The 144,179-nt window shown below is 40.4% G+C and overlaps 1 protein-coding gene across 2 annotated transcripts; it reads right to left on the reverse strand.

Moving 5' to 3' along the window:
• Window positions 1-17,658: 17,658 nt before the first annotated feature.
• Window positions 17,659-91,384, reverse strand: LOC110526275 (cadherin-8). Of its 2 annotated transcripts, none has more exons than XM_021607094.2 (12): window positions 90,730-91,384; window positions 87,806-88,263; window positions 60,677-60,971; window positions 45,927-46,046; window positions 40,591-40,758; window positions 40,225-40,412; window positions 36,735-36,982; window positions 25,358-25,494; window positions 23,315-23,436; window positions 22,578-22,695; window positions 19,833-20,084; window positions 17,659-19,705 (listed from the first exon to the last, which is right to left on the reverse strand). In XM_021607094.2, exons 2-12 carry the CDS (start codon window positions 88,058-88,060, stop codon window positions 19,224-19,226), a joined length of 2,385 nt encoding a protein of 794 aa, XP_021462769.1. In that variant the 5' UTR covers window positions 88,061-88,263; window positions 90,730-91,384; the 3' UTR covers window positions 17,659-19,223. The 2 variants fall into 2 exon arrangements, with proteins under 2 accessions (XP_021462769.1, XP_021462766.1); XM_021607091.2 differs by having other exon boundaries at window positions 17,659-19,711; window positions 90,730-91,383.
• Between the last annotated feature and the right edge of the window lie 52,795 nt (window positions 91,385-144,179).

Consider the following 144,179-nt stretch of genomic DNA (forward strand, 5'->3'; position numbering starts at 1 on the left):
CATTTCTCGTGTTTCTTGGCCCAAGGAAGTCACTTCTTCTTATTGGTGTCCTTTAGTAGTGGTTTCTTTACAGAAATTCTACCATGAAGGCCTGATTCATGCAGTCTACACTGAACAGTTGATGTTGAGATGTGTCTTACTTGAAATCTGTGAAGCATTTATTTGTGCAATTCCATGCGAGAAATTGCCAAGAAACTGAAGATCTCGTACAACGCTGTGTACTCCTCCCTTCACAGAACACACAGAAGAGTGCAAACTGGCTCTCACAACTGAGCAATAGGACAAGTACATTAGGGTCAAGTGTGGAAAGCTTAAATATCTTTATCATCACATTCATCTGTTTCTCAAACTAGACACTTTTATGTACTTGTCCTCTTGCTCAGTTGTGCACTGGGGCCTCCCATTTCTCAGAACAAGAATAGACTGACGAGTTTCAGAAGAAAGTTATTTCTTCTGGCCATTTTGAGCCTGTAATCGAACCAACAAATGCTGATGCTCCAGATACTCAACTTGTCAAAAGAAGGCCAGTTTTTTTGCTTCTTTCATCAGCACTACAGTTTCCAGCTGTGCTAACATAATTGCAAAAGGGTTTTCAAATGATCAATTAGCCTTTTAAAATTATAAACTTGGATTAGCTAACACAACGTGCCATTGGAACACAGGAGTGATGGTTGCTGATAATTGGCCTCTGCTCGCCGATGTAGATATTCCATTAAAAAATCTGCCATTTCCAGCTATAATAGTCATTTACAACATTAACAATGTCTACACTGTATTTCTGATAGATTTGATGTTATTTTAATGGAAAAAACAATGTGCTTTTCTTTCAAAAACAAGGACATTTCTAAGTGATCCCAAGCTTTTTAACGGTTGTATATATGCTTTTTAACGGTGGTCTAAATATATATATATATATATACACTGTATATACCACTGTTAAAAAGCTTGGGATCACTTAGAAATGTCCTTGTTTTTGAAAGAAGAGCACATCGTTTTTTCCATTGTTTTTTCCATTAAAATAACATCAAAAATATATATATGGATATTGGCTGTACCTTTTTACTGATGCAGTTGTGTGTGATAGAAAATAAAGGCAATAAACCCAATTTTGCCATTCCATCACCCCAAACTTCCTGACATGGAACAGCAAGTTTGTTGTTCTCTATAGCATTGGTACTGCTAGATACAAGGTCATGGATATTGCAAATGTCTACTGATACGGTTTCCTTATGTTGTGCTAATATAATTCAATTATGGACAACTATGATGATGTTCCAGTATTAAGTATTACACTGGTCAGCTTCCAAGGTTGTAAAGTTTCGATACGTATCCAATTTAGATTTTTTTTGTTGGTAATGCTGCCCAAGTCTTAGAATTTGATTGTCCAGGACATGTATTACAGAAATTAAATGTTTAAATATCTTCAAGTTCAGCAAACTTCTTTGTACTCAAGTGAAAAGTGAACATTGACGAAAGGGCACAAAGAACAAAGAGGTTTGAAGAAACTGTGATGCAAATGTACGTTTGTTAAATTTACAGGTATCTTTTCAATTTATCCAGAAAGTGTGTGCACCTCAGATCCCATCATTCTTTCGGTCACTGATACTGGCTCTCGCAGAGAAAAGCCACTGCAGCCAAAGTAGCCAGATAGTTTTCATGTGGCTCACTGTAGAAGTGACAGCAGTGCACAGTCCAAACTACAGGACATCCAGGTTCAGCCGTGCTATCCGCCAACAGAGGTGCTAATTAATGCTAATTACAAGAGTGGGTCAATTTCGCACTCCACAGTGCATGATCAGCCCCACTATGTTACGGCATTACCAATAACCACAACCCTGCTCTTAAAAATAGATTCAATCAAAACATTCACAATAAATAATAAATTAAATTTGACCGTGACGAAAGGTAAAATGCTCTTAATCATATAATGAATGCTACAATTATAATGTGTTCAATTTAAACTTAGTCTTGGCATTTGAAGACGTAGCAACCAACTACTGCAAACCCTATTTTTTGATATTGTGAGACGTCTATATATTGTAAACACTAATTAACTGCTTAACATGAAACCACATTACAGCACTGGCCTAGGTGTCTGCTGTGACTGCACTGACTATGAATGAGCCTTTTCATATTTAGTAATAACATCCATCCTGTGATTGGATCTGTGCCCACATCCGGTGAAATCCGGTCACAGTAGGCAGGATCTAGTAATATCACCTTCCCGAGTTGGGCTATGAGGCATTCTGGTCATTATAATGCCAAGTGTAAAGAAACCGGGGATAGACAGAATGGTAGTGATGGTAATGATAATATCAGTATAAATGTGGTTTATGGACAGTCAGACAGAAGAGTCATAACAAAGGTCATGAAGACAGATAATGCAAAACAAAATGCAAAAACAGACTATATAATTAAGCTGCAGACTAACATATTCTTACATTTGCATGTGTTGCAGGTTTTAATGATAGAAGGCAGCACTTTTGGCAACATAGTTACAGTTTCCCCACACCATCAGGAGCCACGAGACAGTATTTAAACTCAGTAGAGAACATGTGCAAGGTTGTCACCAGAGGGGCACTTCCATTACGTGACAAAAGTGGGAAGATAATTAGATTTCCTGTTTAGTTAGGCAGCCTCTGTCAGACCTGCAGAAAAAAAACATAACTGTGACTGGAGGAACTGTGACTTCATGAACCGTGACTGCAAATGAGCCGGTTGGTCTGCCGGGGTCACACATGTTGGATTCACTTTTCTTGCGGAGTATGTCAAAACTTTAAGAAATATGAATCAAGGAGGCAAACCTCCTTTCTAAATAAACTGAACAAAAATATAAACACAGAATGCAACAATTTCAAATATTTTACTGAGTTACAGTTCATACAAGGAAATCAGTCAATTGAAACAAATTCATTAGGCCCTGATCTATGGATTTCACATGACTGTGCAGGGGCAAAGCCATTGGTGGCCCTGGGAAGGCATTGGCTCACCCACTTGGGAGCCAGACCCACTCACTGGGGAGCCAGGACCTGCCAATCAAAATGTGTTTTTCCCAACAAAATGGCTTTTTTAGACAGAAATACTCCTCAGTTTCATCAGCCGGTCTCAGACGATCACGCAGGTGAAGAAGCCGGATGTGGAGGTTCTGGGCTGGCAAGGTTACTTGTGATCTGCGATTGTGAAACCGGTTGGACGTACTGCCAAATTCTCTAAAATTACGTTAGAAGAAGTTTATGGTAGAGAAATTAACATTCCATTTTCTGGCAATAGCTCTGGTGGACATTCCTGCAGTCAGTGTGCATAAAATTTGAGAGAAAAAAGCTTTTTGTGCATATGGAACATTTCTGTTATCTTTTATTTCAACTCATGAAACATGGGACCAACACTTTACATGTTGCGTTTATATTTTTGTTAAGTATAATTTCTAGTAAAGTATGCTAGTATTGCAGTATGCAGTTGGGAAAAACACATGTAAAAGAACACAATTTCATTGAGTGCACAATGTGTACCCCACTACACACGTACATTACATATGTGGTGTTCGGGTCCACTGGACCTGAGGGTAATAAAAGTGTGGAAAAGTGTGTGTGTAGGTGAATACAAGTAAAAGTGAAACAAAAAGGTTTGCTGCATGCCTTCACTCTGTCTTCCTCCTCCCTGGGCTTGCTGTTTCAACATAGCACCAATAACCTGTCTGTCTCTCTGCCTGCCTGCCTGTCTACAGCTTTTCTCGCAACTCTTTACCCTTTGTATTGTGTGAAACTACACAAGGTCTTGCGGATCCTGCACAATGTTATTACAATACATTACTTAGATACATTATTTCGATACATTGTAGAACAATTCAGTGTTTTCCCACACTCTACCCCAGTCACGTGCAAATTGAGGGAGGGACACAATAAATAAAAAGCTTTTGCATGTGTGGCTCCTTACCATAATCAATCAGTATGGCAAAAACAATCTTTGCTCAGAGGGCGTTAGAACTATTTTCTGCAGAGAGAGAAGCTAGTGTGTATAGAGCGTCTTCCACTTTGAATTTTCCGAGTATGAGGATCATGTCTCTATCAACTCGGAGTCTGACAGTGAGTTAGAAGAAGAAGATGAGATTGACCCTCAGCCAGCCCCAGGACCAGCCCGTCAACAACCAGCCCATCAGCAGCCTACAGGAGGAGCAATATGGATGTCAAAAAATTGTGAAATTGAATTGTCTTCTTCCCCAAGGAATGGCTGCCAATGTGATAAGGATGCAACCAGGGCCGACGCGGATGGTGGTTAGTCATGTTAAGAACATAAAGTCTTCTTTTGAACTGTTCATCCCAGTGACCATCCAGAAAATCATTCTGGACTGCACTAATTTGGTTGGAAGGTGTGTTTTTGGAGGGAGATGGAAGGCGATGGACCAAACTAATTTACATGCAAACATTGGGGTTCTTATCCTTGCTGGTGGTCTCAGATCCATTGGGGAATCCACAGAATCCCTGTGGGATGCAGAAACTGGCAGAGAACTTTTCCATGCAACAACGTCTCTGAAAAATGTCCACATTATTTCCAGGATTAACCGCTTCAATATCCGAGACCCCAGACCAGATTGGCGGCAGAGAGACAAGCTAGCTGCAATTGGGTCAGTGTTGTACAAGTGGGTGGACCGCTTTCCCCTGTTTTACAACCCTGAGCCCAGCGTTACTGTTGATGAGCAGTTTATGACATTTAGGGGCCACTGCCCCTTCAGGCTGTACATACGGTCTTAACCTCTTGAACCTCTGGGGGCAGTATTTCATTTTTGGATGAAAAACGTTCCCGTTTTAAACAAGATATTTTGTCACGAAAAGATTCTCGACTATGCATATAATTGACAGCATTGGAAAGAAAACACCCTGACGTTTCCAAAACTGCAAAGATATAGTCTGTGAGTGCCACAGAACTAATGCTACAGGCAAAACCAAGATGACATTTCATACAAGAAGTGAGCCAGATTTTGAATAGGCTGTGTTCCAATGTCTCCTTATATGGCTGTGAATGCGCAAGGAATGAGCCTACACTTTCTGTCGTTTCCCCAAGGTGTTTGCAGCATTGTGACGTATTTGTAGGCATATCATTGGAAAATTGACCATAAGAGACTACATTTACCAGGTGTCTGCTCGGTGTCCTCGCGTAATCTCCAGGTGCGTGCATTTTTCCATTTTGAACAGAGGAGAAACCAAACTGCTACAAGTGATTTATCATCGAATAGATATGTGAAAAACACCTTGAGGATTGATTCTAAACAACGTTTGCCATGTTTCTGTCGATATTATGGAGTTAATTTGGAAAAAAGTTTGCGTTGTAATGACTGAATTTTGGTTTTTTTTTCTTAGCCAAACGTGATGAACAAAACGGAGCGATTTCTCCTACACAAATAATATTTTTGGAAAAACTGAACATTTGCTATCTAACTGAGAATGTCCTCATTGAAAACATCCGAAGTTCTTCAAAGGTAAATGATTTTATTTGAATGCTTTTCTTGTTTTTGTGAAAATGTTGCCTGCTGAATGCTAGGCTTAATGCTATGCTAGCTATCAATACTCTTACACAAATGCTTGTGTAGCTATGGTTGAAAAGCATTTTTTTTTTAATCTGAGATGACAGTGTTGTTAACATAAGGCTAAGCTTGTGAGCAAATATATTTATTTAATTTCATTTGCGATTTTCATGAATAGTTAACGTTGCGTTATGGTAATGAGCTTGAGGCTATAATTACACTCCCGGATACGGGTTTTTTTCTTAGCCAAACGTGATGAACAAAACGGAGCAATTTCTCCTACACAAATAATATTTTTGGAAAAACTGAACATTTGCTATCTAACTGAGAGTCTCCTCATTGAAAACATCCGAAGTTCTTCAAAGGTAAATTATTTTATTTGAATGCTTTTCTTGTTTTTGTGAAAATGTTGCCTGCTGAATGCTAGGCTTAATGCTATGCTAGCTATCAATACTCTTACACAAATGATTGTGTAGCTATGGTTGAAAAGCATTTTTTGAAAATCTGAGATGACAGTGTTGTTAACAAAAGGCTAAGCTTGTGAGCCAATATATTTATTTCATTTCATTTGCGATTTTCATGAATAGTTAACGTTGCGTTATGGTAATTAGCTTGAGGCTATAATTACGCTCCCGGATACGGGATTGCTCGTCGCAACAGGTTAACAGGCTAAATATAGAATCAAGATTTGGGCTGCCTGTGATGCTGCTTCATCATATATGTGGAACTTGCAAGTGTATGCAGGGCAGCCAGATGGAGGATCCCCTGAGAAGAACCACGGGATGCGGGTTGTCCTGGACGTGACACAGGGACTCCGTGGCAACAACATCACATGCGATAACTTTTTTTCTTCGCACAAGCTGGGACAGGAGCTCCTCAAGAGGAAAATGACGATGGTAGGAACAGTACAAAAAAAGGTCAGAGTCCCACCTCAGCTGTTGAATACATGGAACAGGCCTATGCCTCTAAGTTTGTGTTCACGGTAGACACGTCCCTAGTGTCCTACGTGCCAAAGAAAAGCAAAAATGTGGTACTCATGAGTACTCTATATAGGGAGAATCTGTGACCAGGAACATCAAAAACCAGAAATCATAAATGGATTACAATGCCACAAAAGGAGGGGTGGACAATTTAGACAAGCTGGTGACTGGCTATAGCTGCAAAAGAAGAACCCTACGCTGGTCACTTGTGATATTCTTCAACATCTCGGACACAACACATTTGTCATCTGGATGGCATTGAACCCAGATTGGAACTGAGGGAAGCTACAGAGGAGAAGGCTCTTTCTCGAGACCCCAGCTTCCGCAGCCATCGTGAGAAGGATTCAGGAGGAGGATGCTGGTGCCCCATCCGCCCGACCCACAGAACCAACAACTCCAACACCCAAAGTACGTGTGAGTGATGTTGTTGCATGCGTGTGTGTTCTAGGGCATGTTCTACGGCTGTATGTAAAATTTGTCCTCCCAATTTGTTCAATTCAAAGCAATAAATGTCAGTTGTGATGAAAACCTTGTTTAATTTATATTTGTTCAAGATAAACATGATTTATTCCACCCATGAATTGATTATAATCAATTTTTGTTTTCTAAAATCACATTCTATCCAAAAATACTAATAGCGTTGTATTGATAAATGTGATCTAGCAGAGGAAAATGGCAAATGTTAACAATGTATGCTGCCTATATTGCTTGTAATTGATATAAGTCAACATCTAAGTAAATTGGTATGGCTGTATTGTTTTTAAAAACACAATAATGTTGTGGGTCCATCAGACCCGCGAACATTGGGTGAATAACAAAAACATGAACACCACACAAGTGTTAATGGTGAACTACAGTATATCCACATTTCTAACTGCCCATGCAGTATATAGGATTCAAATAAATAAAGACAGGAATAAATGATCCCCCCACTCTCTTTCTGTGTAACAATATAGAAATTAATTCAAGCACAGTCAGTAATCGACAAGATCAAGTTATTTTGTTATTCATGAAGAGTCGTTACAATATCAGATAAGATTGAACTCTAATCTTTCAGCAGGATTAACCACGAGAGAAGCTGATTCTCAAAATAAATCTATCTGTTTCAGAAGATGTGAGTGAAAAAGGGAAAATTGCAATGCCTCTAAGCCTTTCTTTTGTTTGTTAACACAATGAGGGACAGACTATTATTACTATATAACACACAGTTATACAATGGAATTCAATTTAATTAATATAATCAAGGCCTATTCATTCCATGAGAAACCTTTTTACATGAGTAGGTAACTTTCCGAGACGGAATGTGGTTGGGTTCACTTTCTTTGAAGAGAAATAAATGGTGAGAGGGTAAACATAAAGAACATCTGTTCAGTCTAATTGAAAAACATATTTGTTTAACAAAAGGCTAAACTGTGTTTTGCAATATTGCACTTTTGATTTCATGAATATGAATATTTTTTTGTAATATTATTTGACTGTTGCGCTATGCTATTCAGCGGTTGCTGATGAAAATGATCCCGCGACAGGGATGGGTAGCGTCAAGAAGTTTTAACAGACTTCACAATATTTATTTGCAGGTTGACGGGCTTCGGCAGATATCAAATTGAAGAATATGGTGTAACGGCTTTGCATGTTCACCAAATAGCTTTTTGAGACAGTGATTTTTATTTAAAATTTAAATGAATACATATTCAATTGACCCGAAACTAGACACATGAAGAGGGGCATTTACTGATAAAAGGAAATTAGTCCAGTGACCATGTGATCTCACAGAGCAGACCTAAACTTTTCCCACCCTCTGTCACTGATAGTAACAACCTTGCATACCTGCATGGTCCTCTACACATTGTAATGGGACATGATCCATTTATTTTATTGTAAATAGTTGTGAACACGTTGTACAGAAATCCATTAGTCACTTTTCTACATTATGCACTAGAATTAGAAATTGAATACAATATCTCAAGCCCTTGATCTTTATTATGGATAGTTTCATGTTGTACTGTTGTTCAGAGCTGAGCTACCCAGTCTGAGCATACAAAAGCTGTGAAGTTTACTTTTGCTTCTGCTGAACAGACAAGGTATAAGTCCCCCCATGTAAGTTTGTCACATTCAATAAACAAGCAATTTAGACAATGTATGTGATTTTTAAAGTTAAATCGACTTAACTCCATCATATTAAACGGATAAAGTATTTCTTTAAGACAGTATAGGTTGAGAACAATCCCAGAATCTTATGTGGATAAAGGCATGCCTTCATCAACACAGTACTTTTTAAAGAAAAGCTACTAGGAGCAACAAATGATAAGCAGTTGACATTTCCTGTTTTTTCTGAATGCCGTTTAACATTTATGTTCACAGTCAATAAGCTTGATTGTGAAATACTTTTTACTTTTCTGGCTCAAATGTCAATGTTTTTTTGCTTTCCATGTCAACAGCAAAGACAGAATTCTTGAGGAAATACAGTCAGGCCCAAAATTATTGGCACCATTAATAAGATAATGACTGTATAAAATAAATAATTCAAATACTGAGCTATATTGTATGCATTTTTTTTTGAGGGGGGGGGTTGAATATTATATCATTTTGTACTAGTACAATTGCTCAGAGAAAGAGATTCGGTATGCACAGCCAAAAAGCTACATTTTCATGTTATCCAACACATGTAAACGCCTGGACATTGCTAAATGGCATTGGCACTTGGATTGGGAATCTGTGCTATGGTTAGATGACATGAAAATAGATCTCCTTGGCCACGCACACCAGTGGTGGGTTTGGCATCGGAGGAAAGATCTATATGAAGAAAATAACCCCATGCCTACTGTATGGTGGTGGATCTTTGATGTTACAGGGCTATTTTGCATCCACTGCTCCTTGGGCCCTTGTTAAGGCCAACGGCATCATGAACTTTACACAGTACCCAGACATTTTAGCCAAAAACCTGGTTTCCTTACCAGGAGGTGGAAACTTGGCCGCAAATTAATCTTCCAGCAAGACAATAACACCAAGCACACATCAAAATCCACAAAGAAATGGCTAATTGACCACAAAATCAACATTTTGCAATGTTCATCTTAGTATCCGGACCCAATTAGAAACCTGTGGCTGTCCATTCCATAAGCATAGACAAAGGAAATCAAGGATCTGGGCACATCTCATTAAACATGAAAACGCCTCAGTGGTATTATCCAGGCAAGGTGATGTATTTAAAGGTAAAACTAAATCTCTTTCCCTGAGCAACCGTATAAAACATTTTGAGCGTACAATATAGCTCAGTACTTCTATTATTTATTTTAAACAATCTTTTTTGCTTATCTACGGAAGACCCAAAGCAAAATGTATATTTTTTTAATTACTTAGTCATTCAAACGAGATACCAGGTCATTCGAGATACTAAGTTCATCCTTCCGAGGGTCGCATGTTCAATCCCAGTGGAAGACACTTGTTTTATATGTTTTCATTTGAACCCTACCCCAAAATTAACTTTTACTTTAACAATTCAGAATGAATGCCTAAACTTAACAGTATAATTGTTTTTGTTTTAATCCTATCCAAAACTTTAAACCTTAACTTAAGCATTCAGAATTAATGAACAATGATGCTGAGCAGGAGGAGGAACCCAGGGTGTCAAAAACACTTAGAAATGTGATGTTTGGAGCAACTCAAAACGTTTGGAGAAATGTGGATAAATGTCTGAATCTGAAGTCAAATTGGTAAAAATGTGAGATCTTGTTTCCCCACTTACAAGCTCTGGCATTGAAAAGCAGCCCTATCAAACAACTGTCAATGAATAATCATATCAATGGATGGAATCAGTAAATGAATGGCTGCAACGAAGGTCTGACAAGCACAACTGGCACTGCAACAAACATGATCTGTTTCAGGAAACTAGGCGTGTGTCGCAAGTCACGACATCATAGGAGTTAGTTATAGCCTAATGTTAGCTGGCTAACTAGCTAACATTTAACCTATTTGGTTAACTTTAGCTAGCTATGACAATTGGTTTGTATTGTTAGTACACTATGGATTGGGATTATGGCTCATTGTTTAGCTAGCTAGCTAGCTAACTACATGTCTAAACAAAAGACCCCAAGTTAAAGCTCACTGTTAGTTAGCCAGCTGACGGCCCATCAAGTTAGCCAGGTGTGTCTGACGATGATTGTTGTACAATAATGCTAAAATAATTGTATCTGGAATTTGTCTTTCAGCATCAGCAAAACACGCCTGACTCTCCTCCACTAGTCATACAAGTGTGACGACCCTCCCACACTGTCTGCTGAATGCTTTCTCTTTGGTCTTGTTTTCCTTAATGAGATGTTGGTGGGTGGAGCCATGAGGGTCGTCTGCGAAATGGAACACACGTGCTCGGGTGTGTCCCAGGGATATTTTTTTACATTGGATAAAAGTAGAGAGAGCTACAAAATGGTATATAATACACTGCAAAGTTGATAAAATGGCATTTTAGTGTTTCGGTGAGAGAGCTCTTCTTTGTCTACACCCATTCAGCATCGTTCACACCCTCTTAAGCTTTAACCCCACCCATCTCCTTGCCTTCAGAGCGCACACTTGACGCTCTGACCGAGGATTTGTTTACCTCTGGATAACATGAAAACAGCCTAACCAGCCCTGCTGGCAACAATTTCATTGTGCTTTTTTGCCGACGTTTACTGACACTGGCCGTAGGTGCTTTGTTTGCATCTTTTGTTACAGCTTTTTGAGTTGTGCTGTTTCGTAGGCCCAGTGATGGTTGCCTTTGTATGCTTGTTTGGTAAATTTGCCACAGTGGTGGATAGTTGGTTGTGTGCTGCATTGGGGAGAGTAACACTGGTTAGTTTACAGGCCCCTGCCCAGCCTGGAGACTCTTGCGTTACTCACTGTTTGGACATTGGTCCGAGGAGGTGAGTACAATCTGCTGTGTACGTCAGTGGGAGATTTGGTTAGGGTAGTGCCATTTGCTACCCTGAGCTATAGACTTTCTTTCCCCTGTTAGGCTTAGCGACGTGTTCCACTTTGGAGTACTTTGGGCATGGTTAGTTAGTTAGGTAGTTATTTTTGTGTGGTGTGTGGACTGAGCAGTTGTCTCTGGGGCACATCCATGGCTTGCGGGGAATCCGCAAGCGTGCTGGTGGGTTTTTCATGCCAGCAGGCTACAGTGCGCATTTACCCACCGCGAATCTGCACGAAGAAGACTATGGTTGAGTTATTGTAGGATTTGGGAAACTCCTTATATACTTGTGACTATGGCGTCTAATGTTGATGAGTTCATTCGAGTTCCATCAGAGGAACTGTTAGAATTATGTACTGAAGAACAGCTGTTGAAGATCGCTGAACACTATCAGGTTGAAATTAGTGATAAACATCCCAAAAATTATCTTAGGTTGATATTGAAGGCCAATCTGATGAAGAGTGGTATATTTGAAGTTGCAACTGGGGCAGACTCCGCCGAGGACTCGCACCCCCCAGCGGTCTCCCTGGGTTCGCTACAATGGCTGCTCCGTCAGTTAGCCCTAGTAGTCTTCCTTTTTAACAGCAGAAATAACTACTTCTGTTACAACTAGAGCATGAGTGGGCATTGGAACAAGCTAAACTGGAGCATTATTGTGTTAAGTATGAAAAGGAATTGGAATTTAAACATGATTTGAAGCGTGATGATCGTGTTAAGCATGAAAAGGAATTGGAATTTAAACAAGATTTGAACCGTGCTAAAATCAAGCTGCAACAAGAGCGGTTAGAATTAGTTAGGGAAGGAAAGCTCTCAAGGAGAGTTTGATTTGGGCAGGTGACCCTGATTTACGTAGGGGTAGCTCCTCTCTCGGTCAGATTTGATATGGTTGGAAACTTACGGATGTTGCCAATTGTTTTTATGAGACGTTCTTTTTGAGTGTTACTGACGCTAGGAGATTCTTATCGCACTTTAATGTTGCAGTGTTGACTGGTAAAGTCCAATTGACCCAGATTGTTTACCTTTCATTATGGAGGGTTTTGTGTCTCTGTTAGGAAGTAAGGACCTAGTGCCAGTGAAGATCCTGAGGGACACAGGTGCCTCTGAGTCATTTGTGTTAGTCTGTCTTACCCTTCTCTGCTGAGATTGATTGAGGGAATAGTCTTTTAATTAGGGGAATCGGTTTGAACACTGTCGGTTCCATTGCATATACTGATGTTGGATTCTGAACTGGTGAAAGGCGAGGTAGTTGTAGGGGTGCGTCCTTCGTTGCCTATTGAGGGTATTGACGTGATCCTTGGTAATAACTTAGCTGGTGTGTATGGCCTTGTCGTGTCTCCATCTCTAGTGGTTTCCGCTAAGCCGTCATTTGTAGGGATGCCCGATGAGAGCGCGCAGTTTCCCAGAGGTGCTCTCTGCGTGCACGGTGACGTGTTCCATGAGGCTTGGCGACCTGGACACTGCCCCAGCTAACAATAATGTTACAAAGAAATTGGACATCTGGGGGTGAGGAAAACCTACAATCGCATACTGAGACATTTATTTTGGCCTAGGTTAAAGAGGGTTGTTTCTGCGTTCATCAAAGCCTGTCACACCTGTCAATTAACGGGTGGAACTAATCAAGCTATTAAGTCGGTATCGCTGTTTCCTATTCCCGTACTCAGCCAACCTTATGAGTATCTGATTATTGACTGTGTTGGTCCCTCTGCCTCGCTCTAAGAATGGTAGTATTTACTTGTTCACTGTGATGTGTCAGACCACTACTCTAGGTATCCTGCTGCCTATCCTCTCCGGTCTAACACCACTAAGTCTGTGCAAAAAGCTTTGACTCAGTTTTTCTCGCTGTTTGGAATTCATAAGGTTATTCAGAGTGACCAAGGTTCAGTACTAATCTGAGTGACCAATTCCAGTTCTAATCTGTTTGGTCAGGTTTTCCAACAGCTCCATATTAAACACAATTTGGCTTGCGCCTATCACTTGCAGAGTCAAGGAGCGCTGGGACGTTTCCATCAAACACTTAAGTCTTTGTTGAGAGCTTATTGTACGGAGATGGATAAGGATTGGGAGGAGGGGTTGCCTTGGTTACTGTTAGCCGCCAGGGACGTTTCAAAGGAGCACACAGGTTTCAGTCCAAATAACCTAGTGTTCTGACATAGTGTGCGTGGACTTCTAGCGGTGCTCCAGGATGACTGGAAGTCTCCTGAGCCACCTCGGTTCCTGTTATCTTATATGTGAGATTTCTGGCAACGCCTGTATGCCGCTGGTGAGATGACTAAAGAGAAGCTAATATCTTCACAGGGGAGGATGAAAGGAATATTTGATCGGCGAGCGGAGATTCATCACTTTAATCCAGATGACCAGGTTCTTGCTCTGCTGCCAATTGTTGGTTCTCCTTTTCAAGCCAAGTTTCAAAGTCCATATATGGTTGCACGCCAGTGGACTGAGCAAAACTATCTAGTTGCCAGTCCAGAACGGAGGAAAGTGCACCAACTGTATCATGTACATCTGCTAAAACCCTATTATGCCGGTTCCTCTGGGCCCGAAATGTGGGAGTCCGCAGATGTCAGTAAACCTGTCCTTTTGGCCAGTACTGTTACAACGCTGGGTACTTTTTTATCATACTCCGTGCATGGTGAGGAGGATGTCCCTGGTCCCAATGATTGCGTACTGCAGGGTAGATTGAACATTTCAGAGACACTGGATGTTTTGGATAGCATTCTCAGTCTACCTGCTAATAGGTGAGACGAGTTGGTTGGTCGGATTCGGAGTTTTCCCATTTTGTTTTCTGATACACCTACATATACATGCACACTTAATAGAACACATACTGACATTGGGGATGTTAACCCGAACCGTGAGAGGTTCTATAGAGTTTCTTCAGAGGAACGGCATTGTCTGGATGCTGAGATCAGGTATTTGCTGGAGAGTGATATTGCAGAGCCTTCTTTCTCCAGCTGAGCCTATCCCTGTACCTTGGTCAGAATATAAGATAATGTTGTTGCTGACACACTCTCTCATAAGCCCTGTTTCTGAACGCATCTGGTCCTATTGATCGGTGGACACACATTTTCTCATCCGAGATGTCCCCGAATGTATGCGTGTCGTCCATGTGACTTATTTGTATTTTGTGTTTTCCGGTTGCTCCTATCATCTGTTCCCTGCTGTCCCCATTTTCTTCTTTCTTCTTGAGGGTTGCTTCCTGTGTGCAGGGGTTGCTGAGGTCTGGGGAGGACAAAGTTGGTTTGGGCAGGGGGATAGTGTTAACCAGGGCAGTATTTTGTTTGTGTTTTTGTTTGGACAACCCTCCACTATGTCTGCCGAATGCTTTCTCTTTGCTCTTGTTTTCCTTAATAGGATGTCAGTGGGCGGAGCCGGGAAGGTCATCAGCGAAATGGGACACACCTGGGCTCAGGTGTGAGGGCGCGCTATTCAAATAAATAATCATAAATATTATGGAATTTAAACATTTATGTACATATATCTTATATCAGCTGAAAGCTTAAATTATTGTTAATCTAACTGCACTGTCCGATTTACAGTACTATTAAAGCGAAAACATGCCATGCGATTGTTTGAGGACGGCGGCCGACGTCAAAATATTTTTCCAACGGCAGAGGTTTCATATATTCACATATTATGATAAATATTCACTTACTTTTTGAAAATCTTCCTCTGATTTGTCATACAAAGGGTCCCAGCAATAACATGTAGTGTCGTTTTGTTAGATAAAATCCTTCTTTATATCGCAAAAAGTCAGTTTAGTTGGCGCCATTGATTTGAGTAAACTACTCGTTCAACTTGCAGAGAAAGGAATCTGAAAATCTACCCCTAAACTTTGTTTCAACAAGTCAAAATATGTTTCTATTAACTCATCAGATACCCTAAAATCTAATCAAACTATACTATTTCTATGGGAAAGAAGTATGTTCAATAGGAAACCGATTTTAGCAGGTGCGTAATGTCTTCATGGCGCGCGTAATGTCTTCATGGCGGGCGCAAACACGAATTTCCAAGACTGTGTCCTTCTGCTAAAACTGATATTTCTTATTCGTTTTTTGAAGTTAAAAGCCTGAAACCTTTAACATAGATTGCTGACACCCCGTGGGAAGCCATAGGAATGGCATCCAGAGAGCTAATTTTCAATATGACCTTACTCTTGCATTTCTAAGGAATGGAGGATGGCCTCTCCAAAAAAAAACAATTGGTTGGTTTTTCTTCAGATATTATCCTACCATATCATTTGTGTTATATTACATTATTATTATTACATCATTTTAACATTTCTTCAAAGTGTTTTCTTTCCAATGGTTCCAATTATATGCATATCCTGGCTTCAGGGCCTGAGCTACAAGCAGTTTACTTTGGGCACGTCATTCAGACAGGAAGTGGAGAAAAAAGGGGCCTAGCCCTAAGATGTTTTAATTGTATATAGTTTACTTTTTTAAATAAATATATTTGTGTTATTCCTTGATCTCCACGTTGTCTCCCTCTTTGTTACGGATTGCGAGCCAGTTCATGACACAAGGAGAATGGTCTAATGCATCCCATCAAAATGAGCTGGCCCAAGCAAGCACAGGTTACACCTGAAGCATGAGGACTTGCAGCAAGTGGTTAACTTCATCAACAACTATGCAGAGGATAATGAAATAGTGTTACCAGGACGACACCCAGTACACAAACACTTTGGTGGAAAGCTGCTGCCATCCCATGTGACAAAAGCAGCAGTGTGGTGCCTCTACAAGGAATCGATGACAACACTTGGTATGTAAAGCATAAACAACACATTTTGATTATTTAATTGACCTACATCATGATTGGCACTACTTTTATTGCTGTCACATTATTTCTGTATTTTCCAGAGGTATGTGTAGTCGTGCTGTCTTCCTTCAGGAATCTGTGGGGAAAATTGCTGCCCCACATCTCAAGCACTAAGCCCAGGACAGACCTGTGCTAGCAGTGCCAGAGGAACAACTATCAGGTCTTCAGATCTGCCATTCTGCCAGAAGCTGTTAAGTCAGCCAAGCTGAAGAAGCAAGAGCAGCATCTCCTGCTTGTTCAGAGTGAGCGGTCTGTCTACCGGAAGATGGTTGCTGACTGCAAGACCACCTGTGAAGACCGGCAGTTGTCTCTGGGGGCCACTACTGAACTAGCAAGCAAAGACATCAGGATGCATTATAGCTTTGATTTTGCTCAACAAGTGAGCAACATTTCCTCCTTTATACTGATTAAGGACATAGATATTTTCAGTGTATATCTATCACCGATATTGTTATTGTTCTTGTACATACTGTGTATTATTGTATTTATATTGACACTATCTATTTCTGATATAGCTATTATGCAAGTAACCATTTGGCTGTATCGTTTTCACCTTCTGCAGAGACCCATACACTTAGCAAGATGTGGTTGGGGGTTATAGCATTCCTTTCACATGACCCATCATTTTAGACAAGTGTGTCTGGGTAAGTGGCATCTAACATTTAAACAATATTTGTATCTGGACACTTTCTGTTTACCTCGATTTTGTCCTTATTGTAGGCTACTACTTTTACCACTTTTAGTCTTCATCTTTACTACACTACTCACTGTTTAGAACATGATCTTAGTGAGATGTGAATTCTTAAAGAGATGGATTGGGCTGACTTAAGAGGGTGTGAACAATGCTGAATAAGTGTAGACAAATGAGAGCTCTCCAGTAGATACAGTACCAAAACATTCAACGGCCATTTCCTGAAAAATGAGTTTACAAGTTTATCAACTTTTAAAGCAGAATTACTTGCCCATTGTTCCTCAAATACAGTGTATGATATACAATTTTGTTGCTCTGACTCTCTACCTTATCCAATGTATAAAACACCATTTCAAATTTTGCTACGTAAGACCGATTTGAGCCGGTCAGTCACAAATGGGGGCTAATTAGACAATAACAATTTAGTCATTCCAGTGAGATACTAACTTGCTTGAACAAGATACCTAGGGCTTCGGGGCTTCTGGACTCATCTTTATCAAGGGTTCCAATAATTTCCTTGACTGCAGGTTTCAAAACCATTCATTGCATCAACTACCAAATAAATAATTTCTAATTATAAGATATGTGACATGTTGATATAGGTACTTACTGATGCACAATGAGGAACATAGACAATTCAAGTAGGCACTATGCAAATCTCTCTTATTCCAAACATTTTAGCTGCTAAAGAAAGGCAAACTCATTCAGCAATATTTATAAAAATATATTTCACAAAGTAGGAAACAATACAGGGTATCTTAGATTACATTACAGGGAGTGAATAATTAAACATACACATTTATAAGCATTAAAGCACAGTAGAAAATATGATCTGCATGTAACACTATTTCATATATATTGTGAAGTCTACTGAGAACTGCCATATACTGTATCAGTACAAATTGAGTATGCACGCAGCTGTAGTGCCATTTTAGATTCTCATGTGCAAGAGCTAACGTGCATAGACAAAACCTACCACCTCAATGAAAGCTACGGATATTATCAGTAACTATGTACATGTATTTTTTGTCTAATAATATACAGTGTAGCACAATATGCAAGAGCCTGTATTTTATTTTTATGGGTTTTGTTACCAGTGGTTCCTAAATGAAATTGAAAATTGAGGGGTCGAATATTCACATCAATTAAATTATCCCAGCTATTGTGCTTAAATGGTCACTGGTAACTCTGTATACAGAATAATGATAAAATAATGATAAACAGTATATGTGTAAAAGTCCCCTTTCCATCCAATCTTCTACTTTTCAGTAATTCCTGTTCTCTGTATACTTTATTAACAGCAATATCTAAACAACAAGTTCAGCTGTGATGAAATAGCTTCAGCGGTGGAAAGAACAGTTGAGAAAAGGGATCATTCTAAACTCTCACTCACTTATAACCTGAAGCACAGAAACAAACGCAAATAAGAACAGATATATAAAAAACGAATCATACAACGATAATGAAGATTCAAGACGATCATTTTCGAAAAACATTTGAATACAATTGCATTTAATGCTTGCTTCTGTAAAAAGAAGGCCTCAAAGTTTCTACATTTCTCTTTTTTTGTCTTTCGCTTTAGTCTTTTATAGGCTAATAATATTTGCAAACCACACTTGGAGCGTGTAAATACAAATAGTTGTATAAAGCAAGCTGTCTGGCTCAGACAGTTTATAAATGTGGCCACCTGGTATCAAATGATATCTAAACAAATTCATTTTAAAGCCAATATTGTAGTGGTTCTCATTTTGCTTTTTCAAATCATACATACATTCAACATTGTATTGTAGACCAAATATTGCTTTTTCTTTTAGTTTCCTATTTTATCTCTGATTATCTGGGTGGTGGGTAGAGATATGAGATGAGGGCCACTCAGTAGTACAATTGTTCTGTGGTTGAATCTCCATGTTGTCCAAGAAGGCTGTAGAACGTCACACAATCCCTCTATTCTTTCATCAGGCAACTACCAAGAATCCAGGTCTTTATGCTTCTGGCAGTCACAGAGAATGACAAATACCCCAAATACTGCTAGACACTCCACAACGGAATCTAAATTACACTCCACAAGAATCCTAGACCTCCTAATATATCGACATTGTTAAGTTTGGCTCAACAATACAAAGCTCTTAACGTGATAGATGATGAACGCTATACTTCACTCTAAGAGTACAAAAGGTGGCCCCCTTTTTTAAACAGCTGTTTCTATAAGCCGGCAAACCCTAGCATAATACACAAGTATGTGGACAAAATCAAAGGGTATCTGCTGATCAAAGGTCAAGTCTCCTTATCACTTTCACCCACTGAGTAGAGCTCCCCAAGTCTTCTGAAACGCGGACCCCACTCTCTGAGGTAGTCATAGTTCTGGTCTGAGTCTGAGGACGCAGTCTCGAGGGAGCTCAGAGACCCAGCAATGGAGCCCCGGCCCTCATAGCCATAGATCTGAATTGAGTCGTAGGGAGGGGCTGTGGGGTCGTTGTCCGCCTCGTGGAGTCTGACATTGATGAACTCATCCACGTCCACACCGTTAGGGCCACCACTCTGCCTTGGCATGAACTGCAGGTCTGGCTTGATATCCTTGCGGGGCAGGTAACCATTGATTCCATCAGGGTTCTGCAGTGTGGCAATGTCGAAGGCCTCAGTGTCTTCTTCTCCACCCCCCTCATCGTCATACCGGATGATGTTCTCCCTCACATCTTCGTCATCTTTGATGATAAGTGGCTTGTTCTTGTGTCTTCTCAGCGTCACAAACAGCACCACTATAACTGCCGAAAAAGAGGACATGTCAAAGTCATGTGCTCTCACAAAGACAATGTTTGTAGATTTTTGTTACTTGTCTATTTTTCAGATGTAATCAAATTGCATTAAGTATCAGTATTATCTTACCTAAAAGTAGTATTATGCAGGCCAGAATGGCAATCAAAGCTCCCATGCTGAGGCCAATGGGTAGGACGTAGGCCTCCACGTTGCATGACTGGACTATTCCCTCCCTGCTGCATCCACACACCCGGATGGTCAACGTGTTAGTGCTGCTCATTGGAGGATTTCCATTGTCAGTCACAATTATGGGCAGGAAATACATCTCCTGTTTCTGGCGCCGGAAGGTGTCATGCTTGGCTAAAACACTGATGGAGTTGTCTGTGGGGAGAGAAAGTAGTTGTAAAAAAAGAAAAAACTAGCTTCTGCTGAGTAAGAGCATGTTTTTCGTAGAGTGACAAACCAAAATGTTTTGCAATCCAGTAAAAAAATGAAAAAATGAAATGAAGGTTGAGGTGATGACACTAGAAAAACAGCAGTTGCACTGGCTGCCAAGTGGTTTGTGGTCTCAGATTTGTATTCTGTTGATGGCTTTCAGTCACCTTCCTCCTCAACATATTCCAATAGCAGAACTCTGTAAGAGATTGAACCCTATTTTGTCATACCCTTACTAAGATGTGGAAATGAAGCGACGTGAGTGCGACACTGACTTAGAAGATGGTACAAGGCAACTCTGAGCGGTGCCAGGGGCTCTTTGATGACACTTCTGTGAGCTCTGTGTTCATTATCTAGCTAATCATATTCACTCACACGCATATTGTCAAACACTTTTATTCCTGTTAGAGTCTACTCAAGCCGATGTAGTAGAAAATATGTTTCTTGTCACATGTTATCACATTAACTTCACATGAGATCACGTGATCACATGACAACGTGTTTTTAGAACACTTCACATGGGAAATGAATAAGGTAAGTTCAATTGTCTACCCTCTGTCTGAGCATGCATGGCAGAGAAACGTGAAACATTAGCAATAAAGCCTAAAGGAAACATGTAGTCCATCACATTGTAGCATCTTCATACCAAAAGTGTGAAAAGTGTGCTGAACCCTATGTGGCTCTGGTCAACAGTAGTCCAGTATACAGTAAGTCAGTATACAGAGAGTGTAGAAAACATTAAGAACACCTTCCTAATATTGAGTTGCACACCCTTTGCCCTCAGAACATCCTCAATGTGTCGGGGTATGGACTACAAGATGTCAAAAGTAATCCACGGGGATGCTGGTCCATGTTGACTCCAATGCATCCCACAGTCGTGTCAAGTTGGCTGGATGTCCTTTGGGTGGTGGACCATTCTTGATACACACAGGAAACTATTGAGCATGAAAAAACCCAGCAGCGTGGCAGTTCTTTACACACTCAAACCGGTGCACCTGGTGTCTACTACCATACCCCATTCAAAGGCACTTCAATCTTTTGTCTTCCCTATTCACCTTCTGAATGGCACACACACACAGTCCACATCTCAATTGTCTCAAGGCTTAAAAATCCTTATTTATCCTCTCTCTTCCCCTTCATTGACACTGATTGGAGTGGATTTAACAGGTGACATCAATAAGGGATCATAGTTTTCACCTGGTCAATCTGTCTTGTTTTGTAGACTCAGCGTACGTCTGTTGGTAGAGCGTTTCACTTACAACGCCAGGGTTTTGGGTTCAATTCCCACAGGAGACCAGTACAAAAAATATAATTATGTTTGCACTCTTTGTAAGTCACTTTAGATAAGAGCATCTGGTAAAATGCTGGTTCCTATCGTGTCAATCTTTAGTGCAATCAATACAGCAGTATTACATTGATCACAATGTATACCTGAAAGTTTCTCAGAGGTATTTTAACTTAAGACTATGAGGTTAAAGCCTAAACAGCTTGTGTGCAGTAACATATCCTAGCTGGCTGACCCTGTTCCCTAGCCCTGGCTAACCCTATCCTCTCCACAGCACATTCACTGCAATTAGAGTCATCATCACAAACAAACCAGCACACAGGTTCAGAAGGTCTACTACTCTTCGCTGGAGTGGCTCTGCCTGCAGTATGCAGACGAAAATAGTCATACACGTGCTGTGCTTATATTTCTCATGTAGAATACTGACAGTTCACAACAGCTAGGTGTAGACTTTAACAAGAACAGTTTAATTCATATAATTCATATCTTAATGATATCTAGATGTGAAAATATTGCTTCGATGTTGCCTATGGTTTTTTCATTACAAATTCCTCTAGATTCAGGAACGTATCCTATTTGTCTCCTAATACACCTGTTTCCATGGTGGCAGGTTTCCATTTAGATAAAGAGGCTGGTGCATTTAATGTCCTGATTCTATATTTTCCTTTTACTAACAACTAGACACAGCAGTTCCTCTTGCCTGCAGCCTTCGCATCAAAACAGACGGACAGAACCAGAGGAAGATTCTTCGCCCCAAAGCTCTTTGAAAACATTACGCAACAACATCAGGATGAGCGTGGGCTCTTCCGTGAGAGTAATGGAAAAGAGCAGGGGAGGGGGAGAAAGTAGACCAGAAAGCCTGCTAAACCAATCACCGTATTTAGCAAACAAATGTAGTGCCATCTGCCATGCGGCAACAGCTCTCAGGAAGTCACCCTACATTGAGCTGCAAGACTTCCCGCAGACTATTTGGATTCAACTAATTGACTTCCTTTCAAAATCCACTGGGGAGTAAAAGTAGCTGATGACCAGGCTATTGCGCATCTGCTAACTACTGGGTACGGTAATCCAACCAGATTTAATCTTCGATTGGACTAATATGCCGCAGGATAGAAGACATTTCTTTGTCATTCTCTCTCACGTTCGGTCCTTACCTCCATTGTTTTTTATTGTGAAATTAGGATTGTTTAGCATCTCTGGGATGAGGCGGTATTCAAAGTAGTGTCCCTGTATTGGGTCATCCTTGTCGACAGCACTGACCGTCTGTATCACCTGTGGAAACAGACAGAAAGAGAGGAGCCCAATGCCATTAGAGAGAGAGGTCATCCATTACTTTATTTTTGCCATCACAAAAAGCCTGACCGTGACATTGGCTCAGAGAAAATGAAAAATATCCTCCATTCATTCCTGGAATTTGAAATTGTTATATGTGGTGCTGTCTCATCTGGCACACTTTTGGTTCCTGGGTTCATCTATTTATCTGCCATCATAGTTCTTATCAAGCTGTATGTCTGTGATTGATTAGAAACGAGAATTCAGCTATCTTGGTCATTGGTGTTTTTTATTTTATTGTAGTTGTCTGAATGAATAGGATTGATGTGAAGGAGAATGCAAAGCACTTGTGCAGAATTTTGGCAAGAGATCCATTGTGCCATCTGGAGGAGGACATGAAAGACAACTCTGAATTATGATTCACTCTGATCAATGCTGACTGCTCTCATTTTCCCTCAGTCTCTGTGTGTTGTGTCAGGGGAGGAGTCTCAGAGAAAGGCCACACTCCTGCCTCTGTACTTTCCCATTGAAATAAATAGGCTATAATTCACCATGGGTTATCATTACTGAGGAGATGCAGGGGGAGACAACAATGACAGCCTTGATGAATGCCCCGTACCTGGCCAGGTTTGCCATTTTCACAGAGGAAAGCCTCGTATTCCGTCGCAAACTCTGGGGCGTTGTCATTTATGTCCAGCACTCGGATGGCCACGATAGCCCGTGATATCTGGCTGTGGTTTCCTGATAAACAAAACCCAACATCAGACAATGAATACAATAACATTGGATACTGTACAGTGGGAAATTAAATCCCAGGTAAATTTGATGACCCAGATACATTTTTTTCTGTTATTTTATTTAATTCCCTAGGCTGATAAAGACAGATGAGAAGCCACATCAATCTGAGTTTTAGCTGATATCAAGAATGCAAAACAGGAGTGGTGAGAAGAAAAAAAATCACATTCAAAGTGCTTTTGAAATCCCCTGAACACGCTCATGTTTTATGCATGAGGGTTAAAAAATGCATATTAATGAATCAACGGCAGCAGAAGTCTAAAAAGATAATAAAGGGCCATTTAATTAGATTTGATTTTTATTGGGATTATTCATCGCCTGTAATTGACAGTCCCTTTTGAGATAAATTATTGTATTTAAGTGTTGCAACCACTAACTTGGAGCTATTAATTTGGTCCATAGAGCAATAGATGTCGCTCTGGCTGTTGACACCTTTCCTTTCTTTGTATGTTTGTGAGACCATACTGATAGCTAACATTCAAAACAATGATGTACATGGTGCATATTGTCACATAAAAAAAACAGAAAATGTTTTTGATATATGGTTGTGAGATACAAGGTTGTGATATAAGCACCCCTTAGCACACTCACATAATACTGCAGCAAGTGGAGGATTCTACACTTAATTTTAAGAATGCTTCAGGACAAAATGCCCAGAGGTGAGCATAAGAGAGGAGAAAAAGAGTGGGAAACAGAGAGAAACTAAAATAGACAGTTTGCTAGAAGGTGATAGATGGACAGAGTGGGGAAAAAAATAAGTGTCCACGTTTTCCTTGTGCTCTGTTAATGTGACTTTCATTCCACCACAGCAAGCATTGCCATCTGATTAGTCAGATGTCAACTGGTGCAAGCAGCAGAACGCCACACCGTTTGGGTGGCAAATGACAACGGAATTGGACTGGGAATGCAATTCTTCCTCTTCACGCCAGAGAGGATTCCTGCTTGCCTCCAATCCACAAAGAATAGTAAACAGACATATTTATTTTGGTAAATTTCTATTAAGTGTGTTCAGTGATGCTGCTGTCTTGAGTCACAGTCAGTTTAGCAAAAGTCATGAAAGGCACAGTGAGATGTATAAGACCAGGCTTGACAAAGCTAGCATGAATATCAACAGAGACACATTGCATTTACAATAACATGCCACGAATGTATGCTCTACAGCATTTTTTTAATGGTTGTGGCAATTAGTGTGTTTCACTTTGATTATGAAAGGTGAGGGAGAGCAAGTTACAAGTATTGTACATTTCTCATTCAATAGCTTCAAGGTGTACATGACATTTTATCGCAACATACAGTCCCCCTGAAACAATCTGTATGGTAATATAGTTTTTCACATGGTTTGAGTTGTTTGTAGTACTACCTCAAATATGTTGTATAGTCAGTCAGTTTCCTGGATCACAGATGTTGCTGTATCTGTAATGGAAGCTGGCATTGGTGCATTCAACGTCGGTATTTGTGTTTACAACTGTTTATTTGATACTTCTTAAAATGTACTCGCACTTCCACAAATTGACTACTGAGCTGTTTAATTCAATCAAAATTCTGCAGATTAACATATTTTCCACCCTTGTGAATTCAAACTCTAATTATTTGTACCACACTACGGCCATTAACATCAGATAGGTTACAAGTGCAAGACTATTTTATCGAGGATTATGAAAGCCAGTCAATCCTTTGTTGGAGGCAGCAATGAAGTTGTTCAAACTGTGTTAGTAAACAGATCTGAATGTTCACAAGCAGCTGTCTTCCCCCTGAGTTTACACTTGTCCTTCATCATTGCACTGATTTGAAAAGGAAATTGAATTTAGTTAATTATGTAGTAGACCACAAACAGCGTTTAGAAATATCTATTAGAAATGTTACTTACTGATTTCAGTGGCTGTTACTGTGATGTTGTGCCACATATCTGTCTCTCGGTCCAGCGGTTTGGCCAACGTTATTTTCCCATCATCTACGTTAATATTGAACTGCCTCTCCAGATCGGTGTGGCGATCAATAAAGTACCTACAAAAAAAGAGTAAATCATTAGAAGTTCTAAATGCAGCACACAACTAACCGTTCTCGATAATCCCTTGGGTGCACTGACTAATGGAGACGTATCCATCAAGAGGTTCCTGTGGATGAATGTATGGGGAAAACGATAGGAAGTCAATTATCAACGAAGGATTAATTACAGGCCTCAGATTAGCAAGAGAGGACATTAAAGCACAATACGGTTTAGGAGGCTCTTTAAAAACTAAAGTGGACGTGAGTCTGGTTTGGTCTCCAAACAGTGGCTCCTTAATGTTCCCCTCCCTACAAATAGGAAATTTACTGTTGTTTTATTTATTTACTTACCCACACACACACACACACATACTTTGTTTTCTCCGCACTATTGGTTAGAGCCTGTAGTAAGCATTTCACTGTAAGGTCTACACCTGTTGTATTCGGCGCACGTGACAAATAAACTTTTATTTTTATTTTTTTGATTAGTGAAGTCTGCAGGGCCCAGCAGGATCAGCACCATCATCCTTCTTTACATTCTCTCCTTTCCTTTTGACTTTACCTTGACCTTGTTTGAAAACTTCACAGGGTTCAATCTAAGGAGGGGTGGGAAAGTCACAAGGTAGAAGGGATACAATGTAAAGTTGCATTTAAATTCAAATCCAAATCGACCATCCTCGTTTACTCTGACGTCCCTGTACTATGGATTGAAGCAAGACGGAAGGAGCAGTTCAAGGGCAACAACCTTATATATAATTCAACAACCTCACCAATAGCAACAACATGATGAAACATTGACCATTAAAAAAGCCTCAAGTTAATGTTTATATGGATTTCTAAAATCATTGTAACTTTAGACCTGGATTTGTCACAATGCATTGTGTGGTGGCAATTCCTCAAACGCTTTCAGAAAGGACACACATGCACACTTGGCATGTGAAAAACATGTTATTGATGTGAAAAGTGTTGTTTTATATATGTTTATTTGAATGTGTACATTCAATTATTAAATGCACTCAATACCATACAACATGTTATCAACAAATATGAATTGCCCTAAATTAAGGCTGCCAGTCAGAAAAATCTAAGTCACCAAGAGCAACAAAGCCTTTAAAAGGTATTTTATATGTGATCCGATTCAGGAAACTGGGCATATGTCCCAAGTCACGACTTCACAGGAGAGCCCATTGAACATAAAATAAAAATGTTTTAATCAAAATGCGTGTTTTGGCAGAAATGCCTTCTCGAATATGTGAACTTTCATGTGCTTTAATAACGGACTTGTATGCCATCTGTAAATATAAATAACATTGTTAAATTACATGCCTTGTTGGTTAAGCCACAGAAAAAATCAGCAACCTTCCTGCTAGCCATGATTGGCTGAGATAATGAGTAGACAGGATATACCGAGACAGGATTTGAATTGGTCTGCCATATAGAAGGCTTCTGTCTATTTGAGCTGGTCAGTCTGTGTTGGTAATCCTGTCAAACGCAGCTTTTTTAAAAGTTTTGTGTAGTGGATCTGCATAGCTAAGTGTTGCTCTCCACTCTCTGGAGGATCAAGTTTTGAAATCAGTGGAATTAGACTATGATAGCTAAAGAGATGGAGAAAACACCTGTCTCCGGACTACATCTTCAAACTAAGGGCAACTGTGGCAGGGCATCCATGACAGGGAGACTATCATGCATGATAGACCATCATGCATGATGATGTGTTCAGGTAAGATATTGTAGCGTTAGCTAGCTACATTTTCAGATATTAAACGTTTCTAATTTTGACTGAAAGTGGTTTCATATCAAGCTAAAGTGCACTGTTAGCTAGCTAGCTAATGTTAGCTGGCTGGCTCCCTAGCTGACATTATTAATTGAATCCTACAGCTGTTTGCTTCGCTAGTTAGAGCCTAATGGTAGCTAGCTAACAGTGAACCTGGATGGTTAGCTCCCAGCATATTCATGAATGGTAGTAACGACATGATTTGGCACTATGTTCATTGTTGTTTAACTAGCTAATGTTAGCTGACTGGCTCGTTAGCTAACGCTACGTGACGTGTGTGATCTTACACGTTGTTTACCTAGCTAGCTACAGCTGAAGTCGGAAGTTTGACTCCAACATAGGTTGGAGTCATTTTCAACCACTCCACAAATTTCTTGCTAACAAACCACAGTTTTAGCAAGTCGGTTAGGACATCTACTTCGTGCATGACACAAGTAATTTTTCCAACAATTGTTTAAAGACAGATTATTTCACTTATAATTCACTGTATCACAACTCCAGTGGGTCAGAAGTGTATATACACTAAGTTGACTGTGCCTTTCAACAGCTTGGAAAATTCCAGAAAATGATGTCATGGCTTTAGAAGCTTCTGATAGGCTAATTGACATCATTTGAGTCAATTGGAGGTGTACCTGTGGATGTATTTCAAGGCCTAACTTCAAACTCAGTGCCTCTTTGCTTGACATCATGGGAAAATCAAATGATGTCATTTGGTAGCAATTTCCAAATGCCTGAAGGTACCACGTTCATCTGTACAAACAATTGTACGCAAGTATAAACAACATGAAGCACGCAGCCGTCATACCGCTCAGGAAGGAGATGCATCCTGTCTCCTAGAGATTAAAGTATGTTGGTGCGAAAAGTGCAATTCATTCCCAGAACAACAGCAAAGGACCTTGTAAATATGCTGGAGGAAATAGGTGCAAAAGTATCTATATCCACAGTAAAATGAGTCCTATATTGCCATAACCTGAAAGGCCGCTCAGCAAGGAAGAAGCCACTGCTCCAAAACCGCCATAAAAAAGCCAGACTACGGTTTGCAACTGCACATGGGGACAAAGATCTTACTTTTAGAGAAATGTCCTCTGGTCTGATGAAACAAAAATAGAACTGTTTGGCCATAATGAGGAGGAAAAGGGGGAGGCTTGCAAGCCAAAGAAAACCATCCCAACCGTGAAGCACGGGGGTGGCAGCATCATGTTGTGGGGGTGCTTTGCTGCAGGAGGGACTGGGGCTTTTCACAAAATAAATGGCATCATGAGCACTATGCCAAACTTCACCCAACTTATTGTGGCAAGCTTGTGGAGGGCTTCCCGAAACATTTGACGCAAGTTAAACAATTTAAAGGCAATGCTACAAAATACAAATTGAGTGTAATGTAAACTTCTGACCCACTGGGAATGTGATGAAAGAAATAAAAGCTGAAATAAATCATTCTCTCCACTATTATTCTGACATTTCACATTCTTAAAATAAAGTGGTGATCCTAACTGACCTAATACAGATCATTTCTACTAGTATTAAATGTCAGGAATTGTGAAAACCTGAGTTTGAATGTATTTGGCTAAGGTTAATATAAACTTCCAACTTCAACTGTATATGTCTTAAGCTAAAGTGTACATCACTCGTTGAATATGGCCGGTGTTGGTAAACTTCTGCAAAGAAGCGAAATGCAATTGTTGCCAGCATTGCTGGTTAGGCTGTTTTCATGTTATCCATAGGTAAACAAATCATCGGCCAGAGCTTCAAGTGTGTGCTCTGCACACTCTGAGGGAGAAAAAAGATGGGTGGGGCTCAAGCTTAAGAGGATGTGAACGATGCTGAATGGGTGTAGACAAATAGCTCTTCACCAGATACCAAAACATTAAAAGGCCATTTTCTGAAAAGTCAGTTAACAAGTTTATCAACTTTCAATGCAGAATTGCTGTCCCATTGTACCTCAAAAATGCAGTATGATATACCATTTTGTAGGTAGAGTCTCTACCTTTATCGAATGTCAAAATAAAATAAAAACACAATTTGAAATGTTGCTATATAAGACAGAATCCAGGTGGTGAGTCACATATGCATGTGAATGCATGCATTCATTATTTGAATGCACTCAATGACACACAGAACATACATGTATATTCCTTTAAACTAAATGCCCCTCCCTGTAAACATAGCCTCTCTCAAAGCAAGTCAAAAGTTTGGCCAATGCTTTGCTTTTTCAGTAATCTAATTCTCCAATGTGCTTTGCAAACCTCCTCCAACCACCTTCCCAACCCCATCTCCCTTTACACACAACCTTGGGTCTCATCCTACTTCACTGTGGAACTGCTCATCCCTATCAGCACAGACCTGTTGACAGACACATGTATTTTCTGCATGAGAAAAAGGGGAGACAAACAACAACAATGACCAAATAATAATAATAATGAAAACAACGAGCTAACACAAAATGAAATAAATAAGCCATTGCCCTAGATTCCAACTGTGGGAGACGTATTGAGCCATGACATTTCTTTTTTTTAATGAAATGGTGTAAATCCTCAGACGACAGGCGGGAGGTCCAGGAGGACTCCTCTACAGACGCAGAGCACTTTCAAGACAGGCAGACAGCCCAAACCACCTGGGAGAAGTCTCCAGGAGAAGGAGTGGATTCCAGGCAGGCTTTGACAGCTTCACGTGGAGGGAGACCGACCCTGAAATGTTCTGCCACGTGTCAATCAAACTGACAATGTGATGTGAAAAGAATTAAAGGAAATACAATTATCAGATGTTCCTTGCAAGAGATGGGTGCTGACTGTCAAAGGTGTGAGGATGTGTTTGGGAGCGGACCATTGGATGTAAATAATTCAATGCCGGGAAAGGACGATACAAATTAGCACCTGATACTTTTCACTCCTTCAATACCTGACTCAAATTACATTGGGCAGCCCTCCCCTAAACACATCTTTCTCATTCAATCATATGACATTTATAACTTTTACACACTGTCTTAATATTATTTTAGGTTTGAACACTTTGTAAGCTACATTTACTAAGCTGTTCTCCAAGGTCACAAACAGGAATGTTATAAGTGATCGTTAAAATGTGCTGGTTATAAGCCATAAAGCCAGTAATATGTGTGAGTGTGAGACAGAGAACAAATGTATGACATTTCTGTCTTATATAAGGTCAGTAATTCTATTGGGAGGATCACAGATGTAGAACTAATTTCGCTGGCCTCCGCATGCTAACCAGCTCTTTGTAAGGACACATGTATTCCTGTTTTCCCTGAACATGTCCTGAACTTGTTTCTCGACAAGAAAGTCTACTTGACATTAAATTTACATTCATTTTACATAATCTCTTTTACATGACTCCTTGTATTAACATTTGCAACATGTCAGCTGTCAAGGTAAGTAAATGATGTAGCGGGGCCTGAAGAAAGGCAGACAAGCTTACACAGTCACCTGACAGACCTGGCTCTCATTACCCATAAACTTTTGTAGTCCTATAATCCTCTTCTAAACCCTCAGTGCTGTGTGCATGTCCCACTCAACTCCACCAATGTACAAATGTTTCTCTACATGGTGTTTTGAGCAACTACCTAGGTTAGCCATAATGTATTATTAAGGCATCATCAATACCAGGTACTGTAATGAGAACCTTGGTTGGCTCTTACTTTAGCCTTCAAAGCAATAGTGTCCATGTAACGCCCAAGGTCTGGAGCATAATGATCATTCAAGAATAAAATCATATTCACAGAGTATGGGAAGACGCTGAAGGAATTGTGTTGCATTTTAAGTCCACCTGAAACCTTGGTTGAATGCATGAAGTATAGCTTGAGGGTTGAGGTCTAAGTGAGGACCCAGGCCTTGAGTCATCCTGGTCAGACTGAGAGACTCTGAGTCATTTCGGTGTGAGAGTGTTTTACTCACAACCTGGATTCAGGGGTAGACGTAACATAGTAAATGTAAATCTGTCTCACTCCATTCAGTATGATATGTTACATTTCATATGGTGTAAATTTGTGGATGTCCATCATCTATTTAGTGTGATAGAATCCAAATGACAATTTGTATGATATGTTACGAATCGCAATTCGTACAATGTTAATATTTTGCAAAACTTTATGATATGTTACCAATACTAATTTGTTGTGGCTAATGTTTGCTTGGTGGCTAGGTTGTTAATGCTAACGTTAGCTTGGAGGATAATGTTAGCTAGGCTAGGAGTTGGGGTTAAGATTAGGGTTTAGGTTAGGAATTAGGTTAAACGGTTAAGGTTATGATAATGGGAAGGGAAATGGTTAGCTAACATGCTAGTAGTTGCAAAGTAGCTAAAAAGTAGTAAGTAGTTGCAAAGTTGCTAATTAGCTAAAATGCTAAACTTGTCCGTGAAGAGATTCAAACATGCAACCTTCAGGTTGCTAGAAGTTCACATCTTCCTGGTTTCGTCTAGTCTATGAGATGAGGCTCAGGCTAAGGTTAGCTAAGGCTAACACTGTTCAGCCTATTACCTCTACGATGGTCACAACACTGCTTATTATCACTCCATAGAGAGGCACTCTATCCAAAAGCATTGTATGTCAAGGATAACGTTTGCCTGGGCATCCTCTGCCTGGTGGTACCTTGCAATGAGAATGTAACACTTTGTGGCAACATACAAAGACAATATGCTAATTACAACATGATAAAAACAGGATGAGACTTCCATTGGTTGTCTCTACATTGGGTCTCTGAGAGACAGTACTATGATGACACATTACCGCACATTCAAAATTACACATAAAATAATGTAAAATGATCACTTTAAATTGATAGAATCTCAAGGAGATAAAATAGAAGACTTTACAGAATAGAAGTGACATAAAAGCATAATAAAACTGAAATTGTGAAAATTATGATAATGCCCTTTTAGTGCTCTTGAACAACAACAAAAACCTGCCTACAATTGTATTTGCATATGTATCCTCGTACTTTGTATGTAGGGTAGGTTCTAGAGCAGGGATGGGCAATGTTGATGGGGGTTGGGGCACTAGTGTAAGAGCTGTTTGAAAAGACCACCTGAAATTTCAATCTATTTTGGTCGGATGAAGTTTTGGCCTGCCTGGTGACATCACCAGTTATGCCTGGTGACATAAATCAGTTAATAGACCAATAAAAAAAGAGAATTCCAAACCCCTCTGCCAATAAAATCTAGTTTTCAGTCCTCCCCCCTACTCAGACCACTCCCAGACAGTCCTTGCAAAATTATTTTTTGAGAAACTGCTATTTTTGACCAATTTAATTTAAAACAATCACAGTAAGGTGCTTAATTGTTACCAATAAATACTTTGATATTGAGATGAAAACTGCTGCATTGAACTTTAATAAGACCTTGACTGAATTCCTAAAAATGGAAGGCAAGTTCCCCATCCCTGCTCTAGAGTCTAGACTCTAGATCATGGGTCTCCAACAGGTTGATGATGAGCTACCAGTATCTCTCATCCCACCCATGAGTAGCTCGGAATTCATTGCTCAACTGAGGGACCTTACAGGTAATTGTATGTGTGGGGTACAGAGATGAGGTAGTCATTCAAAAATGAAATACAGAACTCATTCAAAAATGACTACTGCACATAGAGTGAGTCCATGCAACATATTATGTGACTTGTTATTAAGCCGATTTGTGACTCATTTCAGGAAACTAGGCGTATGTTGCACATCACTACTTCACAGGAGCGGCATTTGAATGTAAACATACATTTTTGATCAAAATGCATTTTTGGCAGAAATGTCTTCTGGAACATGTGAACTTTGATGTGCCTTAATAACTAACTTGGATTCCATCCATAAATAGGAATAAAATAGTTAAATTACGAGCCAAGTTGGTTAAGCCATGGAAAAAGTCGGGAACCTTCCGGCTAGCCATGATTGGCTGAGATAATGGATGGGCTGGACATGCCGAGAGATGAGTTTGGATATGTCTGCCATGTAGCATGCTTCTGTCTATAACGTGAGCTGTTCAGTATGTGTTGACAGTCCTTTCTACCACGCCGTTTTTGAAAGATAAAATGTTAGCCATCAAGAACTACAAAAATGTTGCTACTTTTCTCAACAACATTGACGCCCTGAATTTAGTAGGCGGCGATCGACAGATCAGTTGGAAAAAGTGATGGACAACTTTATGCACACGCCACAGTCAGTGTGACCTGGAGAGACTTGATACAACGCTGGCCAAACAAGATGTAGCTACAAACAAAACTGAGTTAAATGGTTCCAGTCTGCCGTGAAGCATTCATCCATGTATACGGGTAAGGGTCTAGCTACATTTTCAGATATAAGGTTCAGAAAGACGTTTTTATTGCAAGTTAAAGCGTACTGTTAGTTAGCTAGCAAACGTTAGCTTGCTGGCTTGCTAGCTGACGTTACGTGTATGATCTGTGTAGTAATATTATTTGAATCAGAAATCAATGTGCATTGCTAGTTATAGCCTAATGTTTGCTAGCTAATATTGAACCTAGTTTGTTAGCTTTAGCTACCTGCAGATTCATACTACAGCTATTACAATATTTGTATTGTATAAATTGGGATTATTGCGGTTCATTGTTTAGCTAGCTAGCTAGGTAGCTAGCTACATGTCTAAACGAAAGACCCCACTTCGGCCCGATTATTACATGACCCATCAAATTAGCCAGGTGTGTATGGGGGTGATTACAGCCATCTATTATATTTCATGTACATGTGTACATGTTTAGACAATAGTGACCCATCCACTTAGCTAGATGTGGCGTGGGGGTGTTTATAGCATTTCCTTCCCATGACCCATCAATTTAGACAATTGTGTCAGGAAAGTGTCATCTAACAATCCTAAAATATTTATAAAATGTTATTTTTTTCTGGACACATTCTGTTTTTGATATTGCTACTGTGCAAGTAACCACTTCACCATACCGTTTACACATTCTGTATCCTGTGCATGTGACAAATAAGCATAGATTTAATTTGAAATAGGGTGTGTTTACCACATGGCCTCACATGTGAATCCTTAAAAATATGGGTGGGGCTAATGCTTAAGAGGGTGTGAACGATGCTGAATGGGTGTCGACAAAGAGGTGCTCTTCAGTAGGTGAACCAAAATATTCAAAACACAATTTCAAATGTTGCTACATAAGACCAAATCGAGGCGGTCATTCACATTTTTACTCCAGAAACTCCTTATTTAGGCTTGCCATAACAAAGGGGTTAAATACTTATTCACTCAAGACATTTCAACTTTTCATTTCTAATTAATTTGTTAACATTTCAAAAAACATAATTCCACTTTGACATTATGTATTACAGTATGTATGTATTAAAAAGTGTGTGTAGGCCAGTGACACAAAATCTAAATGTAATTATTTTTACATTCGGGCTGTACCACAACAAAATGTGGAAAAAGTCAAGGGGTATGAATACTTTCTAAAGGCGCTGAAGCCACAATTGGCTTGAAAAGCCAAACGTAACACAATATCTGCTTATTTATATCCATTAATATTGCCCCTGTAAGTCTGTTAGCCATAATGATATCTGTCTTCTGGGTAGACAGAAAGAATTTCCCAAAAACCTTCTCAATAAAATGTTGACTACAAAGTAGGCTTACCTGGCAGAATTATATCATGATTATTTGTATCAATCTCATGTCATGACATAATGCAGCAGCAAAAACATCGCTTAGACCAGCACATTCCTCTTTCTAAAGGTGTATTACACTCAAAAAGTATATTCTGATTCTGATTCTGATTTAAGCATTGACATGGACTCCCAACATCCAATTTCATTGTTTCTCTATGAGTAATTCAAAAATGTTGAGAGAAAAACGTAAAAAAAATTCCAAACCAGCTATATTAAAAGTGAGAAAATGTATGATTAGCTCGCGACATGTTTCATAATTTAAAAGTAGCTCTCATGCTTGAAAAGGTCGGAGGCCCCTGGTCTAGGCGATCCTATCTGCCAATCAGGGCTGTGTATGTACATATATTAACATTTGTGTCAAGAAGACATGATCAGCTTGAGCATTTCAATGGCCGCTCAGGGAAAAAAAAAGATAAATATTTTGGAAATTATTTTCATGAAATAAACACACACAGTGATTTATTAGACATACAGTGATGAATAATAATTTTTAAAAGACTGCATGGGGCTTTAAAGGTACATTCCATCTTGCTGTGGAGCAAATGATCAGTATTGGGAAACAACACAAGATGGCAGGAACATCTCAAGCTGTGTAAGAGCCATTCCCTTCCTCTCCTTAACAGAATGGCTTTACTGTTGAATGCCTTCATTGACATTGGCAGACATGGGAAGCAATGTGACATTAACCACTTACGTACAGAAAATCACTACTTTCCTCTGGCTCCAAACTCTTACAGCCTCCAAGTAGGTTCCGTAAAGCGTCCTCTAACTCTGATTGCTTGAAAGCTTTCGGACAGCCTTACAAACACTGGCATAATATCCTACAGCCTCAATTCACTTATCGAAATGTGTAATCTTATCCACAAAATAGTAAATACATGAAGTGCTCTTTCATTCAAAACAGAAAACAAGGAATTAGAAATAAACATCAAAAAGTATATTTTCAATGAGAAAGTCCAGATTGAAAAAACAACCTAATACATCATTACACAGAAAAAAATGTGATTCCTAATTGCCAGTCTGAGGTGTCAATATAGTACAATATAGTACGTTTATGACAATCATTTCAATCACTTGGACAGACATGTTCACATACAAATGAAATAGGGCAGTGCTTATCACACATAGATCAGCAGAATAATATATACCACAGAAGTCTTCTTAGTGATGGACAAATGCAAAATATATAGTATTTGCACACTACACACATCAATAAATACGCACGCGCAGCACAGTGATAATGAAAAACTTTGTGAAAGTGCAACATAAAAGAACATTGGGGTCACAGAAGAAGAAAAAAAAAGAAGGAAAAGGAAAGAGACACCCAAACATGAGAACAGGTTACATTATATTGGTATGCCTATTTTATTTTAAATGATGAAGATGGAACCAGGTTGAATTCCCCTGCTTTGGCCATAGCCAATAAATGATTCCCAGCTCACACTCTGTTCACCATGAAATTACACAACCTGTTGAGTGTTGTCCGGGGAAAGCGGCAAGTCACTGGAGAATTAATGAAATGACGTAGTGGATGGAGAGAAATTGCCTGTATAACCTATACAAGGTGCCCTTGTGAAATGTCTAAGAATAAGTCACACAACTGAAACGCAGTAGACAAAGTCACCACTAAGAGAAGTCTACCTGTGCTGTTCTTTCAAGTTTACTACATTGTGGTCCTAAGGAAACAAGGGCAGCCATCGGCTCACATTTCACCTCCAAAGGAACATGCACAGTGGCAAGACTATATTTTAAAAATATATATGTGATTCCATGGCACACTGCACTCCTTATATGGGTGGGTAAACAATAAAGTAAACAAGTATTTGGTGAAATGAGGTTGTGAATATCATCTTGTTTCTTACCTGACTAGACTGCCAGTGACATCAGGATCGCGGGCTGTGACTGTTCCTATAACCGTGTTGATGGGGGCATTCTCATCCACCTGCAGGACAAATGTGGGCTTGGAGAAGACAGGGGGTTCATCTGAATCTTCCACTGCAATCTTCACCGTAGCTGTATCCTTGAAGGGGGCGCCACTGTTGGGATCAAATCGAATGTTGGCCGCCTCCACCTTCAGTGTATATGACTTTTTAGTCTCGAAGTTCAGGGGCTGTGGAAAATGACAGAAACAAATACCTTTCACTGATGCCCAAAGCAGCAAGAAAAAAATGCACCTGATGGAGAAGAACTTTCGGAGTTGAAATTTAATAGTGTGATCTCTGATCCTATCAAAAACATTTAAGGAAATAATCCAAGCACATTTGTAATTATTCGCAATAACCACAATCTCACCTCAAATAATCCATGTGTTACCACATCTGCTCTAGGATAGAATAAGGCTGTAAATAAGATGAATCTAATCTGGCATCACACCATACTGGTTCAAATGTGTTAGGAAATCATTAAAATAATGTTATTTGTAGGTTTGTGCTACCTGAAAATATAATTGTGTGGGTAGTGCACGATAACACTGTTACAAAATTATTTGAAGGATAGCAATTATTGAGGCATTATCATCACATGAATAGAAGTGGATGTGTATTCAGGAATTCTAACATAATAATGACATTTCCTAGGGGGAATTGCATACCTATGAGTACATCTGTGGCAAGAAACGTACCCCTGAAATTACAGATGGTCTCATTCCTATTTCACAAGGACATTGAGAACCAATGTCCACTACTTTTTTACACATCATTGAATATTTGCAACATGTAAAAACACCACAATTTAACTCTCTGGTGTCTTAGCAGCCATCCCAGACTCTCACAATTGTATTTTGAATCACCTCTGGCCGCTCTTATAATACTCAAATAATGGGATCAAGTCACTTCCACGCTCAAAAAACAGGATTTATAGGGAAATCAAAACTGGGCCTTGCCGCTTGAGGGGATCTGAGTTGGCTTTGGGAATGAGAGGGGTTAGCAGAGGGATCAAAAAATGTATTCCAGCTTTTCACAAAGAAATAAAAAGAATCCAATGGTCCCCTAGGCTGGGTCGGGCCAGCGCTGGGGCAGTGCCGGCAGCAGGCCCAGCTGTGAGAGAAAAGCAGCTGGGGACGGGGACTGACAGGGGGCTTTGAAGTCCACACGTCTGGCGTCAGGGCACCCGTATGGAGAGGGCCCTGCAGCCCAGTCTTCCGCTGTCTGAGAAGCTATTTGGAGCATTTTCATTATTAACCGCCCTTCCTCTCTCTTCTCTCCCCACCTTCTTCTCCTCCTCCTCTATGTTGAGAGGAGTGAACAGCTGGACCAAGAGCAAACATTGGTTTCAAAGGATTCCAGCTTAATACCAAGTATAAAGGAGCCCAGGGCTAAAAGTGTACAGGGGTCAATTGTCAGATTGATTACACCGCAGTTAAAGAAAGGAATACCACAATAGTTAAACTATTCAGCTCCATTTCCTGATCACCACTATTCTGTTTTTGTATTCGATTAATAACAACAATTTACAAGTCAGACTCCATACTGCATTGCTGTTATATTTGTACTTTTAAAATGTTATGCATAATTGACCATACCTTATAACAAAGCAGTATGTTCATTTGTTTTGTCTCAACACTGGTATGATCGTTTCAACAAGCGACTCTACCTTGACAGTTTTACCTCAGAATAGAACTTTGAAGATAGTATTCCTATTCGCATCCTCTCAAATGATCCTCAATGACATCTGACCTCTCCAGCCATATTTGAATTGGCCCTCTATGCCACTCTGCCATTACTCATTGTTTTGGGGGAGGTCAATTCATGCAGCACTTGACACTCTATAATCCGGAGAGCAGCACTTTGGTTTTCATATTGATGGAACATGGTAGTGGAAGTGTTAGACCGGCTTGTGTTGCTACAGTATGTGCAGATGAAGATGGGGCAGCTTTTTCACTCCATTTTCCCCATGCTTGCCCCTTGTTGATGTCCCCACCTCAGAGCACTCCTGTGCCATGCATCAAATTCCCATGAGCCTCAGGATAGGATCTGTATGTATACACACAGGCCATTTAGAGACATCAAAGTTCAGTGCTGGCTGGTGGAGGAAGCAGAACTTCCCACTAACATCCCCCGATAGGCCTGAGGGGTGGAAGATAAAAAGCTTAGACCCAAAACAACAAAGCCACTTCCTAGTTTGTGTTTCTGCAGTCATGTTTAGATCAATATTTTTTAACCTTGCCGCAAAGAATCTTTAATAATTTGCACTTGGTATTTGACAGCAGTTTATTGAGCTATTTTTGTTGCTGTGGGTGTGGTGGTGCTATTTGCTCCATTTCATCCTTTGTTCTTCCACATTGGCTAAGAAAAACTCTACAAGCTGGTGCAACAGGGCTCTGAAACCAAGAATATGTTGTTCAGGGTGCGGAACGGAAGCAGAGATACCAGTTCTGCTAAAGTAATCTGAACTTCACCATCTGGATATGTAGAGGTGAGAAGAGAGTAGGCAGTTGACTTCCTGTTTTTCACATGCAATCTCATCCATCATGCAATTAGCAATGCAGGCAACAGATTCCAGGCCAAGTATACGAGAATAAAGTGACGAGGCAGAGCCACAGCACTGCTGTCACTGTGAAATACTAGAGGGAAGTATCTCAAAGGTCTTATTGATCATGTCTAGTTTGTTCTCAAGCCGTCTGTTTTGTTTAGTAGAGTATAATCTATTCAAGGCAGATCATCAGAAGAAATATTATTTCATTTCATCCAATAGTTTGTTCATAGTTACAGGAAGACACCGTGGATGTCCTAATGTGATGTCATTTAGAATCCAAACGCAATGACATACTATCGCACTTGAATGATCTATAGCTCTAACTCTAGACATTAAACTAACCATGAGTCAAGACGTGAGCACACATCCATCACTCATTTATACACTTGAATACTTCAGGCCTGAAGTAGCTCCTTCTTCTATCATTGCAGTTCTACAGAAAATGTGTGATACTGTATATTGCTGTGTAACAGTAAACATTTAGATTGCTGGAGGCAAACATGACATATAATTTGTTTTCCCTTTCGTACATTTAATCATCTACCAAATCAACAGTGTACATTTGGTAGCTGTTGTTGATATAGTCTTATAGATCAATTCAATGGTGCATTAATGGGGGTCGCCATCTTTATGCATCTTCGCCATTGAAACTGCTTTGCATGATATATGTAGTACAATAGCATTTTTTCCTCATGGTCAATTTAAATGAAATCATTCTAGATATACAGCTCTGACCTGTAGCCTGTGTGAACAACCTTCCTCCTTTGATACCCCGTCTTGCAACCTAGTATTTGGGCCTTGTTTAAGTTGAAGCTGTTAAAGATATGAAGTGGTTGTTGGTGGAACCCTAGGGCAAAGCTGTTTGCATCAGGTCCTTACCTTCTTCAGACGAAGGATCCCCTCTTGAGTCTGGGCATCTGTAGTGATCTCGAAGACGTCCTTCTCATCACCGTCAATGATGTTGTACGTTGATTTGGCGTTCTCGCCAATGTCCCTATCATTTGCCTTTACCTTGCCACCAGGTTGACCAATGCCAAGCTCCTCTGGGATCACAAACTCGTACAGACCTGAAGAATAGGACACCATGATTATTTCACCCTAACAGTAGATGTTTCCTTATCTATGCATCGTTATAACTAGTACAATTCTGACACAACGCAGCAAAACAACAACAAATACATTCAGATTTGCCGATAATGGGTTCTAACTATAGTGTATGAAGAGAGAATTGGACATTTTGTTTACTTTTTGAGAACTTTGGCGGGTTATCGTTGACATCTGTTAGTGTGACAGTAACTGTTGTTGTCCCTGACAACCCTCCCATATGACCACCCATGTCTTTTGCTTGAATGACGACCAGGTACTCCTCTCGCATCTCTCGATCCATCCCATGTAAAGCAATTTTAATGATCGCTGAAAGCAAAAAAAATGAACATCAAATATATTGTAATTGCAAAAAATCAACATACACATGAATGAACAGAATGGGGTATACAAAGGCATTCATAACGCTTGACATGATCGCTTCACTGCACCTTTAAGAGTGTTGCAGTATCCTTCATAACAACCGTTAAGCATTTATTTTATTAAACAGAAGTGGAATTTCTGACAGAACACCTGGAGAGAAGCTCTGATCCTGTGGATAGCATTGCAAATCAATGTGTTTGATTGCTGAAGTGTTGTACTGCTATCTGCAAGTAATTTCTGTTCTGATTGAATGGAAATTACGCTGTCCAGGTGCGTATTGCACCCTGAAAATCTGAAGGGACACCAAGTACGTGAGGATGGCTGGGGGGTGGAGAATTTTGCATTTTTTTGAACAGCTGAAACAGTTTTTACCTGCAATCTAGAGTCATCATTTTTATACTTAATTGTATGTAAAAAAAAAAAAAGCTTTTTTCTGCACATCTAAGCATACATCTTGAGCTGTCTGTTTCCTCCTGACTGGTGGTTCAATTTAAAAAAATGAGCTAAATATGATTCTCTGCATCTCTGTAAAAGATTCAATGTCTTATTCAGTGCATTCAGTATTTTGCTTGCTTTTCTAAAGTCTACCAACCTTGCCAGCAGGCATGCCAGCTAAGATAGTTAGACAAGCTATCTGCTCTAACTTGATTGATAGCCTGAAATGTCTTCTTGGTAGCTAGTTATGGGAGATTGGGAACCTATCTGGCATGGCTAAAGCCAATCTTATAAAATCGCTAAGTGGCTATTTGTATTACAGAGAATAAAAAATATACAGTACCAGTCAAACGTTTGGACACACCTACTCATTCAAGGGTTTTCTTTAGTTTCACTATTTTCTACATTGTAGAATAATAGTGAAGACATCAAAACTATGAAATAACACACATGGAATCACCTAGTAACCAAAAAAGTGTTAAACAAATCTACATTTATTTTAGATTTTAGATTCTTCAAAGTAGCCACCCTTTGCCTTGATGACAGCTTTGCACACTCTTGGCATTCGCTCAACCATCTTCACCTGGAATGCTTTTCCAACAGTCTTGAAGTAGTTCCCACATGTAATGAGCAATTGTTGCTTTTCCTTCACTCTGCGGTCCAACTCATTCCAAACCATCTCAATTGGGTAGAGATCAGGTAATTGTGGAGGCCAGGTCATCAAATTCAGCACTCCATCACTCTCCTTCTTCGGTCAAAAAGCCCTTGGGATTGGGATGGCGTATTGCTGCAGAACGCTGTGGTAGCCATGCTGGTTAAATGTGCCTTGAATTCTAAATACAGTGCCTTGCGAAAGTATTCGGCCCCCTTGAACTTTGAGACCTTTTGCCACATTTCAGGCTTCAAACATAAAGATATAAAACTGTATTTTTTTGTGAAGAATCAACAACAAGTGGGACACAATCATGAAGTGGAACGACATTTATTTGATATTTCAAACTTTTTTAACAAATCAAAAACTGAAAAATTGGGCGTGCAAAATTATTCAGCCCCTTTACTTTCAGTGCAGCAAACTCTCTCCAGAAGTTCAGTGAGGATCTCTGAATGATCCAATGTTGACCTAAATGACTAATGATGATAAATACAATCCACCTGTGTGTAATCAAGTCTCCGTATAAATGCACCTGCACTGTGATAGTCTCAGAGGTCCGTTAAAAGCGCAGAGAGCATCATGAAGAACAAGGAACACACCAGGCAGGTCCGAGATACTGTTGTGAAGAAGTTTAAAGCCGGATTTGGATACAAAAAGATTTCCCAAGCTTTAAACATCCCAAGGAGCACTGTGCAAGTGATAATATTGAAATGGAAGGAGTATCAGACCACTGCAAATCTACCAAGACCTGGCCGTCCCTCTAAACTTTCAGCTCATACAAGGAGAAGACTGATCAGAGATGCAGCCAAGAGGCCCATGATCACTCTGGATGAACTGCAGAGATCTACAGCTGAGGTGGGAGACTCTGTTCATAGGTCAACAATCAGTCGTATATTGCACAAATCTGGCCTTTATGGAAGAGTGGCAAGAAGAAAGCCATTTCTTAAAGATATCCATAAAAAGTGTTGTCTAAAGTTTGCCACAAGCCACCTGGGAGACACACCAAACATGTGGAAGAAGGTGCTCTGGTCAGATGAAACCAAAATTGAACTTTTTGGCAACAATGCAAAACGTTATGTTTGGCGTAAAAGCAACACAGCTGAACACACCATCCCCACTGTCAAACATGGTGGTGGCAGCATCATGGTTTGGGCCTGCTTTTCTTCAGCAGGGACAGGGAAGATGGTTGATGGGAAGATGGATGGAGCCAAATACAGGACCATTCTGGAAGAAAACCTGATGGAGTCTGCAAAAGACCTGAGACTGGGACGGAGATTTGTCTTCCAACAAGACAATGATCCAAAACATAAAGCAAAATCTACAATGGAATGGTTCAAAAATAAACATATCCAGGTGTTAGAATGGCCAAGTCAAAGTCCAGACTTGAATCCAATCGAGAATCTGTGGAAAGAACTGAAAACTGCTGTTCACAAATGCTCTCCATCCAACCTCACTGAGCTTGAGCTGTTTCGCAAGGAGGAATGGGAAAAAATGTCAGTCTCTCGATGTGCAAAACTGATAGAGACATACCCCAAGCGACTTACAGCTGTAATCGCAGCAAAAGGTGGCGCTACAAAGTATTAACTTAAGGGGGCTGAATAATTTTGCACGCCCAATTTTTCAGTTTTTGATTTGTTAAATTTTTTTTAAATATCCAATAAATGTTGTTCCACTTCATGATTGTGTCCCACTTGTTGTTGATTCTTCACAAAAAAATACAGTTTTATATCTTTATGTTTGAAGCCTGAAATGTGGCAAAAGGTCGCAAAGTTCAAGGGGGCCGAATTCTTTCGCAAGGCACTGTAAATAATAGACAGTGTTACCAGCAAAGCACCCCCACACAATCATACCTCCTCCTCCGTGCTTCACGGTGGGAACCACACATGCGTAGATCATCCTTTCACCAACTCTGCGTCTCACAAAGACACGGCGGTTGGAACCAAAAACCTACATTTGGACTCAACAGAGCAAAGGACAGATTTCCACCAGTCTAATGTCCATTACTCATGTTTCTTGGCCCAAGTGGTTTCTTTGCAGCAATTTGACCATGTAGGCCTGATTCACGCAGTCTCCTCTGAACAGTTGATGTTGAGATGTGTCTGTTACTTGAACTCTGTGAACCATTTATTTTAGCTTTCAATCTGAGGTGCAGTTCATTCTAATGAACGTATCCTCTGCAGCAGAGGTAACTCTGGGTCTTCCTTTTCTGTGGCGGTCCTCATGACAGCCAGTTTCATCATAGCACTTGATGGTTTTAGAGACTGCACTTGAAAAAAAACGTTCAATGTTCTTGAAATGTTCCACATTGACTGACCTTCATGTCTTAAATTAACGATGGACTGTCACTTCTTTTTGCTTATTTGACTTGGACTTTTACCAAAAAGGGCTATATTTTATATACCACCGCTACCTTGTCACAACACAACTGATTCTTTGAAAAATCTTAAACATAAAATATATTTTGATTTGCTTAACACTTTTTTGGTTACTACATGTTTCTATATGGGTTATTTCATAGTGATGATGTTTTCACTATTATTCTACAATGTAGAAAAAAATAAGAAAAACCCTGGAAGGAGTAGGTTTGTCCAAACTTTTGACTGGTACAGTATATACAAAAACGATGTTTATGCAGAATGGACCTTATTGACTGCAGTGGCAAAGTGCAGAATATGAACAGCTCAGGGCAAGGATAATCCGCTCAGAAAACAGAGGCCGGTAGAATAATCAAATAAATAATCAACACTTAATAAAGGTCTGCTTTAGCCAGACACACTTGGCATATTATGCCAGATGGGGGTGGAGGGGAGGGGGGATTTAGACTCTATTATCAGAGAAATAACTTTTATGCTACACTGTCTTGAATAAACGTTTTTTACACTACGCAAATGACTTTGAAGCAGGTAAGAACAACTCTCCCTAAAAGAAGTGCTCACACACACACAAACTCACACGTATGCACTTCAGTTATCCTCTGTTACTCACTCTACTGTCATCTCTGTTGATCATCGTTAGCTATTCAAATTAATTCCTAATCACGGAAAAGGATGGGAAAGACAAACACTCATTTCCATAGATATTTTCTAGGATTTTTTTCTACCGTCCATTAACCAAGTGATGGATTGGGGCATGATGTTTATTTATTTATCAAATGCCTTTAATTTCCTTCATGGTGTTGGAAGTGTCAAATGGATTATAATGTTTGTTTTTCCCTTACCTTTTATTTGTCATTAACATTCATTAAAACATCTGGCTCACTTGAATGAGCCATCTGCATGTGCTCAGTAATCATGCAAAGCGTACACGCTGATCCTCAAATTGTCCTTTGATAGATAGATTCAATATACCTTCTCCATTTTATTGTGGTAGATGTGAGTGATTAAAATGCATAATATTGTTGAGGAGGAAACAGGGTTTCTACATGTAGAAATATGTCTTCATATGTATTATGTACATAGAGTTTTGACGTTCTTGGAGCTTGTTTATTGTATGTTGTTTTTCCAAATTGTGAGCAGCTGATTTCCATCTCATTGCTTATTAATGTAATTTCACCATTATTTAATCATGTTGCTTACAGACACACTGTTAACAAGTCGGCTGAAAATGCAATTAGGAAAACAACAAAGTCAAGGTTGAAGAATAAGCAGACGGCAGATGGAATTAAAAAAGATAGCTCTGTCATTTATATGTAACAGTCCTTGAATATCTTGTCGGGAGTTATATCCTCAAAATGCAAATATAATCTGTATGCTGAGTAATTGTCTATGTATGGATAATATGCATTCGATCTGTAAATGTAGCTGAAACACCACTTGTTTTGACTGCAATCGAATCATGAAAAAGGAGTGTATCTGTTCAGGGTCAACAACTTTACATGCCATGACCCTGAAAGTTAAATTTATTTTTAACTGTTGAGGAAAGAGCTGCAAGTAAGCATTTCACTCTACAGTTTGCACATGCTGGTTCCTGTACATGTGACGAATAAACTTTGATTTGATTTAGTATTTCACCATGGCAATCCACTCACCAGTGTTGGGGTCTATGGAGAAGTAGGGCTGTCCTTCCAGTATGCTGTACACAAGTTTAGCACTGTTTCCATAGACTGGGTCATCTGCGTCTGTTGCCGTCACCCTAGTGACTGAGGTACCTGTATGTGAGAAAGGGCACATTATTAAAAATAGAGTGGACTTCTGACACCCATAATCACTCCTTACAGCTAGCTTCTCCCCTTGTAATCTTCCTGGTTCCACTATAAAGCCAGAGGTACTTATTGGTAAGGTTAAAGACAAGCTTATTGCCAGACACATGAATGACACAGCATACTGTGCTACAACGTCCCAACAGAGAACACTATCATACAGTGAAGGCTTTGAAAAATGAACAATAAAGAGCAGGGCTGATGCTGATGCCCAACTCATCATTAGTCTGTGGCTCAGGTGGGAAGAGGATAAAAGGAGGAAAGCTGTTCGTAGGAAAGCAACTTGACAGTACAGATGGTATGGTAATTTTTTTTGTAAAATATGTTCTCAGGTGTTCTGACAACATCGGTAAATGTTCATGGTTACAGAAGGCATCAGGCCTAGCCACAGGTATCCAGGCCTGTTGTCTGCAGGAGACAGAATGGGTCATAGTGGGGGACAACACTAGTTAAGGCCACCTCTGTGCCTGTCATTAGGCTCATCTGGCACAAACAAAGTAATAACACCAGGCCAGTTTAACGTGGTGCTTCTCAGTTTTAATATAAGGATGCTGACTTTTTTTCTATTCTAGTTGATTTCTCTGCTGATTGTTGTTAGGACCATTGAAAGAAAAGTTGTGGAATACAGGTGGATACGTTTCCCTCATGCAGCTGCTGGCAAGCAACACACAGTCTGTTGGCCCAAACTCCTCTGTTGTACCTTGTATTACCTGGCTTTGGGGCTTGGCAAATGTTTTTGAGGCTGAGAGCATGAGTTGTGCCTTTGTAGATACAGACATTCTGCAGTTCAGAATATGTGGTGCTCATCATCTGTTTTACAGGTACACTGAATAATATTCTCATGAGCCTGTTCATATGACATGTTACAGAATAAAGACCCACTCCAGTAGAATTTCAAGACTGTTTCATGAGAGAGGGTCATTAAATATTGCACATGTGGGGAATGCATTTCCTGTTTATACAGCCCAAACATGTCAAGCAATGATTAATAGTAACCCTGTCCTCCCTTTTACAAAAGCAAAACAAAGCATATAGACCATCATTGCACTTTGACTCAAAAACCTGCTTTGCTATTGCTACCCAATTATTTCACATAGAGAGCCTCAAGTGGCCCTTTGAGACATGTGTTTGTTGGTAATGTATGTGCTGTGATGACCCTTACTGCTGCCAGGGCTTACCTTTACATTTCATACTGCTTATTATTTCTAAGGCTGTGTGTGTGTGTGTGTGTGTGTGTGTGTGTGTGTGTGTGTGTGTGTGTGTGTGTGTGTGTGTGTGTGTGTGTGTGTGTGTGTGTGTGTGTGTGTGTGTGTGTGTGTGTGTGTGTGTGTGTGTGTGTGTGTGCTGGAGATGGGCTACGTTGTATCAAGCCCTTTCATGACATTTTATGCAATATCATTCATATACACTGTTTTCCCTGTGGTCGAAAATCACAGAACAGCTTCAAATACTGTTACAATACCAGAACTGTAGTAAACCTAGATTAATTGAAAGTGTCACAAAGTCTTTGTTTAGGGAATGGGCAGGGAATGTATGGAACTAATACAAATGAATTACAAATTAAGTACTATTGATGTATTCAACAATACAAATTAATCTATTCCTGCAAAGCTGGTTGAGAATAATATATATGGTATATGCTATAGGTATTTGCCAATTGTCAAATGAAATTAAGACAGGACAGGAAATTGCTCCACTTTTCAGAGATAATAAGTCTTATCTGCCTAAAAGTTAAATTGCTAATACTACAATGACAGTGGGAAAATGGAGCCATATTTGCATTTAATTATGAAAGCACCTTCATACTTCTGATTGCTTGAAAGGTGTGTCTGCAGCAAATAGCAAATCCAAACTATGTGACAATACATAGGGATTGAAGTGTGGAACAAAACAGTGGAACTAGTGGGCCATGAAATAGCCCCCTCTACCTTTTTCCTTACAGAGGTGTACATTCTCCACTCCTCTGATAAAAAAAAAAAATATGAGGGATTAAAAAAGCTTCTGTTTGGCACGGTTTCAAATCAGTAAAGATTAGCTTGTCCTTCCTGGATATTGTACCGAGAATTCGGGGACACTCATGACTGCAGAGTTGGATGCACCTCTGGGCCCTTGGTCGAGGAAACTCAATTGTGGGAATATTGTCTCTGGTTTGATTTGATGCCTATAGCCCACCGGTGCAATTACAAAGATGTAATACCTATCAACTTTAGGAGATGAAAAATAACAATCGCTTATAAAAATGAAATTCCAAAGCTGATTTGGGTCTGTGACAAAACCTCTGCAGGTTAGAGGCCTAAATCGACTGATGTGTGCAGTCACACTACTGACGTTAATTCTCAAACAAATGTCACTTACAGTATGTGGTAGTATCTGAACTACCTTTGAGATGATTGAATGAATCCATGCTATTCCCCTGTCTAAAGACATGTGTCATGGACTTTGTTTTCTTCCAGTAGCCCACAAACACCCAGAGATGCTACAGGTTGTGTTCTTGTGGTAAACCTAATGTAATCTCATTAATATTAACTAGAGTACTGAGGACTTATTGCTACACAAATTATGAACAAATGTTATGCCCACAGGTTATGAAACTATTAAGCAATTAGGAGGTATGGTCATGGTCTTTATGATGTGAAAGCTAGCGTTTCAAGAGCAAGGGCGGGATAAAGATGTTGGGGTATATCCTTTTGTCTCATCAGATGAAAAACTAAGAGGGCACCTCCCATTTACTGTGTACACTGCTACAGTGATAGAAAATCAATAGGAATCTTCCTTGAAAACTGGAGAGGGGATAAATCCAGAGGCTTAGTGATGTCAGTTGTGGCACTGTGGCAGTGGGAGTGGGAGCTCTTGGTTAGTGCAATGGCTTTGTTTCCCAGTGTCATAATTGTTTCAGTCTTGCCAGGGACCCATGAGGCTAACAGGACGCCAGACAGGCTATCCTGGTTGGCTCGCCACTGACAGTGAGGGAGAATGGGGCTCTGTGGCCACATGTACATGTATGCAGTCACTGAGACATACGGAAAGTAGTATGCAACTCTAAAACCTTGGATACACCAGTGCTGTTATCTCACTGTGTCTGCACTGTGGGGTGCACATAGACTACGGTGTCTGTCTCCAAGAACACCATGCTCAGTGGTTAGAATGGCAGAATTATTCACGTCTTGCCTCATCGAAATGTACCACATTTTCTATCTGAGATTGCAAATAATATACAAATAAATATTATGAAAAGAATGTCCTTGAAATAATTACTCATTCACATCTTTACATATTTATACTCAAACGTGTTGAATAATACAGTATGTGAATTGGGTTTCAATGACTCATCAGGTTGATGAATGGATGTTCCCCAGGTCCATCATCTCCTCTGGTTTCTAGGTCAAATCAAATGAGTGCCAGTCCTCAACTGGCTGACCGGTAGTCAATGGTCTATGAATGCACTAGCCTTGTGACAAGAGAATGACCATGTATTGATTGCCATCAGATAGATATTGGCACTGTTATCTTTTGTGGCTATGCCGCGATAAAAAAATAGCTCATGGTCAGACTAAGAGACTCATGTGGATTGGCTAGCTTGCTGTGGTGAATGCTGCTGCTGTATGACCCAGTTGATTGAAATGCATAGACTGGGAAACACATTAAGCACTGTCGGGCCTGTTGTCAAATGAAAATAGCAGGCCAAAGCTCTTGAATATAGAAATAGGATAAACAAGGTTCAGTAGACAACCATCTACTGTAAGTGCAATGGCATACTTGGAAACCTACCAATGTATTATCAGAGTTGTCAACCAGGTTCTATATGGGTTACACATGAACTTTGAGGCAGATGGATCTGATGGAAATTCTGAAACAGATCAGTATGGAAATGACTTAAAAGTGTCAACTTTGTCATCTGCCATTCAACATGGAAGTCCAATTTCCCACCCAATGTTCAATCCAGTATGATTTACAACTAGCACTGTCATTGAAAATGGTGTCACAGCACATGCCATATTGCTCATGAGGAGAAATGAGCATGTGGTAAAAGTCTGACAAGAAATAATAATCAGTCAGTAAAACATTGTCTCCCTCAACAGACCCCTCATCATAACCCTGGTCATGCGTACTAATGCTTAACATTGTGTGCAAGTAGGGCTACTTTAATGGATATGAGGAAGAAATGAAAGACAGCACGGTCAGGGCAGTCTGAATCTATGAGGATCAATGCATGGATAAAAATCCATGTGTTTACATCAAAGAAGTGTTGAATATCAGAGAGATACTGTGTAGGCCCAGACAGGAAACTAGAGAATATCCCCCAAAAAATTGCTCCCCTGAGCTAGTGATGGATAGGGTATGTCATGCTTGTGAAGTGTAAGGGACTGTCACACATAACCACTTACATTGTCATTTTTGCAGTACAATTAATGGTATTTTTCTAAGACACAGAGGAAGCCTTCACTGAGAAACTAGAAGGGAATGTGTGTGTGTGTGTGTGTGTGTGTGTGTGTGTGTGTGTGTGTGTGTGTGTGTGTGTGTGTGTGTGTGTGTGTGTGTGTGTGCATGCGTGTGTGCATGCGTGTGTGTGTGTGTGTGTGTGTGTGTTTGTGTGTGTGCGTGTGTGTTCTAGGGGGGAGTGACAAGGAAACCTTACATAACAAGCAGGCTGTGGAGTGTGAGCCGTGACAAGCCGTTTACAGGAACCACAGGAACAAAACAATTAAGAGTGTCCTTTGTTCACCGCTGATGGCTGTGACATATGCCGCCATTTTAAAGTGTTGTGTCATTGATTCACTTTAATTAGTTCTTAGGAAATGTGTGCAACATGCAGATAGTTCAGGGAAGAAAGTTAGAGACAGAATGGGACACTTCACATATTTAATTGCTCCCAGGACAGATATAATGGCTGGGCAATAACAAATGAAAAGTCATGGTATATGTTCTAATGAATATATTCATCCTGAGTAAGTGACCATAATGGTGTTCTTTCCAATACTCTAACAGCAAGGGGTGTAAATATTTAGTACAAATTATGTTTTTGAAAAACAAGTTACAATATGCTGTAGGAACTGTTCTGGAAAGTGATAGTGTGGTTAAGGTTTATTCAATAGACTGAAACTGGCCATGGTCAACAGAGACTTGAAACCAAGAATGACAGTGTTACAATAATGTCCAATGCACTACACTGACACAGACAAATAGAGTGTAGCACACTGTTTTTACATACCTAGATTTGCATTGTAAATTGTCTTTGTCTTGTAAAATGTATCCAAATGACCCCTACGTCGCACTACAACGCTGTAGTCAAAGGTCCCATAACCTGGGGGGCAGCAGCTGAGGGTGAGCCTGGGACTTTTGAATGGCACATAGGACCAACTACCACAGGTATAACCTTTGACATGGGTCTGACACCTACTAGAGAACTGTATCAAAACATGCACCTTGTACTCAGAGGCAATGTGAGGGTAAGAGGGAACACCGGAGAACCTATCGTTGAGTCAAAAAGGTTAACATGCTTCCCGGAGGAATCTGAGAGGTAAGACCAAAAGCACTGTACGTGACTTGTGACTCAATGCATCAGTCAGGCATATGGAGTATTTCTACTGCCTCCTGACGAGCAATCCATCATTGGGAACACACAGAAGCTTGTGGGCACTTACACTACGTCCCTATAAACAGATGGATCTCACAAAGAAGAGAGCAAATACAATGGAAAGCGCCTCCAAACTCCAAGTCATCTCCTGCTTTGTTTACACTCCGTGAAGTGAGGTGAAATTTTAAAGGGCAGCCAATTACCCAGAAGCCCTTATGTGAGATAGTCATACCTGTTCACTGACTGGTGCTGGATTGACTACTGTGGACACCAGCCTATGACTGTGGAGAAACCACAGACTGGTTAAATCGATACTCCGGTGTAAGGAGCAATGCAACTGTCAATATTTTACTAACAGTGAAACTGGAATATGGCACTGTGCTGCAGAAAAAACAAGCCAAATACCAACAAGAGCAGGGAGGTGAAGAAGAAAAACACTCCTCAAATAATAATCATCATCTACACAACATATAACAGGCTGAGTGCTGTTTAAAGGTTTCCACACACAGGTTAGAGAAGTGGTGGAGAAAGCATGAGCAGAGGCAGTGTAACAGAACATTGGCTTTGTTAATGGGACAGGCATCTGTGAGGATCACAAAGGCTCCACATACAGGAGATTTACCACTTGATCTCACGTTCTTATGTTTATTTTTCAAATGACCTTGCTGCAAGGACTTTTAAGCCTTCCCTTTATTCTCTGCTGTGATTGGATGGGCATCTTTGCTCAAGTCTCTGCCACCTTGATGAATGTGTTTCCCTCCCATTTATGTGTCTGTGTGGAATCCCCGCCACCAGCCATGCCACATGAATCTTCTGCTGGGCCCGTTCAGGAAGTGTTAGCAGAGGAGTGACACTCTCAAACACACACAAAAAAAACTCATACATGTGTGTTTAATGAAGTGATACTCAGAAAGCTCTTTACTTTTGTGTGTGTTCTCCACTTGTGTTCTCCAAGAGGAGATGCATACTTAAGTTACTGTGGGTAGAATCATGGACCTTTTTCTTCTCTAGTAAGTGTTGACTTTGTGTACTGTCTTTAAGCCGTTTGAAATGACTATAAAGATAAAGTGTTTGTTTTTTTCTCCACAGGATGCAATCAGTGCTTTTTAATTTGGGAGAGCACGGTTGTGCGCCTGTGGGGACCAAACAACTAGGGTTTGTACCTATGACAATTAATAATGCAGACAGAGAAAGATGGGAGGGCATAGGCTCCTGCACTCACTGCCGAGTACTCTACAATCACCAGGAGCAAGAAGAGCATGAGCATAGACAACTGTTCCCCCAACGCATTCCTTCAAACACACACACACACACACACACACACACACACACACACACACACACACACACACACACGTAGGAAAGAGTTTGGGGGTGGAAAACAAGTGAAATATAGTGAGAGAGATACACAGAGATAGCGGGGAAAAGAGGCAGGGAGTAAAAAGAGGGAGGCTTGCAGAGCGAGAGGGAGAGCTGTAGAGAAAAAGCCTCAACGCAACATTACATATCTGCAGCTCTCCTCCTGCATAATTAATGGGTGGAGCAATATTTTGAACTGAAGAATGTCTGTGAGAAAGCAACCTGGCACCCCAGCAGATATGAATAAGCATTGCCAATGCTAGGGTGCGAATTAGAACACTTTCGCATTCAGCAATCACTCCCCGCCTCACTCCCACCCATCATGCAGCCTTTAGGTTTCCATGTTCACCTCCAGTCAATTCATAATAGGGTTGGGCGGTATCCAGATTTTCATACCGTTTCTGCACTATACTGGGGTATACGGTATTACCTAATGTGCACACAAGGGGCGCTATAAAAATAAAACACTAAACAATTTAGGCGACAGGGATCTTGATCCAGTAGGGGATTGCATATCTTTGCTGTAACCAAGAACTTTGATCTTGACATCTAGCCACTAGCTAGCAAGTTAGCAAACCAAATGCATAGCTGGAGCACTGAGCTGGATATCAATTATTTGACACATCTTAGATTTCTTATAGTTATACTTAACGTAAAGTTATATTCAGTGGCTTGCTCCCAAAACCGAAAAAATAAAAACATATATATACGGTTTACAATCATACCATCAATTTCACAATACCCCAGCCGGTAAACAGTACAAACAGCCTAATTCATAATATGCTCAATAAAGCTGCATTCTCACATTGTCATCTCTTCCATGCAAATATCAATAATGTAAATGAGCGTCTGCTTCCAACTCACACTCTCAAACACGTAGATCCCCTGAACGCAGCTCACTTTCCAGACCACTTTCCGGCTCACACTCTCAAACACATAGATCCCCTGAACGCAGCTCACTCTCCAGATCCCAATCCCCTGAATTCTGATCACCCGTTCACACACCTGTATGTCATTATCACACACTACTTAGTTCAGGTCTTTGCACCCCATCATTGTGAGGTATTGTTTGTTTAGTGACACACTTCTATGCAGAGCACTGTTTTTTCCCCGTAATTTAATCCTCCTGTGTATGATAGTTTTGTTACTAGCCTTTTCCCTGCCTGTACTGTTGCCTTTTTGGACCCCCTGTGTATGACCTTCTGCATGCCTCTGGACCCAGCTACCTGCCTCCTCCTGTGGTCCTTTACCAATAAACACCTGCTGCGCCCTGTACTTGAAACCAGCTCTCTGTCTCCCATTGTGTTCATTACAACATCAAAATATATTATTATGTTAGGAAGGTGACATGAGCACCTCACTGTGTTTTTGCATGTGGGAACTGGACTACGCTTGCCAGCTAAATTAAGTATGTAAAAAGCTAGGCAGCATAAATGTAATATCAATGTAAATCATATGACGGCAGCTACGGTATACACTGGGCCTTGATTAGGCCTGTAGTATCACATATAGCATGTTCCATTCTCAGCATGCTCTCCATTTCTCCCTTCTCCATCATGAGAGGGATAATGTCAGTGTCGAGCATCGTACTGATTACCTTGTCAAAGGGGATCAGTCGCATCACTCCAGCCGACACAATGCTGCCCAGACCCATTAGCACTGGCCTTGGGTGTTTATGTACCTTCCTCTCACCACAAGAGCTGCCCGGACAAAAACACACTTCAGCTCATTCATTTCCCTCTCTTTTATCACATGTTGTCTCTTATCTCTTCTTCGTTTTTTTGGGATTCATGGCCGGGTGACTTTTGAAAAGCGCCAGTCGGGGGTTTTGTCCTTCGTGTCATTGAGCTCTTTACCATTCATCCGCAGAGCCAATCGTATGCAGAACATATTGAAGGGCATCATTACCTGGGAGCCTGTAGTTTTTGCTCACTCACCAAGGAAGACCAAGCTGAGGTATTAGAGAGGGAGAGATCAGGCTCAGCCACACAGGGGAGCAGGACAAATGACACGCAAACAACAGCAAGTTTGGAACTGCAGGGCACAGTTGTATTAATGCAGTTGTTGGTATGTTAGGTGTGCCACAGAGTGCATGCTACATAGAAAGCCTACATACCGTATGCTACAAAGAACAAATGCCTTAGGAGGCTTTGAAAGACCAGAGACTCATCATATTACATGCATAATTCAGAGTTACGCTGGATAATAAATAACGTGATGAATAAGTCATGTGTGAGTCAGTGTGTGTGCGTGTGTGCGTGTGTGCGTGTGTGCGTGTGTGCGTGCGTGCGTGCGTGCGTGTGAGTGCGTGCGTGTGTGTGTGTGTGTGTGTTCTTTCATTATTTTGGTACAACCCGACAGATGCGGCAGCTAGGTGATTGATTCAATTGAATGATGGCAGAACCAGTCCAGACATGCCTGTTGTCTCTGAATATTCACACTGTTTGTCTGACAAAACAACAAATTCCCAAAACTTGAAATTGTTTTCCCTCATCCAACAAGCCATATCAAAAGGCTGTTTCAGAAGAGGAATATAGATTTGTATGTAAGCATAGGTAACCATATGGAGAGAGAGCGAGAGAGAGAGAGAGAGAGAGAGAGAGAGATAGAGAGAGAGAAAGAGAGACAGAGAGAGAGAGAGAAAGAGACAGACAGAGAGAGAGTGAGAGAGAGAGAGCGAGAGAGTGAGAGAGAGTGAAAATGTGCGAGAGAGAGAGAGAGAGAGAGAGAGAGAGAGAGAGAGAGAGAGAGAGAAAGGACACTACAAATGCAGAATGAGGTGAAATAGAAGGAGCAAGTTATTTACAGCTAGGCCCAGCTTGTCTGTGATGTCCCCTCTGCCTTGGACTCCTGTCCTATCCCTATTTAGCAGCACCGAATGGGCTGGCTGGGCTGAGAGAGTCACTCCAGGTTCACTGGCCTGACCCCTGCCTCAGCTGAGGCCATGGGCCTTCTACAGCACCGTGCCTGGCCTGCACGGCAGATGTGACTCTGTTATGGCCCAGCTGCACACAGTGTTAAAGGCCCACAACCTCCTGCCTCCATGCCCATCTGCCAGAACCTAGAGTCCTGAATCAGAAAGGCGAGTCACACCAGACAGAAGCCCTGTACCAATGTTCTCCACCAAGTTGTTACAGTTGATGACCATGGTCTAAAAATGTATGTTTTCAAAGATAAGACTATGACCCTCCAACTACTCCAAAGCCACGGTTTTGTTCAGAATTGACAGCAAGATCAACGTTATACGACAAAGATCTGATCATGTGTTTGATGTCATCAAGCAAGGAAAATGTATAACACATCTGGCCTAAATGGAGAGTGGAATGGTATCAAAATAGCCCTGCTGTCCTGATATGAATCTGACACCTGTAATGTGTTGAAATATTGTGTGTAAGAGCATCTCACAGTTGACTAATGTAACCCATACTGTATCTGGGTCTTCACCTATGTCCCTTCGCTTTTTTCACTTGTGATCGATATCTTTCCTCACATGCTTTGATATAAAAACGTGTTATGTTTCACTCTGTATATGTTTCATTTATGAAGTTGTGTTAATATTAAAATGAGGTGTCTAATGTACGTATACTGTATGATAATGTGCCCAATGGAAGTCTGCATGTAGCACTCATTTCCATACGTCTCTCCTTGATCAAGTCAAAATCAATGATGACAACTCTTTACTTATTTCCCAAGCTGCCATCATTGATCAATGCATAATCAGAAATATCATTAGAGCCACAGACCGTGCCTGTTAGTCCTGTTACCGATGTTCATAATAACTTTCAAAATGCAAATGAACTCCAGGTAATCTATTAATGTCACTTCAATTTCATGTCTTTGCTCCAATTTAGCAGATCCTGACACGTTTGCACGCCTGGTGCTTCTGTACACAGGCTCATTTTACAGGGGGTTGAGAGCGGCCGCGCTGCGAGGAGAGGAGGGCTGAGGAGCGACATGCCATCTGTCTCTCCACCAGTTTATTAATCGCCTTGATAATGAAGCAGGCACAGGCAAGGCTCCCGAGGCTTCACGTTGGAGTTTTAGGTGGCAAAACAACTTTCCAAGTTTATTTCTCTGTGTAGCAATTATTGTCATTCACACCCTTTCTTTGGTAGAGAGGAGGGTCGGACGACCTGATTCTAATTACCTGAATCGTCACTTCAAGCAGACTCTGTAATTTAAACTACATCACAAACCCTTGTTAGCTCCAGAAGGCAGGGAGCTCTATAATTCCAGCGTATGGTTGTAGGACCTAGTGGGGGAATTTGCTTGCTTGTCTTGGCCTTAAAGTCAAAGACCCCATCAACAAGAAAACAGATCCAATAATCCAATGAGATTTGTCCAATCCGTGCAAATGATGCACAATTCCCCTTGTGAGAAGACCTATACCAATAAGTAGCAAACTCATTTAGAATTTAAGACAAATTGAAATAAAGAAATATCATGAATATAGATACAGCATTTTCACACTTCCAGTATCATAAAATGAATGGATGAGTATAGTGTATTAAATATTAATAATATAAAACCTTTAACAGGATATTTGGTGCTTGTTCAAAAATGTATTTGCCCACACTCAAAGGCTGATAGGAAGATGTAATAAAAATGAATACGACAGACACCCCAATAACGTCCCGTTTGAGATAATGTTGAAGACATGCAGTCCGGTATGAAAAATACAGAATTCCCCCCAAAAAATGTTGTTCTCTAATGTCCTCTTAGAATGAGATCATTAAGTGTTACTATCAGGGAACCAGATCAGAGTAAGATAACAGGAGAATCTCCTATAGGTTGAATGCACACAAGTCAAATAAATGTCATGACGTGTACTCTGCACTCTTTTGTCTTTCAATGGAGAATGTTAGTACACCAATAACAAAACCAAAACTGTGAATGGTTTTATTTGATTGGTTACTCAATAAATGATGTAATATGAAGCGAACAAAGCTAGGATTCTTATCCAGCTCACCTTCAGAGAGAACAAGGCATTCTGCTGCATGTTCCATTAACCTTCGTGTTCGCCTGCACACAGGAAACATGAAGACCTTACCTGCACACGTCACCTATATTTTCTTCTCGTGGTAACTGCCTGCCAAGGTTGTGAAGACACTGGGGCATTGTATAGCCTATATTTGAATGTGTACTATGAGAGGCATGTCAGCCCAAACATTTTAAAAGCTAACCTTTATTTGATAAAGCTCCAAATAACAGCTTACTGTTTTGGAATTGACCTTTTTAATACTTTTGAGTTACATGTTTTTGTCAGAAATCCAACAGTCTCTACGTTAATAAGAGTTTATTTTCCTCTGTTTCCGCAATAGACTTTATTGGAATTTCAAAGCACAACATGAAAATAGAGAGTTCTATATAAAATCTCATTTTAGTGTGATAGAAATTAAACACAAAAGATTGATGAATATCAGACGGAAGATGAAAAAAAAACACTGAATGTTTGTTTCTGTCTTTATGTCCAGAGCTTTTGATTCCTTCCATAACACCACAACACATAAAAACTTAACAAGACAGAAACAAGTTGTTTCAAAAAGCTAACAAGAGAACATTGGTGAATGTTTAATTAATCAGCAGTGATCCCAAAAAAAAAGAAATAACAAAAGCCACCAACTTCCATTTTTATATTGTATTCCCATTGGCAAATTCCAGTCTCTGCAGTCAACTAGCACTTTGCTTTTCACCCCACTACTAGCAATTCCCCTCACTTCACTGTCAAAACACATGGATAAATACAATGAGCATTTCAATTGAGAACAGCACACTCCAGTTAATTCAGAAGCCATTCAGACCCCATGACTTTTTTTCATATTATGTTAAAATACAGCCTTATTCTAAAAATGATTTAAAAAATAATAATTCATCATCAATCTACACACAATACCCCATAATGACAAAGCGAAAACAGGCTTTTAGATTTTTTTTGCAAATATATTAAACATTTTATTTACATATATACATACATATATATGTTTTCAGACCCTTTGCTATGAAACTCGAAATTGAGGTCAGGTAAGTCCTGTTTCCATTGATCATCCTTGAGATTTTTCTAGAACTTGATTTGAGTCCACCTGTGGTGAATTCAATTGATTGGACATGATTTGGAAAGGCACACACCTGTGTGGAACCTATATAAGGTTCCACAGTTGACAGTGCATGTCAGAGCAAAAACCAAGCCATGAGATCGATGGAATTGTCCATAGAGCTCCCAGAGAGGATTGTGTCGAGGCACAGATCTAAGGAAGGGTATAAAAGAAATGACTGCAGCATTGAAGGTCCCCAAGAACACAGTTGCCTCCATCATTCTTCAATGGAATAAGTTTGGAACCACCAAGACTCTTCCTTGAGCTGGTCGCCTGGACAAATTGAGCAATCGGGGGAGAAGAGCCTTGGTTCGGAATGGTCACTCTGGCAGAGCTCCAGAGTTCCTCTATAGAGATGGGAGAACCTTCCAGAAGGACAACCATCTCTGCAGCACTCCACCAATCAGGCCTTTGTGGTAGAGTGGCCATACGGAAACCACTCCTCAGAAAAAGGCAAATGACAGCCCATTTGGAGTTTGCCAAAAGGCACCTAAAGGATTCTCAGACCATGAGAAACAAAATTCTCTGGTCGGATGAAACAAAGATTGAACTATTTGACCTGAATGTCAAGCGCCACGTCTGGAGGAAACCTGGCACCATACCTATGGAGACGCATGGTGGTGGAAGCATCATGCTGTGGGGATATTTTTCCGTGGCAGGGACTGGGAAACTAGTCAGAATTGAGGGAAATATTAACCAAGCAAAGTACAGAAAACCTGCTCCAGAGTGCTCAGGACCTCAGACTGGGTGAAGGTTCACCTTCCAACAAAACAATGCCCCTAAGCACACAGCCAGTTCAACGCAGGAGTGGCTTCGGAACAAGTCTCTGAACGTCCTTGAGTGGCCCAGCCAGAGCCCGGACTTGAACCCGATCTAACATCTCTGGAGAGACCTGAAAATAGCTGTGCAGCGACGCTCCCCATGTAACCTGACAGAGCTTGAGAGGATCTGCAGAGAAGAATGGGAGAAACTCCCAAAACACAGGTGTGCCAACCTTGTAGCATCACAGCCAAGAAGATTTGAGGCTGTAATTGCTGCCAAAGGAGTTTCCACAAAGTACAGAATAAAGGGTCTGAATACCTATATAAATGTGATATTTCTGGGGGGGGGGGGTTTATTTATACATTTGCTAAACTTTATAAAAAAGTGTTTTTGCTTTGTCATTATGGGTTATTGTGTTTAGATTGACGAGGGGAAAACATCTATTTAATCCAACTTTTGACTGGTACTGTATATGGTATCCCCTTGCAGGAATTGTTACTACTCAACGCCGAGGACCATATTTAATATGACAACATGGAATTCATCATAGTAACACGTAATTGAAAAGTCAGGCAAAAATCTGTCCTATGTTTGTATTATAATGACGTCCAATGTTGTCATCAGTATACACCCCCCCCCCCCCAAAAAAAAAAAAAATTGGGTTATTAAATATCACGATAGTTACCTAAATACCCTACAATTACACATAAATAAAGATTATATTCTCAAATGATGTAGAGATGAGTTTTTATGCCTGCAGAAATAGAAGTGAAGGCTTTCACTTGACTTACCCACTTGAGACATCTCTGGGACAGAGGCCCGGTAGGGGCCTTCAACGAACTGTGGCGGATTGTCGTTTATATCCTGCACCTTTATGATGAACTCCGAGGGCGGTTCCAGGGGTTGATCGGTGTCTCTGTTAGTGACTTGTGCTGTAAGAGTGTACTCTGCCTTCTCCTCTCTATCCAGTCTCTTCATGGCGTGAATATCTCCCGTAATCTCATTGATGGCAAAGATGGTACCCGCCCCTTCACCAGCCAGGACATACTTTATTGGTGTGCTGCCAACATCCAAATCTGTGTGTAGCTGAAAAAAAGGAATGAATTGGTAAGTTTCACAATGTATTCTATTATCATTGGCATCATCTTTAAGTTAACTGATAAGAGTTTTATGAATGTTGAAAACCAATGTTGGCGCAACTGGCGTGGTCATAAACATGTTTCTTTGTATATATTGATAACTAAGGCCCACTGAGAACAAAACGTGTGGTCAACTGATACACAACAGAAAGTGGGTCATGTCTGCTTTATTATCTTATCATGAAGCACACTATACAAATAACAATGCCAGCACACATTAGTGTGAAAAATATTCTATGGCCAGAGGTTTTTGTTCTAACCAACATCAAACACTTTCATTGCCTATATGTACAGTGGTGTAAAGTACTTAAGTAATGAAAAAAACTTTTGGGGGTATCTGTACTTTACCTTACTATTTATATTTTTGACAACTTTTAGTTTTACTCCACCATATTCCCAAATGAAATATGTACTTTGTACTCAATACATTTTATCTGACACCCAAAAGTATTTACATTTTGAATGCTTAGCAGGATAGGGAAATTGTCTAATTCACACACTTATCAAGAGAAAATCTCTGGCGATCCCTACTGCATCTGATCTGGCGGACTCACTAAACACAAATGCTTTGTTTATAAATGATGTCTGAGTGTTGGAGTGTGCCCCTGGCTATCCGGTACATTTAAAAAACAAGACAATTGTGCATTCTGGTTTGATGTATATTTTAGAAATAACATTTACTTTTGATACTTACGTTTATTTAAAACGTAAGACTTTTACTCAGTATTTTACTGGGTGACGTTCACTTTTACTCTAGTCATTTTCTATTAAAGTATCTTCACTTTTACTCAAGTACGAGATTTGGGTACTTTTCCCACCACTGCCTACATATAGAGTCACCTGTCAAGGTCTTTGACACTGCAGTCTGGCAAGCGAGCACACATTGTGTGAACAGTAGCGGATTCAAGTACAGACAACCCTTTTCATGTTTCAAACGACTAAAGAGATTCATAGGGAATAAGACGATAACAGAAATGGAGCTCCAAGGTAAGAGACAGTTTTTTTCTACAAATGAGGAGCGGATTTGGCTGGTTTTTATTCTATCCTTATATTAGGAACTTGATCCCAAAGGTAAGTGACTAAGGATTGAAGGGGGGAGGGGACCATAAAGTAGAACATTTGCAAATTGGACAATGTTCAGCATTGGTCTAAAACATGTCCAGAAGAGGTCCTCTTTCTAATTTGTATTTTTGTAAAGATCTTGCACCAGAACATCCTATTCAGCAACTTCCATTTCATTTTCTGCTCTGAAATTTGCCAGAGGTATTCCTTTGAGACTGTGTTTGGGGACAGAGTAACACGGTAAAATGTGTGTACAAAAATCCAGACCTCTATAAAGCCTCCATGATTGTTTTATAAACCCGTTTTATGCATATACTGTCTCAAAGGTGCTGTTCACAGACACTGACAAAGCACATTCACTTAAATTGTCACACCTTGCACTTTTGTTTTCCTAATTGTGCCATCGTTTCACATGAAAGATGTGGCTCATTAACACAACAGCTTCACATCATTCCACACACTACAAAACCCCTTAAATGAGCCCAAATGAATGTCTGTCAGTTTACTTGGAGGCTATCTATATATATGTGTGTGTGTGTGTGTGTGTGTGTGTGTGTGTGTGTGTGTGTGTGTGTGTGTGTGTGTGTGTGTGTGTGTGTGTGTGTGTGTGTGTGTGTGCGAGTGCGTGTGTGCGTGCGTGCGTGCAAGTGTGTGTGCTTATATGTCTTAAAATACAAAGCTGGCCAAGAAAAATCATACACGATATGAAGTCTTCCTTGCATAATTTAATCCATTATTCTAATCTTGGAACAAAAATAAATATCAGTCGCCCTCCCCGTCATATGAATAAATGTATGTATAGTAAGCAGTGAGAAACCTACTCTCACCAGAATGTTTCTAGATACAGTGCATACTGTCCAATGAAAATGGTTCCTCTTTCCCTCTCGTAAGATGATCTTTACACCACAATGCACAAGTGATCACCAGAGAGGAGAATTAAAGAAAAGGGGCTGACAAGGCTGTCTATCATTATCCAAGTTAGCAAGGCAACAAAACTGCACCGGCAAACAATGACATTCTGGGAACACTTAACCTTAACCGTTTTGTGTTCATTAAAACTGTTCTGTCCACGTTTGCAATTGCAACGATAACGTTGTATGGTACATACACTCAACCACTCAAACCCTCAAACTGCACTTAAGACCAGGTCTGCACTAAAGAAGCATAAGTAGATTAATGAGTGGGAAATAACCCAATAGCAATGTCACAACCGCAGCCTTGCATGATAATGAAAACTGCTCACATATCCGGACTTCCCATCACGCATCTATTTATCTATGTTTATTAGAAACCCCTCTGCATGTAAGAACTCAGACATCACGCTTATTGGCCTGCATTATAGTTCACTGCTTCATTATGAATCTCAATGCACAATGAGGGGAATCATACCCTCTTCCCACTCTACCCCCAATCAATGCCACATGGGGCTGCTTTTACTGTCAAGCTCAGGAGAAAATATGTCACTCCATACTCAAGATGAGCTTTTATAGCAATCGGAGGAACAATAGTGCATCCTAATGAGGAACATCTCATTCCCCTCGGCCTCAGGCTCCACACTTAAGTGTGGCGTTAAGCCCTACATGGCGAATTAATGATTTTGCTCCTTGTCAGGGCAAGTGGTGGAGAGGGCATGTGCTGCTCCTCTCTGCAGGGAGAGGGAGTATGAGGGAGAGGGCTCCCTGTCACCCTGTAAGACTGGGTGTCAGCTGGCGTCTAGCATGTCAGAGCAGTTCCCCATCTGAATCTCATCGCAAGGCTCAATTAGGCAGGGTTTCTTTGTGCTGTTCGCCCTGGAAGCTTAAATCCTTATATGCTGATTTGTGTGGTGAAATTCATCCAAAAATACTTGCTTTTCTAAAATTGAGGATGTGGGCAATCTGTGTGTGGGTAGCCAACTGATACAGTTCAAGGTGGAAGTTTACATACACTTATTATGGAGTCATTAAAAATTGTTTTTCAACTACTCCACAAATTTCTTGTGAACAAACTATAGTTTTTGGAAGTCGGTTAGGACATCTACTTTGTGCATGACACAAGTAATTTTTCCAACAATTGTTTACAGACAGATTACTTCATTTATAATTAACTGTATCACAGTTCCAGTGGGTCACAAATGTACATACACTAAGTTGACTGTGCCTTTAATTAAACAGCTTCGAAGATTCCAGAAAATGATGTCATGGCTTTAGAAGCTTCTGATAGGCTAATTTACATTATTTGAGTAAATTGAAGGTGTACCTGTGGATGTATTTCAAGGCCTACCTTCAAACTCAGTGCCTCTTTGTTTGACATCATGAAAAAGTCCAAATAAATCAGCCAAGACCTCAGAAAAAAAATTGTAGACCTCCACAAGTCTGGTTCATCCTTGGGAGCAATTTCCAAACGCATGAAGGTACCACGGTCATCTGTACAAACAATAGTATGCAAGTATAAACACCATGAGACCACGCAGCCGTCATACCACTCAGGAAGGAGACGGGTTCTGTCTCCTAGAGATTAATGTACTTTGGTGCAAAAAGTGCAAATCAATCCCAGAACAACAGCAAAGGACCTTGTGAAGATGCTGGAGAAAACAGGTACAAAAGTATTTATATCCACAGTAAAACGAGTCCTATATCGACATAAACTGAAAGGCCGCTCAGCAAGGAAGAAGCCCCTACTCCAAAACCACATTATAAAAAGACAGACTACGTTTTGCAACTGCACATGGGGACAAAGATCATACTTTTTGGAGAAATGTCCTCTGGTCTGCTGAAACAAAAATAGAACTGTTTGGCCATAATGACCATCGCTATGTTTGGAGGAAAAAGGGAGTGGCTTGCAAGCCGAAGAACACCATCCCAACCGTGAATCACAGGGGTGGCAGCATCATGTTGTGGGGGTGCTTTACTGCAGGAGGGACTGGTGTAATTCACAAAATAGATGGCATCATGAAATGACGTGGATATATTGAAGCAACATCTGTAGACATCAATCAGGAAGTTAAAGCTTGGTCGCAAATGGGTCTTCCAAATGGACAATGACCCCAAGCATGCTTCCAAAGTTGTGGCAAAATGGCTTAAGGACAACAAAGTCAAGGTATTGAAGTGGCCATCACAAAGCCCTGACCAAAATCCTACAGAACATTTGTGGGCAGAACTGAAAAAGTGTGTGCGAGCAAGGAGGCCTACAAACCTGACTCAGTTACACCTGCTCTGTCAAGAGGAATGGGCCAAAATTCACCCAACTTATTGTGGGAAGCTTGTGGAAGGCTACCCGAAATGTTTGAACAAAGTTAAACAATTTAAAGGAAATGCTACCAAATACTAATTGAGTGTATGTAAACGTCTGACCCACTGGGAATGTGATAAAATAAATCATTCTCTCTACTATTATTCTGACATTACACAGTCTTAAAATAAAGTGGTGATCCTAACTGACCTAAGACAGGGAATCTAGTTCTCATATGGTCGGATCACAATCAGATAAAGGGTCAGATACGATGTCCACATTGCTCACTGTAATAATTTCTCACTGTATGAGGTCACAGATACCATCATAGGGGCTGTAGTACTAAAAACATGGCATCATATGTATATAAAGTATATTCCACTTACCTTAAGACTACACTAAGGAATTACTTAATGTAGTTTCTTGATCCTGAGCAAAAAGTCTAGCAATTTATATAGACACTTTTTCATTAGAAAGATTTAATTAGTTAATTACACCTACATGAATAATCTGTAATTCTAAATATTGCAATAACATTTGGAATTTAAGGAACAGATGGCTCGATGCATGATATATGATACACTTAGCTATTCTTGGGGACAATTTTCCCTGCAGTCCATCCCATGAAAGTACCATTTTAATCAAATCTGACAAAAATGTCCTCAGTGAGAACCACACTACTCCACCAATGAGAGGTACAATAATTACAGTCAGATCCACTGTCTTGAATGGTGCAACCTCTCAATGCAGAACCCTATGGAGGAAGAGAAGAGGAAGAAATGGTGGCCATTGTGTTATTGTTGAGCCAGACTATTGCTTCACAAGATTAATTCAAAGGCAAAAAGATCACAGAGCAAATGACTCGGCTACCTTTAGTCTAAGAGGCCAATGCAATTAGATGTGCTCATCCATGAAAATATGTTGTTTGTGAGTGTGTTTGTGTGTGTGTGTGTGTGTGTGTGTGTGTGTGTGTGTGTGTGTGTGTGTGTGTGTGTGTGTATGTGTGTGTGCACATGGGTGCGGTTGTGGTGTGTGAGGAGGGTGTAATGTGTATGTGTTTGTGTGTGTGTGTGTGCGTCTGTGTGTGTGTGTGTGAGGAATTTGTAGTGTGTGTGTGCGTGTGTGTCCGTGCGTTCGTCCATATGTGTGTGTGTGTGTGAGGAGGGTGTACGTCAGGCTGCCCGCCTGCTGAGAGAAAATTATTCTGGAGTACACTTTAAAGTCTTACCTGCTATAGTGAGGGAATAACCTTTGTTATGTAAGAAACTATACCTATAGAGGCATTCCCACTGTTCATTTAATTTCTTACAATTTCCCACACTGAGCCAATCAATCTGCTACTGACGTCTTCACAAGTGTGCTATAAAAAATATTGAACTATAAAGTAAAGTCAAGGCACTTGACACAATAAGTATCTCTATCCATCGTATAGCCTATTCCATATGCATTCTCTGATAATCTGTGTAAACAGGTCTAAGCCCAAGCAGAAACCTCTGCATTATGTAGAGTGCAGAGACAAAGAAGCCGTAGCAGTAAAAAATCATTAGGAGATGGATGCCGTGCGGTGTTCTAAACGGGGGTAAGTTTTAGCTTTAACCTCCGCCATAGTATGATTAGCCTACCTATGAGCCTAAATATATACACCAGAAGCCAGAGGAGAAGCCAGAACAAAACAACAATAATCAAGGAGCAAATTGTTTTATTTTTTCACGCAGCTGACCTACTCAAATCAGAATGAGATTGATTTCGCAAGGTACAGATGGAACCTGTAGCAAGTCTAATTTGATGCATAATTTCGTTATGATAGATTAATATTGCTGTCCAGATGGCGCTGCTTGGGTTTGTAATTCACATTTCAACATTCTTTTGTTTTTTAATTATTGAACAGCTGAATGAATTAGCTAGAAGATAGAAGATAGGCATCTCACTCTCCAGTACAACATGCAATGTGATATTGTAAATGACACCACTACAAGCAACACATTGTTACATGGTAAGTGCTTATCAGAGTCCAAAAACATTTACGCATCCTTTAATACTTTTCAAATTCTTGGCACGTCTCAAGCCATTTCTCCAAACATCACCAGGTCGGTTAGGAATGTTGGGGAGGTGTGTGGTCGGGCTGTGCGGACGGTGGTTGCAAAAGTCAGATGGATATTTCACAATGGACCACAGAGCTATCCGCACCTTTGGACTCTGAATTGCGCCTTAGACATTTGAGCTGCTGTTCTTCATGTTGGACTGTTGAGATGGCCTACTCTAATTTACAGAGTATTATTACACTATCTATCTTCAGAGTTCGCACTGTTAGGTGACCTAAACTGGGACATGCTTAACACCCTGGCCATTCTACAATCTAAGCTAGATGCCTCAATCTCACACAAATGATCAAGGAACCTACCAGGTAAAACCCTAAATCTGTAACTATGGGTATCCTCTTAGATATTATTCTGACCAACTTCCCGTCTAAATACACCTCTGCTGTCTTCAACCAGGATCTCGGCGATCACTGCCTCATTGCCTGCATGCGTAATGGGTCCACGGTCAAACGACCCCCCCTCATCACTGTCAAACGCTCCCTAAAACACTTCAGCGAGCAGGCTTTTCTAATCGACCTGGTCTGGAATGATATTGACCTCATCCCGTCAGCAGAGGATGCTCGGTTGCTCTTCAAAAGTGCTTTCCTCACCATCTTAAATAAGCATGCCCCATTCAGAACTAAGTAGAACTAAGAACAGATATAGCCCATGGTTCACCCCAGACATGACTGCCCTTAACCAGCACAAAAACATCCTGTGGCGTTCTACATTAGCATCGAATAGCACCCGCGATATGCAAATTTTCAGGGAAGTCAGGAACCAATATACTCAGTCAGTTAGGAAAGTTAAGGCTAGCTTTTTCAAACAGATTTTTGTTTCCTGAAGCACTAATTCCGAATGTTTTGGGACACTGTAAAGTCCATGGAGAATAAGAGCACCTTCTCCGAGCTGCCCACTGCACTGAGGATAGGAAACACTGTCACCACTGATATATCTACGATAATAGGTAAATTCAATAAGCATTTTTCTACGGCTGGCCGTGCTTTCCACCTGGCTAACCCTAACCCTGCCAAATCCAAAGAAAGAACTACAAAATCTGGATGCCTACAAATAACCTGGGCTAGACAATCTGGACCCTCACTTTCTAAAATGATCTGCCGAAATTGTTGCAACCCCTATTACTAGCCTATTCAACCCTTCTTTTGTATCGTCTGAGATCCCCAAAGATTGGAAAGATGCCATGGTCATCCCCCTCTTCAAAGGGGGAGACACTCTAGACCCAAACTGTTATAGACCTATATCCATCCTGCCCTGCTTTTCTAAAATCTTCGAAAGCCAAGTTAACAAACAGATCACTGACCATTTCGAATCCCACTGTACCTTCTCCACTATGCAATCTGGTTTCCGAGCTGGTCATGGGTGCACCTCAGCCACGCTCAAGGTCCTAAACGATATCATAACCGCCATCGATAAAAGACAGTACTGTGCAGCCGTCTTCATCAACCTGGCCAAGGCTTTTGACTCTGTCAATCACTGCATTCTTATCGGCAGACTCAATAGCCTTGGCCTCTCAAATGACTGCCTCGTCTGGTTCACCAACTACTTCGCAGATAGAGTTCAGTGTGTCAAATCGGAGGGCATGTAGTCTGGACCTCTGGCAGTCTCTTTGGGGGTGCCACAGGGTTCAATTCTCAGGCCGACTCCTTTTTCTGTATATATCAAAGATGTCGCTCTTGCTGCTGGTGATTCTCTGATCAACCTCTACGCAGACGACACCCTTCTGTATACATCAGGCCCTTCTTTAGACACTGTGCTAACAAAGCTCCAAACGAGCTTCAATGCCATACAACACTCCTTCTTTGGCCTCCAACTGCTTTTAAATGCTAGTAAAACTAAGTGCATATTCTTCAACCGATAGCTGCCAGCACGCACCCGCCAGACTAGCATCCCTACTCTGGGCGGTTCAGACCTAGAATATGTGGACAACTACAAATACCTAGGTGTCTGGTTAGACTGTAAACTCTCCTTCCAGACTCACATTAAGCATCTCCAATCCAAAATTAGATCTAGAATCGGCTTCCTATTTCGCAACAAAGCCTCCTTCACTCATGCTACCAAATACACCCTCGTAAAACTGACTATCCTACTGATCCTTCACTTCGGCGATGTCATTTACAAAATAGCCCCCAACACTCTACTCCACAAACTGGATGTAGTGTATCACAGTGCCATCCATTTTGTCACCAAATCCCCATATACTACTCACTACCGCGACCTGTATGCTCTCACTCGCTACATATTCGTCACGCCAAACCCACTGTCTCCAGGTCATCTATAAGTCTTTGCAATGTAAAGCCCGCCTTATCTCAGCCCACTGGTCACCAGAGCAACACCCACCCGTAGCACGTGCTCCAGCAGGTATATTTCACTGATCATCCCGATAGCCAACGCTTCCTTTGGCTGCCTTTTCTTCCAGTTCTCTGCTGCCAATGACTGGAACGAATTGCAAAAATGACTGAAGCTGGAGTCTTATATCTCTCTCTCTAAATTTAAACATCAGCTGTCAGAGCAGCTTAGCGATCATTGTACCTGTACACAGCCAATCTGTAAATAGCACACCCAACTACCTCATCCCCATATTATTACTTACTCTCTTGCTATATTGCACCCCAGTATCTCTACTTCCACATCATCATCATCTGCACATCTATCACTCCAGTGTTAATGCTAAATTTGAGTTATTTCACCTCTATGGCCTATCTCCCTACTCTTCTACATTTGCACACATAGATTTTTCAAAAAATGTTATATTTTGTTATTGACTGTACGTTTGTTTATGTGTAACTCTGTGTTGTTGTTTCTGTCACACTGCTTTGCAGGTCACAGTTGTAAATGAGAACTTGTTCTCAACTGGCCTACCTGGTTAAATAAAGGTGAAATAAAAAATCAATTTAAAAATTTAAAAAATTGTAAATTTTTCACAGAACATGGTCAACAATAAAACACACTATTATTAAGTCGTATGTCTATTAAACACAAATACTATGTTTTAAATGCTCTGCCAAGATTTTCCAGCACACAGCTTTGACCTTCTACAGTAGCTACAGTATGTAACCAATGTGAAATGGCTAGCTAGTTAGTGGTGGTGCGCGCTAATAGCGTTTGAATCGGTGACGTCACTCGCTTTGAGACCTTGAAATAGTGGTTCCCCTTGCACGCAAGGGCCACGGCTTTTGTGGAGCGATGGGTAATGATGCTTCATGGGTGTCAGTTGTTGATTTGTGCAGAGGGTCCCTGGTTCGAGCCCAGGTTGGGGCGAGGAGAGGGACGGAAGCTGTACTGTTACAGCTACATATGTTGGTCTATTGTACTTCAAACAATGTGTAAGCAGGTTGCTTAGGATTCAAACCTTCTCGAACAGCCTATCAACCAATCACCATGCTAATAGGCTAATGACGCATAATAATTCCACTAAAATCATTGAATCTTATTCTACGATAAGTTTAACCAGTACACTTCTAGACGACTATACCCCCATGTTCTGTACAATGAGTCATGACATACATTACGAAGCACTAAGAGAGACATGCAATGCAACAACCTTTATTTACAGCTCCTTCCCACGGGGGAAAAAAAAAGTCAGACCATTGTGACTGCAGATGCCCACCTGTGCAACATCTCAATAACAAAAGAATAGACTTTGAGTGCTTGACCAAGCGTCATGGACAACTTCAGTTAGAGTTTTCTCTGTAAGTATGTTCTACTGAATAATATGTCACAAGTGCACTAATAACAAGAATCTGTACCCTGTGGCTAGCAGGAATATTAAACTAAGTAGAAAATCCAGCAATAAACACACAGCAACAGCTGTATTTTCTATAGAAACATGGCTTGCATATCTCCCCATTGGGATATTTCATGTATAGGTATCAGAGAGAAATGTATCTGTAGGCATGTAATAAATCTGCAAACATTGCTGTTATTTGTCCGATTTACATTTTTCCTCCCTTAAGAAGCTTGGCTTTTCGATTGTCATTAGATATGCAAATAACAGCTCCATTTTATGTTCCTAGGTGAACAAAAGAAAAGGATGCATTGCTGTAGCGGGAAAACAATTAAGCAGTGCTCTTCACAGCAGCAGCTGGCAGCTCCCTTCAGATAGCTAGGGGAGAGAAAAGGTCCCTCACTTAGGCAGCACCGTCAACGCAGATAGTCTAGTTGAATGTGGAATTACACAAAGCTGTGTTTGAAGATGTCACATCACCTCCGAGTGGACTGTCTGTGTGAGTCATGCTTGTGTGTATGTGCTTCACACTGCCGAGAAAAAGGAACCATTGACTAGGGAAAGAGACATCACCATACCCCCCCCCCCCCCCCCCCCCCCCCCCCCTACAGACAGCAGTGATGCTGTTTTTTCTTTCTTTAGAAACTCAGTCATCTAAGTGCATTATCATTGTAGCTCTGAGACACAGTTCACAATGCTCTGTCACTTGAGACAAAATACGCAGGATTACATAACTTTATCCCATGGCAAAACGGCTGACCTTTTACATCACACTGCACCACTCAAAAGAATGTAGCAAAATAACAGACAAGGTCCTGAACATTCACATAAAGTGCTCCCATTTTAGTCCAGCACTTCACTCTAGATAATTTCAACTAAATATTGTTATATGCTACAGAAAGATAGTCATTTATTTCTCCCTACGGTGCCAAAGAACATGGAAATCGCTTCATGTAAAACTCATCCTAGCAACCTCACTTCATTTGAAAGTTATCTATTTTTCTTTCCCCGTCAAATCTGGAAAATATCTTAGTCTATTTAAAGGTTACCCAAGAAAAAATAAGAAAACAGGTTAGGTCTTTGTGGTATTGTAAATGTAAAAACGAGCAGTTAAATTAGTTATTTTTATAACTAGTTACTGTCAGGGATGGTATCCTTAGTGCTGCAAATTCAGTTCCATAGCAGAGGAGACAGGAGTCAAAACTGACTTTTTGAATTGCTCATGTGTCTTTTTTTCTCTCTCGGTCTGGAATTGCCTATGGGTAATGTCAACAGAGATTTCACGGCACACTGCTGGTACCGTACATCAGCCAGGCTCAGATTCCCCTTACCTGTGATTTACATCAGAGCTGAGCCACAAAGGGATTTTCCATGCCACTGACAGGGCTACACTCCAGGGCTCCGGAGTTACGCACTCGAACAATGCTGCTCGGCCACACGGCATAGAGATGCTTTTATCTCCAAGAGAGAGACTCTGCATGACTGCATTTAGTCACTTTCCCTACTACAGTATTAAATAACTTAAATATGATATGCTGAAAATACCCTATGAAACAGAGCTTGTCTTGTAGTGTTATCTTGGGATAAAGCATAGTACATTTCAGAATATACATGCATTATCTTATAACATATTCATGCAAATATACTACATCACCAAAAGTGTGTGGACACCCCTTCAAATGAGTGCATTCGGCTATTTCAGACACACCCGTTGCTGACAGCTGTATAAAATGTAGCACACAGCCATAGACAAACATTGGCAGTAGAATGGCCCATGCTGAAGAGCTCAATGACTTTCAACGTGGCACCATCATAGGATGCCACCTTTCCGACAAGTCAGTTCGTAAAATGTCTGCCCTGCTAGAGTTGCCCCGGTCAACTTTTGTTATTGCTGTTATTGTGAAGTGGAAACATCTAGGAGCAACAACGTCTCAGCCTCAAAGTGGTAGTTCACACAAGCTCACAGAATGGGGCCGTCGAGTGCTGAAGCACGTAGCGCGTAAAAATGGTCTGTTCTCAGTTGCATCACTCACTACCAAGTTCCAAACTGCCTCTGGAAGCAATGTCAGCACAAGAACTGTTCGTCGGGAGCTTCATGAAATGAGTTTCCATGGCCGCGCAGCTGCACACAAGCCTGAGAACACCATGCACAATACCAAGCGTCGGCTGGAGTGGTGTAAAGCTCGCATCCATTGGACTCTGGAGCAGTGGAAACACGTTCTCTGGAGTGATGAATCACGCTTCATCATCTGGCAGTTCGACGGACGAATCTGGGTTTGGTGGATGCCAGGAGAACACTACCTGCCCCAATGCATAGTGCCAACTGTAATGTTTGGTGGAGAAGGAATAACGCTCTGGGGCTGTTTATCATGGTTCGGGCTTCGCCCCTTAGTTCCAGTGAAGGGGATTCTTTGTGGCAATAGTTTGAGGAAGGCCCTTTCCTGTTTCAGTATGACAACGCCCCCGTGCACAAAGCAAGATCCATACAGTGAAGCAAATAGTGTCCTTCCTGGAATGGTGGCTATAACAGGAAGGGGGAGGGGGTTGTCCCTGTATGAGTGCCCCTCCCTATTACCCCTGACTGGGAGATGGATTCTGGCTGTCACACCTGCCTGACTCTGTTCCTGCCAGATGCGGAAGGGTCACAGGGAAAGCACCCAAACACTCATCAATCTCACCATTATCCAATGCTCCTCTGGCTTCTATAACAGGTTCCAATATCCATTTAGTCGCTCCAGATGCTTACAAAAATGCTTACATACACAGAAATGGGGTGGTGAAATCTATTGACCTGAAATACCTGTGTGGGTAGATAAAAAAAAAAATATGGAGGGAGAGATAAGAAGAGTTAAATGCCATATTTTGTTACATTTAGAGCAAATGAATGGAGATATAGAGATACTTCTTCCAAGACATTTTAAAGCCAGAAACTATAAATTCCAAGTATTTTAGGTCAAAAACTAGCTCTTATTTGGGGTCTGTTGTGGTCATAATAGAGGAAGAACAGCGTTTCCTTGAGCGATGTATAATTTGTCTAACATTGTTCCTGCTGTAAAAAGGCACTGCAACAATAATGGTGTGAAAATATTGTATTTTTCCCTCTCCTCACCCTTTAGTTTCCTCTCTTCATTTTGAATTCTCTCAACTCCTTGCTCTCCAGGGGTTGAGAATAATGTACACAAGCACCACAGCAGAATTGAGAAGTGCTCGTGTTGTTTGTGCCTGGTGAAAGAAATCCTCACCGCATTTTCTTTCCCCAAACAGACTTAATTGCAGAGAATCAGAAAGTTGGAGAATTCCCCCAGTATGCAGATCCACTTTGATTCTGTCACTCATACTGTGGAGCTTTTGATTAGCCATTGTTCAACACAGCCTTTTCATGACCATGAACGGTTACCAGGCGCCCGCCATTAAACTAACTTACAGTAACTTCATGCCCTTCTCTAACTGGGGCACCAGCTAGACCTCAAACAGCTTGTTATTGGAGGGATCACAACATAATACAACTTCTATTCAAGGGAACAAGCTGGTAGAAAGAAAACTAGCAAAAAAAACAGGGATAATTCAGTGACAAATTGGAAACCAATAGGTTTCTGGTACCTACATGAGGCATAGCAATAATACATGACATACAATAGATACAGTCAATTTAGTTGAAGTCACAATGGGGCAAATCTCATCATATCCTAATCAGATGATCAGAAGTCAATATATAAATTCCCCTGACAACAAATCAACAAATCCACTCACAAAATCTGCCATGATTTGTTGAAAATGGATTGTTATTTTCTGAGCTTGGTGTATATGGCAGATGGTGCTAGACTAACCCCGTCTTCATAGCCACCAGTCTATGTACCTGTGTGTGTGTGTGTGTGTGTGTGTGTGTGCGGTGCGCGCGTGTGTGTGTGGGAGAAAGCGAGAGTGTGTTTGCGAGAAAAAGAGAGGAAAAGAGAGAGCCCATGAGACTTTCCCGCTAACACCTACTCCTCATGCTGTACAGAGGGAGTCCTTGCCTGAGGACAACTTTTACAGTGTCAGTGTCAGAGCAGACGGATGACTTGTTCTTCAGTGGCTTGCTAGTCCTCTCAGACAGTGAAGTCACACTGCCTGGCATTCCCAGAGCTGCTTGCCAGAGTGCCTGGCCTGACCTAGCTCCCTGATTTACACACATCAGAGGGCTAGGCCAGTTGGGATCGTCACTTTAACTGCCTGCAGAAGCCTTCTCCCAGGCTAAGTGACTAACTCCACAAGATTGGATTCATATGCTAAAGGTCAGGACAGTAGATCATAAGGCCTACATGGTCTGAGCCGGAAATGAATCCCAAGGCATCAGTAGTAGGGTAAATTAAGCTATCCCGAAATGTGTTTTCCTCAACACTATTGTTAATTACTACCACAAAACGACAAGTGAATCGAGAAGGAAATAAACAAAAACTATTGACTAATTAATGTGTTTGGGGGATGGAACTTGTTTTTGCTAATTGGCATTCATATTTTAAAGGGACACTTTCTGCTCATGGTGACGAATGGCTCATAACACAATGCTTCCTAAGAGGATACTTTTATTATTTGACAGGTTTTATCTTCTATATTCTACCCATACACAAATGCAGAGACATTTCCGCTCCAATAAATATGTAAAGAACTGTAACTGTGCAAAGACACTATAATTAACAATTTTGTAATTTCTTTGCAAAAATGCAATATTTGTTTTCAGATATACTTTTCTGGTCATTGAACATGAAGACAAAAACAATAATTTGTCCTGAGGCACTAATTGTATGCCTTCCATAACTTTCACCACTAGTCATTAATACAACAGTTGTAACCACAGCCAGACAATGACGATAAGCAGCTCACTAGTGTTTGTGCATCGTAAGGATTGGGGTATAAACAAGAAAACTAAATCAGACATAAAACAAATTCTGCCCCAAGACAGAATGCAACAAACAGAATATTTCGACAAAATGGATGGGGATAAACATATCTTGCCTGGAGAATTCCAGATTTGCCAATATACAAGCACTCTATAAATCAAAGTTTTCCTCCAATTTGCACTTGTTCAGATATCTGGAGGGACTGTGTTTGTTTATTTTCCCCTCAGAGTCTGGCAGTTAACCACTTTGAAATTAAGCCTGTGACAAAACATAGAGACGTATTGTATGGGAAAGCAGGCATGTCAGCTTTGGAGAACACGATTTATACTCATACATTATATTCTATTTACAAACCGCATTAACGCCCATGGCAAAATCCCCTCTCCCATAAATCTAGGGTATCCCTTCTTCTCCTAGTATCTGACTGGCCCGCAGTTTTCAATTTCTGGAGCAAGAAAAGGACAGAGGTATAAAGCTCTTTCGACTGTTACATCTGTTCTACTTTATTACCAGTCTTTTGGGAAAATAGGAGGACAAGCTTTGCAGCCAGCTATCTGTTTACATTTTCTCTACAACACTATATTGGAATTATAATTGTGTTCTATGGTGCCTTCTTTTGGTGCATAGGTCTGTTTAAAGGTCCTGTGGTGCCAGAGAAATGAAGAAAAATGAAACCATTTTTGAGGGATTCGATTACTTGGTAGAAAGCTCAGCTGCACAGATTTCTCCTCTCTTTTTTTTCTTCATGGTGCCACTCTCGCGGAAAGGATGATATTAAAGGGGGAATGGGGCTGATGCAAACACATTAAAAATATTTAGCAATTAAGGCTGATGCAGACAAAGGAAATATTATTATTGATGGAGGATTATGAATGGGATAATTACAACGGATCTAATGTTCACAGTCACAATTCTAAGTGCCTGGCCAAAGTGATATTAATTGCTTATTGACTCTCGTGACTCCCAATGTTCGAGGTCACATGGGGTCACCGTGTTCAAGGTTACATGGTGCATTTGGTTGTTTAGAGGTGCCTTGGAGTCCAGCCATCACCAGATTGGATATGTGAGCCTGGCAAACAGGCCTTGGTGAATAAAACATTGGTGAATAAAACAAACATTATTTTGTGAACATTTTCTTCTCCCACATTTGATTCTCAACTGTTCATTAAGATTGTATGCATGTTAGGAGGTTGAGTATCTTCAGGATAAAAATGTACATTACTTTAGTGAAACAGTGTTACCAACCAACTTTGGCCTGCAGTTGAAGGTGGACGGGAGGTTGATAATGATGATGAGTCTCAACACGAGGTGAATCTGAAGCAGCACAAAGTGAATTATTCAGTCTAGATTGGCAGTGCTCTCTCTCTCTCTCTCAACTCATGTCCACCTATTGATTAAGCAGAGGTTTTCAACTTGGCCCCGTTTCCACCTCATGTTATAATTTCCTCCAAAATATGAGTCTGTCAATAAGTAATTACTTGCTTGGCAATTTGCAAAATGCAAAATGTTCATCTGAGAGTGGAAGATCCATATCAATTGTTCATTTACATATGCAAATGAATCTAGCAGGAGGAAAACCGACATCAGTGCCATCAACATTTGAATGCGAGTGCTAAAAAGCCAAGGTGCTACAACAGAGAAAAACAAAGGTCTACAGAGTGAATTTGGAGAAATGTCAAAAGCCCAAAACGTATGTTAGTGTGTAATTTCAGTGGGGAACAAATGTGTCCAGATTTGATCACTCTTGTAAGCAGTTCCGTATGTGTGGCATACATTAGTGGGAGATGGACTCTTAGCTGCTCCATTAGTCTTCCCCAGATAATGCAACACATTTTAGCCCCCGTTTACTTAACATGCAGGATCCGGCCCCTCTATTTGCTCTAATCAACTGATAAGACGAAGGCCCTTTCTCCAACCCCTGGAGGGTGAAAACTGAACTCCTAATGGTCATTAGTAGTAATTATGTTCCGTAACTGGCACATCCAGCCCCTTTACTGTGTTGATCCCAGTCGGGCACAGGGGACCCAGATAGCTGATCCAAGGCACTTCTGGGCATGCCGTTATCTGCCAGGCAGACCGCAGCTCGTAAGATAAAAGTCAAGTTAACTTTCCGGTGTGATGAGACATGCTGTGTTGGTTGGGCCAACTTGATTTGAGCAACACTGTTTCTTTTGTTTGGAAAAGTGTGCTGAGGTGTGTGTGTGGGTGTATGTGGATAGAGCAAGAAGAAAGATTTAGCACTGTATCACCATTATATGAGCTAATTGTTGACAAAGGTATCCTGAGGACACAATAAGCTAGGCTAAGTCCAGGGCTGGGCATGTAACAATAGCCTCAATCAGCTGACACAGCCTTTTTCAAAATGGTTTCTGTGGAGTTGTGATTTTATGCAATCTGTTTTCCTCTCCTTTCTCAGATCAAACGCCTCTGCCCTAATCCCAAGAGCCGAACCTGTGGAGCGTGATCCTTATCGACAAGTGCAAAGCTAGTGCAGACAGAGTGGGATTCAATTACATATGCACAGACCTTTTCAGAATACAGCATCCTTGCTACTAGTGATGCAACAAAGGATGGAATCTCCTTACTCTTGCATTGTAAATGTTTGATAATCCAATCCAAAAGACTCATCCCGATTCTTCAAAGGTCCGACCTTTCAGATGTGATGAGATGAACCTGTTCAGTCAGTTGATGAGCAGGCTACCTTGAAATTAGTATCTCTCACTAAGTACATTGTTGAAAAGGTTATTGAATTCATATTTTAATGTCTGAACATCATTGCCATGATTAAATGAAAAGAACAGAAATGAACATGAATAATACAACAGCCATTGTCAGCTAGTCATAATCTCAGTGTTAATTGGCTTTGCTTTTTATCCTACTTGATATAAATCAGATGTAGTGATAGAGCTGTATTATTGCAACGCCCACATGTTCCATTTTGCCCTTATTAATGAAATACGACGAAGATATGTAACTCCACAGCCTTAAAGTGAACCTAAATCTAGGCCGAATATGTTCCACTGAAGATGCATCTTTAAGTGATAGCTTAATCAAAAGCAATAGAAACTGTGTGAAGAGAGGACGGCATACGGGGAATCATCTTTGTATATACAAGACAACAGGAGTGTGTTTCCTACCCGCCGGCTGTGACGAGGCAGGCCATTGTCAGAAAACTAATAAAGAGGCTCCATGTGTTGTAGTGCGGTAATTACACAGCCTGGGATATCGGTACGCTATTTAAGAAAACATTGTGCATCAACAAAAAGAAAAGGTCATCAACATGGAAACACCACTAGCATTAGCATTTTCACAACCCACACTGTGTACCTCTATAAATGGGAGATAAGAAAACATGACATTATTTTTTTTGCGTGCAAGAAAACATTGATAAACATGGCACATTTTAGCAGTGGGGATACAGGCTACTGTGATTGGAGCAAACATCACCAGGTAGGGGGATATACAAATAGTGAAAAATACGGTGCTGTGTGGCAGCATCAATCCAGAGGTCGCACTCGGTTTGCTAGGTCATCCCCTATGAGTGAGTGTGATACGTTTTAAGATCAATGAAGATATGAAGTGATGAAACTATCACAGCAACTGTAAATATAGGTACACTCCTTCCCCGGGTACCTGTTCCTCATAGGTCAATGATCAATCAACATCATACATCTACAATGTGAGTAGTTCCCAAAATATGTATCTGTGATTGACATTGGTTGTGCTATTTAAGTGATCATGCACATGAGGTAGTACCATTTCTCACTATGTGATGGAGCAGGTGAACTCTTTGATGTTTATTCACAGTTCCAGGGTAACCAGATGAGCTCGGGATATGGGGCTCAAGTTAAACGTCAGTCCACATGGGCAGTGATGTCAAAAGACTTTAAAAAAAATATGTACATTTGATCATTGGACCCTCTTCTATTGAACAAAACTAAAATATGCATATCGTAACTGTGCATTGTACGATAGAACGGTAGAGAGTGAGGAGGAAAAAAAATTCAGACTTACATGTATCTTGTGAATCTCTATGGACACTATCATACATGTCCTTCCCAGTTGCATAACCAAACTGATGATATACCATTATAGCTACGCCCCAAGAATAATGCATTTCACTGTACTGCAAGTCATAGCTTTTCACACAATTGTTGGCTTACTCGTATTCCTCCCATCCCTCTTGCTTGCTATCAGCCAAGGGCACATGTCTGAACAACACAATACAGCGAAGAGATGCTGTATAACGGCATGTGTGTGTCTAAAACAGAAGCCCATTACCAACACAATTGGCGGCTAACAAAGAAAGCCATCCCTCTTTGAGCACTGTTCTACAACCCTACATGTTCAGTCCTGATTTCCATTAAGGATTCATGACTGATCTGGATTTTATATTACAGCGTTCTGAATTTTTCATGCACACACCCACCCCCCACCCCGTCATCCAAAAGAAAAGCGAGAAAAAAACCGAAAAATCGGCAAATATTTTAAATCCATAGGTTTCACACATTTCACTGCATTGCCACTACTACCTGCCAGTAGGTCCTTTCTATATGATGGACGTTAAATCTTTATTTGTAAGACTTTGCTGTTAAATCATGGACACCATTGAGATGCAAATACAGCCAAACACATTAGCAGAGGATATGAGTTTGTATGTGCACTGGGTTGTTGAGAAAGTCTGCTAGGTTGCCCTTTTAAGGTGTTTTATTATTTCAGCAATTATTTCAGCTATTTCTTTCTTTTTGCAAAAAGGATCATTAAACAGAAATAATTCATTTGTGATAAAGGTCAGAGGCACAGTCTGTTGGCTGAGGCAGTGTCACTGAGAAACGCCTGGGCCATTGATTCTCCATGGATACTTTCTTTTACAATTTTTCCTGCTCAACTCACCATAATAGCTACAAAACAGTGACTAAGGTTAGCACCTTTTTTCCCTTTCACTCTGCTATGATTATCATCATCTTTGCAAGTGGAGATTGGTAAAGAAATGGGTCTTCAAGCAAATGTCAGCGCCATTGTTGATTTCAGCTTTGTTGTTATTTTGGTACAGGAGGGTGAGGTGCGAGGGGGAAGGGGGGCGGATTCTGTCATCTTAGAAAATTCCAGAAATAGGCTTTCCTCCCACCCCTTCCCATTGTCTTCTTCCGGCAGCCCACATGTGCTCCTAGCTAACCATGAAGCCAAATGCACAATAACAACATCCATTCTTAACAAGATTACTTTGTAGTCCCAGTTTTGCTCCTAGGCTGTGTATGGGAGTAGAGGCACAGGGATAAGCTGTGCTGCCTGCAGCTACTCATGCTGAGGATGCCATCCATAGGAGAGAGATGGAGAGCTGAGCCAAACATCTACTGGCTCAAAGGGTATCTTAGCTGCCCACGATCACTGAAAGAGGCCAATTAGTAGGTTTTAGATCATTATAAACGTAGATTTAAATAATCAGATTTGAATAATTTGTAACCTCAATTATGGCAAATTGATCCTGCCTGCCCAATGTTTAGTTCATGTCTTGAATGAATATAGGCCGACATTATATTCACCCATAGAGGGTGACATAAAGGTCACATCCCAACATGTCTCCATAATGAGCTCTCCATAGTGGTACACATACGGTGCATGTATAATATCCCCAGAATAATTGGGGTTAGTTAACTGGCATATCTAGAAGACAATGAAGGATGGAATGTCAATAAAAGACTGTGAGACTGAAAGCATTAAGCCTGTTAGGATTAAACAAATGGCTTTTTGGGTTGGGGAAAAGTGAGAAACCCAAAAAAGAGATGATTTAGCCAAAGCAATGCACAAGCAAAGCATTAGAGGTGAACTGCTTAATTCCAATTATTAGTTTGAGCAGAGTTCACGGCACTTTGCCAGCCGACTCCGTTCAGCCGCTCATTGCACCAATACCACATCTACAGATCGAGCCGGGGCCAGGATGCAGGAAGCAGAGCCGCCAGTTGCTAGAGGAGAGGTTAATACCACATATCAGCTCGCTAACACTGACATGGGAGCACTAATCACTGCAAGCCTTTCCAAGGTTATATCACAAAATACCCATTTATTATGAATCTGCACTAAATCCTGAAAATACCCATAAGTAGCTGTATGAATCTGGTCATACACTCACTAACCCAGCACATTGGTGTGAACAATGGCTACCTTGTCATATAGTCAGGGTTTCTGTGGCAACAGACTTGGACACTGTATGCATATACTGTAATATTTGATGCGTGTATAGGGAACAATTGTCTCACTCTATATAATATATGACCTTAAGAGTATACATCACTGCGTTTGAGGGATTGAGGCATCTCCTGCTTCCTACATCTTGCCTGACGATATATGCATGCTGTTCATTGTGCAATCTCACAGTCAGTCAAAAGGTAACAATGAGAGAGGAAATAGAGTATGTGTGTGTATGTGCACGTACTGTATGTGATTTACACAGGCACCATCTCAGTGTTATTGCCATAAGACAAGGTGTAGGTGTGCATGGTGGTGTATCTGAGAGAGAGCGACAGAAAGACAGAAAGAAAGAAAGAAAGAAAGAAAGAAAGAAAGAAAGAAAGAAAGAAAGAAAGAAAGAAAGACAGACAGAGAGGGAAAAAGAAAGACAGACAGAGAGGGAAAAAGAAAGACAGACAGAGAGGGAAAAAGAAAGACAGACAGAGAGGGAAAAAGAGAGAGACAGAAAGAAAGAAAGAAAGAAAGAAAGAAAGACAGAGAGGGAAAAAGAGAGAGATAGAGAGACAGACAGAAAGACAGACAGAGAGGAAAAAAGAGAGAGAGAGAGAGACAGACAGAAAGACAGACAGAGAGGGAAAAAGAAAGACAGACAGAGAGGGAAAAAGAAAGACAGACAGAGAGGGAAAAAGACAGACAGACAGACAGACAGACAGACAGACAGACAGACAGACAGACAGAATCAAAGAAAGAGAGAGAGAGCGAGCGAGGGACAGACAGAGGGAAAAAGAGAGAGAGAGAGACAGAGAGAGAGCGAGCGACAGACAGACAGACAGAGAGAGAGAGAGAGAGAGAGAGAGAGAAAAAAAAGAAAGAAAGAGAGAGAGAGCGAGCGAGAGACAGACAGAGGGAAAAAGAAAGAGAGAGAAAGTGAGACAGAGAGAGAGAGAGAGAGAGAGACAGACAGAGAGAGAGCGAGCGAGCGACAGACAGAGAGAGAGAGGGAGAGAGAGAGAGAGAGAGAGAGAGAGAGAGAGAGAGAGACCTAGAGAAGAGCATGAAAAGAAATAGAACGCCAGCATTTATTTAAGTCCTGCATTGTATGCATTTTTAATGATACAACACCTGGTCAAAAGCAATTGCAATGGGACTTTTACAATTGCACTCATATCATGACTGTGGTGTTTTAGATTATACTTCCTACTGATTTTTGGTTTTGTCCCTGTGCCCCTCCACACCACACACATACACCTTGTTAATGGGGAGCAAAACGACAACACAGAGCAATAGACAACCTGTCAACCTCTTCCAAGGAAGCAATAATGTGATCCCACAGCTCAATCAGACTCAATGCTGGGGCCTGGTGTTTTATTACAGTCACTGTAGAAATGGAATGGAGGACTGGGCTCATGTTCCAATGATATAAAGGCCTCCATGATATATCCTAGCAGTAACAGAGTAAGATAACCCACAGCAGAGAGACATACAAGGAGAAAATATTTGTTATAAATGTTATAGACTGATTCTGTAGTCAATACCTATCATTTTGGTCTCCACATTAGCGTTCATTAATGAGGAGTAATACGCGTGTTCACTCCTACTCCGAAGCCTTCAATCAAGGGCGAAGATCAATATCCACTCGACCCTGCACTGACTCCGTCCTAACCTAAGCAAATGCAGGGTAACGCGTGGGATCTTCTCAGATCACAGTTCACTTTGGCGGGGCAAAATTTGATCTACTGAAGAAAAAAAAGCTCAGAGGAGGACGTCGTCTGTAGCAGCACCAACACCCAGAGAGAGCTTGCCGGCACGCATTATTGAAGTCGAATACGACGAAACTTGAACACTGTCACCCCCCCACACACACACACACACACACACTCCATCGCCCCTGAGGACAAGCTTTCCAGGACTCAAGAGTCCCTCTCACTTTACAAAGCCTATCATACAGAAGGAGAGAGCGAACTGACAGGTGAATAGGAGTAAAACTTCAGTCAGCTCCTTGGTACTCTTATGGGATAAACAAACATCTGGGACTTGCCTGGATACCCGATGAGTGTCTCTTCACCTGTGAGGAGCAGTGCACTAAGAGTGGTTGTCACTTAGTGAAATATTCTATGACAATATTACAAAATTATAGTGATGGTGAGAAGCTGTTGATCAAACAATTAGTATCAATATATGGGTGATTTTAATCACATCAGTTGCTAACCAAAGAAAAGTTAGTAGGGATGTGAGATACGGGATCTATATCCAAGCCCACACTTTTGCAGGCCTTGCATGCTATCCATCTTATGGTTACAGATATCTTGTTTTGAACAGCAAAAGGAAACATCTTCTTCCAAAAAATATATATATAAAACGTTCATTTCTGCATTAATAATCAAGCCCAATCTCTTTATTACTGTCAGTCCTCACAATCTTGTAGCTCAGTATGAATTGTTGAATATTAATGGCTTATTATCAATTCTCTTTGTGCAAAACACATACAATTGAATCAGAGATAAAAGCATCGGACAATAAGAAACAGGATCATTTGGATACATCTGCACCACAATGGGAAGAATGGAGTCCATTCTTATCCATTCTTCAAAACATTAAAACACATGAGATCAAATGAAAAGGAAAATGAAAGTTGCATCAACGCTATGTGAGACACAGCACACTGTAACACAGACTATAATCAATTTGACGCTTTACAAACAGAGTCTAATTTTCTTTGGCTGGGAAAAAAATGTTGATTTGCTGAATATGTATCTCTCCTTTCAGTGTAATGTTTGGTTTTGTGGATTAAAATGACTGTGCACTTTGCAACATTAAATGATTAAACTCACAGAGAGTTCAACTCACAGAGAGTTCAACTCACAGAGAGTTCAACTCACAGAGTTAAATCCAAGGATGAAAAGTTAAAAAAAAGTCACCATGAAAACGTACTATCCTGGCTTAGACTAGGAGTTGTGAGAAGATTGGACAGTAGTCTGAGGAAGACTTAGTAAAATTAGAAAAGAAAACAAAAAAATTCAACGTCATGCCAGATTATACACTTTATGACGTTCTACAAATCAAATCTCCCACCTGCACTCACATTGCTCTTAATGAGTTGTTATTTTGGAGACATTGCTCAATCAGGGTTAATCTTAAAATCCCCCGCACACCACTTCTACATTGGAGCAACAAGCTTTTACAGCTGTCTCGTCAGCTTCAGTTTTACAGGCACTGCATTTCCTTCAAATGGGAGTGACACAGGGTAACGCAGATCCAGCTCAGTGAATCACAATGTCAGACTGGCGGTGCTGTAAAGAACAGCAAGGATGACGCTGTCTCGCATTGTGACCATCTCACACTCCCACACCGCTCACTTTTACATTTATGCTAATAGTCTCCTTCCAATGCCAGCAGGAACTCAAGGGGATCTTGGTCGCTGAAAAGACAGGAGATCTATGTATAATTAAACATCAGAGTGCCGCACAATAAAATGTAAAGGATGGAATGAGTCTAATCTCGGCCTGGGGTTCCTCAATAATCAACACACAACCACAGGCTGCACTGAAAAACTGAGATCTGAATCACACCTCCCACTTCCATTTGATTCATTTTTTAATTAAGCATGAGAAAGAGAGAGCCAGAGTGTGAGTGAGAGACAGAGAGAGAGAGAGAGACATCATACAGGTGTAGGATCTTAATTTGACCAGTTTCTCACAGCAGGAAAATAATCCTGCAGCAACAGGTTTTAATGTGTGAATTAAAATTAATGGACATTTTTGTTGAGGTTGGTACATTTTTCGTGAGGAAATCAAAAAAAATTATAAGCCTTTTTAAACCTTGAATACCCCACAAGTGAGCATTTCCTGCTACACAGGAGATTTCCTGCAACAACAGGGTGATCAAATGAAGATCCTACACCTGTATCTTACTGCAACATTGAACTTATCTTTGCTCTGCCAGCCATGCTCATGAGTACTTAACCTTGTGAATAATAATGCAACTCATCAACACTGTCTCTCAAATGCGAGACAAATCCATCCTCAACCAAACTAACTCCTACAATCCTTGCAATGTCCTTCAGCCTACACATGCTAATTATTTTGAGTGAGAACGGCTAAATATGCTTAAAACAATCCCCGACTAAGAACAGGGGCTTCATGCACACCTAAAACCAAACAGATTTGAATGCTATCCTTATTTGCCATGAACCCTCCTGGCAATTCTCTCCAGCAGTGTGACCAACTCTATATGCATGCCAAAAGCTGCATCAATCTAATTCAAAGATACACCTTGGAGATCATTACAGGGATACGAAGAGCCATTAGAGGATCCGACAGAGACTGTTTAACTGAAACTCGTGAAATATGAATGCTGCACTTATCTATATTTTGGTGTTTGTATGGTAGTTGGAAAACACATGTGTAAACACCGCATTTGAGCATGGGATTTAATGATATACCCATGTGACAATAATCCCCCCCCAAAAAAAATCAAGTTAGAGTGCTAAATTAGGTGACATCCTGCCAAACTTTAGGCTTTCAGACAGTACTGTAGGGCTTCATTTTCCACCTCATGAATATTTAGAGACTTCTACCAAACCATGAAGCCCTTGCTTTATAGTACCATTGTGCTATTAATTATGATCATCATGAATTCCTTCTTTATCGCTGTTATGTTTCGCAATGATTGAACATAAAACTATGTGTTTTTCATATTGCAATGGTGGGATAGGGATTGAGATATAGGTGCAGCAATCATTCAAACAATATAATAGCTGCCTTGTCATTTCAGCATGCCCCCAACTACTAGTAGTATATGTCATGACAGCATTAAGGTACAAAATATACAGCAAGAAATAACCTCATCAATAAACAGCTGCAGTACGGTATGTGTAAATCATGCTACTGTGGGGTCAAATATTATCCTTGATGGCATATTCTGTTGCATGTGCTAGAGTGGTTGGGTAATGGTCAGAGGTGGTAGCTGCCAGGTTGAGACTCCCCAGGTGCGTTCTTGCAATGAGCTGTGAACAAGCTGCTTCGGCCTGCCTCGTCAACAACCCTCACTGGGCCCTGGGCCCTGAGCCTTGGCCCGGCCACGTCTACACAGGCCAGGTACCAGGTGTCCCTCATCCTTTGGATTATAGGGCTCTTTCAAATGCTCAACAATGAAATGTTGCAAAAATTCCCCCTTTTTTATCCTTGTGTTCCTATGACAAATATTACTTCAAAGGAAAGCCACACCCAATACCCTGGCCAACAAAAGAACGAAAACGGAAAATGGAAAAGAAAAAGATAGAATAAAACAACGAGTAGATATTTCTACTGTACACATGGTTGTACTGTAGGTCATTCCACTGCAATGTAACGCATCATTAGTTATTCATTTTCACTCTGTTATTCCGTATTTCAGGGACACTACACAAAACGCCTCAGCGCAGAATTTGGTAGCTGTGGATTTATTTGTTCTCTCCAAAACCCTGCATGAGATCAGGCCAGTGTCTGTCTCTCTCTCCAGCACTAAAACTAGCCCACAAAAATGTAAAAAAAAAAAACAATTGTGGAGCATTTAAATGGTTGAATTAATGTTTCTACACGATAAGCAAGCTTAATATACAGCTGACAATTACAGTACTCACCCTGCCAACTAGAATTGGATCTGGTCCAGAGAACTCCTCCAACACAAACATTTGATTCCAAACCCATCCTCTCTTGGCTCGACTAAGTATTCTTTGTCCTTCGACGAGGCCACGTAGGAGCGCAGTGGAACCAGTTTGTAAACTTTTGGACTGGCTGATGATGGGGGTCATGGATGTATAAGGAACACACGTAATCCACACAAGCAACAACGAAGTCCACACGTCTGTCAGCATCTCCTCGGACCGTTTGGGCATTGTTATGACACTTATTTTCCCAAGATCAACAGCTCTCCCTTAGATGATAAACAAAGGTTACTTCTTCCTTCTTTGAGCGTCAGAGCTTGAATTCATTGTGCGATGAAGGTCACTCACATGGCTTCATTTGCCTCCATTGCAAATGGTGAGGGGATGTACTACTCAATACACCATCCATTTGGTGTTCCAGCAGTGTGAACGATCTAAAAGGGAGAAAACAGAGGTGATCTGTTTTAATCGTATAAATTACAAGGCAACTCCAGTATTCAAAGGAAGGAACCTGAGAGAGTGAATCAAGGTCCTCACTTTAGATCAGTGGTACCTGACTTTTAAAGCAATATTTAATATTTAACTCGTACAAACAATCACTAGAGTTAGTCAATGATAATCAATGGACGATAACAATGATATCAACCATTTATTATTTAAAATAAAATGACAGGAGCAGGAAGAGCTGAAGAGGCAGTCCTCTTCATTACAAATGGTATAAAGCAGCAGCAAGCATTACCCTGTGTGATCCTGTGCTCATATCAGACTGCTACAATGTAGGGTAAATGATTGTGTCTCTGGTCTTATACATCTGGTCTAGTCTGATACATGAGATTGCCTATCTTTAATCTGATGTTCTGGAGATTATCCTTGAAGGATTTTGAGCAATTACATGTTGGTTATGATAATTGTTTTCATATTACTTTGGATAAAATGCATTTACTAATATGCTTTTCATCAAATACCATAGCCATATGAATCAAATGTCCCACATATAACTGTAATTGAGGCTTGAAAAGATCAGAGCAGGTAATCTATTTCAGTAAGTACTTATATCCCTGATGAGATCATGCCTGAAGTAATATGATATAATCTTGCTTATCAACTCATCTACTACTTCTATACAAGTGATTGAATGAAAATCAACTATTATTTTGACTGTAAAGAGAGAAATCAGTGTTAACATTGTGGTACATAAACTGTTTTACAAATATACCATTCATGGTACTTAAATATAATATACAAGAAATATCTACAGAACTTGATGTTCATTTACTAGAAAAAGTAAAAGAGTGGCATGTTGCAATGTGCATACAGATGCCAATTTTAGTCCTGCAATCATAGAATTCATAGGATTTTAAATAGCCTATACAGACAAATGAGGGAATCTTCCACATTATGTCAATTGAGATTAAACAATATGAAATGGGAAACGACCAATCATTCTCCTCATTAATAAAATAATTTTAAAATCTCATGGGCAAATGCAAACACTCAAAAACGGTCTCTCCATTTATCAAAGTTGTTAAAGAAAAAAGACAGCAGTGACAGCATTGGAGTTCATAAGGATTTCTTGATAAAGGCCTGTGTACGACATAGCTATTAGAAATTACTCAAATAAACTGTGATAAACAAGTCAGGGATAAAAGCAAGGCTGAGGCAGATACCGACATTTCACAGACAGTAGACAGACATAATCCCTCTATGAACTGGATGGATTTCAAATACCTACTGTTAGTGCCAAGTAAAACATGACAACATTCTCTGTGCCAAATATTAATTGAATATAGTCAACGTGGTTATTACAGTTGAATGTATATATATATATATATATATATATATATATAGACATACATATACATACATATACACATATATATATACACACATATATATATACATATGTATATATATATATATATATATATATATATATATATATATAAATATATATATATATACACACACACACACATATATATATATATATATATATATATATATATATATATATATATATATATATATAGCCATAGCATGTTTCAATGTGGACGACATGGCAAGTTTACATTGAAACATGCTATGGCTATGTTAATTATACACCCCAGAAGCCTAACAATGCATCTGTATGTCTGCTGCCTAATCACGTTCACTTGCTGTTATTGGAAAAAAGGAATAAAGGAATAGAAACATCATAAACATCCAAACATTGAAATTATGCTTATTAATGATGACTGAAACCCTCATTGAATTACATGAAGACCGGTGCCGTATTAGCTCGTTGCCGGCTGGTTTCAGCACCACTCAGAGTGGATAGCGCCACATGAGGTAACGTTGGGCTTCAACTACCGTACTAGCCTACACCTAGCCTGCATCGTCGAGAAACAAAATAGACTACGACACGTAGGCAATAAGTAATTCAGAATAAATGTCCAGTGACAACATAACGCCTGGTCAACAATGTATGATTTTCTCATTAATTTGAAATGGTTGGTAACTACAAAAAAAACGAAGACAAGTTGCTAAGTTAAACTACTTACATACTATGGTTTCACTGTAAATGGACAGCACGTCGTCTCAACTGCACTGCCTGGAAGTTAAGCATTCAACACATGTAGTTTCCTTTTCTATCCATCGAAGAGAGATAAAAATACACGGAGCTGAAAATAGACTACGACATTGGAAAGCAGCACTTCCTAAATAGTTTTCACATAGATAGTTAGCCGGTCATTTGTCAACCTTTCTTTCGACTCATTGTGCTGTCCTCATCCACAAGCTAATCTCTGAGTTGTTTTGATATGCAGAACGATATGCAAACATGCAATAGAAGATCAAACAAAAGCCCCGTTCTCTCCCAAACATTTTCATGCACCTGTTAATATATTTTCCTTGTTACTTACTACAGTATCTCGCATCCTTGTGCTTGCACCATTTGACCCTTTCAAAAATGGATTAAAAGCATTGCAATTGCGTTTCTCTTTTCATTCAAGGAGAGACGTTTACAAATGAAAAAATATAACAAAAAGTGTGAAGACACGGTGGAAATCCTTACAGTTTTGTAACCCCGCAGTGGCACTACTTATTGTAGCTCCGACAGGCTTGCTTGCTGACTAGAAAAGTGAGGAGATGGAGGAGAAATGTTCGGTGTGAAGAGCCTCCCCTTTTGCCGCGCTCATTGGACTGATGAAGAGGCAGGTCAACAGCCTCGGAAATTTATGCACGCGCTCAGACACCACAGAACGTTTATGGTCGGGTCGGTGGTAGAGTATTGTTTCAAAGATACACTACATGACCAAAAGTACATGGACACCTGCTCATCGAAAATCTCATTCCAAAATCATAGACATTAATATGGAGTTGGACCCCCCTTTGCTGCTACAACAGCCTCCACTCTTCTGTGAAGGCTTTCCACAAGATGTTGAAACACTGCTTTCTGGGCTTGCTTCAAGAGCATTCGTGAGGTGGGGCACTGATGTTGGGCGATTAGGCCTGTTTGGAAGCACCGAATAATCTAGAATATCATTGTATGCTGTTGCGTTAAGATTTTCCTTCACTGGAATTAAGAGGCCTGGCTCGAACTACGAAAAACAGCCCCAGACCATTAGTCCTCCTCCACCAAACTTTACAGTTGACACTATGCATTGGGGCAGGTAGCGTTCTCCTTGCATCCGCCAAACCCAGATTCGTCTATCGGACTGCCAGATGGTAAAGCGCGATTCATCACTCCAGAGAACGCGTTTCCACTGCTCCAGAGTCCAATGAATGTCGGCGAGCTTTACACCACTCCAGCTGATGCTTGGCATTGTGCATGGTGATCTAAGGCTTGTGTGCGGCTGCTCGGCCATGGAAACCCATTTCACGAAGCTCCCTACAAAAAGTTATTGTGCTGACGTTGCTTCCTAAGGCAGTTTGGAACTTGGTAGTGAGTGTTGCAACCGAGGACAGACGATTTTTACGAGCTACGCACTTCAGCACTCGGCTTCCCGTACTGTGAGCTTGTGTGGCCTAGCACATTTCCACTTCACAATAACAGCACAGTTGCCCGGGGCAGCTCTAGCAGGGCAGAAATTTGACAAACTGACTTATTGGAATGGTGGAATCCTATGATGGTGCCAAGTTGAAAGTCACTGAGCACTTCAGTAAGGCCATTCTACTGCCAGTTTGTCTATGGAGATTGCACGGTTGTGTGCTCGTTTTTATACACCTGTCAGCAACGGGTATGGTGGAAATAGGAAAATCCACAAATTTGAAGGGGTGTCCACATACTTGTGTGTATATAGTGTATCTGTATCTTACACAGTTTTCAGTCGAACAAAGCAATAGAAACAAATGGACTTCAATTAGTTGCTTCAATCCAGTTATTTGAGCTCACAGAGCATTTGTTGTTGTGTTTTCCTCCCCCCATCCATTCCAATAGTGAAATTAAATATATCAATTAACCCGCTACTCATTTAGGCAGGCCTGCACGGTCACCTGATACACAAACAGGTAAGTCGCGAGAAGTTGTGAGAAATGTACTTTGTAAATTTGCAGCATGTATGGTGAAGATGCATTTAGCCAAATACTTATACTTTTTAATTTAATAGAAACCATGTCCAGGGACACGTTTGTATTTTTCAAAATGTGGGCTTACTGCCGTGTTTTACCTCAGTTATAGCTGATTATGTAGAAATGTGTTTATACAGACCATTTCCTTCAAATGCTTATTCATGTCTAAGCAACACTTTCCTTTGACTAAAAACACTGTTTGCTTCAGAAGGTTACTCACTCTCAATTATTTGCAGCCAGAGGTGCTTAAATGATGGAGAGAAAACAACATTTATTGAATTGTGTTGTTTGAAGTCCTTCATTAAAATAACATAAACAATTATTATCAAAAGAAAAATGGTCTTCTTTGAAAAACCTAGATGTAGGTAATATGAGCAGGCTATAACAAAAGGTGTATGCATAATTATATTGTCATAGAGTATGTTTTCACTGAAAGGGCACTCTATTTGCTTGACTAAGGATGAAATAGTCGCTGTACTCATACAATACAAAACACAAGGGATAGTATTGCATTCTTGCTTCATGCAAAGCTATTGTTGCATGGAAACAGTAGCTGAAGGGTAAAACAACAGATAAACTACTACCACTGCTAACTTAACCACAAATTCCATTGTTACTGGTAGTGGTCACGCTGTAGATTATGATATAGAGCACTCCATGTTTAATGTGAGATATAGGCCTGTGCACTAGCAGAATAGGTCTGCAGTGTAGTGTCTCAGTGAAACAGAGTAACAGTGAGAGCCCTCTAGTGTTCAGCAGCCTATTAAGCTGCAGCTTTGACAGAGAGAGACACCGACTGGTCAGTCCTTCAGGCCTTCAGGGAATGGGCTTTATTAGTCAGAGTGGATGGTCAGGTTCAGTAAACACTCAGGGACACGTCTGTGTTTTTCAATTGTGAGACCTCCTTATTAAACATCTGTGCTGCACATAATGCATTAATGCTTATAGGCCCTACTGTTCCTCTGATATTCGTGTCAGGACTGGGATTACATTGACACAATTTCCCAGTCTAATTCAATATCATTTATCAATATTATTGATTCATACTTAATAGTAATAGTAGTTGTAATAGTAGCAGTGGTAGAAGTCAATCTATCTTTTACCAGACATTAATTTCCGGGAAACTCAAAATGTTTTACACTACATGATTTCTCTTTATCCGCTAAAAATGTTTCCCCTGACTCACTACTTAGGGCCTTTGACCGAGATGCCATAGATCCCAATTAGCAAAGATATCAACTCTACTATTATTTTTTTATGAGCCATTTAATTTCCCGCCCACTCACACTTTGATGTTGCAGCATCTTTCAGATGGGAATTCAAAATTGATATTTTTAAGAGCCTCTGCTATGTAGGAATATTTTCCTTATTTTATGCTCAAGCCATTTGCATTTGCTTATGCTACAGTATGTCATTTAACATTGGAGCGTCTATTTAAAATTAAGAGTCACACATCTTTATGATTATGTTATGCTTTATGGAATCTCATCTGTATTATCTTACTTGACAGAACTTTAGACTGATGTAACTTGCTTGGGACCAGTGAGAGGTTGAAGTTTTCGTGTTTACACTCTGTCTTCTTAAATAATCTTGATAAGGATTTTTGTGCATATACCAGTGGTGGGAAAAGTACCCGATTGTCATACTTGAGTAAAAGTAAAGATACCTTAATAGAAAATTACTACAGTAAAATTCTACTTGAGTAAATGTGTAAAAGTATTTGGTTTTAAATATATTTACGTAAGTATCAAAAGTATAAATACTTTTAAAAAATCCTTATATTAAGCAAACCAGACGGCACATGAATTGGACCATTATCCTGTCCAGCGAAGCATTTAAAAAGTAAAAAATAATTTTGTGTGTTGGGATACATGTATGGAGTAAAAAGTACATTATTTTCTTTAGGAATGTAGTGAAGTAAAAGTAAAAGTAGTAAAAATATAAATAGTAAAGTAAAGTACAGATACTCCAAAAAACGACTTAAGTAGTATTTCAAAGTGTTTTACACCACTGGCATGTAACCAATATTTTTCTCCACACTGAGTGAAGGTAATGATGGTTTTAAATAAGATTAACATCCTACACTTTTTTCCGGATAAAATTAAATATAATGAAATAAGTGAACATCATCTTAGAAATCACTAAAACACTGTATACTATCTAAATGAGGACAGGCTATTGCTTAGATTTAAATATGTGATTAATTGTACTGACATGGCCCTAACTGGTGATCAAAATATCAGATGACTTTGAAAAAGGCAAAGTAAGTGAAGGGGAAATGGTCTTTAGGGCATCTTCAATCAATCATTAGTTACTGCTTTGTCAGAGGAATTAATCACAGAGCCATTGCTGTGTGTACAACTGGCATCCTAGGCGGGGACTTCAGCATGTCACCACTGCAGGCCTAAATTAGGGCGCTCCATTAGCACACAGGAAACAAACCATTCTTTGATAATCAAATCAAATCCACATGCTTTGTAAACAACAGGTGTAGACTAACAGTGAAATGCTTGCTTATGGGGCCCTTCCCAACAATGCAGAGAGAAAGAAATAGAGAAATAATAGAAAAGTAAAACACATAATAATAAAAGTAATAATAAATACACAATTAGTAATTATAACATGCCTATATACACGTGACACCAGTACCAAGTCGATGTGCAGGGGTACGAGGTAATTGATGTAGATATGTACAGTTGAAGTCGGAAATTTACATACACCCTTAGCCAAATACATTTAAACTCAGTTTTCCACAATTCCTGACATTAAATCCTAGTAAAAATGCCCTGTCTTAGGTCAGTTAGGATCACCACTTTATTTTAAGAATGTGAAATGTCAGAAAAATAGTAGAGAGAATAATTTATTTCAGATTTTATTTCTTTCATCACATTTCCAGTGGGTCAGAAGTTTACATACACCCAATTAGTATTTGGTAGGATTGCCTTTAAATTGTTTAACTTGGGTCAAACGTTTTGGGTAGCCTTCCACAAGCTTCCCACAATGAGTTGGGTGAATTTTGGCCCATTCCTCCTGACAGAGCTGGTGTAACTGAGTCAGGTTTGTAGGCCTCTTTGCTCGCACACGCTTTTCAGTTTCTGCTCACAAATTTTCCATAGGTTTGAGGTCATGGCTTTGTGATGGCCACTCCAATACCTTGACTTTGTTGTCCTTAAAACTTCTCAAGGGTAGGGGGCAGCATTCGGAATTTTGGATGAAAAGCGTGCCCAAATTAAACTGCCTGCTACTCAGGCCCAGAAGATAGGATCTGCATATAATTGGTAGATTTTGATAGAAAACACTCAAAAGTTTCCAAAACTGTTAAAATAGTGTCTTTGAGTATAACAGAACTGTTTGGCATGCGAAAACCTGAGAAAAATCCATTCCATGATTTTTTTCTTTGTTTGTTTTCTATTCAATGCCAATACAGTACCCATTGATTTAGGACTCAAGTTGCAGTTACCATGCCTTCCACTAGATGTCAACAGTCATTAGAAATAGTTTCAGGCTTGTATTCTGAAAAATTAGGGAGTAAGAGCAGTCTGAATGAGTGGACCTAGCTGTGTCACAGAGCTTTTTCATGCTCGTGACCGAGAGAGAGCCTTTCTTGTTTACCTTTTATATTGATGACGTTATTGTCCGGTTGAAATATTATTGATTATTTAGGCTAAAAACAATTGAATTTAAATATACCCAATTGTCATTGAATATAAACATCGTTTGACATGTTTCTATGAACTTTACGGATACAAATTGGATTTTTTTTGTCTGCCTGTTGTGACTGCGTTTGAGCCTGTGGATTACTGAAGAAAACGCGCAAACAAAATTGAGGTTTTTGGATATAAAGAGAGACTTTATCGAACTAAAGGAACATTTATTGAGTAAATGAATGTCTTCTGATTGCAACCATATGAAGATCATCAAAGATAAGTGATTAATTTTCTCTCTATTTCTGACTTGTGTAACTCTTCTACTTGGCTGGTTACTGTTTGTAACGATTTGTCTGCTGGGCGATGTTCTCAAATAATCACAAGGTATGCTTTCGTCGTAAAGCATTTTTTAAAACTGACACCGTGGTTGGATTCACAATAAGTTAATCTTTAAACCTATGTAAAATACTTGTATGTTTTCTGAATTTTTATAATGAGTATTTCTGTAATTGAATTTGGCGCTCTGCAATCTCACTGGATGTCGGCCTAGTGAGGTTTTAAGCCATTTTGCCACAACTTTGGAAGTATGCTTGGGGTCATTGTCCATTTGGAAGACACATTTGCGACCAAGCTTTAACTTCCTGACTGATGTCTTGAGATGTTGCTTCAATATTTCCACATAATTGTCCTGCCTCATGATGCCATCTATTTTGTGAATTGCACCAGTCGCTCCTGCAGAAAAGCACCCCCAAAACATGATTCTGCCACCCAGTGCTTCACGGTTGGGATGGTGTTCTTCGGCTTGCAAGCGTCGCCCTTCTTCCTCCAAACATTACGATGGTTATTATGGCCAAACAGTTCTATTTTTGTTTTATCAAACCAGAGGACATTTCTCAAAAAAGTATGATCTTTGTCCCCATGTGCAGTTGCAATCCGTAGTCTTGCTTTTTTAAGGCGGTTTTGGAGCAGTGGCTTCTTCCTTGCTGAATGGCCTTTCAGGTGTCGATATAGGACTCATTTTTACTGTGGATAAAGAAACCTTTGTACCTGTTTCCACCAGCATCTTCACAAGGTTCTTTGCTGTTGTTCTGGGATTGAATTGCACTTCTTGCGCCAAAGTACGTTCATCTCTAGGAGACAGAACGCATCTCATTCCTGAGCGGTATGACGGGTGTTTATACTTACGTACTATTGTTTGTACAGATGAACTAATATATGCCTATTGAAAAGAAAACACGCTGAAGTTTCTAAAACTGTTTGAATGATGTCTGTGAGTATAACAGAACTCATATTGCAGGCAAAAACCTGAGAAAAAATCCAAACAGGAAGTGGGAAATCTGAGGTTTGTAGTTTTTGAACTCACCCCCATCGAATACACTGTGGGATATGGGTTATTTTGCACTTCCTAAGGCTTCCACTAGATGTCAACCGTCTTTAGAACGTTGTTTCAGGCTGCTCATCTGAAGGGGGGGCCGGATGGGAGCTGTTTGACTAAGGGGTCTGCCTACAGCCTCGTTCTCAGTCACGGGCTTTAACTTGAGAGGTAGCTCTCGTTCCATTGCTTTTCTACAGACAATGGAATTCTCCGGTTGGAACATTATTGAACTTTTATGATAAAAAACATCCTAAAGATTAATTCTATACTTAGTTTGACAAGTTTCTTCGACCTGTAATATAACTTTTTGAAGGTTTCGTCCGAATGGACCAGATCACGCTTTTGGATTTGTTCACCAAACGCCCTAACAAAAGAAGCTATTGGACAAAAAAAGACATAAATGATGGACATTATTGAACAAAACAAGCATTTAATGTGGAACTGCGATTCCTGGGAGTGCATTCTGATGAAGATCATCAAAGGTAAGTGAATATTTATAATGCTATTTATGAATAATGTTGACTACCCTACATGGTGGATATTTCTCTGGCTGGTTTGGGCTCTGAGCACCGTTCTCAGATTATGCTTTTCCCGTAAAGTAAAAAAAAAAATCTGACACAGCGGTTGCATTAAGGAGAAGTGTGTCTAAAGTTCCATGTATAATAGTTGTATTTTCATCAACATTTATTATGAGTATTTCTGTGAGTTCATGTGGCTCTCTGCAATATCACTGCATGTTTTGGAACTACTGAACGTAACACAACAATATAAAATACGATTTTTGGATATAACTTTACCGAACAAAACATACATGTATTGTGTAACATGAAGTCCTATGAGTGTCATCTGATGAAGATCATCAAAGGTTAGTGATTCATTTGATCTCTATTTGTGCTATCTCTATTTGTGACTCCTCTCTTTGGCTTGAAAAATGGCTGGGTTTTTCTGTGAGTTGATGGTGACCTAACATAATTGTTTGTGGAGCTTTCACCGTAAAGCATTTTTTAAATCAGACACTGTGACTGAATTAACGAGAATTTTATCTTTAAAATGGTCTCTAATAATTGTATGTTTGAGAAATTAGATTTATGAGATTTATGTTGATTTGTATTTGGTGCCCTGCAATTTCATTGGCTGTTGGCGAGGGGTTCCGCTAGCGGAATGGGGTTCCCAGTCCTAGACAGGTTAGCCTTCCAGAAGCTTCTAAAGCCATGACATCATTTTCTGGAATTATCCAAGCTATTTAAAGGCACAGTCAACTTAGTGTATGTAAGCTTCTGACCCACTGGAATTGTGATACAGTGAATTCTAAGTGAAATTATCTGTCTGTAAACAATTGTTGGAAAAATTACTTGTGTCATGCATAAACTAGAAGTCCTAACCGACTTGCCAAAACTCTAGTTTGTTAATTAACAAGAAATTTGTGGAGTGGTTGAAAAACGAGTTTTAAGGTCTCCAACCTAAGTATATATAAACTTCTGACTTCAACTGTATATACAGTGTAACTAGGAATAGAGTGACTAGGCAACAGGTTAGATAATAAACAGAAACAGCAGCTCATGTGATGAGTCAAAAAAGTTAGTGCAAAAAGAGTCAATACAGATAGTCCAGGAAGCTATTTTGTTAACTACAGTATTTAACTAACTATTTAGCTATTTTATGGCTTGGAGTAGAAGCTGTTCAGGTTTCTGTTGGTTCCAGACTTGGTGCATTGGTACCGCTTGCCATGTGGTAGCAGAGAGAACTGTCTATGACTTGGGTGGCTGGAGTGTTTTAACAATTGTTAGGACTTTCCTCTGACCACCAGGTATAGATGTTATGGATGGCAGGGAGCTGGGCCCCAGAGATGAACTGGGCCATACGCACTACCCTCTATACCGTCTTGAGGTCATATGCCATGCAGTTGCCATACCAAGTGGTGACGCAGCCAGCCAAGATGCTCTCAATGATGCAACTGTAGAACTTTTGTAGGATCTGAGGGCCTATACTAAATCTTTTCAGCCCCCTGAGGGGGAAGAGGCCTTGTTGTGCCCTCTTCATGACTGTTTTGGTGGGAGGGGACCATGAGAGATCCTTAGTGATGTGGACACCGAGGAAGTTGAAGTTCTCGGCCTTCCATTTCATGTAGTCCACAATTAGATTTGTTGTCTTGCTGACATTGAGGGACTGGTTGTTGTCTTGGCACCACACTGCCAAGTATCTGATCTCCTCCCTATATGCTGTCTCATCATCGTTGGTGATCAGGCCTACCAGCATCGTGTCGTCAGCAAACTTAATGATGGTGTTGGAGTTGGAGTTCTAGGCGGCCACGCGGTCGTGAGTGAACAGGGAGTACAGGAGGGACTAAGCATTCACCCTGAAGTGGACCCCATGTTTAGGGTCAGCATGGCGGATGTGTTGTTGCCTACCCTCACTACCTGTGGGCAGCCCGTCAGGTCATCCAGGATCAAGTTGCAGAGGGAGGTGGATAGTCCCAGGGTTCTTAGCTTAGTGATGAGCTTGGAGGGCACTATGGTGTTGAACACTGAGCAGTATTCAATGAACAGCATTCTCATGTTCCTTTTGTCCAGATGGGAAAGGGCAGTGTGTAGCGCAATAGAGATCGCATCATCTGTGGATCTGTTGGGATGGTATGTGAATTGGAGTGGTTCCAAGGTGTCTGGGATGATGGTGTTTATGTGATCCATGACCAGCCTTTCAGAGCATTTCAAAAATTCAGATGTGTGCTATGGGGCGATAGTCACTTAGACAGGTTACCTTGAAGTTCTTGGGCACAGAGACTATAGTGGTCTGCTTGAAATACAGTATTACAAACTTGGTCAGGGAGAGGTTGAAAATGTCAGTGAAAACACTTGCCAGCTGGTCAGCGCATGCTCTGAGTCCGCGTCCTGGTTATCCGTATGGCCCTGCGGCCTTGTGAAAGTTAACCTGTTTAAAGGTCTTACTCACATCGGCTATGGAGAGTGCGATCACACAGTAATCTGGAACAGCTGGTGCTCTCATAAATGGTTCCGTGTTGCTTGCCTCCAAGCGAGCATAGAAGGTATTTATCTTCCTATGAGCGTCAGTGGGATTTGATCTTATTCCTGTTTTGATGCTTTGCCTGTTTGATGGCTCTAGGTGGCTCAAGGTTGTAGCGGGATTTCTTATGAACATCTGGATTAGTGTCCTGCTCAGTGCGAATGTTGACTCTAATCCATGGCTTCTGGTTGAGATATGTGCATACGGTCACTATAAGGAAGACATCATTAATACACTTACAGTATTAATGAAGCCAGTGACTGATGTGGTAAACTCCTCAATGCCATCGGATGAATCCCAGAACATATTCCCAGCTGTACTAGTGAAACAGCCCTGTAGCTTAGCATCTGCTTCATTGTACCACTTCCGTATTGAGTGTGTAAGCAGGAATCAGGAGGATAGAGTTCTGGAATGATTTGCCAAACGGAGGGCGAGTGAGAGCTTTGTATGTGTTTCTCTGTGTGGAGTAAAGGTGATCTAGAGTTTTGTCTCCTCTAGTTGCACACAGGTGACATGATGGTAGAAGTTGGGTAAGATGGATTCCAGCATTAAAATCATTGGCCACTAGGAGAAACGCCTCTGGATGAGCATTTTATTGTTTGCTTATGGCCTTATACAGCTCGTTGAGTGCAATCTTAGCGACATTATCTGTTTGTGGTGGTAAAAAAATATATAGATAAAAACTCTCTTAGCAAATATTATGATCTGCAGCTAATCATTAAGTATTGTAACTCAGACGAGCAGAACTTTTAGACTTCATTAATATTAGAGATAGTAGCTGTTGTTAATAAAGAGACACACACCTCCCACTTTGAGCTTACCTACTCGATACTGCCATTCAATCCTGCTGTATATTACTCATGTCCCTGTTCAGCCTCAACTCCGTCCAATTTGTTCTCCAGTGATTGTACATTCACCAATAGAACAGAGGGTAGAGGCAGATTATTTATTAGCCAACATAATTTTGTCAGGGTGCCCGCATGTCGGCCTTTCTTACTCCATCTTTTCATTTTCTGTGTCTCTGGGATTAGTGCCTGGTCTGGAGTGAGCATTATGTCCTGGGCCACTGACTCGTTTAACTAGAAAGTCACCCAGTAAAATACTACTTGTATAAAAGTATAAATGTAATTGCTCAAATACACTTAAAGGGTAAATCTCAACCCCAATTTCAGCCTTTGGCCAATTCCTTCAAATACATTTTTAAAAATGCATTAAGGTGAGAAGTCGTGGCTCTTGGAATTGCTCACCAATTTTCAAATTGTGGGTGGGTAAACCTAGTTGTACCTGATCCCATACATTCTCTCTAAAGCATACTTGCCAGAAGTACACTTGCATGCTCCTATAATAAAATGATGTTCACAGCAAGCAAGTACAGCTCTGGACAGTTAGCTCACAGTGGTAAGACACCAACTTCCTGAAATCTATTGCATCTTACGGTGTTCAAGTCCCCCATTGGTTACCCAAAAAATCTTTGAAATGTGGACTCATAGTTATTGAGGTATCGTGTTGGGAAGAAAAGTTAAATCATCACCTTGAAATGTAAGATTAGGGGCTCAATTCAATCCAACCTGCAATGCCAAATTTACACAGCATCTCTATTTCCAATCATCAAATTAACTCACAGATTGGACTTTGTCTATGAAAACCTACAACTACTACCAGGGTGACCCCTATCACAGGTACGCTTTCACATTTCAGAATTAGAAAAGTGTGGTTGAATATTGTAAATAAAGGATTTGAAGAAAAATAACACATCCGCCCCATGTGGGATTAGAATTCGCAAACATTGAACTTTGAGCCAACTGTATAAGTGGACAGCGTCAATAGTGTGCAACTTCAAATCAAATCATATTTTGTCTATCACATCCGCCGAATACAACATTCACAGAATTTCACCTTGCCGTGAAATGCTTACTTACAAGCCTTTAGCCAACAATGCAGTTTTAAGAAAAATAAGATTTAAGAAAATATTTCTTAAAATTAACTAAAGTTAAAAAATAAAGAAAAGAGTAACAATAAAATAAAAATGTATTTCACTTTTATTTAACCAGGTAGGCTAGTTGAGAACAAGTTCTCGTTTGCAACTGCGACCTGGCCAAGATAAAGCGTAGCAATTCGACACATACAACAACACAGAGTTACACATGGAATAAACAAAACATACAGTCAATAATACAGTAGAAAAAAAAGAAAACAAAAAGTCTATATACAGTGAGTGCAAATGAGGTAAGTTAAGGAAATAAATAGGCCTCGATGGCGAAGTAATTACAATATAGCAATTAAACACTGGAATGGTCGATTGGCAGAAGGTGAATGTGCATGTAGAGATACTGGGGTGCAAAGGAGCAAAATAAATAAATAAATAAATAAATACCAGTATGGGGATGAGGTAGGTAGAGTGTTGGAGGCTATTTTAAAGATGACATCACCGAAGTCGAGGATCGGTAGGATGGTCAGTTTTACGAGGGTATGTTTGGCAGAATGAGTGAAGGATGCTTTGTTGCGATATAGGAAGCCGATTCTAGATTTAATTTTGGATTGGAGATGCTTAATGTGAGTCTGGAAGGAGAGTTTAGAGTCTAACCAGACACCCAGGTATTTGTAGTTGTCCACGTATTCTAAGTCAGAGCCGTCCAGAGTAGTGATGCTGGACGGGCGAGCAGGTGCGGGCAGTGATCGATTGAATAGCATGCATTTAGTTTTACTTGCGTTTAAGAGCAGTTGGAGGTCACGGAAGGAGTGTTGTATGGCATTGAAGCTCATCTGGAGGTTAGTTAACACAGGGTCCAAGGAGGGGCCAGAAGTATACAGAATGGTGTCGTCTGCGTAGAGGTGGATCAGAGAATCACCAGCAGCAAGAGCAACATCATTGATGTATACAGAAAAGAGAGTCGTCTCGAGAATTGAACCCTGTGGCACACCAATAGAGACTGTCAGAGGTCCGGACAACAGGCCCTCCGATTTGACACACTGAACTCTATCAGAGAAGTAGTTGGTAAACCAGGCGAGGCAATCATTTGAGAAACCAAGGCTGTCGAGTCTGCCAATAAGAATGTTGTGATTGACAGAGTCGAAAGCCTTGGCCAGGTCGATGAATACGGCTGCACAGTAATGTCTCTTATCGATGGCGGTTATGATGTCGTTTAGAACCTTGAGCGTGGCTGAGGTGCACCCATGACAAGCCATGAAACCAGATTGCACAGCGGAGAAGGTATGGTGGGATTCAAAATGGTCAGTAATCTGTTTGTTAACTTGGCTTTCGAAGACCTTAGAAAGACAGGGTAGGATAGATATAGGTCTGTAGCAGTTTGGGTCTAGATTGTTACCCCCTTTGAAGAGGGGGATGACTGCGGCAGCTTTCCAATCTTTGGGAATGTCAGACGATACGAAAGAGAGGTTGGAGAGGCTAGTAATAGGGGTTGCAACAATTTCTGCAGATCATTTTACAAAGAGAGGGTCCAGATTGTCTAACCCGGCTGATTTGTAGGGTCAAGACTTTCAGAACATAAGCTATCTGGATTTGGGTAAAGGAGAAATGGTGGGGGCTTCTGGGGGTTGCTGTGGAGGGTGTCCCGGGCAGTTGACCGGGGTAGTGGTAGCCATGTGGAAAGCATGGCCAGCCGTAGAGAAATGCTTATTGAAATTCTCAATTATAGAGGATTTATCAGTGGTGACAGTGTTTCCTAGCCTCAGAGCAGTGGGCAGCTGGGAGGAGGTGCTCTTATTCTCCATGGACTTTACAGTGTCCCAGAACTTTTTTTGAGTTAGTACTACAGGATGCACATTTCTGTTTGAAAAAGCTTGCCTTAGCTTTTCTAACTGCCTGTGTATATTTGTTCCTGACTTCCCTGAAAAGTTGCATATCACAGGGGCTATTCGATGCTAATGCAGAACGCCACAGGATGTTTTTGTGCTGGTCAAGGGCAGACAGGTCTGGAGTGAATCAAGGACTATATCTATTCCTTGTTCTAAATTTTTTGAGAGGGGCATGCTTGTGTAAGATGGTGAGGAAGGCACTTTTAAAGAATAGCCAGGCATCATCTACTGACGGGATGAGGTCAATGTCATTCCAGGATACCCCGGCCAGGTCGATTAGAAAGACCTGCTCGCAGAAGTGTTTCAGGGAGCGTTTGACAGTGATGAGGGGTGGTCGTTTGAGATCTTGATTGAAAACAGCAGAGATGTATTTGGAGGGCGAATTAGTTAGGTGGAAATCTATGAGGGTGCCCGTGTTTACTGATTTGGGGTTGTACCTGGTAGGTTCATTGATAATCTGTGTGAGATTGAGGGCATCAACCTTAGTTTGTAGGATGGCCAGGGTGTTAAGCATGTCACAGTTTAGGTCACCTAGTAGCACAAGCTCAGAAGATAGATGGGGGGCAATCAATTCACATATGGTATCGAGGGCACAGCTGGGTGCAGAGGGAGGTCTATAGCAAGCAGCAACAGTGAGAGACTTTTTTCTGGAAAGGTGAATTTTTAGAAGTAGAAGCTCAAATTGTTTGGGTACAGATATAGATAGTAATGCAGAACTCTGCAGGCTATCTTTGCAGTAGATTGCAACACCGCCCCCTTTGGCAGTTCTATCTTGGCGGAAAACGTTATAGTTAGGAATGGAAATTTCAAGGTTTTTGGTGATTTTCCTAAGCCAGGATTCAGACACGGCTAAAACATCTGGGTTGGCAGAGTGTGCTAAAGCAGTGAGTAAAACAAACTTAGGGAGTAGGCTTCTAATGTTAACATGCATGAAAACAAGGCTTTTACATCTATAGAAGTCAACAAATGAGGGCACCTGGGGGTGGGAGTGGAGCTAGGGCACTGCAGGACCTGGATTGACCTCCACATCACCAGAGGAACAGAGGAGAAGTAGGATAAGGGTACGGTTAAAAACTATACGAACTGGCCGTCTAGCACGTTCAGAACAGAGAGTAAAAGGAGCAGGTTTCTGGGCACGATAGCATAGATTCAAGGCATAGTGTACAGACAAGGTAGGATGTGAGTACATTGGAGGTAAACCTAGGCATTGAGTAATGAAAAGAGAGATATAGTCTCTAGAGATGTTTAAACCAGGTGATGTCATCGCATATGTAGGAGGTGGAACAACATGGTTGGTTAAGGCATATTGAGCAGGGCTAGAGGCTCTACAGTGAAATAAGACAGTAATCACTAACCAGGACAGGAATGGACAAGGCATATTGATATTAGAGAGAGGCATGCGTAGCCAGGTGAGCATATGGGTCCAGTGTGTGGTTGGGCTGGCTGGGGACACAGCTATTCAGACAGTTAGCAGGCTAACAAGCTAGCAGCTAGTAGACCGGGGCAAGCTAGCAGTTAGCAGGCCGGGTTAGCAAGCAAGCAGTTAACATGGGCTAGCAGTTACAGACCGGGCAGGTAAGCTAGCAGTTAGCAGGCCAGGTCCGGCAGCTAGCAGTTAGTAGACCAGGGCAAGCTAGCAGTTAGCAGGCCGGGTTAGCAAGCAAGCAGTTAGCAGGGGCTAGAAAGTTAGCCTTTGGGGGACGTCGCGATGGGGGTAAGTCTGTTTTTGCCACTTCGTGCGGTGACGTCGATAGACCAGTCGTGGAATTAGTAGGGTTCCAAGTAGCTCTAGGTAGCTAGCAGGCCTAGCTGGTTAGCATAATGGGCCTTCAGCGGGCGTCGCGCCTGAGGGGCCTGTTGGAGTCCTCAGGCAGATTATGTCAGTATTCCGGTGGTAGGGGATCTGCGGGGTTCCATGCCCCGTACCGGCTGTAGAAGGGGTCCAGATATTGTAGCCCAGGAGTATACTTCGGTGGTAGCACAGGAGCCCTGGCCGGGCTAGCTTCAAGCTAATTGGTGCTTGCTCTGGGATGGAAACGCTAGCCAGGAGTAGTCATCTGGGATTGCGGTTAGCTAGTTGTAAAGATCCAGATGAAAATGTTCAGTTTGCCGTAGGAATCCGGGGATAAAAATAACAGGTCCTTATGCTCTGGTTAGAGTCACGTTGTTCGAACTGACGAGAGCTTTCCGAGCTGAAGGTTAGCTGATGACTGCTGGCAATGGTTTGCTGACTGATAGCTGGTAGTTAGCTGGCTAGCTTCAGTTGAGGGATTCTGGATCTGAAGTAAATATAAATACTTTAGGGAAAAAAAGCAGGTCCACGCCACATTGGGTGAGGTTGGTTGCAGGAGAGTATTTTGATGTTGAGGTTTCGCAAAATAATTTAAAGGATATGCGACGAAAAATATATAAAACGATATATACAAGGGACACGACAGGACAAAGACGTCTGACTGCTACGCCATCTTGGATATAATATAATAATATATAATAACAATAACGAGACTATATACAGGGGGTACTGGTACCGAGTCAATGTGCGGGGGTACAGGTTAGTCGAGGTCATTGAGGTAATATGTACATGTAGGTAGGGGTAAAGTGACTATGCATACTGTAGATAATAAACAGCGATTAGCTTTTCGGCAGTCTTTTCAGCAGTCTTATGGCTTGGGGGTAGAAGCTGTTAAGAAGCCTTTTGGTCCTAGACCAAAAGGTGCTCTGGTACCGCTTGCTTGCAATTCGAGGCGTTCCTGCATGTAGGCATTCCTGCATCTGCAGGAACAACCCCCCTCGTGCATCCCATTTGTTCCTTCATGAACATCCCTCTCAATCATTCCATTTGTTCCTGCATGAATGCCCCCCCCCCCCCCCCCCCCCCTCGAGCACCCCATTGGTTCCTGCATGAATGCACAACATCTTCATGCTTGTTTGAATGCTTGCTTGAATGCTTGTTTGAGTAAAAAGTACATAATTTTCTTTAGGAATGAAGTGAAGTAAAAGTTGTCAAAAATTATAAATAGTAAAGTGCAGATACCCCAGAAAACGACTTAAGTGGTACTTTAAAGTATTTTTACTTAAGCACTTTACACCACTGGAAACATTGTAAAAAAACGTTAAGATCAGCGTGTAAAAAGGAGCCAGTAAAACGGCAGCTATCCATTGCAGTGCCAGCCTGTCACCATGCATCGCTAACTAATGTGACACTCCATGTTGCTTGCAGATTGTTGATAAACCATGTATGTTTCCTACATACCTATCCCCGGTTCCTAAGATATTTTCTACTTAGTTGTCAACATACTTTTCAGTGCCCAGCACTGCAACTTTGAATATCGAGTCTGAAATGTGAAACCGCTCTTGAAAGTCTTATTAGTAAACATGTCACAACGTGTTCAACAAGTCCCACAAAAATCACTCACATCATTTTACCCATCAACCCTCCAGTGCATAGTGCCAAATGTACTCTCTATTCCACCTGACCCAAAACAAGATACAAAAAACACAGAATAGAGATAGGGAACACTGCATAAGAGTAATATTTATGCTAGTTGAAGTGCCTCCTTCTTACACGCATATCTGCATACTCACACAGAGGGCTTTGGGCGACATATGTGTTTAAAAAAGCAGCATTGGTATAGCATAATTCCTGGCATATTAACATTCTTAAAAATCACATTTTAATTGATAGCAAATTAAAGTTAATTGCTTTAGCGTTGATGGTTGTAAAGCCCCACAGATAATTAAGTGCAGTGTTGAGATTTTTGATAAGTTGACATTTTCAGAATGAACTACCTGTAACATAAATGAACAACATAACTAACATCTTAATCATGCAAATTGAAAAACACAGCAGATTTAATTATCATGGGTTTTTAGATTGGTCCCCATATTAATTATATGCCCCTTATTTATTCATATCCACATATCTATTCACTTATTTCCCAATTATGTAGCCAACATTGACTTTCCTCTCTGTCTCATCAGTGAGTGTACGTTATTGTGGCAATGAGGTGACATGTGTATCCACTGTCATAACATTAATTAACAACCCACTATCACAAATTATCATGAAATAGACACAAATTACTTATGCGAAATTCGTGACAGACAGATGAACAGATTTAATAATTAATGTCCACCACACGATTTTGAATGACAGATGACGGCAGTAGGTTACTTAAGACAGAAACGATAGGAGGGAGGTTAGTCGGGTAGGATGGGTGGGTGTATAATGCGAAGGTGTAGCAATTCAAACATTATGCATTCGAATCATATGATGGACAACTTAAGCATTTCAGCTAATTTGCAACTACTTACTACTTTTAACTAGCATGTTAGCTAACCCTAACCTTAACCCTTTAACTATTTAGCTAGCATGTTACCTATCCCTACCCCTAACCCTCATACCTAACCTTAACACCAAACCCTAACTTTAACCCCTAACTTGAACCCCTAACTCTAACCTTAACCTTTAGACTAGCTAACGTTAGCCACTTAGCTAACATAGCTAACATTAGCCAAAACTAGAAAATTGTGTCATGGACACAAATTCATTCACAAGAAGATTGTGTGGTAGACACGAAAAATAATTTACTGGACACAAATGCAATATGAAGAAAATCGTATGGTGGACACGAAACAATTCACTTTTTTGTTTCTATATATTTCGTGATAATCTGTGATAGTGTGTTGCACATTAACTAATATGTAGTTGCATACTATTATGCATGCAAACTGTTAACCGTCAAAGGGTTTATATCTAGGTACAGTGTACGAGCTGTATTAGACCACACCTAAAACCGAAACACACTGTGCTTTGGTTTGAATCAGATAAAAGACTAGTTAAAGTGAGCCTTAGAGGTACATATCCATATTAAATGTGGTATATTGATGAATATGGCAGCTTGCTGTACAGCCTACAGTTACAAAAGTCAGATTTAGGATTTAGGAAGTAATTGGACATTCATATATGGTAATGGAGTTTTATGTGACACTGAGTGTTGAGATCTGTTCTAAAAGTAGACATTGATGGTCGTAATAAATAGAAGAGGTACTGTAATAATGACTTGCGTTACCTTTAATAGCACTCATTAAGAGAGACAGTCACTCGGTTATGGAGGATGGGATGTGCCATCTGTCTTCTTGCAAAATGAGAGATTATTGTCAATTTATTTTGTGGACAAAAGATGAAAATGAAAGGTGTGGAAGCTTTTTTTTCCCAAAGCAATATGAACAGTGACAAAATAGGACACAGATGTTAACAAAAAAGCCTCAAATGTATAATATCCAATTTGGTTGAAATTATGTAACATTGAAATTATTTTTCAAACTGAACTAAACTAGCTAGCTACCTACTAGCTCACATTAACATATGGACTTGGTAGACAACATCCACGTCTATGACACTGTATAAGTGCATGCTTGATCTCCAATCAAAATGTAGTTGAAGACAAGTTCAAATATAGGTCAAGGTTGCACTCAACACACTAATACTTATGATGTATTAAACTGCAAAATGTTTGTATGGCGATCTCATGCTGGTGCTTAAACCAAATCCTGCATTTGAAGATTAAACTTAATTTTGCTTGGTACCTGGGGGATTGCTGTCACGCCCTGACCTTAGATATCTCTGTTTTCTTTATATTTTGGTTAGGTTAGGGCGTGACTAGGGTGGGTACGCTAGTTTTTGTGTTGTCTAGGGTTTTCTGTATGTCTAGGGTTTTTGTAGGTCTAGGTGATTTGTATGTCTATGGTGGCCTGATATGGTTCCCAATCAGAGGCAGCTGTTTATCGTTGTCTCTGATTGGGGATCATATTTAGGTAGCCATTCTCCTTTGATATTTGTGGGATCTTGTCTATGTGCCTGTCAGCACTTGTTTGTATAGCTTCACGGTTTGTTTTGTTATTTTGTTAGTTTGTTCAGTGTTCATTCTTTAAATAAATAAGAACAACGTATACCACGCTGCGCATTGGTCCAATCCTTATAACGACCGTGACAATTGCATATTTTACATTCTTACCAAAAAGTATTGGGATTCCACCACTCTAATTAATAATTGGTGTTAAACCGCAAAATTGTATTAAACTGCAAAATGTTTGTATGGCGATCTCATGGTGGTGCTTAAAACCAAATCCTGCATTTGAAGATTAAACTTAATTTTGCTTGGTACCTGGGGGATTGCATATTTTACATTCTTACCAAGAAGTAATCCCAATTGGATTCCACCACTCTAATTAATAATTGGTGTATGTGGCTGACACCCCATCATATTATTTGAAAAGTCATTAGAAAATACCCACTCCATCTCATATACAGATAGTATGAAGGAGCCCAAGGGTCCAGGGGGATTGCACCGCCGCACCAAAAGTGTTTTGTTCTAAAATTGTAATTGCACCATCCACAAACTTTCTCCTGTGAGTATTACAATATAATGAATCTGTTCTAACATGAAATTAAAAGGAAAAAGCTTTTCTTTGAGTTGAGATAATATTAATGGAACAACATTATAAAGCTCATAGTCCTGCTTTACCTTGAGTCTTACATAAATTGTTTGATGAAAAAAAACACTGGTCTTGACTTTCACTCAAATGCCATCAGTACCTCATTTTTGCTTTCTTGCTAGTGCTCACTTTTGAAATGCTATTAATCCTTGCCTGCATCTAAACTTGCATTGTAGTTTCCAGTAGCAAGAATTGTAGACACAAACATTTCCAAGAGGAACCATGTAGCCAAAATCGATGAAATAATTTAGGCATAAAATGAATAAATGTCTGTACACAGTACACATACTAATAATGAAATTCCTTGAGGAACGCATGTAACTTATGCTTACACGATAACTGTTTAACTAACAGTATTTTTTCATCCCATCGCTATACATGTTGGACATGAAATCCCAGTGTGTCCAAGTAAAATATTCCTTCAAAAACAAATGGAAATAATCACTCTAGCGATATATCACATCTAGGCCTGTGCAATGTTCGATACATAAACCAAAAATTATAGCTACAGGCGGATGGGAAGAGATAGGAGTTTACTATGTGAACACATTCATATAGCTTGAGAAGAATAGAAAGCGCTAAATCAAACAAATCCTAGATATTGATTTATTGGGGAGTATAGTCTCAGTGACGGGAGCAAGATTGATCAAATGGAAGGTTATCCTTATTCACAGAGGCAAGCTGTTTGCCAATATCCATCACTGAAAATTCTAAATGGTTAGAATAGCCCTTGACAATCCACCACACTAATGAACAAGTAGTGGGCATATAAAGAGGTGGGAACCTGATGGCCTCAACTACAGGCGCAGGCAGATTTACACCCATAGGCTGTAACCAACACAATATGTTAACTGTCATAGGATCGAGATTGAGTTATGCCAAGGACAGCCTTGTGTGCCTCTGATTGTGTACTGCTTTATCACAAGTGTTATTATAAAAGAGAAACATGCACTCAAAACTATATGATTTTGTGATTCAACACATCAATAACTTCATAAACATGTGTACATCATATCTGCTGGGATAGAGGCACATATAGCTTTTGTATAGCTTTGTTGTGTTTATGCCTCTTGGCGAAGTTGTCATTGCAAATAAGAATTAGTTCTCTAGTGACCTCTCTGCCTGTTCTCTCTAACCAAGTAAAGGTTAAATAGTACAAACAGCATGATATTTACCAAACTATATTACGCTAGGAAGTATGAATAATACGAATATACAGTACATGCTAATGTATATTTACATTCATGCCGAATACGAATTTACATGCAAGCTGTGGTAGCTACATCTCCTCAGAAAACTCATTTAAAAACAGTAGACCACGCATAAGGCATCAGGGGGCATGTATTGCTTTGGGGCAGTGTCAGACAACTAGCATCTATGTACGTATACACACTGACACACTGTCACCACAATGTGAAGGAAAACACAATGAATATCTCAGAGCTAAAATAGACCAGATTCTGACCATCTCCTTCCTTCGCCCAAGTCCAGAGACATCTTCTCCGGGGAGATTGCTTGTTGAAAGTCTATTAATTTCCCTCTGTATGTGTTGACAAAAATTGCCACCAGGTTTACGGCTGTGAACATCTCATCTGTTAGGGGGAGCAGGAAAATGAGACATAATTAATCCCTCTGAACCAAAATCTACTTCATCCATTAATCTTTTATTGTAACGGCGTAAAGTAATTGAGGCAGCGGCAGGTTTTCAGGGGAAGAGTGATACTAAGGGGATGCACTCTAGAGGCCTTTCACTGATTGAGCATAACATATCTAACAAACATAAATTATCCTTCATAATTTTCTTACATTTTCTATCATTCTTAACTCCAAGGGATTTAACTGCAGTGCCAGTGGCATCTCAGAGTATTGCTCAAAAAGAAGAATGGACGCTAGGTAGATGACTAGATAATGTGTTGAATCTTGACCAAATATTTAGTAGTGTTTTTTAGTGATCCTTTATCTTCATCCATGTATGTATTGCCTTGTATGTGTAGCAGTTATCATTGGTTACGTTAGTACTATTCATGGTGTTGCACCTGATTCAACTAATCATCAACCCCTTGATGTTACTACTTATACTGTTAACAGTATGATGTTACTACTTATACTGTTAACAGTATGATGTTACAACTTATACTGTTAACAGTATGATGTTACTACTTATACTGTTAAAAGTATGATGTTACTACTTATACTGTTAACAGTATGATGTTACTACTTATACTGTTAACAGTATGATGTTACTACTTATACTGTTAACACCTGGTTGCTAAGAAGGTTTGAAGAACAAGTGTTTCAAAGTTGTATGTCTTAGAATTGTCAAAAACTCATAACTGATCAAGTACAGTACAGTGAGACTATACCCCTCCTATATCTATATTATTCTAAGGTGAGTTGTTTAAATTTTAATTGGCCCCTTTAAATTGTGGGGTGGAGTGTAAGATAAGCAAAAATATTAGTTTTATAAAGAAAGAGGAGGAGAATGACGTGGGCATTGTGATGTGGGCATTTATTCATTGAATTCCTTACATGACATGTTATCTGGGTGTCAAGGCCATATCAGATCCAATAATAACACAGCTCATACTGCAGGCAACACTGTCATGCTGATCACCCTTGATAGCTGATAAACTGTTACTCAATCTGGTCATTTGAGAGTAAATGGTGCAATTATTGTTGTCCAACGTACCGACCATAATGAACAATTGTCACTTAGCTATCTGCATTCAATAATCTTGTTAATCCTTTGGGATATTAGAACATTAAATTCAAATGTTTGCTTCGAATAGTCAGTACAGCAAGGGGTTAAATTTATGAAGAAAAAAATTCCAGCACCTGAAGAATGGAGACCACAAACAATAGTAATACTTTTGTAGAATTTAAGTTACTGTACAAACAACCATGAAAAATGCATTTGTGGCCAGTTCAACCACCCACATAATCGCAATTTAACCACGGAATACAAAAAAAGAAATACATGTCTTACTAGCACTGAAATTGCTGATAGCTACTTATTGATGAAGTTGTTTTACTTACTATGACTGTGATGTGCGGTAGTCTATCTTAGCTACCTTAAGATAAAGCATCAATGACAGTAGTAAGTCGCTCTGGATAAGAGCATCTACTAAATTATTAAAATGTTAACATGTGCCACATGGTACTGTTTTCAAAGAATCAGTTATACTACCATCCCAATGTATGTTTCTTTATATTTCTTGTGACAATGATTGAAATAAATGCTTGTTTAGGATATAGAGGTTGGACATTAAGGTCATAAGAGGCTTTGGGATAAAAAAAAAACCTCTCCCTTATTCCTTCACACTTTACTGCAAACCTGTCCATTTCTGAGGTTTATAAATAGTGTAAAGTCTGGACTTGGCTCTTGACTCTTGACACTTTGTCCAAGTTTATGATCAGTTTGAGTGGCGGTTGTCACAGACAATTTATATCATACTTTTATTAAAAGAAAAATAAAAGAAAAAATATATAAAATACTTTGAGGGGATTATGCTTTTGTTGGAGGAACATTTAGAATAGCAACTGTAATCCAAATGTACAGAGTGTATCATTCATCATTCCTCCTGCCACACCAAGTTAATGTTGTAAAATCCTGTTTTATATATTCCTTATGCTTCCTTGCTTCTGCATTAATTTAAAGGGATTTAAAGTTTCATGACTGTGTGACAGCCTGCGATACCCACATACAACATTTAACCTAGTAATCAACCAAAGCTAACATATGTGACTCGTTTCAGCAAACTAGGCGAATGTTGCGCATCACTATTTCACAGGAGAGGCATTTTAACTTAAACATACATTTTTTATCAAAATGCGTTTTCGGGCAGAAATGCCTTCTGGAACATGTGAACTTTCACGTGCCTTAATAACAAACTTGTATGCTAACTCTAAATACAAATACAATTATGAGCCTAGTTGGTTTAGCCACGGAAAAAGTCAGGGACCTTCCCGCTAGCTGTGACTGGCTGAGATAATGGCTGGACTGGACATGCCGTGAGATGAGTTCAGATTGGTCTGCGATGTATCATGCTTCTGTCTATAACATGAGGTGCTCAGTATGTGTAGGTAATTCTTTCTAGCGCTTCTTTAAAAAAAAAAGATAGCACTAAGAACTGCAAAAGTGTTGCTAATGCTCTCCACTTTAGAAAAGGACTAGTATTTCACCCAGTAAAATACAACTTGAGTAAAAGTCTACAATAATTTGGTTTTAAATATACTTAAGTTTCATAAGTAAACGTAATTGCTAAAATATACTTAATTATCAAAAGTCAAAGTAAAATTAATTATAATTCCAGATAGACTTTGGTTTTTAATGTAAAGATATAATTTAATCGTATTATTATAAGTAGTAGAAAGTAATGGGTCTTCATAACCAACCCATAAAGTAAAATGTATGTACAGTATACAGTATATGGCCAGATATGTAAATTTGAACATTGATTTATACTGCAATAAATGTCGTTCAATTGGTAACATACATTTCTATCTTATTCTACTGCCTCTTAAGGGGAAAGTAATCTAAAAGTAACTGCATGTAATCAGATTATGTTACTGAGTTTGGGTAATCCAAAAGTTACAATACTGATTACAATTTTGGACAGAAAACTAGTAACTGTAACTGATTACATTTAGAAAGTAACCTACCCAACCCTGTTCGTATGCAGATGGCTACTCCCACACATTATGAAATGTGTTTACTATGCTAATGGTAGTACTTTTATTTTATTTTATTATTCCTGTATAATGGAAAATTCAACAAAAACAAACTGTAAACAAATCACAATACCCCGCTGGAACATTTGATTAAGCACCCTACATACAATCTGACAGGCATCACTGAATTTGAGCTCACCATGCCAATGCCTCCTAGACATAATACAGAAGAAACGGATGCTGTAATTGGCTGTAACTGTTTTGCTTCCGAGGCCCTGTTTCTGTGAAGGTTGTTAATGTACTGCTCACATTGAGCGGCAACTTTAGAATAGCCTGCTTTGTGTCAGGAATTATTACATGGAATTATCTCTTGCTCGTGCAACATTGTTACCCATAGGTGTATGTACTGTATGCCTTAAGATAGACTGTTTTTATATCCCTTAAACCACCTGTTTCCATCTCCCAACATGTTCTCAACTTAGTTATACGGTCTCATTTTTACAGATGTGTTGATTGTGGAAATTAATTCAAATGTAATAATCATTTACCTCTCATTTTGATGAGATGTGCCTATAAACTGATACAACAAACTGACATTTAGATTTGGTATCTAGAGGAAAAGGTAGACCAAACACAGAAATATTTTTCTTCCTCCTCATCCCTTCTTCTTCACTCATCTAAGTTTAACCAAGACCTAGAGACACATACAAGACCTAGAGACACATACAAGATCTCCATATAGTGTATTCTGTCCTGAACGCCAACTATATCTTCAAAGTTGTTCATTCAATAGTACAATGAATTTAGAAGGAGAGAACCTGGTTCTCGCCACAATAAGATCACGTCTATGTTCATATTGACCGCTAACCCTCCTCTCTGACTGTTCTCTCTGACTGTGATTGTTACGTCTCCTCACCTACTAAGTTACATCAACCCTTCAGTCACCCCTCACTCTCACTCTCAATGAGAAGAGTGGGGTATTTGTTGTTCATTATAACAGAGACAACACTTATTATCCATCTAACATCCCACCCTATCTGTTACTCTTTAGTTTTTATGTACTGAAGAATACGAAATGCTCTGAGACCAGGTTGGAATAATGCACCTCAACCTCTTCCTGTCTGACCTCCTACATTTGGACTACTTGCTCCATGTTAAAAAGAATAAGCAGTGGAGTGTGCTGGGGTGATGATGCCTTAATGAAGATGAATATTCAGGTGCTTTAGAAAGGTTCCTGGAACACTTCCCAGCCTGCACTTGGTCTCAGTCAAATTGGCAGCAGAATGAGGAGAGGGTTAGAATCGTGAAATAAAGGTAGCAGACATGCTTGCATGCACATCAACACACACACCTCTCTCACAAACCAACTAAAGCTCTGTGCTTGATGAGAGATCAGCCCAAGTACCACGCCTTTTATTCAAATTAAGTTAGATGGGTGACGTGTCATTGGAGTTGCGAGAGAGTGGAGAGAAGGGAAACTATGAAAATTAAATAAAAAGGGGAGATAATCCAAAAATCTGTGTTCAGAGATTAATGTCCTTCCATGTGCTGTTAGTGTCCAGAACGACACATTGTCCATGACTGTGAGCCATTGATGCCAGGTGGGGAGAAAGGGAAAAGCTTGTGCTAATTAGAAGTGTTGAGTTTAGATGTGAGTAGAGTGGCAACGAGCAGCATATTTAACCACACTGTTGGATTAGGACAGCTTGTGTGTGAAGTAGAGACCGAATGTTGACGTTCAAGTCCTGCACTTGGATGACCAGTAGAGCTCATTGATTAACTACATTTTTTTTCCTGACAGACAACCACACTTGTTAGTTTGGCTGCTCCCAAAGCAGGAAAGCAATCCATAAATCGAGCTGTACTGGAAACAACTCCAATGCTCTTAACAAGAGAGTTGTTCATACTGTATGGTTGACATGGAAAGGATGCAGCATATGCAATATTGCCACACAGTGATGGACCTCCCATGGTTCTACCTGCTACACAATTATATAAAATGAATGACCTCTGTTCTACCATAACCACTCAACTGAAGGATGCTTTAGACTATGGGTCATAGTTAATTAATCATATGAATGATACCACCCTATGGGATTTAAATTTTTAGAGAAAAATTATTACATAGTGAAACATTAAGAGAAGGCACACATACCAATGCAAGCAGTCACTCCTCACATACTACCTCTTAAACTTCTCATCTTCCTCTCCAACAGTTTTACTGTTAACTGCTGATCCAGCTCTTGGGGATGAGAGGTTGGGAGACTTAGCTTTTTTTGTTGGTTCCGCATTTCTGTGTAGGGAATTGGCAGATTATTTGGTCAACCTCGATCAGTTCCACCACAGTCTATAAGTATACATGCTCTCTGATAAATAAAGTCCATCAAAGTCAGAGGGCTTGTCCCCTATGAAACTCATGTTCCATTAAGCACTAGCAAGCCAAAACGATCACATCCAAACAGACAGATTCAGTCTACAATAAATTCAGCTGTTTCCATATGTCAAACATAAAAAAATAACTACTAAAGCATGTCTACTGATATCTTTTGAAAGTCTGATCTGCAGTTTTTTTCTCCAATTTACCATTGCCAAAATAAGAATGTGACGAAGAAGGGGGGTTATTCTACTGCATGGACCCCATATTGCTTAGAATGAAACACATTCCTGCTAACCCCCGTGCAATTGTGTCCAGTGAAAAATCTGAAAACTCAAAACATATCAAATTTATCACTCTCACCTAAGAAAATAGCATCCCCTTATAATTGCTAATAGTCAATAATAATTAACCCCAGGGTTGCCTTAGGTAAAGCAATTATTCATCCTTATTTTGAGATCAATGTATTATGTTAAATTTCAAAGTAGGAGACATTCATTAAACATGCCATGGAGTCTAAATTAGTGATGTTTGTAAAGCGTTCTAAGCAGCTGTGGTTATGGGAGACGATGGTCTAGCACTCTAAATTTCAGCTCTGTTCCCTTTTGAGGTTGTACATATCCAATGCATGAGCATTTCTGCATTCCTGCATTAGGAGAAAAAGGGAATCTTCTTCTGATAAACAATACAATATATGCCAGCTGCCAAGCAAATCGCTACCTGTCATTGGAATCTGGCTCCGAGAAGCATTCCTCTGAGACAAGGCCATACCCCAAACTATTTTATAAAACTCCATATTGCATTCTGTCATTCATTTAAAACCTCTTAAGGATCTGACCCTTTTTTTCAATTTTCGCCTAAAATGACATACCCAAATCTAAATTCCTGTAGCTAATGCCCTGAAGCAAGCATAAGCATATTTTTTATATAATTTGAAAGGAAACACTTTGAAGTTTGTAGGAGAGTGTAACACAAATTATCTGGTAAAAGATAATACAAAGAAAAAAACAAAACATTGTGTTTGTATTTTTTTGTACAATCATCTTTGAAATGCAAGAGAACGGCCATAATGTATTATTCCAGCCCAGGTGCAATTTAGATATTGGCCACTAGAAGGCAGCAGTGTATGTGCAAAGTTTTAGTCTGATCCAATGAACCATTGCATTTCTGTTCAAAATTTTGTGTCAAGACTGCCCAAATCTGCCTCATTTGTTTATTAATAAACTTTTCATGTTTAAAACTGTGCTCTCTCCTCAAACAATAGCATGCTATTCTTTCACTGTAATAGTTACTGTAAATTGGACAGTGCAGTTAGATTAACAAGAATTTAAGCTGCCAATATCAGATATGTCTATGTCCTGGGAAATGTTCTTGTTACTTACAACCTCATGCTAATCGCATTAGCTTACATTTGATCAACCGTCCCGCAAGCGACCCACCAATCCTGAAGAGGTTTTAACCCTTTGAGCTAACCCTTCCCCTAACCATAACCTTAACCCTTTAACCTAACTCCTAACCTTAACACTAACCTGAACAATAACAACGTTATCAACAACCAATATGAATTCAGAACATATCATACATTTAGAAAATGTGTAACGTATTGTACTTTTACATATTTATAATAATTACAACGAATTGTAATATGTAACATATCGTACAAATTGAATGATGGAATCCACAAATTAATACATACCATATGAAACGTAACATATCATACTAAATGGAAGGTCTCGGGTATACGTATAGAATAATACGTAATGCTTTGAGACCAGGTTGCCATTGGGGGGGGGGGGGGGGGGGCATCGATTTCGTCTAGCACTAATTAAGAGTACTCTCGTTTGCAACATATCCTCTGTTACTGTTCGGGTTGTTTTCTTCCTCTCCACTTTGATCATTGTTTATCTTGCTTTCCTCTCCATGTTGAGATGTCTCATAGTCTCTGATCACAGTGAACATCAAGGACACTGTTGTTCAACCACCCATGGTTAAACTGCTGAGGTCCAAAGCTCCTCTCGCACTGTATCACCCACGATTGCTGATAGTATCTAACCTAACATTACACTATAAATGGGTTACAATCAGTGGCGGTCGGTTCCGTTTAAGATGAGGGAGGACGCAATTTTTTTTAATGACCATGGCCTTATTTCTATTACAGCATATTGGATGACTGTCATTCATATTCCATTCACCCAGCTCAATGTAACATCGATAGGTTTAGGCTACTACATGATACTCAAATTTCCCTATACCCATCATGAGGCTGCTACAACCTAGCCTATGAATGAATTTACAACAAATGTGCACAGGTTGAGTGACATTTGAGTAATCAAGGTGACAGACATTGACACATTCAATACTGCCTTGCACACTCTAGCCTGCATCTAGCTGATTTAGGGTGTAATCGTTAGTCCAAAAGTTGCCAATGAGAGTTTATATTGGACAAATTCAGGTATGTTTATCCCCGTTTCATTCCGTTTGCTTACGTTTAAGAAACTTTTTTCAACAGAATCGGCAGAATGAATACACCCCTCTGATCAAACATAGGTCACTTTCATAGCAGCCACATAAAAAAGCATGATCCTTTTGTTTGTTGTATTACTTCTCAAATCTACGCGCTCTGCGCTCTGCTCTCACCTTTTTACTTCGTTTGTGGACTTCCGTGCACAACACATCAGCTTTTTTGAGACCAGGCGAATAAAAAACGTTTTAAGCCAAACCTTCATATCATAACCACTACACACAGCCTACATAGTTTTCACCATATGAACATCATACTCAACATAGCTACTACTAATGTGTTAGTAGTCAGCAGCAAGCAGTTTAGCAGTTACACCAGCAGGCCAAAGTGGCAATAAATTAATAAAATCAAAAGCTTACCCTAACTTGGAAGAGTTCCAGAGTCTGACAGCCTGAGCCAGCTAGCTAACATAGCATCCCTCTCTGTTTGAACCAGGTGTTTGAATAGGCTAAACTAGCTAGCTGCATTCAAGCTAGCTAAGTAAGTGAAAGTTAAAGTGAAAAAAATCTCTCTCCCTCTCTAGCTTCTCCTTCATGTTTTAAGAAATAAAATAAAAATGTTTGTTCAAAACTGTTCAAGTATTGTCCTTCTCTCTCTTTGAGTCAACTACTCGTCATATTTTATGCACTGCAGTGCTAGCTATCTGTAGCTTATGCTTTCAGTACTAGATTAATTCTCTGATCCTCTGATTGGGTGGACAACATGTTAGTTCATGCTGCAAGAGCTCTGATAGTTTGGAGGACGTCCTCCGGAAGCTGTCATAATAACTGTGTAAGTCTATGGAAAGGGTTGAGAGCCACAAGCCTCCTAGGTTTTGTATTGAAGTCAATGTACCCAGAGGAAGACGGAAGTTAGCTGTCCTCTGGCTACACAATGTGCTAACCTACAGAGTGCTTTTGAGGCTACTTTAGACCTTTATTGCAAAACAGTGTGTTTTAATATATTATTTGGTGACATGTGAATATATATAGTATAGTTTTATCTAAAACAGATCACTTTTTAATTCTTTCACTGTTTTTATTTTCATGAAATTCAGTGAGGAGGATGGTCCTCCCCTTCCTCCTCTGAGGAGCCTCATCTGGTTACATTATGGGTGGCAATATGTGTGGTATTTTGACAGGACAAAACACTGTTTTATTCGTAATATCGCTGCTAAACACTGACCAAACAGACCTTAACAATTCACTGAATGCTGCTAAATGTACTGGCAAAACATACATTACCTTGCTATACTTGCACCATACATTTGTGTAGGTAAATTGGACCCAATGTTTTTTAGGACAACCAATACAGTTTGATTCTCCTATTGACATTATGTACACTGAATAAAAATATAAACACAACATGCAAAAATGTCAAAGATTTTACTGAGTTACAGTTCATTTAAGGAAATCAGTCAATTGAAAAAAATAATTAGACCCTAATCTATAGATTTCACATGACTGGGAATATAGATATGGATCTGTTGGTCACAGATACCGTAAAAAAAAGTTAGGCTTAGATCAGAAAACCATTCAGTATCTGGTGTGACCACCATTTGCCACATGCAGCATGACACATCTCCTTCGCATGGAGTTGATCAGGCTGTTGATTGTGGTCTGTGGAATCGTCCTCAATGGATGTGCACATTGCTGGATATTGGCGAGAACTGGAACAAGCTGTTGTACATGTCAATCCAGAGCAACCCAATCATGTTCAATGGGAGAAATGTCGGGTATGTAGGCCATGGAAGAACTGGGACATTTTCAGCTTCCAGGAATTGTGTGCAGATCCTTGCAACATGGGGCTGTGCATCATCATGCTGAATCATGAGGTGAAGGTGGCGGATGCATGGCACGACAATGAGCCTCATTATCTCGTCAAGGTATTTCTGTACATTCAAATTGCCATCGATAAAATGCAATTGTGTTCGATGTCCGTAGCTTATTCCTGCCCATACCATAATCCCACCGCCACCATGGGGCATTCTTTTCACAATGTTGACATCACTTTACCGCTCACCCACACAACGTCATACACACGCTGGCTGCCAGGATTCAATACGTTGCCGTGACGTTGTATTAGTTAATGTGACGACTGTTGCTCATCGAACGATTACAAGTTTCTAATTACGTGATTAACTGAATCAAGCAATTATTAACTCATTAACCTGGGGCATCATGGGAAAACTGTTTTTTATTGAGTTTCTATTTCCCAAATGAACTCAAAGAAAATCAGAATATCGATTTTACCACAGCCGCTAATGAACCAGTTGCCTCTATCAGTCTCATCATCTGAATGTCGTATAGCCCTTGAATTTGCACGGACCCGGGTCCCACGAATGAATTCGCACCACACCAATCTTAGTTGAATATTTATTTACTAAAAAGCTAAAATGATGATAAAAGATACACATAGACAAAACACATTATAGGCTATTGACTAGAATGGGAATTTCAAAAGAGAGAGAAAAAAGAAGTACACAAGATAAATATTAATTTGGTGAATTTGTCAGCTATGCTATTCTAACCCTAGCCTTGCCTCAAACTACCGCTCATATGGGTCAGAATGTAATGATGTAATTACGTGGTGATGATCTCCGGGGATTCTCTGTGTGGACCGTTCTGCTGTTCGATGACGCACTTCTCCTGCGCACCTCCCTGCTCGTCCTCCCGATGTCAGTGTCCTTTTGGCTTAGGAGTCTGTTCCCTCACCCCTTTCTCTGGAAGGGGTCTTCTGAGGACAGACAGCTCTGTAGCTCAGAGCTCACAGCATAGGAATAAAACCCTTTAGATACCACGATTCGATGGGAGATGGATGCTAGGTGGTTCGACGTGCATTAATCCGCTTAGACACAGCTACTCATCCGAAGCTTGGGTAGAAAAGGATTTCTTTGTCCTCAAACTTGCGTTGCGTTCTGGTTTGGTTAACTTTTCAGACCCTTCTGCAGCTGGGGTCACGTAGTCCTGTCGTAAATTCTATACTCACAGGTTTTATACCCTTGGGTCAGAAGTGGGCGTAACCGCCTTTAGGGCCAATCTCTGGGCGTACCAAGTTAATGAGGCAAGGGCTAGGTTTTTCTCAAATCCAATTTTAGACAACTAACTTCACATTTCATTGTTACCAAAACATTCTCTTTGATTTGGATATTTTCCATACAACGTACAATGTATAAACATCAAACATATTCTAGGAAAACCCTTCACATTACAATGTTTTCGTAATAACGTCATCTATTAACCTTTAATAACAGAACAAAAATGACATACATTTTCATAGTCCATCTATCATCATGACCACCATTGTGGCTGGCGGAAACCATTGTTCCAAAGTCCCTTTATTTCATGTTTAATGTTCTGAGGCTGGTTCTTCATATTGACAGGACAAAGGAATTTGTCTGTGGCCTGAGATTTACCAGGGCGTGGGGGCCATAAAACCCCCCACGTCTTCAGACCCCTAGATCTCTCCTCCTCTGTTGGGGTTGAGAGATAATCTGTAGGGTTGTGGTCTCCTGTAACCTGACCTGATCAAGACAGTCATGACAACGTAAAGAGCACATTTCTCCAGCGTGTGGAAAAAAAATATGATTTTAGTTTGTATGGAACATTTCTCTGATCTTTTATTTCAGCTCATGAAACATGGGACAAAACTTTAAATCTTGCATTTAAATTTTTGTTCAGTGTTTTTTTTCGGGTTCAGAATAAACAGTTCAACGACAGCAGTGGTAGTACATTATCCTGGTTTGGTACTCAACTCTGTAATGACACTCTGTAAGGACATTTCCTGCAATATTTCATTTAAAAAAGTCTTAAGGATAAGTTGTATTTTTATCGGCAAGGTAATGATAAACAAATAATGAGCTTTACAAAAAGCCCTTAATTTGCAATAAGAAGAGTTTTCATCAACAGAGTAAACTGTAGATTAACAGACCAATTTTCTCTGTATTGCATAGTTTGCTCCCAAGGCTTAGTGGTGGGATTTAATATGAATGACATAATGAGAGACTCGTGCCCCAATCTCAGCCAAACTGACTATCACTGAAAGGGATTGGAGCAGAAGCATCTCACATCCATTTAGGAATGCAATCTGTATTATACCCACTTCTTCTTACCCGCCTTATTGACCCAGCCAACTGTCGGCATCCTCACTCTGTTTGTTCCTGGTGCCAGGCTAAATATACGTTACTGGTTGATGGTTCTGGTTGGTATGGAAATCTATGTTTGTGGTTACCACTTACAAGGTGGCTAGATTGTTTTTTAAATTTGAATGCACAGTTTGTATATCATTAATTCCTCAGATATGCTTTGTCATTTACTGTACATCGTAATTACAGAAGTCATGTGCTCTAACATTGCAAGTTGATCTCTCTCTCTCTCTCTCTCTCTCTCTCTCTTTCTCTGTCTGACACAAATGTCCACAGCGACACAGACTTTTTGTCTTATTTTGAGGTCAGTTGCTGCAGGTAAGTAGACTTGCACGTCTCAGGACTGCCGATTTCACCATCCAGAGTTGAGTGGTATGTGCTTGTCACCATAGCCAGCTCTGACTGTGTTCAGCCATCGGCAGCACATGAAGCTGAGTTGAATGCACAGCCCGCAACAATATGAACTCGTAGCAGTGAACTCAACAAAAAGTTAATGAAGCACCACAAAGCTTGTGGGGTGTACCAGGCGAGCACAGTTGCATCAAAGCCCTCCATCGGAAGCTGCCGCATGCTTAAGTGAACAAACTACATCCTGAGGGTGAAAATAGACTAAATCCATTGCTATGAATTTGAGTCAGTGTAGAAATAACAAAAAATAAGTAAAGAAAACAAGATTCCATAAAATACATACATCATCCAAGTAGTGATACATGATCTGCTCAGAAACATCTCTAATTGGAGACAAACTTCTCCAAGACTCATTTGTATGCTTAATCTCTGACATTTTATAATAAACAGTGTTTGTGACTCTCTCTTTAAATGACGGTAAATACAAGTGGAAAGCTTCAGCTGTATTCATTATAATCTATTCCTTTCCAAAGAAGTCTACCTTTGTTTTGTGAACGTCTGCTATTCCCCTAATCGCAAATTCTGTCCTGTTACCCATGCAGGTGTTGGACTTACATTTTGAATGGCACATGAATGCTAATATGGCGTTGTAATAAGGTCTTTGAACACACTGTTACAGAATCATAATGTGAAAATCCCCTTTGAATCTGACACAAGAAGCATCAACACAACTATTCTCTCCCCTTACTCACCCCGCCCCTGCCTTTTTTCATTGCACAGCGACTGTTTCTTCCACTTTCTCACCTGCATATGTCTTTTCAATATTAATATCTTGCTGGAAGGCTCGACTTGCTCTGATAGGTATTATATGAAAAAAAAAGGTTTCCAAATACCAACATGTGGGATGTTCTGATCCGTGGGAAAGAGGGGGAAGTGAACCCAGTAGGAAGGGCAGGATTATTGGTTTAGGGGGAAAAAAGGAGCTTCATGTGGGGAGTAAAATTTTGGTTAGCTACACAAACCTACAAATGTCTGTGGGCTTCATCACTTACAGGGAAGGATTCTCAACTATGATAACAGTTGAGAATGTTCACTTTTGACTTTTCTAAAGAATATTTGTAAAATTAACAACAACACTAGTATTTTACATTAGGTACAACTCTCTCTCTCTCTCTCTCTCTCTCTCTCTCTCTCTCTCTCTCTCTCTCTCTCTCTCTCTCTCTCTCTCTCTCTCCCTCCCCGCTAAATGCTTCAAATTTGCTTTCCATCACAGTTCTTACAAACTGGTGAGTGATGTTGTGCTTCTGTTTGCAACAACATCATTGGACTTGACCCCTTGATAAATGCCTGGCAGCGATGTGTTGTTGATAGACCCACATTGACTGATGTGCACTGATATAGATGTCATGAGGCCAAGTCGTTAATGGCTGACCTTTACCACAGCACTGCTCTGCCAGCCTCTATTGGAGCATTCTGCTATAGGACCTCTGGTTCTCATTATCAGGCCCTCTCATTGGATCAGGTGACCACCTACTGTGCTCATCAACCATGAATGAACTTCTTTCACCCATGACTGATGACATTGAGATGGGTGCTGGCTTGTGGATGACAGCATGTTCTAGGAGGAAATATTAGTGGCACGCTCAGACTAAAATGTTACGCGCCACTCTTCCTCTCCACCCTGATGATACTGTGCACATTTCATTGTATTTCTTAAATGCTAGTGTCAGTCATGAACAGGTCACAACAGGAAGCACTTAAATAAAGCTTTGCCACTGATTAGTGGGGGTTGGAGGATAGAGGGAGGGGGTTCTGACTACCTTCCACTAAAAAACAATAAATGTTTTGTAAGCAGCCATGGGTGCTCTTTGCCCAGGGAGAACCATCATGTCTGAAAGTGACAGCTACTCCAGGGGAGTGTGGAAACACATGTTCCCATATACACAGGGAATCCAATCTGATCAAACAGGGTTGATAGATTTTCTCCACTGCCAGCACAGAGCCTTTTACCAATATTGTTTTAATGGTATTAACAGGTTGGATCCCAGCCAAGAAGAGGAGTGCATGCTGATGTTATTGACTAGCTATCCATAAAAACTCATACCTCTCTCTGCATTATTCTCAAGGATGGCACAAATTGAAAAATTTGACCAGATTAAAGCCACTTACAGGATATTTCCATATTTATCTTCAGTGTAATTAAACCACACAAATCAAATGAAAAATGGACTGTAAATTGTTCCACCAAGATTGCAGAATAAATACATAAACTGGTTAGTTTGGCTCTCTATCATCCACATTTTACTAGCTATGTTTGACTATGTGGTTAACGTGAGGATTGTCTGAGACATGATTCAATACTTTAACAGAGAAAAATAGAGAAACATTTACTCTCACTGAGCTCTTTGATCTTTAGAAACCTGGCTCCACCGCCCTGCACGGATGCTTCAGATTTTCATGCATGTAAATTGTTCAATGTAATTAACTTGTGGAAATGATTTATCCTTGAATGGTTGTCAGATCAATTTCTCATCTGAGGTCTTTGTAAAATGTTGTAGCCCTCGAAGGTTGACAGATCACAGACTTGGAGTATATTAAGTCACACATGAGCGGTTTTAGGGCACGGCTTTACTGAGATCAATCAACTGTAACTTCAAAACAATAACTGCAGTTGTCAACAGACTGGATCGGACCTCAGCAGTCATTCAGACTTTGAAATGTATTGCTCAGTTTGGTGTCTTAATATATGGTATTTCCATGCACATCTGGGCAACAATTGTGTTTTCACCTCGCAAATCTTCAGAAAGTGTGACAGTAATTGGTAAATAATTTTAAGGTACTGCACAGAAACAGAACCTAAGGTAATACCAAACCCTGAGTTTTGGACCAACCATCAACTAAATATACTTTTTTTTTTAAACATATCCATCGCCCTCAAACAAATCTGATTTAAATCCCTTTTTCCAAAAAGCTTTGGGCTTGACAGATTTATTTATTAGTAAGTGTGAATATTTTCATGTGTGAGTGAGAATGGCCATGAGCTTGTATAAACCTGATCTCCTTTCATCCTACATGGATGTTTGTGTGTGTGTGTGTGTGTGTGTGTGTGTGTGTGTGTGTGTGTGTGTGTGTGTGTGTGTGTGTGTGTGTGTGTGTGTGTGTGTGTGTGTGTGTGTGTGTGTGTGTGTCAGTCACCAGCTCTCAAAATAACACTTATGGGAGATTCTGGAGCGTGCCTGAGACAGCATTTTCCACCCCTAAAAGTAAAAAAACAAATTACAGAATTTATCATGGAAGAATGGTGTTGCATCCCTCCGATAGAGTTCCAGATTCTTGCTGAATCTATACCAAGTCACATTGAAGCTGTTCTGTCAGTTCGTGGTGGCCCAACGCCCCATTAAGGCAAAACCTAAAGTAGAGTGGTTGTTTGGGGTGGATGGGTGAGTGTATAACACAAATGTCTAGCAACCCAAAGGTTGTGAGTTTAAATCTCATCTCACCGTAGCATTTTAGATAATTAACAACTTTTCAACTACTTACTAATTGTTAGCTACTTTGCAACTATTTAGCATGTTAGCTAACCCTTCCACTAACCCTAACCTTAACCATTTTTGCTAATCCTTCACTTAACCCTAAAGTTAACACTTCAACCGAACTCCTAAACTTAATTCTGAACTTAACCCTAACCCCTAGCCTAGCTAAAGTTATCCAGCTAACTAACTTTAACAATCTAGCCACCTAGCTGGACCTGATAATAGCGACGGAGGGGATGGATGCTGTTTTACAGGATCCCAACTAATTGTGCTGTTTTGTGTGTTTATTTCACATTGTTTGTAACTTATGCATGCTTCAGTGTTGCTTGCCTCAAAGCGAGCATAAAAGGCATTCAGCCTGTCTGGTAGGCTCACATCACTCGAACGGAGATCATCCAGTTCATTCTCCAGTGTTTGCACGTTGGCTAATAGGATAGATTGCAGAGGCGGGTTACCAACTCGTCGACTAATTCTCATAAGAGACAGTAGCAGAAACATTATGTACCAAAACAAGCAACACTGAAGCATGCATGAGGTCACCAGCTGTTCCGGACGACTGTGTGATCACGCTCTCAGTAGCCGATGTGAGCAAGACCTTAAAATAGGTCAAAAATCACTAGGCCGCACGGCCAGAAGGATTACCAAGACATGTACTCAGAGCATGCACAGACCAACTGGCAAGTGTCTTCACTGACATTTTCAACCTCTCCCTGACCGATTCTGTAATACCTACATGTTTAAAGCAGACCACTATAGTCCCTGTGCCCAACCTGCCTAAATGACTACCACGCCATAGCACTCACATCTGTAGCCATGAAGTGCTTTGAAAGACTGGTCATGGCTCACATCAATACCATCATCCCGGAAACCCTAGACGCACTCCAATTCGCATACCAGCCCAACAGATCCATAGATGACTCAATCTCAATTGCTCTCCACACTGCCTTCTCCCAACTGGACAAAAGGAATACCTTTGAGAGAATGCTGTTTGTTGTCTACAGCTCAGCGTTCAACACCATAGTGCCCACAGAGCTCATCAATAAGCTAAGGACCCTGGGACTAAACACCTCCCTTTGCAACTGGATCCTGGACTTCCTGACGGGCTACACCCAGGTGGTAAGGGTTGGTAACAACACATCAGCCATGCTGATCCTCAACACGAGTGCCCCTCAAGGGTGTGTACTTAGTCCCCTCTTGTACTCCCTGTTCACCCACGACTACGTGGCCAAGCACAACTCCATCACCATCATTAAGTTTCCTAACGACACAACGGGGGTAGGCGTGACCACAGACAGCCTAAAGGGAGGAGGTCAGAGATCTGACCATGTGGTGCCAGGACAACAACCCCTCCCTCAATGTGAGCAAGTCAAAGGAGCTGATTGTGGACTACAGGAAAAGGAGGGCCGAACAGGTGTCCACATCACCAACAAGCTATCATGGTCCAAACACACCAAGACAATCATGAAGATGGCACAACAATGCCTATTTCCCTTCAAGAGACTGAAAATATTTGGCATGGGTCCCCAGATCCTCAAAAAGATCTACAGCTGCACCATGGAGAGCATCCTAACTGGCTGCTTCACCACCTGGTAAGCAACAGCTCGGCATCCAACCGTAAGGTGCTACAGAGGGTAGTGCGTACGGCCCAGTACATTTCTGGGGCCAAGCTTCCTGCCATCCAGGAGAGAAAGTCCCAATAATTTGCAAAAGACTCTAGCCACCCAAGTCATTGTGAGGACAGACACTGGGAGACGAGAATCAAGTACAGGGAGTGAATAGTTAATGGATAAATGGACATATAAGCCCAGATAAGTCCCTTGAAGCGCTGATGCGTGTAACGATGGTGACAGGTGTGCGTAATGATGGGCCGCCTGGCGCCCCTGAGCGCCAGAGAGGAGGAGCAGGAGCAGGCATGATAGTGCCCCCCCCCCCCCGCTTGCCATGCAGTAGCAGAGAAAACAGTCTATAACTCGGGTGACTGGAGTCTCTGACAATTTTATGGGCTTTCATCTGACACCGCCTGTTATATAGGTCCTGGATGGCAAGAAGCTTGGCCCCAGTGATGTACTGGGCCATACACACTACCCTCTGTAGCACCTTACGGTCAGATGTTGAGCAGTTGCCATACCAGGCGGTGATGCAACCGGTCAGGATTTAAAAAAGGATTAAAAAATACATTTTAAAAAGTACAGCCAATAACACATCAGAAAAAAACAAAGTATATAAACAGTGTGTGCAAATGGAGTGAGGATGTAGGCAATAAATAGGCCATAGTAGCGAAGTAAATACAATTTAGCAGATTAACACTGGAGTGATAAATGAGCAGATGATTATGTGCAAGTAGAGATACTGGTGTGCAAAAGAGCAGAAAAGTAAATAAAAACAATATGGGGATGAGATAGGTAGATTGGGTGGGCCATTTACAGATGGACTATGTACAGCTGCTGCGATCGGTTAGCTGCTCAGAAAGCTGATGTTTAAAGTTAGTGAGGGAAACATAAGTCTCCAGCTTCAGCGATTTTTGCAATTCGTTCCAGTCACTGGCAGCAGAGAACTGGAAGGAAAGGCGGCCAAAGGAGGTGTTGGCTTTGGGGATGACCAGTGAGATATACCTGCTGGAGCGGGTGTTGTTATCGTGACCAGTGAGCTGAGATAAGGCTGAGCTTTACCTAGCATACACTTTAACAGTGGGGAGAACAAGTATTCGATATACTGCCGATTTTGCAGGTTTTCCTACTTACAAAGCATGTAGAGGTCTGTAATTGTTATCATAGGTACACTTCAACGGTGAGAGACAGAATCTAAAACAAAAATCCAGAAAATCACATTGTATGATTTGTAAGTAATAATTTGCATTTTATTGCATGATTTAAGTATTTGATACATCAGAAAACCAGAAATTAATATTCTTTGGCCCCATCTTTAAACAGACACTGGAAAATGAGAAGTAAGTACAGGGAGCAAAGATTTAATGGATAAACGGTCATATAACAAAACAAGAACAGCGTCTGGACGGGGGGAACAAAATGACATTAATGCAGACATGGGGAAGAAACTGAGGAAGTGACAGATATAGGGGAGGCAATCAATAAAGTAATAGAGTCCAGGTGAGTCTCATGAAGCGTTGATGCACTTAACGATGATGACAGGTGTGCGTAATGATGGGCCGCCAGGCGCTCTCAAGCGCCAGAGGGGGAGCGGGAGTAGGCGTGACAGTTATAGACTTTTCTCTCTGCTCCATACGGCAAGTGGTACCGGAGCGCCAAGTCTAGGTCAAAAAGGGGGTCAAAACTGCTCTGAGACTACGTTCGCTAAACAACAACCAGTGGTTGCATTTCAAAGGTCTCTCCTTTTCTTTCTTACATGGTAAGGAAACCAATATGTAATTTTGTAATTTAGTGTGAACTATCCCTTTAAAGTATTTCTGCCATCTCATGGACAACATAAACATGAAGATCTTGATGTATATTCAGCTCCAAATATTGTGAGTAAATATTTTTTGCAAATATTATGTTTCTTAGCAGACAGAAAATGTAGCTCTGTTTTGGTGTTTTTGGCACTTTGCAAATCCATATTCTAAGATTACATTTACATTATTTGAAATTCCCTCAAAAAGAATTCCAAGCAAAAATAGGCTGTAATGAAAATGACAGGGACCTTCCCCCACTGTTCAGACCCATGATTGAAAATGAATAAATAAAGAGATTAAGAGGGATGCATTCCATCCTGTTTTGACCCCCATATCCAGGCTGAAACACATAAGGAAAGGAGGCTAAGTGGCACTCAACTGTTATCATTGAGCTTTTGACTATCATCATGGGTATGCTAATGTACACAGATATGCTGTGTTATGGCAGAGTTACTGTACACCCTCTGCAGGACAGGATACATTAATTATTGACACCCAACGCTTATTGAAAGCCCAGGTGTGTTGCAGAAAATAACCACTGACCCAATTACGAAACACATACAGCTTCCTTTGGTTAATTTCTGTAAAAACCCGTGATTGCTCGTAGCTTTATAATTCATGAACACCAGGGTACAGACCTGGCAGAACACCAGCATCTATTACTCAAACACCCACCTTGTGGTCCCCGCACACACTCACAAGCACACACACACATTACACACACACACCCCTTACACAAGAACATTGGGGTACTCTACATAATCACAGAGATAAAATGTATAACTCCAGAATAAGAATCTGTATTTCTTGCAATGTCAGCTTACACATCTATTTGTGGGAATATATGCCTACACATATGCACACAATCCAGCATGGAATATTTTTGGAACCATCCCAAGTTCAGATTTACATGCAACTAGGATTTCTGGCAAATCCCTCATTGACACCAATACATAATTTCACATGAAACTAAGGGGAGATCCTGAATTAGTATTCGGCCCATATAAACTATTTTTCCCTGCATTTTGATGCTGGCTCTGTCATATCAGAGAAATGTGAGATCACTTGCGGGTGCAGGAGTCTGTATTTAACAGGTGATGAGGTGTCCAACAATAGCTTCTAGCTAGCAGACAGAGAGGGATGGGGATGGAGTTTTGTACCAATATTGAGGGGTGAGATCAGTTTTGACATTTCTAATTACCCTAGGTTAAGGAGAACAAAGGCTGATCGTATATCACTCTCTCCTTCTCAGCCTCATTTGGTATCCTACTTGAGGAGATTCCTCCCTCTCCCTCCTCCTAGTTGGGTAAAATGATGGAGGGCGGAGTGAGAGAAGAGAGAAAATGTATAATAAAGTTAAAGACTCATTTGTCTGGTTCCTTAATGAGAGGAAGCGGAACAAAGACCCTGGCTAATATTCCGAGGGGCCTAATTAAAATTAGGTGTGATCTGACGGAAGAAAGCGCCACAGAGGTGATTTTAGTCACAGCCCAAAAGAGAAGACCTAATTAAGGAGAGTGATGGCCTTTACTTGGAATCCGCCAGAGACATGTGGGGCTGAACATTGTCCTGGTCCCACTGGCCTGGCATAGGGATTACTGCCATTCTGCTTCTCCAAGCAGCCTGAAAACAGGACAGGATGAAAGGGACAATGGCAGCCCTACAGACTATTGATGAGTTTTGGGATATTTTGAATGTTGATTGCTTCATGAGAAGAGGATTGGTTGGTCAGTCTAAAGAACTGATGCCGATTCATGTCATGGCACTATTTTTGTTACATTTATTTTCTGCAATCATATGTGAGCTCTGTCACTCAATATGATCAAGCCCAGGGCTGGTTAGGTTATTTTCTAAATGAAATCCGTTACAGTTACTAGTTACCGGTCCAAAATTGTAATCAATAACGTAACTTTTGGATTACCCAAACTCAGTAATGTAATCTAATTACATTCGGTTACTTTTAGATTACTTTCCCCTTAACTCTTAAGGTTCGCCTCTTTTTTCTAATTTTTGCATAAAATGACATACCCAAATCTAACTGCCTGTAGCTCAGGCCCTGAAGCAAGGATATGCATTTTCTTGATACCATTTAAAGTGAAACACTTTGAAGTGTGTGGAAATGTGAAAGGAATGTAGTAGAATTTAACACAATAGATCTGGTTAAAGATAATGCAAAGAAAAAAACAACCGTTCTTTTCTATGTTTTTGTGTCATCATCTTTGAAATTCAAGAGAAAGGCCATAATGTATTATTCCAGCCCAGGAGCAATTTAGATTTTGGCCACTAGTGGGCAGCAGTGTATGTGCAAAGTTTTAGACTGATCCAATGAGCCATTGTATTTCTGTATTTCTGTTTCTGTTCAAGACTGCCGAAATGTGCCTAATTTGTTTATTAATAACTGTTCATGTTCAAAATTGTGCACTCTCCTCAAACAATAGCATGGTATTCCTTCACTGTAACAGCTACTGTAAAATGGACAGTGCAGTTAGATTAACAAGAGTGCATTTTTCACTGGCTGTCCACTGGTTTCAAAAACAGTGATTGATAGGCATCTTAAACGTCTTGAATTCAATTATTATTGGGTTCAAATACACATTTAGATTTGTGAACAACCATCCACATCCATAAGGCAAAAATACCTAAATGAGAGAGCAGCAGTGTGATTCACTTCAATGCTCTATGTAGATATCAATAATAATTGATATTCATATCACCATAGACTACATGACTGCTGTCATCCTTCCTTCCAAGCATTTATTAAAGTTGAATAATCTTTGGGTGCTGACAGAAGTCGCACCGTTGGAAGACATAACTTGTACTGTAGCCTACAAAAGCCTAGTGTGCTCTGTTCCCGCGATCCATCAAACACAATTGGTGTGTCTCATAGTGGTTTCTGATTTGTGGTCAGACTCGCTCAGGTGGAACAAATTTAAACTTGCGTCTTTTTTCAATGCTAATTTGAATGTCATTGAGAAAACAGGGAGGTGTCAAATACTTTTTTTTCCGCAATCATCCTTTCTGAATTTAAAAGTAATCCTCAAGGTAAACATCTAGTTTTTCAAAAATATCTGCAATCTGATCAATTATTTTGGCTGGTAATGTAACCGATTACAGTTACCATTTTTTGTAATCCGTTACCCCCCAAACCTGATCAAGCCACAGTTGAGTAGAGAGAGCTATTTATCACTGCAATGGACTATGTATATGAGCTGTTTGGTTTGTTTGATTTTTCGAAAATGACCTTTCATCTTACTTTTGACATTGAAGGAGCACCATCATCTTGTTCTTTACGACACTGTGATAGCACTTGCCCTAATCTTAATTGACGGCGCTGTGACTCATCTGCTAAAAGCCACCTATATTTATCCACTAGCACTATATATGCGCACTAATAGCAATTGCTTTCTGTCGCTGTCCGTCCTTGGGAGAATGCCGGGAATACTGTGAAAGTGCAGGAAGTATCAACCTCAACGCCATACTATATCACTCCAGTCATAACAAACACGCAGGAAAGCAGGCAGACACACACACACATATATACACACACAGTCTTGTACAACTAACCTTGTGGAGACACACAATTCAGTCCCATTAAAAATCATATTTTCCCTAACCCCTAACCCTAAACCTTACCCTAACCCTAACCCTAACCCTAACCCTAAACTTAAATCTAAAGTTAACCTGAAAACTTTACCTTAACTCTAACCCAACCAGTACCCTTACCCTAACCTTTACCCTAACCCTAACCCTAACCCTAAACCTAACACTAAACCTAACACTAGCTCCTAACCCTAAAACTAACCCTTGCTCCGAACCCTTGCTCCTAATTCTAACTCTAAAACTAATTCTGGTCCCCACAAGTATAGTTAAACACGTCCACACACACACACACACACACACACACACACACACACACACACACACACACACACACACACACACACACACACACACACACACACACACACACACACACACACACACACACACACACACACACACACACACACACACACGCACACAGAGCTTTGTTTTTGTAAAATGTCTGGACATTTTGGAGTGTAAAACCCTTAACCCTAACCATAGCCCTAACCCTAAGCATGATGGGGTGTTTATTGCTTAATTAACTCAGGAACCACACCTGTATGGAAGCACCTGCTTTCAATATACTTTGTATTCCTCAATTTACTCAAGTATAGTTGTTTGAGTAAATTACGGCAGTTACCTGTATAACTCACCGTGGATTGCAGAATAATACAGTTTGTAGGTAAGCACATATCCCTGTAGAGAGGTAGCCCATTGTGTTATTTCTAGACCACTTAAGGGTCCTGGGTGTGAGGTAAAGAGCTTTTCTTCCAGTCCATCTAATGCTTGGTATGCCCACGAGTTTGAAACCACATGGATGGATGGAGTGTGGTTTTTGTAAGAAAATGAAACAAACAAGTTTCCTCTCCAAGAGCAAACTTTTAAAAGCTTTCATTCCTGTTATCAAAAAGAATCTCACTAAATTATAGCTGCAATACAACTGCTAAAAGGTATTGTGAAAAAGAGAATGCAAGATGAAGATAAATATGCTTTAAATCCTATAAAAAATGTTTTACAAAAAGTGTGCTGGTTGTCAGCTTGCTACATTGTACGGACCAGATAGGGAGGATGTCACTATTGCATTTCTGTCTGACTGGAGCAAGTTGTGCTGAAGTGCATTCTGACAGGCTTTTATCTCCATTTCCATTTGATGTGGAGAAAGGAAGGCGGACGGTAGGCTCTTGAGTCCTTATTTTCCCTGATCAGCATGGGGTCCCTGGGATATGGGTTAAAGACTGCATAAACCACGACTGAAAGCACTTTGAAATATATGGGAATTTATTTCTTAAGGTTCACATATTGTTCAAGGTTCCAGTGTATGCTGCAAAGCACCCAATGTTGTTTGCCGGCATTATCCACCGATATGTCCTTTATTCCTTTACCTTCTCTTTCCACTGAAATTACAAAGGAAAACACCACACTTCAAGATGGGAAAGGACTCATGTCTATTGTCATATAAAAAATACAAAATAAAAGATCTCCAAAAATGCCATGCCATAATTTGACCATAATGTTATGGGGCTGAGGCAATATACTAATGTATGTGTAAACACACGGCAACACTAAACAACTGGCATATTTACCTTTCTTTACAAAGTGCCCTCCAACATGTATTGCCTGGAAGTCTTAGATTTGTGGCTTGAGAATTCTTCTGCCAGAGTATGTGTGGAAGTAATTGAAGCTCTCTATATGCAGACATCTTAGCAAGTTTTGAACTGAAGAATAGGTCTTTGTCCCTCCACCTCCACCCGGCATTGTTTCACTTCATGTGTTTTGAGAAAAAAACCTTGAGCAGTCCATCTGTTATTCAGGTTTCCATAATAAGAAAACAGGTATATATTTTGATTAAACTAGTCAATTCGCAACATGCAAGGACAACAATATGAGAGGGACCCATTTTTTGTCAAAAAGCGGTTCAAAATCAAGAGATGATAAACCAGCACTCAGGAGCTGACTAAATTACAGTTACAACTGACGTCAATGCAGGTCCAATGAATTTTGGGGTCTTGCTTGAAGAAAAATAAGAAAGGGAATATCTGACTGTTTGGGCTGAAGAAGCCTACTCGATACCCTCAAAGGATAATGGGATCTCTAGTACATCACAGCACTCCTCTGCTTCTGGGATAAGCAGCAAAGTCATTCACACCAATCTGGCTGCATCGTCCTCTCGCAGTACAGTACTCCATGAATACATCCCAACTCAAGATAATACCACCTGAGTGCAGCAATCTCTAGGGGCGAGCAAACCCCTCCAGAATGAATCAATACACTTCGACTTGTATGAGACAAAACGCAAGGCCTTGCCAACCCGAGGGACACAGCCAGGGACACACAGTCATGTCATTACTGCTGTGGAGGGTATAGTGCTACAACTCCTTACCTCACAGACTGATTGATGTTCAAGCATGTTAATATATTGCCGATATTTTGCAGGGGTCTGATATTTTTTTTAATCAGAAATGGATCATCTGCATTCTGTGCATTTACATCTCCAATGATGTCAGCGTTGACGTTTGGGTGCAGCTGTCCTTTAACAAGTAATGTGCATTAATTATTCATTGAAGTACCCTACATTTGAGATGCCCTAAAATACAACCTACTGTGTTAGAGGTCAACTAGTGGAATCAAACATTCTCAGTTACAAGAGGAACATTTAAAAAGTGGAAAAGTAACAGTCCAAAACCTCTTTCCAGTGAGGCTTTGAAACAGCCTTGCTACCCCTGGGGACAGTGATTGATGAGGACCACTAATCATCAAGTAGAGAGGGAGAACTCCTGTCCTGGCTCTTTAGCACAACTCGAAGTGAAATACATTTCATATCCACCACTGTGATGATTCCAGACAAATAAATGCATGATTTAGCTATCCATAAATATGAAGCTTATTACGGATTATTTAAATGTCTCTAAATAGCTACTATTTAAAAGAGAAATCGAGACGTGTGACAAGGAACATAAACGTTATACAAGCCCATTTCCATGTGTGACACTCGCTTGTCTGGAAATGGGCACGGGACTCTCACAGTAGTGCAGTTGTGTTTGTCATTTGCATTTGCATTTATATTATCAGAAAACACATCTGCAGAAAACTTGAAAAGGGCTCAGTTCAACCCCCCCTCAAAAAATGATGGTATATAGCAATATTGTTGAGCTTTTGGTTAAAGGCGGTAGCAGTCAAAAAGAAAAGTGGAGAAAGAGAGGGCAAATCCAGAGTGTGCTGATGAGTTTGTTTGGACACCAGCTGTGTGTTTGCTGGTGACTCCTGAAATCCATTAGAAATCAGCTGGAGGTCAGGGTTCCACTTCAACCAGAATGGGTCTGTGATACAGAGTGGTCCACCTCAACCTCATTTTCTCCCCTGCGAGGAGCTGCAAGGCAATCAAACACCACATGTCTGATGCCTGGAGATCCCAGAAGAATCAAACACATACTCCAACTATCCCCTGGGATTCCCAGCAACCAGTTTGAAAAAGAGGGCTGTGGTTGCTTTGGTCTGAAACCATTTGATGCCCTTTCATCATGTTGAACTGTAGGGTGTTCCTTGTGGTGAGATTGCTTTATTATTGCTTTTCCTTTTAGTCATCTGTGTATGTTTCAGAGATCTAAGCATACTGCCAGACAAGGGAATGACACTAGGAATACATCAGATAACATTAGGGAGGACTCACTACAATCACCAGCATAATTATCCTCAAAATCAGAACTCATGGTCAGGGATAAGTGGCTATCCAGCTTTTCCTTCGTTCATAATCTCTTGCTTATTGGTAGTCATTGTAGCTAATGCTGAGTTTCCTTGGACAGTCCTTGAGCACTCTGAGAGACGACTGACAAGTGAAGGATGTGTCGGGGAGCAATCAGTGCCTCCTGCTGTGCTCAAAAAGCAGTGAACACATCTGCAGGGCGTTTTTTTTTTTTATAGAAAGAAAGCCCATGAAGGAGCCGTCACACCTGTGCAGAGAGCCCAGAAAATGACCAGTGCATGACAAGACTTCAGTTCACCGGTCACAAGATATGTCAAACTAATGACAGGGAGTTTGTGCCGCACATTTTGCTTGAGGGGCTCTTTTAATGCTAAGTGTCTTCCAGTCTGGATACACATCATACAGTACATACAGATTCAGAGGGCGCGTGGTTCGCGTGACAATAGAAATTAACTGCAGGGACAGAAACTGCTATACATGTGCTCAGTTTTATCTTGTTGTTTTATCATTGGGGCAATTGTCAACTAGCATATAGCAGTTTGAACATGTGAGCATGACACCACTCAAATATGAGTGGATATCTGCAATATTATTTATCAAGATACACACAATTGTCACACTAGCACAAGCCGTCTCAACAATAGCAAAACTGATGCAGCATGATGGTAATGGAAGATAAATTGAATACTGTCTTCCATGTTTTGACATTTTTTTTCTATTGTGTTCAAGTGAATACATTTTTATCCAGGGAGAGGAGATAGGAAATTATTTCTTTCTCATTTACACCCCTTTCAAAGGTGACTTCATCATTGATGCCTGAAAGACATCCTGCCCCTCAGTAACAAATGATTACCGCTAAATGAATCCCAGAGGTTGCACTGCTAATGCAGAACAAAAGGGGAGAGAATGGGGAGGCAGTGCTACTTCAAGATCTATTTTTTATACCCGCATCATTTTTTGCTTCACTGATCTATCACTAAACAACAGCTGCTGTGCAGGAGCCAGAGCGCCGCACTGCAGGGAAGATGAGAAAAAAAATAAGAAACGAATACATTGAGGAAAAAAAAAAATGGGAGACAGAGGAGTTTTAAGTGGTGAGGTCACATGTGATCGCCTGATACTCTTAAACGGAGTCTCATACTGAGAGAGAAGTGAGATGAGGAACTCGCCTGACTGGTCTGTGTCTCACGTCACGTGACTGATAACAAGTCACCTGCAATGGCTTCCTAGACAGCTGCATTAGACAGACAATTTGCAATCATCTCCACTGATTCCATTTCTCTCTCTCTCTCTCTCTCTCTCTCTCTCTCTCTCTCTCTCTCTCTCTCTCTCTCTCTCTCTCTCTCTCTCTCTCTCTCTCTCTCTCTCTCTCTCTCTCTCTCTCTCTCTCTCTCTCTCTCTCTCTCTCTCTCTCTCTCTCTCTCTCTCTCTCTCTCTCTCTCTCTCTCTCTCTCTGCTCCTCAGACCTTATAGGAGCATATGAGTGTGAAAGGGGAGAGGGGACACTACAATTCAGCCCACAAACAACAAATAACCCGTCGAACCTATCCCAGCTCCACTTACATATTCTGCCTATCAGTATTGGCCACACTCAACAACTCATGTCCAGGGTAACTCGTCACACCTTATTCGATGATTGACATTGAGAGTACTATTAATAGTAACATGTTATATTTATATTATGTACGACCTTCATTGCCCTTGAAATAAGCAACCAACAAGACAGTTTATTAGTTTAAAACCAACTATCCCACCACCCATCTGTTTTCTGCTTATCGGAGACTGGAATGGTGGTAAAGACAATTCACACAAATGGCAAAAAGAAAAGTTACGAAACTGTAAAATGTGAAAAGCATGCCCACTCGAGCAACAGTATCAGGCCTGCTAATATCTCAACACTGCGGCCTCCTGTTCTTTCCTGCTGCTTCCTCCTCCAACCCGTCATCACTGTCTCTGCTAATTCATAGAGAATAGCTGATAAAAGCTCTAGGCTCAGAATTAACACGTAATTAACACAGCCTTAGCGCCTAACCCGCGGTTGCAACAGCCAAGGTGGGAATGTAATTGGGCCAAAACTAGCCGTTTTTCACAACTCCCTTTTTCACAAGGGCTGGTTCTCCTCTTGTTCTCTACATGTTCTATTTCCCCTGTGCTGTAAGTCATGCAGAGAAGTGAAAAAGAACCGTCTGACTCACTGACCCACTTATCAAACATTTAAAGCACTTAAGTATTTGCAGATTAACAACAGCAGCAGCAAAAATGCCCATGCAGATAACTGCACCAACGTCTATTTGTGGTTTCCTGTTGGAACAGGGTTAGCTGTTGTCACCTGCACTATCAATTATCACCCACATGTGAATGGCAATGTGACCACTCTCTTTTTTTTTATGTAACATTCCTGCCAATCCGAGCTTCGAGGAATGCTATCACACCCCCTTCCATTGCATTCCATTACTCTCAGTCATTCAAGTCCATTTTAAAACATAGAGGCATGCCCACTTTAGTTTAAATAAAAAGCCTTGGGGTTGGTGCAAACCATTTAATATGATATTTTACATTGAAAAGCATGAGTGCACATAGTAGCATGGTGAGTACATGGTAGCATGGTGAGTACATGGTAGCATGGTGAGCACATGGTAGCATGGTGTGCACAAGGTAGCATGGTGAGCATGGAGCGACTGTAAATCCACCTCTTTTTTTATTTGAATGTATTAACAGAGGCCACGACTTTAATTATGGCATGCCGTGGCCGAGAGCGGCACCCCCAGGCACTCTCTCATAAAGCCCACAGGCCACGGCTCCAGATGCCACAATAGCAGGTGGAGTTACTAACATACTCTTAAAAACATATCCTACCACATAGTCTATCAAAGCGTTGGGCACAAATATAGAAGGGGTTAAAACATTTTTTTTTATCTGAAATAATGTTAAAGATTGCAATAGATTATGCATTATACAAATATTATGCTTGACATAGTCCAATTTACATGTTACAGTATTATGTCTTATTTGGAAACCACCTGCACAAGACCCAGCAGGAGGAGCTTTTCCTTCCTTGAATGCCAAACAGCTGGCAGTTAGTGATGCTTCCATCATGCGTTGAGCCACCCTTGAAGGACTTATAACTACACTGCATAATGCTTTTAAAGCCACCTTAATGAAAGAAGACGGTGGTTTATTACGCTGCATTATTCTGCAGCGTTTATTTAATAACATTTCCCTGTGGTCTAATTCCCTCTGATCTTGGCTGTTGGATCTCTCTCTCTCTCTCTCTCTCTCTCTCTCTCTCTCTCTCTCTCTCTCTCTCTCTCTCTCTCTCTCTCTCTCTCTCTCCTCTCTCTCTCTCTCTCTTCCATTACTACAAGCCACATTGACCGAAACCTTTTCAGCCTGATCTCTTTGGGAAAAGCTTTTGATATATGAGGCCAAGATGTTAATGCAAGGGTGAGACGTGAAGCAGTGGGGTGACACCTGACTGATGCAAGGGTGAGGAATAAGGCAGAAGGAGGGTCACTTGAACTGTGCAGAGTTGAGACATGAGTTTTTGTTGAGGCTGGAGGGTTCAATAACATGGTCTACTGTTCGGTATGAAAGATAGCAAGAGAGACATGCTGATGGCCGATGTGATAGTGAAGTAAGAATTTGATATACTGTATGTAAATAGAAAATTAGCTCCAGACAGGATCATATGCCATGTTACAATAGCTGCAATACAATATTGTGCCCAATGCCAGTCTACTATTTGTATGTGTGTGTGTGTGTGTGTGTGTGTGTGTGTGTGTGTGTGTGTGTGTGTGTGTGTGTGTGTGTGTGTGTGTGTGTGTGTGTGTGTGTGTGAGAGAGCGAGAGAGAGAGAGAGAGAGAGAGAGAGAGAGAGAGAGAGAGAGAGAGAGAGCTGCTAGATCTCAAGCGGCAAATTAGAGCTCTCTGAAATCGATAAGAGGGGAGCCATGCACAGATTTCATTAGTTGGCAAACGTATGCGGTTAAAGGGATGCAAACAGATATTGATGTTTGAGAATGATCGATTAGTCCTTTCTTAAAAATGTGTGCGTTGAGTTGTGAATTTTTTGGTTTCCTTGTCTTTTTGGCACAGTTTCACTTCTCAAATGTGTTTTTTTTAGGCCTAATGCTTAACAAAACTAATATTTAAGGGATAGTTGAAGACGTCAATCTGCAAATTGTTTAAAATTGTACATAATTTGATGCTATTGTAGTGCAATAATATTGATCATATATAGGTTTTGTATATCTGTACCTCACATGGGACCCGTAATAAATAGATGCAATTAATATGATCAAAGTCTATTAAACTGAATATCTGACTCTATGAAGATGATCTAGCAATAGTTTTAAATTTATGTAATTTAGCAGACGCTCTTATCCACAGTGGTGTAAAGCACTTAAGTAAAAATACTTTAAAGTACTACTTAAGTCGTTTTTTGGGGTATCTGTACTTTACTATTTACATTTTTGACAACTTTGACTTTACTCCACTACATTCCTAAAGAAAATAATGTACTTTTTACTCCATACATTTTCCGTGACACCCAAAAGTACTTGTTACATTTAGAATGCTTAGCAGGACAGGAAAATGGACCAATTCACACACTTATCAAGAGAACATCCCTGGTCATCCCTACTGCCTCTGATCTGGCAGACTCACTAAACACAAATGTGTCTTTTGTAAATTATGTCTGAGTGTTGGAGTCTGCCCCTGGCTATCCGCAAATAAAAAATTGAAAATCATGCCATCTGGTTTGTTTAATATAAGGAATGTGAAATGATTTACACTTTACTTTGATATTTAAGTATATTCTAGCAATTACATTTACTTTTGATACTTAAGTATATTTAAAACAAAGTACTTTTACTAAAGTAGTATTGTACTGGTTGGTTTTCACTTTACTTGAGTCATTTTCTATTAAGGTATCTTTACTTTTACTCAAGTAATTATTCCACCACTGCTTATCCAGAGTGACTTACAGAAGCAATTAGAATTAAGTGCATTGCTCAAGGGCACATCAACAGATTCTTTATCAACTCAGCTCTGGGATTCAAACCAGTGACTTTTCGGTTACTGGCCCAACGCTCTTAACTGATAGGGAATCTGCCACAAGAGACTATAGTTGAGTTACAGGAATGGGCTATTAAGTAAGGTCTGAGAATTGTCTATATCAAT

Source organism: Oncorhynchus mykiss, chromosome 6 (assembly GCF_013265735.2).
Source record: "Oncorhynchus mykiss isolate Arlee chromosome 6, USDA_OmykA_1.1, whole genome shotgun sequence".
Lineage (NCBI taxonomy): Eukaryota > Metazoa > Chordata > Actinopteri > Salmoniformes > Salmonidae > Oncorhynchus > Oncorhynchus mykiss.

Bases quoted from the DNA above. Each gene is read 5' to 3' on its own strand.
- LOC110526275 (XM_021607091.2), bottom strand. From the start codon at position 88,060: ATGCCCAAACGGTCCGAGGAGATGCTGACAGACGTGTGGACTTCGTTG. The intron at 46,047-60,676 runs GTAAGTCAAGTG...TCTCACATACAG, and splicing joins CCCAGAGATGTCTCAAGTGG to GTACCTCAGTCACTAGGGTG. The intron at 22,696-23,314 runs GTACGGGGCATT...CTGTTTCCACAG, and splicing joins AAAATGGCAAACCTGGCCAG to GTGATACAGACGGTCAGTGC.